Source organism: Panthera pardus, unplaced genomic scaffold (assembly GCF_024362965.1).
Source record: "Panthera pardus isolate Hobbes unplaced genomic scaffold, ASM2436296v1 HiC_scaffold_11, whole genome shotgun sequence".
Classification (NCBI taxonomy): Eukaryota; Metazoa; Chordata; class Mammalia; order Carnivora; family Felidae; genus Panthera; species Panthera pardus.
In genome coordinates this window covers 81866067-81983154 of record NW_026526666.1, presented here as the reverse complement: position 1 = coordinate 81983154, position 117088 = coordinate 81866067, and the positions used below count along the sequence as shown (strand labels likewise).

The window sequence follows — 117088 nt, the reverse complement described above, 5'->3', positions numbered from 1 at the left end:
GGTTAGGGTAAATTTTTTTTTTTTTTTTTTTTTTTTTTTTTTTGAGAAAGAGCATGGGGGAGGGGCGGAAAGAGAGGGAGAGAGAGAAAATCCCAAGCAGGTTCTGCACTGTCAGCGCAGAGCCCGATGTGGGGCTCAAACCCACGCACTGTGAGATCATGACCTGAGTCAAAATCAAGAGTCAGATGCTTAACCGACTGAGCCATCCAGGCACCCCAACTTTTTTTTAATTTTTAAAGTTTATTTATTTTGACAGAGAGAGAGAGAGCACAAGCTGGGGAAAGGCAGAGAGAAGGAGAGACAGAACCCCAAGCAGGTCTGCCATCAACGCAGAGCCCCATGTGGGGCTTGAACTCATGAACTGTGAGATCATGACCTGAGTTGAGATCAAGAGCTGGGCACTTAACCGACTGAGCCACCCAGGTGCCCCCGAGGTGCAGTACTTTCTAATTACTTATTAAAACAAACCGCCACAGGAGTAAGTTGAATACTGTCAGTGAAAACCAAAATCATCACTTATAACTAGGGTTTCAAATTTTTAGTCCATCACAATGTCATCACTGTTTTCGCTGATTCACTCCGTGGCAAGTAAAGGTTATAAGTTGATTTATAAACTAAATGTATACGTACAAAACATTGCTTTTATCCATTTTATCTCTCAGACAAAATTCAGGTGGCTTTTGTCTGAGGGGAAAAATAAAAATTTAAGGCTAAAAGAAAAAGTTGGAAAACCATTTTTCCACACTGTGGACAAGCTAAAAGAGAGCGGTGATCAGATCACAGACTAACTGGGCACATCTGGGAGCCTGGAGCACACAGCTGGAGCTCAGGAGATGTGTGTTGAAAGAATGAAGGGAATCAGAATTTGTTCCACACTGGAGCCTGGGCAGCAGCAACAGCTATCTCTCCTTTCTCTCTTGTTCCCCTGCTCCCTCTCCTTTTCCTTCTCCTCTTTCGCTCTCCCCTCTTCCCTCCTCAGCCTCCTAGGAGCTGGCACCAACTTAGAGCCAGGAGAATCCCACAAGGCTCTGTCTCATTCCAGCCACCCATCACAAGCACCTTGGGTGTTATTTCGCCTCTCAAGCCAGTAGGGGAAATGGGTGCAAATCGGCTTAGGACCCGATTCTAAGAGGTGCTGGGAAGATCAAAGAAGACCTCTGCTGCCTCAGGTGCCAGCGGCCAGAGGAGGGGACACAGGAATGCCCACAGTGGACAGGACCTGCTTGGTTCCTCCCACCCCCACCCCCAGGTTAGGGAGGAGAGGGGATGAGGGCATCAGGCAGGGAGCCTCTTTCTATCTTATCCTCCCACTGGAAAGCATCAAAGGTGGATTCTTAGTTCGTTCTGAAATAGGAACCTCTTTGGGAATCTGGTTAAAGCTGTGGACCTTTCTCCTGAAAAGCGCATCCAAGGGCACTCAAAGTTAAGCTGAACATTTTGGAGGCCCCAGGATAAGTACTTTTCTTTTTCCAGGGGTTTTAGCTGCCTATCCTTGCAAGCAGCTGGCATGGGATAGGGAGGCTTGACATAAAGCAAGCGCTCAGTTAGGAAAACACACACGCAAACAAACACACGTGGACGCAAGCCAGTTTTAAACTCCACCTCTGCCCAGAGGTAACTGTGTGACTGTTGGCAAGTGACTCCATCTCTTCTCTGGCTGTCTTGTCCATGGAATAGGAATATTATGAACCACCCAACATCCTGACTTTGCAGAATTTCTCCTCCCTGCACTATAATTTCAGCCCCTCCAATTGGTCTAAGGATTGAGGGGAGCCACAGGTGCTCCTATTCTAGGCTGTGCGATTTGCAGGCTCTTTTCCTTCCTGGTGTCCCCTGTAAAATGAGGCAGGCTCAGCCACACCTTGGCCTGGCTGCCCAGTCTCCAGTTTGTGAGAAGGCCAGGCCCAGCAGGGGACAGAGTTGGAGCCTAAGGGAGGCAGGTCTCCCGGTGGGGAGGAGGTGAGGGAGTCTTCGGTGGGTCTGAGGGCAACATCAGGGTGGTTCTGGGTTTTCCCAAAACAGAGAGGGCAAAGCTGGAGGGCCTTGGGGGCAGCTGCCCAAGCCTGGTTGTTGCTGGTTCCTCCCTGGGGTTGCAGCTTCCTGCCTGGTCAGGTGACAGACTGGCTCCAGGATGGACTTTGGGCCCTGCTGACAGGGGCTGCTGGGAAGTCTGTTTCCTTAGCTGCAAACAGGGCCAGCAAAGAAATGTAGCTGAGCTGAGTAGCCATGAAGCTAGAGGGCAGGGTTGCAGGCTAGCCCTTCCTAGGCTAGTCCTCTCTGGGTGTCTCGGAAGCATGTCTGTCCATTAGGCCAGGAGACAAGAAGGAAAGCTGGGGCTGTTGGTCCGAGGGCAGCCCAGGTTGGAGTTGGGAAGGGAGAATGTCTGGCTGTTGGAGTTAACAGCAGGGAAAGAAAAATAACCCTGACCTCTCCCTACCCTCTCCTTCCCCACCTCCAAATCGGGGACTTAATCTCTGAGCGGACTCCTGGGGATTGTGGGTATTTTTTTAAGTTTTTTTTTTTCTCGAAAAAGTTTTTTTTTTTTTTTAAATTAAGTACGCTCTATGCTCAACATGGGCTTGAAGTCAAGACCCCAAGATCAAGAGTTGCATGCTCTTTCAACTGAGCCAGCCAGCGCCCCTGGGGGAAGTTGTGGTTTGAGGGGAAACTTTGCTGGGGAATTACAAGAGCCACCGGCAGGGCCAACTTCATATACCCCGCTACCTGGCCCTGATGTCAGAAAGGCCCCACACTTGGTTGAATGGTCTGTTGTTGCCTTCTTGAAAAAGATTTTTTTTTTTTTAACGTTTATTTTTGAGACAGAGAGAGACAGAGCATGAACAGGGGAGGGGCAGAGAGAGAGGGAGACACAGAATCAGAAGCAGGCTCCAGGCTCTGAGCCATCAGCCCAGAGCCCGATGTGGGGCTCGAACTCACAGACCGCGAGATCGTGACCTGAGCTGAAGTCGGACGCTTAACCGACTGAGCCACTCAGGCGCCCCTTGAAAAAGATTTTTTTAAAGTAAGCTCTAGGCCCAAGGTGGGGCTCACATTTAGGATCCTGAGATCAAGAGTCACATATATGCTCCACTTACTGAGCCAGCCAGGTGTCCTGCCTTCTTGAAATTTTTAATAATGTTTTTAACAAAAGGTCTCACATTTTGCACTGGCCCCTACAAACTGTGTTGCCAGTCCTGGCCACCGGGAAGGAGGTGCTGAAAGGGTTGGTGGGGGGCAAGACTGATCAATGTTCCTCTCCTGATTGCCCCTTCCCAAAGCCAGAGTATGTTTGCCTTCCTCTCCCCTCCCTATGCTTCCCAATGCTTCTAGACTATCCGACAGGCCAAGGTCCTGTACATCACTCTGAGTCTCAGCCTTGCTTACAACACTTCTCCTTTGATTCTTACCAAGTGAGAGAGGGGAAGGGTCCTTAGGGCTAGCGTTGGGCTGGGCAGAGAGGACATGAGGACAGGGCCCAGTGTGATCCCTGTGCCTGGCCCAGTGCCTGACCCAGAAGGGGTGCTCTGGGATGTGGGCTGGTCCTTAATGAACGGTGGCTAGTTGAGAAACTGAGGCCTAGCAATGATAGTTATCTGCCTCAACGTTTGCCACAGCTGAGCCCCTGGGGTCACTCAAGGGGCTAAGGCAGGTTAGGGAGGCCAAACTCTGTACTCTAATTATTTTCAATGTTAGAGTGAGTGCTGTCTACACCATGCCAGGGCTGACTGGAGTGGGTGGCCCAAACAAATGGATCTCTGCCCTCGTGGAGACTAGGATCAGGAGAAAGCTATGTGTTCAGAGTCAGGTTGGGTGGATGAAGACAAATTCTAACTGGTGGAGGCACCACAATGCCCTTCTTGAGGCCCAAGGAGGGACTTCAAGACCACTGAACCCATGGCTGGACCTCAGGCAATTTCTAGTCCTAGGAACCAGGCAGAGACAAGACCTAGATTGCTGGTTCTGACTCCTCTGCTGCTGACCATCTCTATGCTGTTGGGCAATCACTGTCCCCTCCTGGCCTCAGTTTCCCTTTTGTACTTTGGGAGTAAAACTCCCCACCCTGTTTCCCTCATAGCTTGTTATGGGATCAGATGATTTAAAAGTGCTGGGTCAGCTATAATAAAGAGCCAGAGCCAGGGGCCTGGAGGAAATGAGCACAGCATTTTCATGATTCTTAAAGGCTTTCTTCCCTAAGAGCTCCCTTAGTCACACTTCTTACTTACAGATCTCAAAGCACCTTGGAAACTGTGAGTTTATCAAGCCCAAGATCAGCCCTGCTCTGTGCTGAGCATCTCAGTGGGAATCCAGGCCCAGGCAGGGATGCCCTGGGGCCTGACAGCGAAGTCCAAGCGTAAACCTAGGCACAGGTACACTGAGGCACCACTGTCCTCATTCCCCTCACCAAAGGGTGAGGCGAGAACCCACGAAGCGTGGATCCCAGCTCCACGTTGAGGGTTGACACTGGGGGAAGGTGCAATGACTTGGGGAGAAGGAGCGATGGGGTGACTCTCAATCGCCAGCCTGCCGAGGAAGGCCCACTGTCGGTCACAGGTCTCAGGTGCGTCTGAAGCCTCAGTCTCTAGAGCAAACCGTCAATACCGTCCGAGTTCTGGAAAGAATTCTCAGAATTCCCTTATTCCAGGAGAATCTCAGAACCATCCCATCTCCTCCTGAACTGAACTCAGGATACCTAGCAGTCCCGGGGTCCAACCCGAGCATTTCTCCGCCCCCTCCTCATCGTACCTCCTCCGGCGAGGCGGACTCCCTTTCGCGCCCCCGCCGGCACCGAACCTCAGTACCGCCCCTCCCGCCCCGCCCCGCGACCCCGCCCTCTGGGTCCCGGGCCGTCGCGCGACCCCGAGGACACGGGAGCGGCTCGCTCGGCGCCCGACCTCGCCCTCCTCGGGCCCCCCGAGAGCCCAGAGCGGGGCCGCGGGCCGGAGGCGGCGGGGAGGGCGGCAGGCGGCGCCGCCCCCGCCCCGCGGCCGCTCCCTCCTGTGCTCCCGGCCGGCCTCCGCGCCCCGCCTGCTCGCCGCCCGGCCCGCCCCTCCCGCGCCGCTCCCGGCGCCCGGCCGCTCCCCGCGGGCTCCGCTTCCGCCGCCCAAACTTTTCTCCCGCGCGTCTCCCCGCGGCTGCCGCCTGCCCGCGCGCCCGCCCCGCGCATGGGTGCCCCGCCGCAGGGGGCCTGACCCCCGCCTCCCGGTCCGCCCGCCGCGCCATGGCGGCCCGCGCGCCCCCCGCCGCACCTGCGGCCGACGAGCCGGGGGGTCCGGGCGGCCCCCCGCGCAGGAAGAAGTCCCGCTCCGGCGCGTCCGGCCTCCGGCGCGCCTTCAGCTGGCTGCGGGGCAAGCGGCGCAAGAAGAAGGCGGCGGGGGCCGAGGGCGCCGAACCGGCCGCCCCCCGGGCCAAGAAGGCTGACGACAAGGCCAGGAGGGCCAAGGGTAAAGGCCGAGGTAAGGCGGCCGGGCACCTGGGCTGCGCGCCGGGCGGCGCCGAGGGTGCGGCCAGGGTGGCTCAGCCAGGGGTCCGCGGCGCGTTGGAGGGGTGAGCCTCTAGGCACTGGGGCGGGGCGGGGGGGGGAGCGAAGAGCCCGGGGCTCAGCCCGAGCACCCCCGTTCTGCGCGCCCCACCCCGCCAGCATCGCCAAGAGTCAGCCCGGCCCCGTTCTGGAGAGAAGGGACCCCCGGCTGGGGCAGGAATCTCCTGGTTTAAGCAGGAAGTGCTGGCAATCTGGCTCTTGGGACGGTGAGGCAGTCCCCCTCCCCCAGGCTCACCCAGGTTCTGCCCTCTGCTGAGTCAGGGGGTCAGAGACTTGGCTCTGGCCTGGGGCCCATGGGAGAGGCAAGTGGCCTTGCGTCTCTGGTGGGGCTTCCTCCAGGTCTGGAAGGTCAACTGCACTCAAAAGGTGTTTCAGCCCCACAAAGGACCCAACGTGGGGCATAGCATGCTTTAGGTTCTTAACTGTGTTAGCTTTTCCCACCTGGCTCCCCTCACCACTCCCCTGGGCCAAACCGCAAACATCCACCTCCTGGGGTGGTGAGCTCACGGATGAGAATGAACCATGGCGCCCCTCCCCATCACTCCTTCCCCCAGGCCTGGTAGAAACATGCCAGTGTTGGAAGCGTGCTTACAGATGGGGGAAACTGAGGCCCAAATTAACGGAGAAGCTGTATCTGGGCTGTGATGGGTACTTAAAACACAACAGCCAATTCCCTGTCTGTGGGCTCTCTGGCCTGATGGATGGGCAGCCTGAGGGGAGGTGGGGGGGGGGGGGCGGATGGCTGACTTGGCTCATCCCTGCTGGGGTCACTTTTCTTTCGGGCACTTGCTTGGTTCTTTTCTCATTTCCCCCCTCTGTTTCTGTCTCCCGTTTGAGGGGTAGGGCATGAGTCTCTGCAAGAGGGTGGGGCTCCCTTGGGGCTTGCCTTGCTCCGAAGTCTACCTTCCCTGTGGCTCCTGCTGCAGTGCCAGAGGTGAGGAAATGGCGGTGTGTGCGGGCCCATCCCATCTGTGTTTACCCTCCCAGTGTCCTTTAACCACCTCCTCTGCAGGAGAATTAGAAGGAACATTTGAGGGGTCAGGAAGAGGGTGAAAAGCCTCTTGTGTGATTGCATCCGGCCTGATCTTCCTTTTGGATGAGGGCCCTGCTCCCCTTTGGCCCAGGCACAAATAGAAGTCAGGGTGCTGGGGCAGGGATGGCTGGGCCAAGCCCTGAGGGAGGGTTTGGGCGAAGGGTGTTTCCAAGGGCTCTGTACTCCCAACTGGATGCCCGAGTCTGTCCTAAGGCTGTCCCACTGGGATTCGGTCTGAAGTCATCCCCCTCTCAAGAGGGCTTGGGTCAGAATTGCAGCAGGATGGATTGTGGTCAGACTGTGAGGATTGGAGATAGAAAGCTAGTGGTGTACCCCAGGGAAGTGGACCCCTTTCCCCAGAGACCAGCCTGGAGGCAGGGGCTGGGAAAGCTGATCCTATAAGTCCCTGCTCCAACCTCCTGGGGTATATCTGTCATTGCTTCAGTGGCTAGGCCTCCCCCTGCGTTGTGTTTGGTATCCAGTAGCACTGGGCTTTCTGGGCAGCAGTCGGCCTGATTTGAGCCCACGTGCATGGGAAACACCTCCCTGCCCCTGGCTGTTGTTTCCCCAGGTCTGGGGGTGGCCCTGGGTATGACTGGAGGAAGTCCTGCTCCATTTTGCTCCAGCCTCCTATTATTCCAATTGTTTCCTTGTCACCTGCCTGGCCCAACTTCTTTTCTGTTTATGAAGACAAATGAATCCAATCTCTCTAATCTCCACTGGCACTGCTGATCAGGAAGGGGAAGCCCAAAGAAGGCTTAACTATTTCTGGGGAAAATGTTCAGAATGGAGACTGGGGAAAATGGGAAGGAGGAATATACGGAAAATTCTTGAGAGGTTAGGAGCTTTTGCTGGGAAGCTCCCCCATCCCAGTCTCTGAACCAGAGACCCAGAGATGCAGGTCATGGCTCCCCTAATCTGACTCCACTACAGTTAAGATGGGGAAACTGAGCTTAGAGTAGAATTTTGAGCACTTGTCTTCCAGGACTGCCCTGCACAGACTTAGAAAGAAAAGAGAGGAAATCTGACAATTATTGATTATTCTGAATGTGCCAGGAGCCCTTTATCCATTATCTCATTTGAGCCCATTTGCAGATGAAAAAATATTTGAGGCTCAGTGACAGTGAGTGCTGAATTTGCCCAAACTCGGATTTGAACTCAAACCATCTGCCTCTCCAACCGGTACCGTTTTCATAAATAAGACATACAGGTGGGACATAGACCGGGGGTAAGGCTTAAAGATCTTTTCATCCAACCCATTCTACAGAAGGGAAAAGGTCCAGAGAGAAATAAGGGAAGTTGACAGAGTGGGAGGAGTATGAGAGTCAGGCAAATAAGAGTCCAGATCCTGGCTCAGTTGCTCGCAAGCCCTGTGATGTTGGGCAGCAACTTCTCTGTGGTCCCACTGATTCCATTACTGGCTCAGGGAAGACAGGGGACCTTCTCACAGGGGTGACCCTCTGGTTGGACGTTGCCTTGGTGGGTTTGTGACTCCAAGATTTCTGTCTCTGTACGATTCTCAAAAGAGGGGACGTGAAAATTTTGCGAAAGTGAAGTCACCACAAAAATGCAAAGGGTTGCTATTAATCACCTGAGCTCTAAGGACCCAGTCTGGAGGGAATAGGCTCAGGGCTGACAGGACAACTCTGCTGCCCCTCCCAGGCTATGTGACACCAGCAGATTATTAAACCCCTCTAAGCCTCAGTTTCCTTATCTGTAAAACAGGGATAATAAATCCTGGCTTTACAGGGGTGTTTCAGGGACCCAATTAGATAACAGCCATGCAAGTGCTTTGTGAAGCTGTGGAGAAAGGTCTAGAGGCTAGCAAGTTTCTGCAGTTGTAATGCTGAGGACTTGGACATTAGCTGATCCATGTTTGGAAATCCACTCTTGGTTACGCCTCAGATACCCATGGTGGTAGTGGTGATGATGATTGAGGCAGGAGCCACAGAAAGAATCTTACCTCTGCCCAACAAGAGGACTCAGGCATAAGAAAAAGTAAACAAATAAGAGGCCATATTTTCCAGAAATATCACCTGGACTCCAGACAAGTATGTGGGGAGGAAGTGTTTCTGGGACAGATGCCAGGACTGGAGCCCAAATAGATAATCAGGGGAGGCTCTCTGCAGGAGGTGAGAAGCGTAGAAGAGCAGGGTGCTGGCGAACTTGAAGAAGTAACAAGAAGGCTGCTCTCTGGCAGACCCCGGCTGGGCATCTTTATGAGTGTTTTCCCTTGTCCTCACAACAGCCTGAGAGGTGGGCAGTTATTACCATTTATAGGGGAGAAAATAGGTCACTCGGCTTCATTCATTTGAAAAAGACCTATCCTTTACTATGTAGTGTCAGGCACTGTTCAGGGTAACGTGGATACCTGGGACAAGACAGGCAAGGTCCCCACCTGCATGGAATGACAGAAGCACTCAGTCGGCCTCCAGAGGCCACACTCTCCAAACAAAACAGTATGAGGCTGGGTGTGTTTCTGACTCTGGAGAGGAGTACATAGGAGGATGTAGCCCTCCCGAAGAAGGTTACTCGCGGGCAGTGGACAGTGGCCGGGTGGGGAGTGGGATCATTCTTGGGATCAGAGTTAGAGGACTTCAGTACTCAAAGAATTCAGGAGCCACCTTGCCGAGTCCAGCAGACTTCACCTGAAGAACTCTGGCCACTCACTCAGGGAGAACTGCCCTTGGTGTGGGGTTGTGGAGAGACTCCTGAGTTTGAGTTGTGCTCTGTACACGTTCTGTGGCACCCCATGGTGGGCCACACATGCCCCGTCATGACAAAGATGGGGTTTCATGGCCTCTGACAGCCTCTCTGGCTCTAGAATTCTGGTTTAAGGATGGGCTGGGGCCATGAGGGTGGGAGCTATGCTCAGGAAAGGAGAGGCTGCCTTTTGGCCGGTCATGTACAAGACATTGGGACCGAGTGGCCTAGATATTATAGTAAGGAGGGCCAGGAGAATAGTGTAAACAATGCCATCTCTCTCTGCTGAGGAAGGGGCCTGAGGAGCTCCAAAACAAAGTCAGGACCCTAAGGCACTTTGGGTAATGGACACTTTGCCTATCTAAGGACAGGAGAGTGTCTGTTTGCTTTTCAGTAAACACTCTATGTATTTCCACATTGCATGTGCCGTCTCCCCTACTTAGGGTGTGCATATCTTCACTTCTCTATCCACTGAACTCCTGCTCATCTCTCAAGGCCTGGCACCAGTGTTCTCATCTCTGTGATGGCCCCCAGGGAACTTACTGCCTCCAGACTAGAACAGGGTGCTTAAGGGATTTGGAATTGGACAGTATATGTTTTTCTGGCCACCTTCTTGGGTAGGACATCTCAGTGTCCTTAGCCTGGGGCCTGGACCAATTTGTTAGGGGTAGGTTTCTCTTTGCTGTGGGATACGGCCAATGGGGGAGTGACTTCCTTAGAGGAATCTGGGACCACCTCCTCCAGGCCCCTGTGAAGGGATGGGCATTATCTGCCTTGGGTCCAGATGGGAGAGGGTGCCTCACTATTGTATTTCAAAATATTGATTAAGTATTTAATATTGGGTAATAAGTACCTATACTATGTGCCTGGCATTGTTCTGGGGATGAATGAGAGACAAGGTCCCAGTCCTCATGAACCTCACAATCTGAGGGAGGAACCAGACATGGAATAGGTAATGAAGGGTCAAGAAGTGTGACAAAGGAGGGAAGCACAGTGATCCCAGGGGAGATTAGGGACGGCTTCCCAGAGGAGGTGACATGTAAACAAAAATGGAAGGATGAAAGGAAGCTGGGGTTGAGGGATTTGCAGTGCTGGAATCAGGCAAGGCGCCTGCAAGGAGCTGGGGCCAGCTGCCTCTCTGGGTTCTGTGGGTTGCAGGAATCACCATACCTCATAATTTTGAACACCCTGAGGGCAGGACTGGGTTGATGGTCCTTTCCCTCTGCACTGCCCAGCACAGGGCCTGGTGCAAAGTGGCTTTGGGTAATAGCTAGGTGATCTGATATGGGCCCCAGAGCATGGGCATCTGTGGATCCTAGATGCTCAGAGTTGATGGCCTGAGATGCTGCAGGCTGCCATAATGGCACATACAGATGGGCAGCTGAGGCCCAGAGGACGAAGTGTCTTGCTCAAGGTCACACAGCCAGCCAGCATTAAAGGTGGAGCAGGAACCCTCACCTGCCAGGCTGACCTTAGCTTCCCTACTCCTTTGTTCAGACTTCAAATGGAAAATCCAGCCCCAGAGAGGTGCCTCTACCGGGAGTGGGATGAGATGAGCAGGAAGCTGAGTCCAAGAAGGGCTCCACCCCCTCCCTTACCTCCAACACCTTCAGGGGCTCATTCCAGCTGCCTCTCCCTCTCCCTCCTGATGGAGGCCTCAAATCCCCACCCATGGCACACATCCCAGTGTTCTGGAAATCCCCTTCAGGCTAGGATGGGCCCTCCCCCCACTATTCTGTCCATCTCCTGCCCCTGAAGCAGGGCTGGCAGCAAAGTTTGCTGAACTGGGGTGGCTAAGCCCTGTGGCCAGAAAAATCTACACTCTTGTCAGAAAAGGACAGAGGGAGAGCCTCCCCTTACCCAGCTGTCCCCTGGAAATCCCCGTCTCCCCAAACCTCAAAGCTGCCTCAGCTGCTCCTGGCCTGTCACATGCCCATGAAAACTAATGAGAGGAGGCATTGTATATTGTTTGGGCCACCGTGATGGTGGTGGGGCAGGGAGAGCAGGTATCCACACCTCCACCTTCTGTCAACATACCAGCATACCCCAGCATACCCCACGGCCACCTCTAGGCCCTTGGCTGACTTGGGGGAGGAAGTAAGCTGGAAGCAGGTTGGAAGCAGCTACTATGGGCCGGAGGGGTGGAATCGCTGTTGGGTCTCTCCCATTAGTATACTCCACTGTCTCTGTGCTTTTGTGTTTACTGCCCCCAGGGGCTGGTTCATCAAGGGTTGTCAGCCCTACTCACAAGGTGCCCAGCCCTGTGATTGGCATGGAGGGGAGACAGACACAGCTCAGCTTGCAAAGGGTTTAACCCCCAAATTTTCTGGCAAAGTGCATAATTCCCAGGAAGCTGCTGCTGGGGTCTGCTCCCTGTCTGCTTAGGACACCCCTCTCCTCCAAGCCTCTAGCTAGGTGAGGTCTTCACCATGGTTCAAGAGAGTCACCAGGTGCTCAGCCCAGTGTTGTGGTTTCTAGGAGTTCTGGTCTTCCATACCAGCTACGTCTTCCCACAGTCCTACCCCAGGCTCTCTCATGCTCTTGGCTGTGGGCAGTACTATTTCTCCAGGATCCTGGAGCAAGCACAGCCTCTGTAGTGAAAGAACATAAGACTGGGACTCTCCTGCCGGTGCCTCTTCACCTTTCCCAGTACTTAAGTGACATCATCACCACCTTCCTCCGCGTCAGCGGGCCAGCCCCACCGTCTCTGCCTCCACCAGGTCCTGTTCAACACCGCACAGCAGACGTGCTGCGTGCCCGACACTGTGCTGCGTTTGGGGTTGCTGAGAGGAGGGAGGTGATCAGTGTCCCCGAGGAACTTGTTTTCTGGTTGGAAAGGGAGATACCACAACAAGCTGTTGTCTCGAGACGAGTGTTGGAATGGTGTTGCAGAGGGTGCTGGGGGGCCGTGAGGTGTGATCAGTTCTATCAGAGTGCAGCACTAGTGCCTGTGGGAGCACAGAGGGCTGAGCTGGGGGAGGAGGGCTGCAAGGAAGACTTCCTGGAGGAAGAGACTGTCCAGCGGGATCTTGAAGAAAATGGGGAATCTTCCAGGCAAAGGTGGAAGAGGAAGAAGCATGTGGGAAGGCTTGGAGGTGTGTATGGGTGTGTATGTGGCAAGCAGTTTTGTGCAGCTGGAGCTCTGATGAGGGGTGTGGTGGGAGATGAGTTGACCTGGGGGCAGGGCAGTTACTGCAAAGCCTCCTGCAAAGGCCAAGGCACCTGCTACACTCCAGACGTCCTTTGAAGTTCTTTGCATACACCCTTGCTCAGCTTATGTCAAGAGATCTGGACGCTACCCTTGAGTGTTCTCTTTGCTCCTTCATACCACCTTTCTCCTTTATGGGCCCCATCTGTAAATTAGGGGAATTGGGCTAGCAGATACTCCGAGGTCTCCCAGCTTTGATGCCAGGACCCTCTTCTCTGCAAAGCGGGAACCTGGTGCACACATCTTGGTATATAGTGTATGCGTGATGAGTGGATGAATAAAATATAACCCCTCGGGGACTGCACTGTTGTTAATTGCAAACTCTTAGCAAGGCATGGACCTGAAGGAGGGTGGGGCTTGACTCCCCAATTTTGCAGGGAGGGACAGGGTGCCCTGGAGCCACTGGGCATAAGAGGCAGCTTGGTGCAGTGGACAGGCTTACCCAGGTGGCAGAAAGGATGAGCAATATGGGGATTAGAACTGAAGGCTCTGGACTTCTAGCCCAGCAGTCTCTCTGCTACACCATGCTGCCCCTAGTAGGAGAGACAGGGCAGAGCAATGGTAAAGGAGAGTCACTGCCTAGGCTGCTGAGCCCTGGGCACAAGGGCGTTTGTGAGGACACAGAGGTGAGGATAGCGTGGCGGCCTGGAAGGTTTTTAGAAGAGGTGAAGCGAGGCCTAGGTTTGAAAGATGAAGACTTGTATAAGGGGAGATGAGTGGGGGGCACACAGACATGAGTGGCCTCACATGTTTACCTATACACTCCATTACTTACACTCACAGACACAATGTGACAGAGCCTGCCACGGTTACGTAGGTGGGTACACAAAAGCGCATATCCAGATGTTTGAAAACAGACTCAGTGATATGGATAGATGCACATGGATGTTTACACAGAGGAACCCACACGTTCAGGGTCACAGATATGTACACAGGTACACAACTACACAGCCACATTCAAGCATACAGTTACCAATGCCCAATTACATGCCCTCCTTCAAGGTTATGCAGAGGCACAGATAAACAGTAGGGGTAGTAGCATGGATCAGCGGATATTGGAGTCAGTCTGGGTTTGAGTCCTAGCTCTGTAGCTTACTGATGTTTGACTTTGGGCTAGTCATCTGACTTCATGGAACCCCTATTTCCCCATCTGTAAAACGGGGATGATAAAACTACCTACCTTATAAAATTGTTCTGTGGCATGAAAGCAGTTTATCAGAGTGCCTAGCACATAGTAAGCGCTATATAAAAGGATGCTGTTATTGAAACACTATTAAGACAGAAATACAGTCAGATCGATACATGTGTACACACAGGCACAGAGACAGGAGATACACACACAGACACGTGACACTCACGGGGTGGTGGCTGGTGGGCCCCAGCAGCAGCGGGGCTCCGGACCCCCCTTGTCTGGAGACCTGGCCCTCGTTCTCTGGGCGCCACTGCAGTCCTCAGAGAGGCGGCCGCTGGGCTGAGAGAGCTGGCGACCCGCCTGCCCCACCTGGACACACCGGCCTTTCCCGAGCGCTCTGGGTGGGGTGGCTCAGCTGGTCTCCCAGGTCCCGGGAGGGGTGGAGCCTACGGGACGCGCGCCAGGCCCCGCCCCTCCACCGTCCCCGCCCCCGGCCCGGCCATTGGCCGCAAAGCCTGGAGGCGTGGCTGAGCTGGGGCTGGGGGCGCCTGCGGTGGCCGCCCGCGCGTCTCTCTGCTTCCCTCCCGGGGCTGCGGGCCCGGCGGCCGGGCTGGTTGGGCTGCGCTAGGGTTTCCGCGCCGGCTCCCGCGCCCGCCATGGGCAACTCACACCACAAGAGGAAGGCCCCCAGCGGCCCCCGGGCCCGCAGCTTCTGGCGGTTCGGGCGGTCGGCGAAGCGGCCGGCAGGTAGGGGCCGGGGGTGGGGGCGGGGCAGGCGGGGAGGAGGGTCTCCCTGCCGCAGCCGCCGCCACCGCTGCTGCCCCCTCCCGGGGCTTGGTGGGTGTGAGTGTGGGGGGCCGGGAATCCCCCGCACAGACCCCACCCCTCACATGCGCAAAGAGACACGCGTACATGCGAATACCCACGGGCGGGCACACGTCCATGTTCACAATTTACACAGTCACACACAACACCCACTCAAATGTACGGACATGCAGACGCAAAATCGCATACACGTTTACACCCACAGCGTCGTTGTAGAACGCACAGACCCTGAGACAGGTACATACACCTAAGTATACGGTTTACACAGCCACAGGAATTATACCACACGCGCAGATTCGCACACTCGCACACACACATCAGTCATGTAGGTACAGTTGCCCAGCGTCTTAGGCACATAGATGTACCCACGGGTTCAGAACTGCACAACCAACCAGACTCCCACACTCAGGCTCAAAGACCGACCCTAAGGCACCTTTACACACACACACACATACACACACACTCACACTTGTTAGCCCCCAACGGGCTGAAAGTTTGCAGGAGGGACGGGAGACAAAGGTGCAGGAGAGAAGCAGGAAACCAGGGGGCTGGAGACTATGGGCCGCCTCCATTTGACGTGATTGGGAGTTGGACTGGTTCTTTGGGCTCTCTCCCCACCCCCATCTGCGTCGCCGCTGCCTGTCGTCCCCCTTCCCCCTACCCGCGGTTCCCGTGGTCGCTGCCGCATGTCCCCCTTTCAGTGCAGCCACCGAGCTGGAACGCAGCCCTTCCCGGCGTGCTGCGGGATCCCTCCGCGGGTCACATTCCAGCCTCCAAGTGGGGGGTGGGTGGAGGGGGAGAATGGAGAAGGCTTCCAACTCTAGGGTTGGGAGATAGGATTCCTGGTTTTCCCCAGCAGGTGCGACAGTTCAGGGTATCCCCCAGAGTCCCAAGGGTTGCTGGAGGAGGGGCTGTTGAGGGTGGCCAGTTCCCTTACCTGGTGAATCCAGAGATGGGGTAGGGTCTCGGGGTTAGATCTGCTTTTCCCCCTGAGGAAGATAAGGGGATCTCCAACAGAGGCAGGTATTCCTTCTGGCCTTTGGGAGTGGAAGAATCTTGGAGAAGGTGGGGTGGGGTTCCTTTGGCTGTGGTGGGAGAATCCACCCATGTCTTCCCAGGGTGGCCCACATTCCTAGAGGTTCTGAAATGAGCCTGATGATCTCATCCCTCCACACGGGGGCAGGGGGTGACAGATAGAACCTGTGCTGGGAATTGGGGGGTCTGGATTTTCAGTGTGACTCTGGTATGGGCTCTGGTGACCTTGAGTAGATTGCTTTCACTCCTCTGGACCTCCTGGCTCCCACAGAAGGGCCTGTCTGTGAAATAAGGGGGGCATAGCTTAGGCGACTTCTGGGACCCTTACGGTTCTGTCTAGCCATTTTATGGATAGAGAAGGTGGGCTTGTCTAAGGTCATGTGCTAGTAGCGGTTTGAAGAATAACAGTGATGATCAAAATAACAGTAGGAAAAGGGTTAATTATGTTCTGGTAGACTCTGAGGATTCCTCAGAAAGTGGATTGATGAGAGACTCCAGGACCCTCCAGTAGTCTCCCTGTCCCAGCAATCCTGAAATCCATCTGACCACCTGTCTCTCTTAGATCCTGCACCAAGGGGTGGGGCTGGGGCTCTTCCCCGGCTTTCCCGTGGCCACTCTAATCTGATGGTTTCCTGAGAACCAACTGTGGGTGCTGACTTGTGACCATTTGTGGTAGGAGAGAGAGGGAGATGAGAGGACTAGGTTTACAGTCTCTTGCCCACTAGTCCCTGTGCTCTTACAGCTCCTGCTGCAACTCAGGCACCAACCAGGCTTTAAGGTGGTCCTAAGAAACCAGAAAGCAATGTCAAGACAACAGAGAAGTAAGTGTGGGGGCTGAGGAATATTCAGAAGGCTTTTGGGTTGGGGCTAGTTTTAGAAAACTGGAGAGATGGTCTTAATTTGGCCTTCGAAGAAACTACAGGGTTGGAGGGAGTCCTGATTGTTGATTAAATGAGAGAGAGATGACCAGGGATGCTCTTCAGCTCTGGGAAATGGCCATGAACAAAGGCAAGAGTTGAACCTGAGCATGGAGGCTGGAGAGAAAACTGGTTGAGGCTTCTTCCTTGTGCCTGGGAAGAGAAATTCCATTGTGAATGCAAACTTCAATCCCTTTGGTTTTACTTGTGCTGAGGATTGTTAAGGCTTCCTCAGCCTGGGCCTCTGCCCAGGTATGGGACTGGGGTTTGAGTACTTATCCATTTGATTCGTTTGTGAGAGGATGAGGGAAATGATGCAAGGCAAGCAGAGAGGGCAGGAGTCTGTAGACCATAGGGAGCCAGTGAAGGTGTTTGAGCAAGGGAGGAGCCTATGAAAGTGTTGTGTTGGGAAGATGGCGCCAGAACAGGGCAGGTGCAGGCAGGACAGGTTGGGGGGTGGAGCAGTGAGAGTGGAAGCTCAAGAGAGCAGTCTGGAGGCTGTTGCAGTAATCCAGGGGAGAGGTGGTGAGGTGAGGGCTAGGGACAGGGTGGGGGCTGTGGGAGTGGAGAGGAGTGGCAGTTGCAGACACACCGAGGAGGAGGCGGCAGAAGTGATAGGACCTGGGATTAATCAGATGTTGGGCGTATGGGCCAGAGAGGGCTGTGGAGGCTTAATGCTCCAGGCTGCTTTGCTGGGGGGGTTGGTGACAGAGATAATAACTCAGAGATAAAAATGAGGTTCTGTGCTAAACCCTTTCGTCAGTTAATTCATTTGTCCCCCAACAGGTATAGAAATAAGCTAGAAGCCATTATCCTTCCCATTTTACAGATGAGGAAGCTGGAGCTTAGAGAAGTGAAGTCACTTGCCCAGGGCCACTCAGCAAGGAGGTAGCTTTGAGATTCAAACTCAAGCCTATCAAATTTTAAAGACTGTGCCCTTAATCAGTTTAGGAATAGATGGGTTCCTTCTTATGATTGAGGGGCCTGCAGGTCCTCTGGGCAAAGAAAGCCCGAGGCCCTGGGGGTTTGGGGAGCACAAGTGGAGGAAGCACTGTGGGAGAGGGGCAGGGGTTGAGGACAGCACCGAAGCCCCCCAAGGGCTCAGAGAGGGAGCAGGTGAGAAATGGAAGGAGAACTGAGATTCAAGGAATGGCTGGTCCGTTGGATCAATGCCCTTGGATGAAAGGGAATGGTAAGGGTGGACAGGGAGAGGCCTTCTCACTGCTGGAAAGATACTAACCTGCTGGGATTGTTTGGCCTTGGATCTCAGGAATCCAACCACACCCCCGTCCCTCCCCAGGCCCACTGGCGTCTGGTCTTGGGAAGTTTGGGGGATTGGTGAAAGATGTGAATTGGGAGTCCGGGAGCATCCCCCACCATACCACCCTCCTCTTTTTTTTTTTTTTTTTTTTAATTTTTTAACATTTATTTATTTTTGAGAGAGAGAGAGACTGAACATGAGTGGGGGCAAGGGGCAGAGAGAGGGAGACTCTGAAGAGGGAGACTCTGAGCTGTCAGAACAGAGCCCGATGCCAGGCTTGAACCCAAGAACCGGGAGATCATGACCTAAGCCAAAGTCGGATGCTTAACTGACTGATCCACCCAGATGCCCCTGATCCTCCTCTTTTTCCCAGACCTTGTACTGTCAGGTTTATACACAGCCACCCCCTTCCCCTGCCCCCGTGGGATTTATTGTTTCCATCTTGCTGATCGGGAGATTGAGGGAATAGACTAAGTCATTGGGGGAGTCAGACCACCTGGAATTCCTTTCATCCCTCCCCCTGCCTCTGTACTTGGAGCACCAGGGGTCTTTGGTAGGTCCCGCAGCTGGGAAAAGTCCTGTTCCTCTTACTCACCTACCCCCCAGCTTCTCCCTACATCTCCTCCCCCTTCCTGGGAGAGATTGTGACCAACAGTGTGTCTGGACTTGGTTGTGGAAGCCTTGGGCTTGCAGACAAGGGGCTGGCCCAGCCCTCTCTGGTCGCAGGGATCACCCCCCGCCCCCGCTGCTGCCCCAGGCCCTGACCCAAAGTGGGGGACACTACCCTCCTAGGGGCAGAGCCCACATGCTAAGGGACCTTTAGAGATCATTTCTCCGACCCTCCCATCTCACAGATGAAGAAACTGAGGCTCGGAAAAGGGCACGTACTGGCTCAGCATCATGCTGCAATTGAGGGGCAGTGAGAGCTCAAACCTTGAGGCTCTTGACTCCCAGGGCCCTGGGGTCTCTGGTCTGGGCTTGGAATTCCCTTCCCTCCCAAACAGGAGGATTAGGACTAAGTCACTGAGGAGCTGATAGGGAACTCTTGTTAAAGTGTCCCTTATCAGGCTTTATCTTAATAATGGTCCTTAAGGCCACTTGGGATTTGAAGAGAGCTCCGGAAGTGGGTGGGAGTGGAGGCCTCTGGTGGCATGGGAAGAACAGGATTTTGCAGCCAGTCAGAGCTGGGTTCACACACCCTGAGTCTGCCAGTTACTAGCTGTGTGACCTTAGGTAAGTCACTGACCCTGAGGGAGTGCCTCTGTATGGCAAGGGGGATTTAGTGAGATCATGTGTGTCTCAATCAGTTGGTACTATCAATACATGTGAGTTTATTATCCTGTTACCAGTAGAAAGGCGGAGGGGCCTGAGAGAGACCTTTATCCACCCCTACACCCTGGAGAGGCAGAAGCTCCCTTGAGGACCACACTTTGTGCTTACACTTGGTTGTGTGGCTTTGGCTTTCCCAGCTACTCCATGAGGTAGGTGTTGGTCCTTTACAGATGAGATTGAGGCCCAGAGAGGCTGATTCATTTGTCCAAGGCCTCTAATCCAGGCTTCCTGATTCCCAGGCTTTTCCCCTCTTGACTTCATCGTGGCTGCCTCTCTGCCATATATAAGGTAGGGATAATTGTGCCTTGAAGGAACAAAGGAAAGGGTTTTTGGAAATTGAGACTCGCACCCTGGCCCAGAGAGATTATTATGTCATTGTCAGGAGCAGATACTGACCCGGAAACTCATTATGACATTTATTAATATTATTGTAGCTAATTCCTCCCTGCACTACTGCTGGTTCCTGCAGCTGCCTGAGGCATGGGATCCTCCTCTCCTTGTTGGGGCACTCCCTGCCCCCCCATATTTATCTTAAAACCGGCCTGTCAGCTCTGCAGCTCTGCTCTAGGGCGGGGCTTCCCACTGAGGGGAGAGAGGAGGGGGATTTCCCTTCTGCAGAAGTGGGGTGCAGAGCTCCCCCTCTTTGGGCAGGGACTGAGGCTGCATGCAGCCCCCCTGATCCCTTAACTTCTTTGGACTTAGGACCATTGCAGTGTTTGGAGTGAGACCCAAGTTCCAGTGTGGGGTCAGCCACTTCCTGGTTGAGTGACCTTGAGCAAGTCACTTTCCCTGGAGCCTCCTTGTGCTCTTTGTGAAAAGGGAAGTCAGACATACCTTTCAGGTTTTTTGTTAGGTGTTCTGTGAGACTGAAAAGAAAGAGAAACTTCCACGTGAAGGTTTTTGTTATACTCATTTCCCTTTGTCTTGGAGAATAAAATCTCCATACGTTCTGGGTTCTGCTCCTGTTGGAAGGCCCTGGGTTGTTCACCAGTACAGAGGGGCTTAGGACCTCTGAACACCCTGAATCCTGGCTCCCGGGCCTGGCCAGTGGTCAAATGTGGTGAGGGAGCGGGGTCAGGCCCAGGCCTGGAGGGCTCCAGCTCCTGAGTAAGGCCACCTGGGCAGCTGTTCCCTCCCCCCCTCATTCCTCTCCCCTGAGTCAGGCCTGCCTGGCTGTGGGCGCGCCACCACCCCCGCCCCTTGCTCTGGAATGGGGCAGGTTGAGGCCTCACCCCATGGAGGATGTTGCCAAGACAGTGTGTACGCATGCGCACAAATGTGCCCTTGGCCTTGGGGGTTGGGGGCTCCCTCCCCCTTTCTTCCCTGTCCCCAAGCTCAGGAAAGCCCCACAGTGGTGGGTACATGCACCTGCCTTTGTGTACACACAGCCACCTGGCTGGGCCCTGCGTGAGTCTGCGGTCCTGCTCCTGTGTGAGGACACGGACTAGGGTGGCCTGGGTGTGCTTTGTGGACGTGGTCCTGCGAGCACCCACCTGTGTGTGTGGGGGGGCCCAGTGGGACATTTTGGAGGTGCAGGCGCACATACTTCTGCTGGTTGGACTATATCTGAGCTCACGAACTTGTATGTGTGCTTCCTGGTGTGCCCTTCATGTTAGGGGGTGTGGCCGAGAGCAAGGTGTCTTCTCTGATCCAGGAAGCTTCCTTCCTCTGGCAGGTGGGGGAGGAGGGGAGGCGGAGGCTGCAGGCTGAGCCAGGAGCTTCAGCCCCAGGCTGCACCTCTGCACTGTGCCAGGGCAGAAGGCTCTAAATACAGCCTTGGGCAAGGTCCTTCCACTCTCTGGGCCCCAGTTTCTTTGTGAGGTCCCTGCCCTCCACTGGAGACTCTGGTTGCTGAGCTCCGCCCTAAGCAAGTCACAGGTGTGTGGACCCAAGCCTTGCCTTGCCTTGCTTTGCTTTGCCTTGCCTTGCGAGGCTCAGAGAGGCCTCAGGCTATGGCCAAGCGGTGGGTGTGGGGGGAGGGGTGTTGCTGGAGCAACCAGATGTTATCAAGTGTGAGAGCCTTGGATCCTCTGGGACTTTGCAGCTGTGGCCCTGACTGCCAGCTTGGGCCTGAGACCTTGAGCTGATGTTCCTTCCCCCATGCCCTGAGTGGAGCTCAGCCCTGAGTTTCCTTGGTTAGTGGGTAGCTGAGGATGACTGTGTCCTGTGTGGGTAAAGGCTTCAGTTTTGGAGCCAGCCAGGGCTTGGGAAGTCACCTAGCTCTCGGAGCCTCACAGGTCCATGATCAACAATGGGAGAGAATCCTCGAGAACCTGCCTCCAAGGGCTATTTTAAGATCCATGAGGGCAGAGACTGCCTTCCCCCAGCACCTGGCATTAATCACCCTAAAGTAATGAGGCCTATTGCTCTTCTCAGTCTGAGCGGGACTAATAAGGGGGCAGGTGAGTCTGGCCTAAGAGAGGGAAGAGGGGAGGCTGTGGCCAAGAAACTTCGAATTTCTGGGGATGAGAGGGTCCCTCAGCCCTTGTTCAGAGGGGAGATCGGGTTTGTAGCTGGCATGGCAGACAGAGCATAGCTTTTGGATTCCAGTTGTCCTGAGTGCAAATACCACCTTGCCCTTTCCCAGCTTGCCCCTTCTAGCCTCCATTGCGTCATCTGTAAAATGGGGACAAAAGGGCCTATTTCCAGGATGCCTGGGTGGCACAGTTGGTTAAGTGTCCAACTCTTGATTTCCGCTCAGGTCATGATCTCGAGGTCGTGAGGTCCTGAGGTCAAGCCCCGCATTGGGCTCCGCACTGGGCTCAGAGCCTGCCCAAGATTCTTTGTCCCACTCCCTCTGCCCCTTCCCAACTATGACAGCATTTTTTCGGTCTCTCAAAAAAAAAGTGCCCACTTCTTAGGATTGTTGTTTAGATTGAAGTGATTTGTGGATTTACATACTATCCAGCTGCATAAAAGTTTGTTTTCTAGAGAGCAAGGGCTCATCCTCTGAGTGGTCTGAGAGGTGGGGCAGCGAATGGGGAAGGGGCTGCAGAGGGGTCTTGCAGCATGAGAGCCACTGTGAATTCTTAGATCCTTAGGGGCTCAGAGAGAAAGGTGTGGTGAGAGAGGGGTGTCCTGAGGTTAAGTTTGGGGGACAGCACTTCACAGACTTTCTCTTCCACCTTCTCGGCTACTCTTTTTGGAGTTGCCCAGGGTATCTCTTAACACTGTTCCTACCCAGTTTAACCTTCATTATTGACCTCCTGGGGCTCTTTGAATAAAAGCCAGACTCTGCCATGGCCTACCGGGCCCCACCTCGACCTGGCTCCTGTCATTCTCTCCCTTGCTCACCGTATTTCAGCCCCACTGGCCTCCTTTCTATTCTGGGAGACACCCCCCCCCCCCCCAACTCCTGCCTCAAGGCTGACACTTCCTCTTGCTTCTGTCCCTAGGGCTCTGTGCCCAGCACTTGCCCTGGCGGGCTCCTCCTCCTTCGAGTCTTGGTTCCAATGTCCTTTCCTTAGAGAGACTTTCCTTGATGCCTCTTATAGGCACCCCCTTCTCTATCATAGCTTCCCAGTCTTCACTAATCTAAAATTATATTGTTAGTCTACCTCATTCATGTATACATCAAATGTTTATTGAACTCACAGTATGTGACAGGCACTGATTTAGATGCTAGGGATGTACTGGTGACCAAGACAAAATTCTCCATTTGCTATAGCTGTCAATACTAGCTCGATAAATACTGCTGATTGAATGAATGGGTACAACTGTCTTATAAAGAGGACTTATTGGCCTTGTTTCCATATGAGGTCATGACTTGTGTGTGATGGAGCTGGATTTGAACTTGAGCCCGACTTCCCTCCAGTTCCCTCCTCCCACCTTCCACTTTTACTGCCCTTAGCTGTGAGCTGGTTTCTTGGCTAGTTCTGTTCTCCCTACCTGGTGATTCATCAGAGTCACCAAGTCATAGAGTGAGGCCAGTGGGAAGGATCCTGGGCTGGAAGAGCAGGAGGGGGACGATGAAGCCTACCTCTGCTGTGTGACCTTGGATAGTTCATAGTGCTTCTCTGGGCTGCTTCCACCTGACCAAAGTGGGAAGAAAGTCCCGAACATACACAGGAGGAGTTGTTCCCACCGGCCACTGTGTTTCTGCTCTGGGCATCTCCCTGGCTTCCTAGTACTGTGTCCTGGGCTGTGTCCCAGCGGCTTTCGCCGGTGAACTTGCCATCACAGGCAGTTCTGGGCTGCCTGGCTGCTCCACCTCTGAGTTCCTTCCCCAGGGAATTACCCTCACCAGCCAGGAGGACTTGGGGATCATGCCAAGTGTAGTTTAGTGGCTCTTCCACCCACCATCTGGCAGCTGGGACCCCTGCCATAGCTCTGGCCCCTGACGGTTTAGTAAAGGACTTGGGGACGGGTTAATGGTCTGCTCCTGGGACTGAGTGTCTTCAGCCCTGCTAGTCATACTCTCCACCAGAGCCGAGCATCTGCAGACTCGGGGCCTCAGTTTCCCCATGAGAATCTGGGATGGTTCTTGCTACGGCACTCCACTTGAGGGGCGGGGTCGGTGGGTGGGCGGGACCAGTGGCGCAGGTGGGAGGAGGACCTGGAGAGCAGCCCCTCCCCCTCCCCTGCCTGGCGCTGGCTCTGCAGCTGGGCGGGCGACTCGCACCACTCGGTGCTGGGTTACGGTGAAGGCGGCGCCCGGCGCTCCGGAGAGGTCGGAATAGGGGACGGCCCGAGTGGCGCCCGCAGTCATGGTGGTGTTCCTGGGCCGCCGCCTTCCGGTGCTCCTCGGGCTCTTTAAGAAGAAGGGTGAGTGGGTGTGGCTGGGGGGGGGGCGGGAAAGAAGGACCCCGACACCTCCATTTGCCAGAGCCTTCTGTAAAAAGGGGATCAAAGCCGGGGAAGGCTAATGGGTGGGGGATGGGGGGCAGTAATGAGGCCAGACTACCCTGTCCTCCCCTGTGCCTTTGTCCAGCGGCTTTTCCGCTGCCTTTGTCTGGGCCCTGCTTGGGTTTGGGAGGATGGATCCAGATGTCTCTGACCTTGAAGTCTGCAGCCCTTGGGTGAGACTGCCTCCCTTCACGGGTACCCACACTGTACTGGGTACATCCCAGTACTTCAGTTCTGAGAGGCAGGGCACCCTCTTCCAGGTCAATCAGCATGTGTGGAAGGATGGGATGTGGGGAGCAGAGAAGAGAGAAAAGTAGTGCCCCTGGAATTTGGGGCGTGATCATTGAAACGTTGTTTAGAGGCCAAGGTGGGGCCCCTAGAGAAGTTTTGGAGTGCGCCTGCTTACTGCTTCTCTAGGAACTGGGCTTTCAGGCCTGGATTAAGACATGGGGGCCATGGTTTATCAGACTTTCGCCGGGGGTGGTGGGGGGGAGGCGGGCAAGCAAATGTCCTTGGTTGGAGTGTGGTCCAGGTATCCCCTCTGGGAACCTGGAGTTTAGTCTTGGCTCTGATTTGCTGGATGACCGTAGGCAAGGCCTTTCCGTCGATCTTGTTTCCCCAACTTGTAAAATGCAGGGATTAGGTGAGACTCATCGGGATTGTTGGGAGACTTAGGAGCTCTGACCTTGTAGGGTTCCTGCAGGTTCCCTGGGCAGGAGCTGGCTGTTGAAGAGTGGGCCAGGGAAGAAGAAATGGGCAGGTGTCTGAGCTGAAGACCCTCATCCTGGGGTGTGGCCCTTTAAAGGGCTTGTTTTGTTCCTGCCCCTCTCTACAAGGTGCTGCCAAGGTCACATGACCCTCCCAGCGCTTTTGCTTATGTTGTGGGTTCCATTTAAAAGGGGGGCTGGAGCTGCAAAGTGCTGACACAGCCCCCTATTCCCAGGATTAGATGACCAGCTTCCCCATGGGCGGGGCCTGTAACAGGATCCTTTGTAATGGATCCCTGGCTCCTTTGCACCAGGGGTTGGGGCCTCCAGGAGAGGGGGATGCCTGGGACTGTTCTCCCAAGAGAGGCTGGAGCTGCCTTGTCTGGGGCTAGAGGGGCCCTGAGGAGGGCCTTCTCCCCTCCCCTTCTTTCCTCTAAGGGATAGCCACATGGGTGAGTAGGGGACATAAGAGGCCATGTGCCTTATTTGTCCCTCCTACCAGGACTTCCTGGGAATTCTGGTTGTGACCTCTGAAAGCCCACACCCTTTCCTAGTGTCCCACAGTGTCTTCCTGGGCCTGGGCCAAGGGGGGTGTTTGAAAGGGGTGGTTTTTTTCTGTAAAGTAAAGCTCGGGGTGTGGAGACAAGACAGTGTATTTGCTACGGGCTATGTGTATACAGGGTGCCTTACATCGGTCCCTGTGTGACATGTGGATACACAGTCGTGTATGTACTTGGGTATTGTTTGTATATGTACAGAATGGGAACTGTAGCTGTTGTGTATAGACCTAGGGGCTGGCTGTGTTCTCTGGAGGCCCCTGTGTTCGATGTTGGTTCCCAGATGTGTTTATACTGGGATGCTGTTTGTGTATGTCCTGAAGCCTGTGGGTGTTGTGTGCATATATGGTGGGCTTGTGTGCCCTGGGTATGGGGAACTTTGTGTGGTGTGGGTGCTCAGATGTGTACTCTTGGGTACAGTTTGCATATGTGCATGGGGGCTGTGTGTATCGCGTGTATAACTCAGAACCGTGGGTTGTGTCTACAGATTGGGGGAAGCAGGCCTTGCATGTGTGTGCAGGGACCGTGTGCAGTCTTGGGACTGGGGTGTGTTGTGGTGGAGCCTGTGCATCCCCAGGCCTCACTTCTCTTCCTCCTCTGTTCCGCTAGGCTCTGCCAAGGCTGAGAGTGACAAACGTCTAAGTGTGGGGTCCGGCCAGGGGCCGGGGTCTGTAGTGGATGAGCACCAGGACAATGTCTTCTTCCCCAGTGGGCGACCGCCTCACCTCGAAGAGCTGCACACGCAGGCCCAGGAGGGGCTCCGTTCCCTCCAGCACCAAGGTAGCCTTCACTTCCCCTCTAGTATCCCTCTTAGCTCTCCAAGGTCAGGGACCTAGCCCGACACACCTTTCTGGTGTCTTCCAGAAAAACAGAAACTGAATAAAGGTGGTTGGGACCATGGAGACACCCAGAGCATCCAGGTGAGCTCTGCCCCCAGCTCAGTCCTGACTCTGCTTTTCCCTTCCTGCTGAATCTCTGGCAAGTATGGTCTTTGAACCCTTTTGGATCTCAGTTTCCTTTTTGTATCACGAAGGGCTGGACTAGATGACCCCTCAGGGCTAGTCCAGCTGACAACCCGCTCAGTGCTAGGTGAAGCTGGGGAGAATCCAAGTCAAAAGTTCCAAAGGGAAGCCCTGAAGAGGCGACAGCAGAGGCCCACGTAGGCCTCTGGGATGTCTGAGGCCAGGGCCTGATCTCCTTCTTCCCTCAACAGTCCTCCCGGATGGGGCCAGATGAAGACAGCATCTCTTTCTGCAGCCAGACCACATCCTACACGGCTGAGAGCTCCACAGCAGAGGACGCTCTCTCCATCCGCTCAGAGATGATCCAGCGCAAAGGTGTCTGCTCACCGGCCAGGATTCCCGGCGGGGGAGGGGGCAGTGGGCACTACCTCGGTCCCAGCACCTGCTCCTTGCCCCATTTCCTCTTCATCTGGCATTTCCCAAGGCTCTGTGAGTCAGTGAATCCAGGAAACACAGTATCCTGCGTTTTTCTTGGAGACTCACCATGCACATTAACTGCAAAGCAGGACAGTTAGGAGTCAGGAAACCTGGGTTTGAGCCTGGTGTTGCTGCTTCCCAGCTGTGTGACCTTGGGCCAACCCTTAACCACTCTGATCTTTGGTTTGATGTTCTATAAAAATGAGGTTAAGAGTACTTACATTATTGGAACGAGTGCCAAGTGTTCAGCATGCTAACACATAATAATTGTTCACTAAGTGGAAATTATCACTGGAAATGATCAGCCTTCTAGAAAAGAAGTGTTTAGCTTTGTTTAACCTAGCTTGGCCCACGCCTCCTTGATTATGGAAATCTTTTTTTGCAGAGCACTGATTAGTGATTCCACAGAAGTAGTGCTCTGCAAAATGTGTCCTGAGACCTGCTCTAACGGTTTCTCTCCCCTGGACTGGCCCCCAGGGTCCACCTTCCGACCCCATGACTCATTTTCCAAATCGTCCGGGAAGTCGGGGCGGCGAAGGCGCGAGAGGCGGAGCACGGTGCTGGGACTGCCGCAGCACGTGCAGAAGGAACTCGGTGAGCCTGGCGGGGAGGAGGGCAGCGGTGGTGAGTCGGGAGCTCTGGCTGAACCCTCCGCTGATCCCCCGGTCCTCCCTGTCCCTCGCAGGTCTGCGGAACGAGCGTGAGGCACCAGGTACCCCTCGGCCTCCTGGTCCTCGGGATGCCGTCCGCATCCCCACGGTGGATGGCCGTCCAGCGGGCCCGGCCTCAGAGACAGGGGCCCGGGTGTCCCTGCAGGCGCTGGAGGCACGGGCCCAGGCCGGTGCCGAGGCCGAGGCCATGCTGCAGCGCCACATCGACCGCGTCTACCGGGATGACACCCTCGTTGGGCGGTCCACAGGAGCCCGGCCCCCGCCAGTGACACGGCCCATGTCCTTAGCGGTGCCCGGACTGACAGGAGGGGCAGGGCCTCCAGAACCCCTGAGCCCAGCCATGTCCATCTCGCCCCAGGCCACCTACTTGTCAAAACTGATTCCGCATGCTGTCTTGCCGCCCACGGTGGACGTGGTGGCCCTGGGCCGCTGCAGCCTGCGCACACTGAGCCGCTGCAGCCTGCTGTCGGCCAGCCCGGCCTCTGTCCGCTCGCTGGGCCGCTTCTCCTCGGCCTCCAGCCCGCGGCCCCGCAGCCGCCATCCTTCCTCCTCCAGTGACACCTGGAGCCACTCTCAGTCCTCTGAGACCATCGTGTCTGATGGCTCTACCCTCTCCTCTAAGGGTGGCTCTGAGGGTCAGCCCGAGGGCTCTCTGGCTAGCAGTAGCGTGGCACCCCCTCCCCAGGGGGGCAGTGGGAGGGGCTCTCCCAGCGGGGGCAGCACGGCCGAGGCCTCCGACACTGTCAGCGTTCGGAGCAGTGGGCAGCTGTCCGGCCGGAGCGTGTCCCTCCGTAAGCTGAAGAGGCCCCCCCCACCTCCCCGCCGGACCTACTCACTCCATCAGCGGGGCTCAGCAGCACCCGACGGGCCCTTGGGGTTGCCGCCCAGGCCTGAGCGGAAGCAGCAGCAACAGCTGCCTCGGCCACCCACCACTGGTGGGGCAGAAGGGACGGGGGCAGCTCCGTGTCCCTCCAACTCAGCAGGCACCTGGGTGCCTGGCTTGTCTCCAGGTGGCTCCCGGCGTCCCCCACGCTCCCCAGAACGGACGCTCTCACCCTCCAGTGGGTACTCGAGCCAAAGTGGTACTCCTACCCTCCCTCCTAAGGGTCTAACAGGGGCCCCTGCTTCCCCAGGCAAGGCCCAACCCCCTAAACCAGAACGTGTCACTTCCCTTCGTTCCCCTGGGGCCTCTGTCTCTTCTTCCCTCACGTCTCTATGTTCCTCATCCTCTGACCCAGCCCCCTCAGACCGGTCTGGTACACAGATGTCGACTGCCCTGGGTGACAGGTTTGCCATACCTCCTCACCCCAAGGTGCCCGCCCCTTTCTCCCCACCCCCTTCCAAGTCCAAGAGTCCTAAACAAGCTGCCCCCGCTCCTGCCACTCCTGCTGTGGTCCCCGGGCCGGTCTCTACTGCTAATGTGAGTCCCGAGCCCCCACCAACTCCGCAGACCTCCCTGACCCCGCCACAGGAGTCACCCAGTGCCTCCAAAGACCAGTCACCCCCACCGTCCCCACCCCCATCTTATCATCCTCCCCCCCCACCCACTAAGAAGCCTGAGGTCGTTGAGGCCCCATCTGCCCCAGAGACTGCTGAGGAGCCCCTCCAAGACCCCAACTGGCCCCCACCCCCGCCTCCTGCACCGGAGGTGCAGGACCTTTCCATGGCTGACTTCCCCCCACCTGAGGAGGCCTTTTTCTCTGTGGCTGGCCCTGAGCCTGCAGGCCCTTCAGGCCCCCCAGAGCCTGTTAGATCCCTGGCTGCTTCATCCTTCTCAGTTGCTGTCTCTTCCCAGAGCCAGCTTCACGGTTCCCCAGACCCTCCTCCGGCTCCACCAGCCCCACCTCCAGCTGGTTCTGTCTCGGGGCTTTTGGCCAAGCTCCCACGGAAGGAACCGGTGGGCTGCAGCAAAGGCAGCGGGGTTCCCAGGGAGGATGCTGGCGCACCCCTGGTCACGCCCTCACTCCTGCAGATGGTTCGGCTGCGCTCTGTGGGCGCTCCTGCGGCTGCTGCAACCCCGGCCTCCGGGCCGTCAGCCCCCCAGAAGCCGCTACGAAGGGCCCTGTCAGGGCGGGCCAGCCCAGCGCCTGCCCCCTCTTCAGGGCTCCATGCTGCTGTCCAACTCAAGGCCTCCGGTCTGGCTGCCAGCAAGGACCCTGCGAGTGCCCAGCCCAATGGACCGCCTGAGGTGGAGCCACGGTCTCCCCAGTCCCCTGCCTCTATGGCCAGCTTCATATTCTCCAGGGGCACCAAGAAGCTGCAGCTGGAGAGGCCAGTGTCCCCTGAGACCCAGGCTGACCTCCAGCGGAATCTGGTGGCCGAACTTCGGAACATCTCAGAGCAGTGGCCACCCCAAGCCCCAAAGAAGCCACCTAAAGCTCCCCCACCCGTGGCTCGCAAGCCCTCTGTGGGAGTCCCGCCATCCACCTCGCCCAGCTTTCCTCGGGCTGAGTCCCTTACTGCTCCTCCCACCAACGGGCTCCATGCTGAAGACAGGACTAAGGGGGAGCTGGCGGAGAATGGAAGTGTCATGCAGCTGGTGGGCCTGGAGGAGCAGAAGCTGGGCCCACCTGGCTCAGGTACGGTGGGTGGGGGTGGGGGTGGGTCCCCATCACTGGTGTTGGGAAGCAGGTGTCTGAAGTCCCACTACTGGGAATTTGTTACTGGATCTTTAAGATTTCCCTGGTCTCAGGCTGCCTGGGAAGGGTGAGCGATCACCGTTGATAAGCTAGTGAAGGAGCATGGTATGTAGGGCTTTGAAGTCAGACCTACTGAGTTTGAACTCCAACTTTGCCATTTTATCTACCCATCCTGGCCTTAAGTTCCTCACCATAAAGTGCAGGGCAGTGATGCCTACATTAGCATGTCAGAGGTATTGTTTGTAACACATCTAGCTGGTGCTGCTGGCATCGGTCAGTTGAGGAGGTGAGGATGTGCCTTGGGCTCTTAGTAGCCAGAACTAAGCCAAGAGGCCCCTTGCTGAATGTCCCTTCTTTTCCCCCTGCCGCAGACCCACAGAAAGAGCTGGTCTGACCGCCAGGCACCTCACTGGCACGGCTGACCCATCCCAGGAATACAATCTCAGGGACCTGAGCAGCTCCAAGGATGAGACGATACGGCAGACACTTAACCTAGTAGAGAGGATGCCTGCAGCCTTAACGTTCACAGCCTTCGATATTTATGCAAGCCTGGTGTTGATCCTGCCCTCCAAGTCATCCAGCTCATGCCTTTTCCTCCCTGGATGGATTCCCCTCTGGCAGCTGCTGCTTGTCTTGGCCTTAGCCTCATCTTGAAGGAGGTAGCTGGTGGAAGTGGGTGGCTGCGCCCCCTGCTGGCCCTGAGGCCACACGGTTGGGAGGAGAGCGCCTCACGTGAATTTCCCCCCCCCCCCCCCCCCCCCCGTGTCCAAATCATGCACATACTGTAGTCCAGAATCAAAGCACTTTTGACAAGTGGCTGCATGTCCATCCTCCAGGGCCCATGAAGCCTCATTCTAAGGGCCTGTTTACATGGCGGCAGCATCAGTCCCCGGTAGCCAGCCCATAGCTGGGACCAGTCTGCTCCCTCCGATCCAGTTTGCTCATTTCCTAGTTCTTGGAGGTGGGCGAGTCATTGTATTCCCACAGGTTTCTCCAGGCTGGAGGTAGGAGCGGGGCTGTGGAATTCCAAAGCACAAAAGGGGCAGCAGGGGTTAGCCTTCCTGTGCCTCAACTGACCACCAACCACCTGCCTTCCAGTTCTGCCAGGTGCTCCATGCAGGGGACGAGAAGTGGGGACTGCCTGGGCCCAAATGAGGGAGGCGGTGGGAGGGAGAAGAAGAGAGGAGGTCCACAGGCTCTGTCCTCAGAGAGTGGGAGGACAGAACAGGGAGGCCTCTCAGCGGGCACTTGGTAATGCCAAGCATCTGCCCCTTGTTTCACTTGATCAGGTTGGGGTGGGCAGGCAGACGCAACGCTTCAGAGGCAGGAGCCCATGGGCTGTGGCGAAGCTGTGTCCCCTTCAGCTGTGCAGGAAGCCCTGAGGGAGGCGGGTGGAGGGTCTGGCCAGGGGAGCGCTTATTTGGGCAGTGGGCCCAGACCTGGCCCTACAGATTACATTCTCTGACCTTTCTCTTTACTCGGTGCATGTTCTTTCTGCAGCTGCCTTTCAGCACAGGTGGTTTCACTGGGGGGAGCTGACGCTGAGTGACAAGGATGGGAAGGAAGCCAAAGGTGCATTCTATTCCAGACTCTTCCCTAGTCAGTGAAGGGGGTTCAGTGCTCCTAGGGAGCAGGCTGGGCGATTGCCCCCTGGCCATCAGCTTCTGCTACTGAGGTCTCCTCTAGGAATTTTAATGACCTATTTTCAGCCTGTGCCTCCTATCTAGGTAAGCTGGCTTCCCCACTGGCCCCGGTGCCTCCCTTCACAGTAGTGTGACTGCCACCAGGGCCACCCCTTCTGGCCTGATCCTCTTTCCTCAACAGTGACTTGGGCTTGAGGAACCTCACTTTCAGCTGCTTCTGTGGAGAGGCTGAACCCCTCCCAGAACCAGAGCTGGGAACACAGGGGATGTGGTACGAGAGCCCAGGTTCCTGGGGCCCTCCCTCACTGCGGTCTTCTCCCTGTGGCTGTAAACCAAGGTTTCCCTTGCCCTTTGGGTAATGGAGAGCGGCTGCTGGGTACATGTCGCACCTGTCCAGTGAGCCGGGGAAAGAGGAGAGTCAGGATGCACTGCTTTGCTCAGAGCTCCTGACCAGCCCCCTGGGAACCAAGACCAGGCCAAAGCCTCCACGAAAGAAACCTGGCCCTGGCAGCAGCCTTGGAGCTGTTGGAGATGGAGATGGGAGGGGAGCCCAACTTCTGTGTCTCTTCCCCGCCCCCCCCCTTCCCCCCCAACGTTACTTGAGCTCCTTATCCTCAGTTAGAATCTTCTGAGCTTGTTTCCCCACTGGGTGGGACAGAGTACAAAGGAGAAGGGAGGATCTAGAAGAGGCAACCCTTCTTTGTCCTCTGGGGTAAATGAGCTTGACCTAGTGCAAATGGAGAGACCAAAAGCCTCTGATTTTTAATTTCCATAAAAATGTTAGAGAGAGAGAAGTATATATATATATTTCTTTAAATTTTTGAGTCTTTGATATGTCTATACAAACAAATCCATTCCCTCTGCCCTGAAGCCTGAGTGAGACACATGAAAGAGCTGTGTGTGTGTGTTTCATTCAAAGGTGTTAATTAAATGATTAAAACGTGGCTGTGGTTTGCTGTTTCTTAATGGAGGGACAGGGTGGTGGTCTGGGCCCACTATTATGAGAGAATGTTCTTTCTGCCTCCTGTAAGCACTGGACCCCAAAGTGGGCCTCTTCTGCTTTTATCACGAAGGAAAAGTCAAAGTGTTGGTCATCCATCCAATTCACTATCTCCCAACATTACAGGGTCAGAAGTCCAAGATATGAGCAGCCTAGGTTGGGTGAGGGGCCCAGAAGCTGCTCCACACCTTTTCCTCTCTCCTGGGATGGTCCAGCTCACAGACAGGCCTCATCCAGACACCTTTGTTCAGATAGTTTATTTGAATTCATGACAGTGATAGTGATTCTGATTGAGATGCCTATGGAGAAGTACCCCACCCTCTCTGAAGGAGGATTCAGGCTGTGCCCGCCCTACTTCCGATATTAATAACACACAGCTGGTTTAGGGAATGTCTCAACCCAACAGAATCAAGGGAGAGAAATTCCAGGAGCCCTGGGGGCTGGCCCTGCCCCCAGTGCCAAGCCTCAAGGTTGGCGGCCACTGGGGAAAAAAGCTGCCAACCCCTCGGTAGACCACTAGGTTCTCTGTTTTCTCTTCCCCTTGCTTTTGGAATCCCACAATTTCCTGTTGGGGAAAGGCTGTAATTAGCCCAGTTCAGGCACCAGATCCCAGACAGAGACAGCCGCTGGGATAACTCTAGGAAAACAGGAACCAATATTTTTCCAATTAGGACGACTGTGGCATAAGCCTTTTCTAGGACTTCTATTGAAACCAGATTTCTCCAGTCAGCTGCCGAGGGAAGAAGGTAGAGCTGGGCTCCCTGCTGCTGCCCCACCCGCATGACTACCTGGGAGGTCAGCGGCTCACTTCAGCCAGACAGGATGGTTCTGGATTCTGGGGAGGCTGAGCTGCCGCTTACTGAGTCCCACACCTGATAAAGTCCCAAACTTCCTGGTTCGGTGTCCTGGGAGATGGATAAATGGGTGACGGACGGAGCAAATTAAGACAGCAGATGACTCAGGGTGACGGGAGAAGGGAGGAAGGTGCCCGGTTGGCTAGCTAATGTTGCCCCCTTTCAGTGATTTACAGGAGATGCACCCCAGCTTGGTCATGAAGTTGGCTTCCTTCCACTGTGCGATGCACTCCTCGGAGGTTTTAAAGTCAGCCTGCATGGAATAAACAAAAGCAGTGAATGTGGGGACAGCGGGACTGCAGGAGAGCAGGCTCTCTGATGCTCTAGCAGTGTGGACAGGCCGAGGTTCCCTGTGAGCTGCGCACCCAGCTCTCATTCTTCACCTCGGGAAGCTCATTTTAGGCATTTAGTTTAGGAAAACAGTCACGAGTAAGTGCAAAGGACTATGTACTGAGACCTCCATCTCAGCGTTCAAATAGTGAAAACCCAAAGAGAATCTCAACGTCTAATAAGGTTAGATAATTTCATTAAATTATAGTAATTATGATACAATAGTATATACAGTAAGATCCCCCTCTCAGTGTTTAAAAAGATGGGGAAGTTTTTCTAGCACAAAGTTAAATAAACATATGGTGGGACTCAAACTGTAAATATGTCATCTCCATGCATAGAAAAAGTCCAGAAAGAAATGACCACTAATGCTATTTTCTAGTATCACTAGGTGGCAACACTATGCATATTTCATTTTCTTCATATCCCCTCCACTTTAGACATTTCTATGATGAAAAATTTTTATTGGGGCGCCTGGGTGGCTCAGTCGGTTAAGCATCCAGATCTTAGTGATCTCAGGGGTTTGTGAATTCCAGCCTTGCATCGGGCACTGTGCTGACAGTGTGGAGCCTGCTTGGCATTCTCGCTCTCTCCCTCTGCCCCTCCCACATTCTCTCTCTCAAAAATAAATAAATAAACTTAAAAAAATTTTTGATTTTATAGCCAGAAAAAATAAGTGATTTAAAAAACCAGTCTGGAGGGGCGCCTGGGTGGTTCAGTCGGTTAAGTACCACTTTGGCTCAGGTCATGATCTTGCAGTTTGTGGGTTCAAACCCCATATCAGGTTCTGTGCTGACAGCTCGGAGCCTGGAGCCTGCTTCGGATTCTGTGTCTCCCCCTCTCTCTGTCCCTCCCCCACTCACACTCTGTCTCTCTCTCAAGAATAAATAAACATTAAAAAACATTAAAACAAAACAAAACAACCAGCCTGGAAAAGCAGGAAAGGAGGGAGCGGGTAAAACCACCCGCCATATGTAGGAGGACGGATGGAAGTAGACAACACTCTAAATGCCCCTCACCCAGAAACATTCTGGCTGAGCGAGGAAATGAGGTATTAATTCCTCATTTGCTCATAATCACACATGTCGGTTCCATGAGGAGAGTGAACTGTTGCTACTTTGTTCACAGATGTAGCCCGAGCGCCCAGAACAGTGGTGGGCATACACAGCAGGGGTTCAGTATTTGTTGAGGGAACGAATGCACTCAGGGGTCACAGGGACAGGCTGTATGGAGTCCATGTCCCAGAGAGCAGACAAAGAATGAGTGGTTCTAAGATCAAGGTAGGCTGGGGGTGGTGGTGGGACCCTGGCTTCATCCCTGCTGGTGACCCTGTGTGGCCCTGGCAGGTATCCTGCCAGGTACAATAGGGACAGGCCTCTGATCACGAGCTGAAGATCAAGTGAGGAAACGTCTGAAGTCCCTCACACGGTGCCTCAAATAGCCCGTCCATGCTAGGTACGTGCGAGGGCTCCCGTGCTGCTCAGACACCTTCTCCGGGGCGGTCTGGACTGAAGGAAGAGAGGGGCTCAGACGCAGGAAGGCCCAGCGGGGGAGAGGGCAGTTGTGGACTCAGCAATAGCAGTCTGGGGACACGGTCCAGGCGGCCCAGGCCAGAGAGGGGGCACTGCAGCTTTTTACCTGCAGCTTCTCGAAGACCTTCTTCTTGGGCTTGAGCTCTTCATCCGGTTGGCCCTTCTCGTAGCCCTTCACGAACACTCGCTCCCCGGGAGCAGAGCCGGCAGGAGGGTCCAGAGGCTCAACCTTGCGGTTTACCCCTTCTCTGGGGAAGACGCACAGGAGAAGGAAAGAGTGAGACTATGGACTGCCTGCAGCGGCCAGCGAAGCCAGAGCACCGGGGCCTTCACTGTGGGGCTTTAGGGCCTCCTCAACGCCAGAGGCCCAGGAAGTCCTCGGTGCTGTACTACATTTGTGCGTTGGGTTAACCGGGGCTAGACTGAAACCCTCTGTCAGGAGAGACACCGAAATCTAGGCTTTTAGGGGAGGAAGTATGACATAACAGAGACAGCAAGGCCTGAACAGCCAGTCAGAATTAGGCTAGAATCCTGGCTCCATCTCTCACTAGTAGAGAGACTTGGGCATGTACCTGCTGCTTTGAACCTTCAGTTCCTGTGGTAATAAAATTAACTTTGGGTAAAGCGCTTCATTCGCAGTACGTGCGTGGTGAGTAATTCCTTCACGCATCATGTTTTGGACAGTTTCTCCAAGTGTTCCGCCTGATGCCCTGGAGAAGGGCATCACGTGGGCCAATTCCCTGCACTTCCTGCCCCCCACGCTCAGGCCCGCGCCCCACCCCAAGCTCTCACTCACATAGAAGCACACAGAAGCATGCCTTGGGACTCGACACCCCTCATCTTCTGGGGTTTCAGATTGCACAGCACCACCACCAGCCTATCCCGCAGGTCCTCCTCGGGCACAAACTGCACCAGGCCGCTCACCACAGTCCGTGGTTCAGCTTCCCCCACATCGACCTTCTCCACGTACAGGCTGTCTGCGTCTGGGTGCTGCCGGCAAGAGAGGTTAGTCCCGGACGGTATCGTGACGGAAGGGACCATGGGGGTCCGGTGAGCCCTCTGACTGCTGAAAGGGGCATCTACTCTCCAACAGAGGCTCCTGAGGGACCCTCTGCAGCAAACTCTTTCCAGGTCCCAGAGAGCAGACAGGAAGATGGGCCTTGAAGCTCCATTTTACTCTCCCCCAAGAGGCAGGGTTTGAGTAAGAGGAGGTGCAGGGAGTCTCCTCCACAAGTAAATGGCCTGGACTGTCTGGGCGGCTACCGCTATGGCCACATGCTACACCGGCTGAGTCCTGCGTGGCCTGGAAGAAGAGCGGAGGACAATGCTGGCCTCACCATCTGAAGGAGGCAGCCATCTCAAAGTACTTTCAGTAGTCTCTGTAGTGAAAAACAATGCTGGGAAAGAAAGAAAAGTCCACAACAATGGTCCCAGGTCGCTGGCTGCATAACCCTCTGTCTCTGGGTAAAAGGAAGTCCCTCTCCCTTCCCCATTTTCAGGGGTGGGTGGGATGGGGCAGGGAGACAAAGTGGCTGTTCCAAGATAAGGCCTGCAGCCAAGTCCAGACAAGCCAGTAGAGACCAGAAGAGTCTATCAGACCAGATTTAACTGATAAGCAAGCTCCCTCTAATATCCTCTCCTCCCCAACCCCGGCTCTGAGTTCCTGGCTGTGTCTGGTTGCAAAAGGTCCAGAGGCAGCAAAGGGAAAAAAAGCCTGACACCTGGAACTAGACACCTGTGTTCTGACTTGCAATATGACCTCAGGGATGTTACTTCCCATCCCAGGCCAGGTTTCCTCCAGATGGAAACAGACAAACGTGACCCCTATCGGCCTCTCTGGGATGTGGTGAAAAATGAGTACCTTGTCCACACTAATGACTTTGCCCACACGGATATCCAGCCGGGATGGGATGACCTCCTCTGGTTCTGAATTCTTGGCAGGACCTTTGGCAATCGGCTCTGGGAAAGAAAGGAACCCCAAGGGATCAGAACTCTCTTCCTCTGCCATGACAGGCCAAATGCTGACCCCACCAAATGACGACACTAGCAGGGTTTAGTGCAGAATCCCCAGAATCTACCCATTTAGTTTTTTCTTATTTATTTTTTTTAAGTAATCTCTATGCCCGACATGGGACTTGAACTCATGAACTAGGCGCCCCTACTTATATCTTCTCTAAAATAGGACTGGCAACCTTTGGGAAGGGACAGTAGTAGCTTTGCTACCTCTAGGTGTTTCTATTCATGCATCTCACATGCATTGATGGAGTCTTTTCTGGGAGAGTCACACAAAACCATCCAAGTTAATAACTCAGCATCATGGGTCAATGGATGGCCAACTAAGAGCCGGTCAGAAGCCCATGCAAGGGAACTGGGCGAAGCTAAAGATGAGCTTTCCTAAGGAGCTGTGCAGACTCTGCCCGAGCAGTTGTGTTACCCTCATGGTCTAACCCAACTGGTCTCTTAACTGAAGAGGATTTAGTGAAGTATGAGATCACAGGCCACGTCTCACACAGTAGACTGGTACGGCAGGACGTAATCACTTCACAGCATCGCCCAAACCAAAATCCAGATGATTCCAGCTCCATTCCAGGAGTCAATGGGGTACGATATTCCTGTAATTCGGGCCCCCTGGCTTCTCGGGCTCTCAATTTAAGGCAGACCTTCTTCTGAAGCCCACTGACAGGCTCTCTGTCCTGATGATGCCAAGCACCCCTTGGCCCTCCCCCTCCCTCCCTGGCTCGCCTTACTCTGCTTTGAGGGGTCTGGGTAGGCAGCGCTGGCCAGTTTCTTCAGTGCAGGAGTATTAAACTTTTCCCGGATAGGATCCAGCAACTTGTTCAGGGCGACTTCAACAGAATTCTTGAGGTCTCCAGGGTGTACAACCTGCAAAAGCATCCAAAGGCTCTGTGAGATGCAGCACAGATGTCCAAGTCCACTAAGGATAATGTGTGTGGAGGGTGCAGGTGTTTCCCCAGCGGTCTCTATTTTTTTTAAGTTTATTTATTTATTTTCAGAGAGAGAGAGAGTGCGCAAGTGGGGAAGGGGCAGAGAGAGAGAGAAGGGGGGAGAGAGAGAGAGGATCCCAAGCAGGCTCCATACCACCAGCGCAGAGCCTGATGTGGGGCTCGAACTCATGAGATCATGACCTGTGCTAGTGAGCTCCCAGAGCCACCCAGACACCACTCCTCCCTACAGTCTTACTCGATCCTCAGAACAATCCTGTGAAGCTGACAGAGAAGGGAAAACAGGTTCAGAAAGATTATCTCACTGTATGAGAGTTAGGGTTTTTGACTCTGAATTCCATACCAACTTGAGGGTTTGTAGAGGCTGAATGTTTTTATTAGTCAAAGTCTTCTAGTCCCTCCATTCATGCTTAGAAGAATGGCACAAACCAGAGGCATTTAGAGGCAGAGAAACATTCACATATGCAACCCAAGGAGACAGCCCGAGGGGGGCCGAGCGGAGTGAGCCAGAAGAAAGAACAAGGGCTCTGGAGTTAGACTGGGGTTTGAGTTCCAGCTAGCTGTGTGACCCCTGGACCAGGCAGTTAACTCCTCTAAGTCTGGGATTCTTCACTTAAAAGCTGAAGATAATACCTATATCTCAGAGTCTCAGAGAGTCAGAATGAGGATTAAATCACATAACATGGGTGAAAATGGTGAGGAGTGCAAGTATGCAGTAAGAGTTGAGCAAGTCAATTCTTCTTGTGTCCCATGACTCGTGCTTTTATATCCCAGATCTGGCCTGAAAGCACCTGTTAGATATTCCGAGGTGATGTCTCTTAGGCATGAACACCTGTAATACAACAATACCTACATTTTTGTTTCTAATATTCCTTCATTTCCTTGGGAAATTTTTGAGAGAGAGGCAGAGCATCAGTGGGGGAGGGACAGAGAGACAAGGAGACACAGAATCCGAAGCAAGCTCCAGGCTCCGAGCTGTCAGCACGGAGCCTGACACGGGTCTTGATCTCACAAACTGCGAGGTCATTACCTGAGTCGAAATTGGACGTTTAACCAACTGAGCCATCCAGGCGCCCCGGGCATGTGTAATTTTAACAACAGGAAAGCTTTAGACCGGCTCTGTCCAAGATGGGAGCCACTAGCCTCATGTGGATATTTCCGGGTAAACTGAAACGCAGTTTCTCAGCTGCATTGGGCATGTTCTAAGGCTGACCAGCCACACGTGGCCAGTGGCAGCTGCGTGAGGAGGCAGTGCATACAGACCATGTCCATGGTCACAGAAAGTGCTATTGGCTAGTGCTGCTCCAAGCTCTTTTTTCAGACACATTTCTTCTATCCTTTTCGTTACTCCCACAAATGACCGTTCACAGGACTGAGGAGTACCGTGTGGGTTTCGTGGCCGGCCTCAGACTGCAGACAGAAGGGTTTCAGAGCAATGGCTGTGAAAAACATCCAAAAGATGGGCTTGGAGGGCCGCAGAGCTCAGAGGTCACCGACCTTTGCTTCTACTTGATGTTCTGTCCCTTACACAACGGTGTCCTGCAGTGGTCTTCCGGGCTCTGCCTGAACACCTCAGTGACGGGGACGCAAGGTCAAGTGAGGCAGCCCAGTCCATTGCCACACAGTGGAGGTCACTGCACAGCTCTCCCTGATGTTGAACCCGAACACACCTACCCCCGCGGTCCCCACCTGCAGACCTGGTTTAGCTTTCTGGTGCCACAGGAAGAAATCCAACCCCTCTCCCACGGGAATCTGTCATGTATTTGAGGATGACGGAACACAGGCCTGATTCCCAACTAAACATCCCCTGTTCTTTCAACTGTGCTCTTGTGACAAGGGCTTGGGTCTGTTCCCTATCACAGCATCCTCCTTCTCCCCACCAACACAGCCCAGATGGTCAAATAAACTTCAGAAAATTGAAGTTCAGGGCTGAATGCACAACCCCAAATGTACTCACAACAGTGGAGAACTGAATGATCAACTCTGTGGTTCCAGACTCTACACTTCGGATGACTTACACTAAGACTTCATTACGTTTCTGACAGCCCGATCACGTTGCTGATTCAACCCAAAGTCAGAGTCAGTCAAAAGTCCCCATTTCATTCTCCATATGCACCATGGCCACATCTTCCCTTTATGACCTGGCCCTGCCTATCTCTCCCACAACACTCTGCCTCACCTTTTGGACTCATGTTAGATCAAACCACTTGTAATTCCATACTATGCTGTCTCACCTCACCATGTCTTTGCGCAATTTCTTCCCTCTGTTCGGAGGCTGTCCCCTCTGTAAAGCTTGACCAGCCAGGCAATCACTTCCTCCTATTATATTTCTGGATCATACATGTACATCGTCATCGTATAGTCACATAGCAGTGATATTTGTTTCTATGTCTGCCTCTCCCACTGGACCATGAGCTCCATGAGGATTTTCTAAAATTTATTTATTTATTCATTTATTTATTTTTAATGGTTATATTTATCTTTGAGACAGAGAGAGACAGCATGAGCAGGGGAGGGGCAGAGAGAGAGGGAGACACAGAATTCGAAGCAGGCTCCAGGCTCCGAGCTGTCAGCACAGAGCCTGATGTGGGGCTCAAACTCACAAACCATGAGATCATGACCTGAGCCGAAGTCAGTTGCTCAACCGACTGAGCCACCCAGGCACCCCTTAAAATTTGTTTTTGAGAGAGAGAGGGTACGAGTGAGTGAGCAGTAGAGAGAGAGAGGGAGAGAGAGAGAATCCCACGCAGAGTCTGCACTATCAGCGTGGAGACCAAAGTGGGGCTTGGGCTCATCCGGTGCAGGGCTCGAGCTTACGAACTGTGAGATCATGACCTGAGCCAAAGTGGGATGCGTAACCGACTGAGCCTCCCAGGCATCCCCTTCATGAGGATTTAATCCTCTGTAATGCCAGCCCCTACCATGGTGCCTAACACATGGGCACCTAGCAATTCTTTTGTTAAACTGTCTGTTGAGATCATCAGTACCCTTTAGCTAGCTACCTTCCACAGGTGTTTCTTTTTTGAACCTGGACTTTGCACCTCTCCCTGAAATGCTTCATCTTGCTGGGTTTGGTCCTTCATTCCAGGCTAAATCCTTTGCAGAATGATGAGGACATCAATATACGAGCTTTGTGCCATGTGCCCATCTAAACTGTGAACCACCCCAATCCTCATTAAGACACTAACACAATACACATCAGCATCAAGCAGAGCCTTGCGGCGCATATTAGAAACCTGGCTGGGCCAAGATGGAGACGTCTGTCAGAAGGAATTCAGTGGGGATTACTCCTCCTTTGGTATTACCTCATCAGCAAAGTCCTTTTCCAGGTCCAAGTAAGCGGTGTAGGTTTTGTTTCCACCCCATTTCTCATCTCGAAGGATCACAAACTCTGTAAGAAAATGGATCTATGCCAACAAACTCATTGATAATGGCAGAGTCAGCATTCCTAGCTCAAATATTATGGGTGTTTTAGTTTTTATTATATATTTTGAACTTTATTATATGGCATTTTATTGTTCTTAAATCAGATGAGCTAGCAAACCAGCTGGCATCCAAGCTCAAGGGGAAGGATCGTGCCTTACATTTCTTTTGTATTCCTCTAATTGAGCATGCCTGCGCCCACCTTCATCTCTACACCCCTGCCCACCCTGACACCCCGCTTAGAACCTAACCTTGGTAACAACCCCACGGGCAGTGAAATGACATCCCGACTCCAAATGTACGTCGGTATATGAGAAGTCAGAGCACAGAATCAGGGAAGCCATCGGCGAAGGAAGATTCTGACAAATCACAAGGGCGACCTCAGCACTACTTCTGCTACCTCGGCCTGGCCTCTGAGAAGCAATAAAAGGGTGTCTTACCAGACTTAAGGGGAAAGAGGACATGCTTGATGAAAGACAGAACTCCGTTGTTCTCCACGTTCCCTGGCTCACAGAAGGCCTTCTTTAGTTTTTTCTTTACATCCTCCTTCCGGTCAAGGAGATCAATCTTGGACTCCTAGAAGCCATGGAGGAGAAGGGACCTCTTATGGTGGGAAATGAGATATGCTCAACGAATCTGTGTATTTCCATTTTTTTTTTTTTTAAACGAAGGTTTAAACAGTAACAGCTTCAACAAAAGCAGAATTAATCAGAGTCAAGAGCCACTCACGATATTGCCCCCCAACAAAAATAACTAGTTCAGTTTTCCTGTGTTCTTCCCAGGCCTTGTCTATAACACACAGAATCGTTACAAATCTGTAGTTTGAGAACAAATGTCTACTCTTTGCTTTTTCACTTGAGACTCTATCATAAGTATTTCTGAGTGGCTACCACTTGTAATTTTTATGGTGTATTATAGTCCCGATTATTAGTGACAATATAATTTCTTTAATGATTTCTAAACTGTTAGATTATGTTCTAATTTATACAATTTATATATAATACAATGAATATCTTTGCAGAGTTGGTTTTTTTTTCCTCCTTCTCTGAGATTATTTCCTTAAGCTACCCAAAACTGCTAGGCCCAAAACGATTTTCTGAAAGGGGAAGACTAATTGACATTGCCACAAACAATGTGTGAGGGGACTTGTTTCACAGCAAGCCCCCACACTAGGTACTGTATATTACCTAGAGCCATTTTTCCTTTTTAGGGTAATAGGAGTTGTTTCTTATTTTGAAGTGAGTAAACTCACGGATCTCTGGGTTCACAGTGGTTACCAAATTCCGGTCCACATATGCCTGTGTATGAATCACCTGGGGTGCTTGTAAAAAAATGTGAATTACTGGGAGATGAGTCAAAATCTCTTGAGGTTGGGCCAGATATTTGTATCTTGAAAAAGTCTCTGTGTGATTCTGATGCAGTCGTGTTCAGGAACTGCTGCTAACTAACACGGACTTCCGGGGTTAAGATAGGGTGAGTGATAGGATATTTTGTCAGAGAAATAGCTGATACATGGATCACCTTAACATAGAGAAAAACGAATGAGTATATTCCTTTAAAAATAATAAGAAAAGTTTCCATGCATATATTTACTGATCTCTGATCAAAGATTGAGAAGTCAGATTTAAAGAACTGGATGAGCACCCAAACGTGACTTCAATCGGAATCACCTAGTAGAATCTGAAAGAAAGTACAGACTCCTGAGTTGTTTCCCAGAACCGCTTTATCAGAATCTCTAAGAACAGAGTCTAATCAATGCTTTCCCTAGGTGGTTCTCAAGGTCAGCTGTGTTTGGGAACCCCGAACTCAAACTTCCACATCTCTGGGTTCCACAGAGCCCTCCATTCTGTACCCTTAGTGATCAAAACAAAAGTGCATTTTCCCTAAGCAGTACTTTTAAATGTTAAAAAATATTGTATTTGTCATATTAGTTATATCAAATATCACTCTAAGAATCAAGATGCTATTTGGTGAAATGTAACCCTCACCTCATTAACCTCATTAGTAAGGCTGAGATTTACCATAGTCGATGAACGAAAACATTACTTTTGCTTGTGTGCTTTATCACACAATATCACAGCAGTAAAATTGTTAAGATTATGATTGGATCCTATCAGGACTGCTTCTGGGTCCTTCAATACTCAAGAACCACTGGAATTAACGGGATGAACCTCAGATTCCTTGGAATTCAAATCTACAAGAATTCAAGTTAGCCAAGTAACTGTTCTTTTGAGTCTTCAATATCTTCATCTCTTGCTAAAGATTTCTTTCTTTTAAAGTTTAAGAGGGAGAGAGCGCACATGCACGAGCAGGGGCAGGGCAGAGAGAGAGAGAGAGAGAGAGAGAGAGGAAAGAGAGGGAGAATCCCAAGCAGGCTCCACACTGCCAGTGCAGAGCCCAACGTGGGGCTCAATCCCAAGAACTGTGAGATCATGACCTGAGCTGAAATCAAAAGTCGGATGTCCAACCAACTGAGCCACCCAGGCATCTCTCTTGCTGAAGATTTCTAAACTCAAGTCAGAGTTGGCAAACCTACCTCTTCTGAGGAGCTCATTTTGCTGCCAGTTAATCCTGGAACCATAGGATTCATCAGATGGACCCGTTTTGAGTAACCAAGTGCAGGGAGGTACTGAGGGGTTAGAAAGAAACACACAAAGCAAATGTTAGTGTAAACTCCTCCTCAGTGTCCTGATCCCATCTAACTTGGCAAGCAACTTAATAGTTTGATATGGTCCTTCCAATCTCTTTTCCTACTGAGTAGACTTTTTTTCTTTTTTAAAAAAGTTTTTATTTAAATTGCAGTTGACATACAGTAGATTAGTTTCAGGTGTACAACATAGTGATTCCGCACTTCTATACAACACCCTGTGCTCATCCCAAGTGCTCTCCTCAATCCCCTTCACCTACCTAACTTGCTCCCCCCCACCCACCTCCTCTCTGGTAACCATCAGTTTGTTCTCTATAGTTAGGAGTCTGTTTCTTGGTTTGCCTCTCTCTCTTTTTCTCCTTTGCTCATTTGTTTTGTTTCTTAAAATTCCACATATGAGTGAAATCATGTGGTATTCGTCTTTCTCTGAGTAACTGATTTTGCTTAGCATAATACTCTCTAGCTCCATCCACATCATTGCAAATGGCAAGATTTCATTCTTTTTTGTGCCTAATAATCCATTGCATTGGATATACAACCTTTCGATGGTGTATACAATAACATAAACAAAGTTTTCCCTACTGTTTTCCTACTAGTATTATGTTGTGAAGCTATTGGATTTACCCTACCACCATAAACAACTATAAAAGCTGGAAATATATAAAATGACCATTTGCAGGCATTTGATAGCAACAGGTGTAGGACTATGAATTTTGAGAGAAGGGAAAGCAAAGGTGACCCCACACTCACCCTGGCTTCCTCCTTGAGGGCATTTTCCCCAAACGAGGTGCTGAGAGAAAGAGAGTCTGACGAAGGAGAGACAGAGACTGGAGTTCTGGGCTGCCAGGAGGCTAGGACTGAGGAAAGGTTCTAGAGAGAAGTGAGCCCCCCACCCTCAAATCGAAGTCAAAATTCCCTACTCATTTATTAGCTGACTCATAGTGGTGTGTGCATACGGAGATGCCAGGAAGCCTAGCAGAGAACAGGTGCTGGGAGGCTGGCGATCTGCGCACAGACTTCAGAGGCTGCACAGTGCTGGGGAGACAGAGGTTGAAGCTTAGGTCCACTCCAAGTGGAGAGGTCTTAGTGAACACCCTGAGATTTGAGTTTGAGATCCCAGAAAGGCTGTATCCTAGGAATAAGACCCACATTGTAGAAGGGCAAACTGAAACAGACTTGTTCCTTTTTTTTTTTTTTAAATGTTTATTCATTTTTGAGAGAGAAAGAGAGAGAGTGAGGGAGAGAACGTGCACAAGCAGGGGAGGAGCAGAGAAGGAGACACATAATCTTTTCTTTTCAATAATTTACAAAAATTTTTTAAATGTTTATTTATTTTTGAAAGAAGACAGAGCATGAAAAGGGGAGAGGCAGAGAGAGAGACACACACACAGAATCTAAAGCAGGCTCTAGGTTCTGAGCTGTCAGCACAGAGCCAGCCCCATTTGGGGCTTGAACTCATGAACTGTGAGATCATGACCTGAGCTGAAGTCGGACGCTTTGACTGAGCCACCCAGGTGCCCTGAAACAAACCTGTTCTGACAAAGCCTAAAACCTGCCCCAGACAGGATCAAGGTGGTAAGTCAGTAATTTAACAGCCTACAGAAAACACTCACCCTATAAGCATAATCCAGAGTCTCTACCACATATCTACGATATCTTTGATACAATAAAAAAAGTATTAGAAACGGGGAAGAAGAAAAAAAAATGATTGATAATTACGAGAAATAAAAGCAGACCCAGGAACAATCCAGATACTGGAAAAAACAGATTAGGATGTCAAAATAACTATGATTGGTGTGTGAAAGGAAACAGGAAAAGATGGACAAACTGGATAAAAGAGAATTTTGTAAAAGGGAGCTGGAATCTATAAAAAAAAGAACCAAATGGAAGTTCAAAATGGCACAGTACAACATTGGATGGATTTAACAGAAGACAGGATTGATAAGCTTGAAGAAAAGTCAGTAGAGAATAACCAAACTAAAGCACAGAAGGGACAAAAAAAAGAAAACAACAGAACAGAATATAAGAGACACATGGGAGGGGCACCTGGATGGCTCAGTGGGTTGAGCATCCAATTTTGGCTCAGGTCAAGTTCTTGCAGTTCAGGAGTTTGAGCCCCATATTGGGCTCGCTGCTGTCAGCCTGTCAGCACAGAGCCCGCTTCAGATGCTCTGTCCCCCTCTCTTTGCCCCTCCCTCACTTGCGCTCTCCCCCAAATAAATATTTTTTTTAAAAAGACACGTAGAACATAGTCAAGAGGTCTACCCTATGTAGAATTAGGGTCCCAGGGCAGGAGACAGAGAATAAGACCGAAGCAATATTTAAGGACATAGTAGGGGACAACTGCCTCAAATTGCTGAAAACAGACTCAGGAACCTCAGCAAAATCCAAGTAGGATAAATATCAAGAAAACTATAGCCAAAAAACATCATTGTCAAATTGCTGAAAATCAGAGACAGAGAAAACCCTAAAAGCAGCCAGAGAAAAGCAGTTACTATCTACAAAAGAGAACAGTAATACTTACAGGTGACTTCTCAATGGAAACTAAGGCAGCCAGAGACAATGGGATGAGTCTTTAAAGGGCTAAAAGAAAAATAACTGCCAACCTAGAATTTGATATCCAGTGAAAACAGAAGAAGGATGTTTTCAGACAAAAGAAAGCTGAAGGAATTCATTACTAACGACCTGCACTACCAACACCAAATCCAAGGTGGGGGGCTCTGCAGGCTGAAGGAAAATGACCCCAGAAGGAAGCACAGAGGTATAGAAGTGCAGGAAGGAGTCAAGAATACCAGGAAGGGTAAGTAGGGATGAGCATACCTGAAAATTGACTGCTTGAAAAGGAGTTATAATGAAGTCTTTCGGATTTAAGATATATGTAAAAGCGAAATATATGACAATAGCACAAAGGGCAGGAAGGAGTTAAATTGCAGGTTCTTACATTGTTGAGAAGTGGTTAAAATACCTAATTTAAACTGTAATAAACTATAAAGACACATGTTGTAATCTCTAGAGTAAAGGATGAGCAAAACTTCTCTGTAAAGAACCAAAAAATAAATATTTTAGACTTTGGGACTCTACTGCATATTCTTTTTATTTATTTAAAAGAAAAATTTTTTTAATGTTTATTTTTGAAGAGGAGGAGGGGCAGAAAGAAAAGGAGACACAGAATCCAAAACAGGCTCCAGGCTCTGAGCTGTCAGCACAGAGCCCAACGCAGGGGGTAAACTCATGAATCACGAGATCATGACCTGAGCCAAAGTCAGACACTTAACAGACTGAGCCACCCAGGTGCCCCTCTACTGCATATTCTTCTTCATGTTTTGTGCAGCCCTTAAAAAATATAAAAACCTTTCTAAGAGATTGTGAGTCACACAAAAAACAAGCCATGGGTCACATCTCTGCTAGAATAATAAAAGTACGTTCAACCAAAAACTTAACAGAGGAGATAAAATAGAATAATGTGAAATACCTAATTAAAAAATTTACATTGTAAGCATTCCCCATTCATTAAATACACCCCAAAACCATAAGCCGGTCAGAGAAAGATAAATACCATATGACTTCACACACATGTGGAATTTTTTATTTAAAAAAAACTTTTTTTTAATGTTTAGTTTTGAGAGAGAGACAAGAGACAGAGCCCAAATGGGGGAGGGGCAGAAAGGAGACACAGAATCCAAAGCAGGCTTTAGGCTCTGAGCTGTCAGCACAGAGTCCAACGTGGGGCTTGAACTCACAAACTGCGAGATCATGACCTGAGCTGAAGTCGACCGCTTAACTAGACTGAGCCACCCAGGCGCCCCAACACATATGTGGAATTTAAGAAACAAAACAAATGAGCAAAGGAAAAAAAAAGGTGGGGGGGTGGAGAGTCAAACCTAGAACACCCCTAACTATACAGAACTGATGGTTACCAGAGGGGAGGTGGGTGGGGCCCTGGGGGAATGCACTGAGTCATCTATAGAACTGGTGAATCAGTATACTGTGCACCTGAAACTAATATAACACTGCATGTTAACTACGCTGGAAATAGAATTAAAAACTTAATAAAAAAGACATCCTAAAACCATTTTAAATACACTATACGATATTCCATTACAAGGAGTTATCATAACATATTTAACCAATCACTTGTCATTGGATAGGAATTTATTTCTAGTTTTTTTAAAAAAGATATTTAAAAAAACTTTATTTGAGAGAGTGCGTGCGAGGGAGAGGGGCAGAGGGAGAGAGAATCTTGGTTTTTTTTAAAGTTTATTTATCTTGAGAGAGAGACAGAGAAGGCATGCGTGCACAAGTGGGGAAGGGGCAGAGAGAGATGGAGACAGAGAATCCCAAGCAGGCTCCACACTGTCAGTGCAGAGCTTGATGCGGGGCTCAAACTCACAAACCGTGAGATCATGACCTGAGCCCAAGTTGGATGCTTAACTGAATGAGCCACCCAGGAGGCCAAGAGAGGGAGAATCTTAGGCAGGTTCCACGCTTAGCATGGAGCCCAACGTGGGGCTCAATCCCATGACCCTGGGATCATGACCTGAGCCAAAATTGAGCTGGGCATTCAACTGACTAAGCCACCTAGGCACCCCAGATTTTATTTTTAAGTAGTCTCTACACCCAACATGGGGCTCAAACTTACAACCCTGAGATCAAGAGTTGCACATTCTACTGACTGAACCAGCCAAGCACTCTTATATCTAGATTTTTCCTTTAAATTGATAATGTGATAAGTACTTTAATATATAACCGAAATTACACTTTTAAAATTATTTCCTTGGGGTGCCTGGGTGGCTCAGCTGGTTAAGCATATAATTCTTGGTTTCGGCTCAGGTCATGATTTCATAGTTCGTGAGTTCAAGCGGAGCCTGCTTGGGATTGTCTCTCTCTCCCTCTCCCCCTGTCCCTCTCCTGCTCACACACTCTCTCTCTTTCTCAAAATAAATAAACTTAAAAAAAAATAAAGAAATAAAATAATTTCCTTAACATTAATTTGTATAATTATTAGGGCAAACTACTCTTCAGGAATTTACATTTCCACTAACAGTGTTTTCTCCATGCCCTTGCCAAGATGAGGTTTTGAGAAGCTTTCAAAAATACCAACCATTTCTCAATAGTCCTTTTCAACTTACTCACGTTCTTTCCCCAAAAAGAACTAAAGGGTTTGCTCTGATTTCTTCCTTTAAACCCTGCTAAACCTCAACTCAGATGAGTGGTTTATGTAAGATTCACAGCAATACAGACTGAATGCTCTGAGAAAGATCAGTAGTTCTGCCTGGTGGTACCTTTCCCTAGAAACTGCGCTACTAGGGAAGAAGCAAATCCAACAGGTCTGGGGGCAGTTTCCTGGTGGCAGCCAGAGCATGGGCTTTTTTTTTTTCCTTTTTTTAATGTTTTATTATTTATTTTTGAGAGAGAGAGCGCGAGTGTGAGTAGGGGGAGGGGCAGAGAGAGAGAGGGACAGAGGACCCGAAGGGGGCTCCGTGCTGCTAGCAGAGACCCTGATGCGGGGCTTGAACTCATGAACCGTGAGATCATGACCTGAGCCAAAGCTGGAAGCTTAACTGACTGAGCCACCCAGGTGCCCCTACACAGGTTTTTGTTTTTAAAAAAAGATTTTTCTTTTTAAGTAATCCCTGCATCCAACATGGGGATCAAACTCACAACCCCAAGACCAAGAGTCGCATGCTCCACTTACTGAGCCAGCCAGGTCTGAGTGCTAATTTCTGCTCAGTCGCTAATTGTGTGATAATGGACAACGTTCTTTCTCTGTAGTTATGAGTGGTGGGACTGGAATATTCAGTAAACTGTAACTGCACACCTCTGAGGCACAAAAGAAAAAAAAGAAAAGAGGACACCAACCTTTTCTGCAAAGGTGAAAATCTTTCTCTGATCAACACCTCCAAACTGGGCATCTACTTTCAAATACTCTTCATCTAAGGCCTGTGGGAAAAAAAAAAAACCACATGAGCATAAACTCCTACTGTATTTCTTCTATATGGATCTGAGAAATCAGAAGCTTGAAATTCATTAGGTTTTTTTCAGAAAGTAAAGCTAGGAAGCAAATAAGCAGCATCCAGCCTCCCTGTTGGCCTCAAGAGCGGGAGAAATGTTTGCTGAATGCCTGCGGTGAATAGTACTCCATGTGGATGTCATGGGGGGGAAAAAAGAAGAGCTTCTGCCTTTAAGAAGCTCACAATCCAGTGGAGAAGGGAGGGAAGAAGGAGAAGACACAATATGGTCGTGTCAAAGATACAGTGAGCAAGGCAGCCTGTGACAAATGTCAGATAATGGCATAAGAATAAAGTGCTGTGAGAGCTCAGGAGAAAAGGGCACTATTAAACTGGTAAGCAAACAGGTATTGTCACTACATGCCAGGCCTAGAGCCAGCCCTGTGGACGCAGAGTTGAATCGGACCCAGACTCTGCCTTTAATAAGCCAATTAAACAGTTGAAAAGAGAGACATGTTAAGCAGATAACCTGCGTACAGTATGCGAAGGGCTACCCTGGATGTTCATTCACGGAACAGTGCTAACACAAAGAAAGAAAGAAAGGCTGATCTCTAGCTGGTCAGACAGGTGGCAGTGAAGGCTTCCTGGAATCAGACTGTGGGCTGAGCTTGGTTTTGAAGAATACATAGATGTTTTTCACCATGCAGAGGAAACAGATGTCAGAGGGCACAGAGGTGTGAAATGTTTAGGGAAATTATGAGTGATTCAGTCTGCAAAAGCACAAACTTCAACGGATGCAGGAAGTGGTTAATGATGGCATCAGAGAAGTAGGGACCCTAAATGTCATGCTAGGGTGCTAGCATCATCCCGGCCCACACCATAGAAAGACCATACCAGTAAGAGGGCAGACAGAGCACTGAGTGGAGGCCTTTGGATTAGAACAAAGAAAATAGCTAGAAGGCTGCTATGAGAGTCCAGGTAAGAAACAATGCTGAATCAAGTCAGTGGGAATGTAGAACAAGAACAAACGTAAGAGATTTTAAGAAGCAGAATTGATAAAATTTCATGTCTGATTGAATGGAGGGATGAGGAAGAAGGAGAGGGAGAGAAAGGTGAGCAAGCAGGAATAATCTACAACAGCGCTGTCTAGTAGAATATTTTGGAATGATGAATATATTCTCTGTGTTGTCCAGTAGGTTAGCCACTAGCTACATGTGGCCTGTGAGCACTGAAATATATGTGAAAGATAGCCAATGTGACTGAAACCTAAAAATTTTAATTATTTTATTTAGAAAGAGAGCGCATGAGCAGGGGAGAGGGGCAGAGGGAGACAGAGAGAGTCTTAAGGCGGCTCCACGCTCAGCACAAGAGCCTAACACAGGGCTCGATCCCACAATCCTGGGATCATAACCTGAGCAGAAACCAAGAGTCAGGCGCTCAACCGACTGAGCCACCCAGGTGCCCCAATTTTAATTATTAAAAAAAAAATTTTTTTTGAATTTTGTCATCTTTCTCCTTGCTCATACAAATATAATGTACACACACATGAAATATGATATGCTTTGTTTAATGGAAAATAGGACCATGCCTGAAATTTCTTTTTGCACCTCTGAAATTTTTTTCACTTAAGTGATTATGATTAACACAGAGAAGATGTGTGACATTGCAAAGCGTTCTCTGGGAGGTCTGGTCTCTGTGTGTGTCCTGTACTGTGCAGACATGAAAAAACAAACCCATTTACTACATATGTGTAAACAGCCTGGTCATCAGGCCATTTTCAGTCAATAGTCACATCCAGTGTAACTCTGTACAGAAGACTTAGGGTGTGGTTTGTAAGTACGATCTGTAAATAACTGGTATGAATTCCCATGGATACCTGTGTAAATAGATTTGTTGGCTGAAATGTACTTTAAGAAATATAACATCTGGGGCACCTGGCTGGCTCAGTTGGTGGAGCGTGTGGCTCTGGATCTCAGGGTTGTGAGTTTAAGCCCCACATTGCGTGTAGAACTAATTTACTTAAAAGAAAAAGAAAATTTAAAAATCTGTAAATAAACTGATTTGTAAACTAAAAAAAAAAAAAAAAAAAAAAGATGTGTGAGATAAGTAGCGTTTTGAAGGACAGATGGGGAGGATCTACAGCTGAGAAGTCAAAGGCTTGCAAGAAAGGGGAGGGGAGGGAGACAGGAAGGAAGGCCCACAGCACAGCCAAGGAACAGCAAGTACATGGACTTAATGGAGGCTGAGAGAGAGGTTTATGACCAATAGTTAGAAACAGAGCAGAAAAGGTCACTGGGCGACTCCCTCCCGTTTGAGTACCTGCAGTCCAGGATACAGCAGACCACTCAGCAAAGGGTGTTCCACCTGCTTTACCACCTCAGCCCCGGCTTTCTTGGCATCATGTTGTGTGACCACGGAGGAGAGTCTGTACACATCGAGTGTGTACTCTCTGAAGAGGAAAGGAAGAGGGGACAGCTGTGAAACTGGCCCAAGGCCTCACTATGATCCTAAAGCACATTAATTCACTCTCCCATTCCAAGAGAGCATAGCGGCCTGGTAGCTCCTAAAATGTAGTGGTCCATCCTCTTATTCAAAATATCACTCTATTTTTTTTTAAGTTTATTTATTTGAGGGGGGGGGGGGGGCAGAGAGGGAGAGAATCCCAAGCAGGCTCCACGCTGTAATCACAGAGCCCGATGTGGGATTCAATCTCATGATCTGTGAGATCATGACCTGAGCTGAAATCAAGATTCAGACACCCAACCCACTGAGCCACCCAGGAGCCCCTGAAGGTCTTAATTTTAATTTGAATTCATTTATCTTTTCCTGTGATTTGTGCTTTTGGTGTTTGTTTTTTTTTTTATTTTTTATTTATTTTTTATTTAAAAAAAAAATTTTTTTTTTAACGTTTATTTATTTTTGAGACAGAGAGAGACAGAGCATGAACAGAGGAGGAGCACAGAGAGAGGGAGACACAGAATCTGAAACAGGCTCCAGGCTCTGAGCTGTCAGCACAGAGCCCGATGCGGGGCTCGAACTCACGGACCGTGAGATCATGACCTGAGCTGAAGTCGGATGCTTAACCGACGAGCCACCCAGGCGCCCCTTGGTGTTTTTGTTGAATCTTCCTTGCCCTGAGATTATAAGATAGTCTTACATATGTACAGTCTTTTTATGTTTTATAGTTTGGCCTTTACAGTTAAATCTCTTATCCTCTTGGAACGGAGGGATCAATTTTTTCCCCATATGGGTAACTAATTGTCTTGCACCATTTTTTCTTAAAAAGTATATTCTTTCTCTGCTGATCTGCAATGCCAGCTCTGTCATAAATTAAGTTTCCATGTTTATGAGGATCTATTTCAGAATTCTCTATTCTGTTCCACTGGTTATTACTCTATCCTCATGTTATATAAATGACAAAGGATTTGCTAGGAATGCAAAGGATTTGCCAGGAATTCATAAGGAACTCCTAAAAAAACGAAAGGAAAATGGGCTACTTGCAAAGATACTTCACAGACAAGGAAACAAAAATGGCCAAAAAAGACATGAAAATAACTTTTTTCAGATAAATATTTTCAAGTATTTTACTCCTACACTTGAATGGTAGTTCAGGTAGGCACAGATTTTTTAGGCTGTAAATTGTTTTCCTTCAGAATCTTATTTTATTTATTTTTCATTCATTCATTCACTCACTCACTCATTCATTCATTCAGAGCATGTGAGCAGGGGAGGGGCAGAGTGACAGGGACAGACAGAATCCCAAGCAGGCTCTGCACTTCCAGCACGGAGCCCAATGCAGGGCTCTAACTCATAAACCGTGAGATCCTGACCTGAGCTGAAATTAAGGGTCAGATGCTCAAACAACTGAGGCACCCAGGCACCCCTAACATGCTAGGTTTTAAGACTCATCTAGAGGGACACCTGGGTGGCTTAGTTGGTTTGGTATCTGACCCTTGAGTTTGGCTCAGGTCATGATCCCAGGGTTGTGGGATCGAGCCCCACATCGGGCTCTGCATTGGAGCCTGCTTAGGATTCTCTTTCTCTCTCCCCTTCTGTCCCTCTCTCCCACTTGCCTGTGAGCGCACAGTCTTTCTCTCTCTTAAAATAAATAAATAAACAAATAAAAATAAACACTAGCATGATATAGATTAATTAGCAATACTAAAAAAATTTTTTTTGAAGTCTACTTATTTATTTTGAGAGACAGAGCAAGCAGGGAAGGGTGGAGAAAGACAGAGAGAAGAGAGAGAATCCCAAGCAGGCTCAGCACTGCCTTCGTAGAGCCAGGTGTGGGGCTTGAACTCACAAACTGTGAGATCATGACCTAAGCTGAAACCAAGAGTCGGACGCTTAACCGAGTGAGCCACTGAGGTGCCCCAGCAGTTTTTTAAGGGCATCTTAGATTAATTGAAATACAGTGTCTTTTTTTTTTTTTTTAAAGATTTTATTTTTAAGTAATTCTACACCCAAAATGGAGATCGAATTCACAACCCTGAGACCAAGAGTTGCATGCTCCATGGGCTGAGCCAGCCAGGTACCCCTGAAATACAGGATCTTTGTATTCCCACTTTTGTTTGGTTTCTGGCCACTGAGTATTCTTGACTAATTTTTCAATCGACTGATCTGAAGCATTCAGGAAATGTAAAAAATATTTTATCCAGCATTTTTTAGTTGATTTCAGCAGTAAGGCTGGTCAGAGTACCCAGTGTGACAGACTGCTGGAAACAAAAGTCCTCATCCGCATCTCAAACACTCTTACAGTTTTTCTGTCCATCTCTCTAGGCTGTATTCTAGGCGAATCTCTAGTTTTCTCTTCAACTTTATTCAGTCTAGAGTTGATGCCTTCTATTGAAGGCTGGTTTGTGGGGCTTTTTTGCTTTTTTAAAGTTTATTTATTTATAATCTCAACATCCAACATGGGGCTTCAACTCATGACCCCAAAATAAAGAGTCACCTGCTCTTCTGCCTGAGCCAGTCAGGTGCCCCTGTGGGGTTTTTTGTTTTGGTTTGGTTTGGCTTTAATGACTAATTTTTACATTTCTAAGATTTCTAAATGATTCTTTTTATTTCTATATATTCATTTTCATTTCTGCCTCTGTTTTATAATTTCCTTTTTAAAAATGGGTGTTATTCCTTAGCATGTTAGATCTATGTCTTTTTGTTAATATCACAGATAGAACACTCAAAAATGGTGGGCAGCTTGGTTTAATTCTTGGTATGCTTATATTCTAATCTCCATAGGCCTGAAGTTTGATAAAAGTCCCTAAAGACCCAGGCAGGTGACTAATAGTGCCCCCATTCCCTGGCTCTACTCTCCTTGATAGGTAGGGATGGGAATAGGAAAAGGGGAAAAGCATTCCTTTATGCTTTGGCTTTAAGTAGTAAGCCTGGTTTGTCCCCACTGCCAGCTTCCTGCCTGGAGCCCAGCAAACCTGTAACTTCAGCCCAACTCACCAATTTGCATTTCAATTCTGTTTCTCTTACCACAGAGATGTTTGGCTTGTTTTTGAACCTGGCTATGTCCTTTGTTTTGTTTTTTTTTTTTAATGTTTTTATCATTGCTGTTGTCTGGAACAGAGGGAGTGCATCAAAGTGCACACTTACAAAGCCATCTTTCTTTGAAGTCACTTTTGTATATACAAAAAGATCAAGTGACTTTGAAGCAAGGTAGCTTTATTTATTTATCCCATCTCCTCCTACCCCAAATTCTGTTCAATTCTAGAATAAAAACCTTGCCTGAATCCTTCACCGTTATGATCCCGGTACCTAGAACAGAGTCTGGCATATAGTAAGAACTCAATAAGTGTTTGCATGACTCCTTCCTTCACCTTCTTCAGGTCTTGGTCTAATATCTTCTTATCATAGAAGTCTTCCCTAACCACTCTCTTCAAACAGAAACCCCCCACTCCCCAAGAACTTTCTCTCCCCCACTCACCTGCTTTGCAGCACCTATCACCATCTGACACACTATATATACGTTACTCGTTCATTTGTTGTCTTTGGCTGTATCCCCTTGCTTAAACGTAAGGCCCGTTAAGATAGGGGTTTTTGTTTTAGTTTACTTCTGTACACCCAGGACCCAGAACAGGGCTTCCCATCTAATAAGTGCTTCCTAAATATCTGTAGAATAAATGTAAAAATAAATGGAATCTCAGGCGCTCTACTGAAACTGTGGATTCAAACATCTGTGTACGTTAGAGTGTTATGTGCCTTATTTGAAACTTTAAATGTTCAAAGTGAGGAAGGATAAAGAAAATTATGATCAATGAAGTAAAAAGAGAAATGAACTTGTAAGCAAGAGATCCAGGCTCACATCCTGGCTCTTCTACTTACTGAAAGTATAAACTTGAGAAAGTTAAATCTGAATGTGTTTCCTTATCTGTGAAATAGGACATAGCAATGCTTACCTTAAAAAGTTGTTCTAGGGTGCCTGGGTGGCTCAGTTGGTTAAGTGCCCGACTTCGGCTCAGGTCATGATCTCACGGTTCATGAATTCGAGCCCCACGTCAGGCTCTGTGCTGACAGCTTCGAGCCTGGAGCCTGCTTTGGATTCTATGTCTCCCTCTCTCTCTGCCCCTCCCCTGCTCACACTCTGTGTCTCTCTCTCTCTCAAAAATAAATAAACATTAAAAAAATTAAAAAAAAAAAAAAAAAAAAGTTGTTCTAAGGGTTCACATGCAAAAGTGACCAGTAGAGTGATACATAGTTTAATTGAGGTTTTAAAAATTAAAAAAAAATATGGAGATTATGAGGCAGCATGGAGAAATGACTTAGGAAATTACTTAAGTTAAAAATATTAGGACAGAAAAATTGTATCTTTGCTAATATTACAAGTATGAATAAAATTGATAAAAGTATGAAGCAGTAAAAATTGTTGGGGAGGTGAGAAACAAGTGAAATATTTTTCTTTCACATTTATTTTATCATTATTTGCTAAGGCTGGAGGCTGGAAGGAAAAAGGGAGGCTGAATTGTTTATCAATTCATCACTCCTCCATATGCTGGGAGCCCAGCAAGGCCAAGGACTCTGCTTTGGTTACATTTGTATCTCCAGCAAAATGGATAGTACACAGGCCTTCACAAGTCAGTACATTTTTGATGGATGAGTTAAGAGGACAAAGAGTATAAATTTTTTAATGGTTTTTAATTGGTAGGGCCAAAGCACTGCTAATCCAAATTTATAGAGTGCCTGGACTCCACAGGACCTGTAATTAGCTAGAAGCATGAGAGCCACAAGGAGGGTGGATGATCCAGAACTTACTTGCTGAGCTGGTAATCAGTGCCTTTGACGAACCTGAGCTTCTCCAAGGGCACACCAATGCTCTCCAGCATTGCCTTGATCACATTCTCATAGTAGCTGGTTCGGAGTTCTAGAAGTTCCCATGGGGCTTTCATGTTATCCAGGTAAGCGTGAAGGTCCGCAAACAGAATTGTTACCTGGACATAACAGATGAGGGACCGCCAAAATGTGATTCTGTCCAAGTCCCTCCAAACACCCCTCTTTCCCCTGCCCTTGTTAAATCTCTTTCTTGGCCATTCCCCAGGGAACTCCTTGATTTATAACCTTACTTCTTACCTCACATCCTGCTTTCAGGAAGTCTGCAATCTTAGACATAGGCACGAAGTAAGCCACGTGTGGCTTGCCTGTGGTTGCTGTTCCCCAATAAACTTTAAGCTCCCGCTCCTTGAGTATCTCCTTCAGCTTGTCTTCCCCCAGAACCTCCTGTTGTGGAAGCAGAAGAGCTGGTTTAATGCTGGTGCCCCACCTTGCTCATCCTTTACCCTGTGGCAAGGAAAACAGAAGCATGTGTCATTGGGGGGGGGGGGGGGTCTAAGCTCAGAGCCAGCAGGGAGGTCCAGCCATGCTCTCAGTGTCAAGTGACAGTCAACCTAAGTTGGTGCTGTTGCCAGTGAAATGCCACCATGTTAGAAAACTGGACACGTCCCTACCTGCATGATCCCTTGCATCTACTCTAACTCATGTTCCTTCCTTTCATCGTCAACTTCTTGAAATAGTTGTCTCTTCTTCTGGTCTTTATCCCATGTTGCTAAATTCAATGAAAACTTTTTAGTCCTCATTCCCTCCCGGAACACTCTCCTCTTTTGGTCCTCCCCTATTTTATTCTCTTAGTTGTCCTCCTACTTCTTTGGCTGATGGCTCAGATTTCTTGGCAGCGGTTCTTCTTCCTAATCATTAAATATTAGCAATCCTGGGGCACCTGGGTGGCTCAGTCAGTTAAGTGTCTCATTTCAGCTCAGGTCATGATCTCATGGTTCATGAGTTCGAGCTCTGCTTTGGGCTCTGTGCTGATAGCTCTGAGCCTGGAACCTACTTCGGATTCTGTGCCTCCCTCGCTTTCTGCCCCTCCCCTGCTCGCGTGAGTGTGTGTGCGCGCGCGCGCTCTCTCTCTCTCTCAAAAATAAACATTGGAAAAAAATTTAAAAAAAATTAGCAATCCTCGCAGCCCTATCTCTTCTCTTCTTACTCTACATTCTCCCTAACTGATCCCTTTCGAGTTGCTTCAGTTACTACTCATGAGCTAGTAACGACCAAATTTTCTGCTCATACCCATATATAGAACAGTGTACTTGTTATCAACCCAGTTAATTCAAACTCAGCATGTTCAAAATTAACCTCATGCTCTCAACTTCCCACCTCACTCCCCACCCATCCTTTTCATTTATAGTTTCACCCCAGCGCAGTAAATGGTAACTATCATTCACCAAGTTGCCTAAGTTACCCCAAAGCTCCTAAATCCTCCTCCTCTCTGCCTCCATCGAACTTCCCTGGTCTAGGCCATCAGCTCATACCAGGACTATTGTAAATAGCTTTCTAACAGCTTGCTCTCTCCAGCCCATGTTCCAGAAAGCAGCCAGAGAGATCTTTAAAACTCAAAACTTGATTAACTTGTTCACCTATTTAGATACTGTAATGATTTCCTTTTGCCCTAAGACAGTATTGGAAAAATCCTTATAGGTCAATATGCTGCTAATAAAAGAGATCTTAGTGTCTCTTCAAGGGATGGTTTGGGGAGGCTGTTGGAAGCCATGAAAGACAAAAACTGTTTTGCTGGTTTGAATCACCTGTTAGCAGGACTTATTAAAATCCTGTTTCAAGGTGGCTGGATGGTGGCTCCTGCATTCTCCAAGCCCCTGACTATTTGGACACTTGGACAGTTCTTGCCACAAGGTCATATTACTTACTCTTGAAAACCTGAGTGAGTCATTGCCATTAGCTCTATTTATGCTTTGTCCCCAACCAGTATTGTTTTGTGGAAAGAGACTAGGACAAACGATCTGGCTAAGAGGAAGCATGCAAAAATTACCGATTGAGATCAAGTTACGAGTAGAAAGAACCCAAATGTCCACCAACTGACGAATGGAGAAACAAAATGTGATATATCCACATAATGAAATATTTCTCAGCCGTAATAAGAAAATTCTGATAGGTGTGACAACATGGATGAACTCTGAAAACATGCTAAGTGAAAGAAATGAGATATAAAAAGCCACATATTACATGATCCCATTCATATGGAATGTCCAGAATAGGCAAATTAGAGACGTAAAGTAGATTAGTGTTTCCCTATGGCTGCGGGGAGTGAGAAATGGGCAGTGATTGCCAGTGGGTACAGGTTTTATCTCGGTGATGAAAAAGTTCTGGAATCAGTGGTGATAATTGTACAACCTTGTGACTATACTAAAACTCACTGAATAGTATACTTTAAAAGAATGAATTTTATGGTCTGTGAATTGTATCTCAAAAAAGGTAAAAAACCCCCAAACTGTGGCCGAACCAATGTATCACTGCTCTTAGAATAAACTCCAATTTTAAGCATAACTTGCAAGGCCTTCATAACCTGGTTCCTCCTTACCCCTTCTCAACAAACAAGTAAAATATATAGTACGTCAGATGGTGATAAGTTATATGGAGAAACAACAAAGAAAAAAGCTAGAACAAGAGATGAGACAGTTCTGGTGGTAGGGGGTTTGTTATTTAAATGAAGTGGTCCGGAGAGGCCTTCCTGATAATGTGACAATAGTCAGAGGCCTGAAGGAGGTAAAGAAATGAGCAATATAAATATTTATTAAGGGTTTGATCTGCACTTTGCTTATTCTACTCCTGCGAATTTAGCCTTCTCTCTGAACCAGTGTTCTTTCTCCCCTCTGGGTCTTGACCCGGGTTCCTACCTAAAATGCTCCCCGCCCCGACCCATCCTTCTTCTGGTTAACTTCTACTCCCGCAGTTCCTGGAAACAGCAGGAACAGATGTGGAGTGAAGTGATTTGCATCGCCAAGGCGCAGTTCAGAGATCACTTCCTCAGCCTTCCCTGACACTCCCCCAGCCCTCTCCCCTAAATTCCTCCCAAAGCTCCACGGATAGGACTTGGCAGTCCTTGTTTCAACTGTAACTAAGTGCCTGAATTATGGGTTATTCTTAACGTCTGATTCCCTCCAGACAAGCCCCGGGAGGGCAGGGCCCTGACGTATCGCCTGGCACATAATAGGGTGGGTGGGGTGGCAGTCCTAGATTCAAAGCTTGGCTCAATACAAGGTGACTGCACACAGGTGAGCCCACTGTCATTTCTGTGGGACCCAGATGACTGCTGCTTGACTGAACGACTGACCGACCAACCAGCAGGCTCTCTGAATTGCCTCGGTGCGGAGCCCCCGACCCCACACAGTTAGGACCCTGTAGTGGCACTCAGGGTCACGGGACCTCGAGCCCCCAGTCCTTGACAGCGCATTTCCAACCCCGAGGCCCTACCTGCAGGTTCCGGGTGATAAGGTGCAGCTTCTCTTCAGGGCTCGGAGCGTCCCCCATGGCACCGTCGCCCCTGCTTCCCGCGCTCAGGCCGGCACCGCGCCGCTTCCTCGGTCGCCGCCGCCGCCGCGTGCCGGGAAGTGGCACGCGGGCCCAGTTAGGTTGCATCAGCTGAGCTCGTCGCTCGGCTTGCTCGGCCTGGACCCTTCGCCTGAGAGCGGCCAGGGAGGAGTCAGGAGCAGCTGAGAGTCGAGCGGGTCGATGAGACGAGAAGGGGAGGAGCCAGTAGGCAGGATAGGCGGTACGGGGGCGGGGTCGCCGCGCCTGCGCGGGGCACAACCCCCTGAGGGGCGGGGCGGATTCCTGCCAATCACTGCCTGTTTGCCCTCCCCCTTGCGCTGGCCCGGTTGGCTAGGGGTGGGGGAGGTCGGGGAGGGGGCGATAAAATGGCGCAGGGGGCGGAGTGAGGCGCAGTCGTTCGCACAGGCTTCGGCCCCGCTTCCGGAGGTGAAGAGCAGGAGGGATGAAGGGGTCAGCGTTCCCGGCTGGGAGGGGGGATGGGGGCGCCTGTTGCTTCTCCAGGGGGCCGTACATGTCTGTCCACCCTGTTGAAGGGTTGGGAGGCCTTCGCCCTGCTGGGAAAGGGCTCGTTGTCGTTCCTGAGGTGATGGCGGCGGGAGGGGGAGTGTCCCTGCGCCCCACCTCCACGTCGGCTGGCGACAGATGCCCCTCACCCTGCTGAGGAAGAGGGAGGCTTGTTGGGTCACCTGCGAGACGGAGAGCGCCGTCCGTCTCCCTGCCCAGTGGGGGTGGGAGGATGGGTGTGTTAGGTGGGTTGGGGGTGCTGCTGCTCCATGCCCCACTTGGGGGGCTGTTGCTAGGGAGAAGATCGTGGTCTTACAGCAGCGCCTTAAGGGCGGAGGAGAGGATGACCCACCCCTAGGGCTGGCGGGGCCTGGGTCCCGCGGAAGTGTGGGTGTGGGTGGTCACTATCAGGGTGAGGGGTGCACCACCGAGGCCTGCGGGGGAGGTCGGTTTGGCCCCTCCGGGGGGAGGGGCGCGGAGCAAGCCCGCGCTTCTCCCGCCTTCCACCGGGAGGCGGGAGTTTCTTGGTGTTTTCGGGGGAGGGAAGAAGGGAAGAGAGAAGGCCCAGCCCCAAGGGCGATGCTGTGCTGGGGCCGTTGCATTCGTAAGGAAGAGCAGGGGGAGCCCAAGTAGGGTCCTACGAAGGGTGGACTTGGGCCCGGAGGGGTTCTCGGGACTGGTGGTGTTACCAGTTCTTTCTTGGGCGGAGGGAGGGCAGTTGGCACCGCAGCGGGGGCCCCTGAGAAGGGAAAGAAGTGATTGCATTGCTCACCTGCTGCCCCACCCTGATCTCCAGTTTCTTCTGGATTTGTTAGAGGCTGCGATCTTTGGCAATCCTGCCTAAATTAGTTTAAAAACATTTTCTTCTAAAGAAGACACCTGTTGCTGCATTTTTTTAATATTTAGTTTTTATGCCCCTGTGGGATGAGAGTCCTGGAATCCATATCTAGTGAAATGTTAACCTAAAGCAGAGATTTCCAGCCCTAGGTTGTTTTTCTGTCCTACGGTGTTTCCAGTTACTTCAAAGGAAGTTGCAGAATTCTTACAGATAATTTCAGTTCACTTTGATTTTGTTTAAATGTTATGCCCATTTTATAGAGCGATAAAGCCTAGTGAGTGTCTTTTGTGCTTCGTGCCTCACATGTATTGCATATGGGAAAGGTTGGAAATCAAAGGCATGTCCCTTGGAAATATTCTTTGCTCTTGGCCATAGCTTGGTAATGGTCTTGGTTTTAGAACCTTGAAAGAGGGATATGGGGTTGTGTCTGGTGTTGCAGTTTTAGTGGCCTGAATAAAATAAGGCTTTGTGCTTTAAGGCAATAGGTTTTCTTAGGTACGATAAAAATAGAAAGGGAACCAGTTTCTGAGGTTGCAGCTAGGTGGTTAGAGAACAGAGCGAGGGGGTGGTAAACTGAAGTGTGAAGAGGGGGTGGACAGGTGAGAGAGACATGGAAGGACAGAATAGGGTCACAGAAGGGATGGGGAGCAGAGGAATAAGAGACAGACTTGGAGATGGGAAAAATACTCTTCCCTTAAAAATAAAGAGATCTCATTTTAGGTGGCAGTTACAAAGCAAGTGCCAAGAAAGTCAGGTAATGGTAGAATGGCAGACAGAGAAGTACTAAGGCCGTCTTGTGGAACTTCATTTTAGAACTTAATTTTATCTGAGTTTTTTTTTTTCCCCACCTCTTGCAAATTCATTAAATACCAACTTTCATTAGTATAGGGCTTTTAGGTTTAGAGTGCTTTCATAAACATCCCCTCATTTGATCTTCATAATCGGTGTTTGAAGTTAACAGTGTATAATTATCCCCCATTTTTCAGATGAGTGTTCTCCTCTGTATTGAGGTTCAGAGACTTTCAGTGACTTGCAGAGGTCTCTGAATTTTAGTGCAGTTCCTCTATACAAGACACTTTAGTAACCATTAATTTGCAGGATTTGCCTGATATTTCAGACGTGCACACAGCCTGGTCTTTAATTAATTCAGTGGCAATATGGTTGAATGCTGGGTTAAACTAGAAGAGATTAGAGTATACTGGATAATTTCTTAACAAGCAAGGACCTAGGGGGAGTTCTCTATTAGATTAGCACTCTTTCCTACCATTTCTATGCTTCCTTAAGATTCTCTAGGGGTCAGGGAGGTGATGATGTGGGATGAAATGAAACTATAGCCACTACTTATTTAGCTTTTCCATTGTGCTTCTATTGTGCTAGGTGCTCTATGTTCACGGTCTCATTTAATTCTGGCAACAACACTATGAGGTAGCTACTGTGATGGTCTCTATTGTACAGAAGAGGACATTTGAAACTTCAGAATATAATCATTGTCTTTCTCCACTGGCTTCTTAATTTAGAAATATTTTTATTCAATATTTTAAGCATATGAAATTTGTAGGAAGTAACAAAATAATACCATTATGCACACCATTCAGCTTTATCTTTCTTATTGATGTAGGCAAGCTGAATCTGAGGACTCAGAGGGGTCTGAGGCTCAAGAGAGTCCTTGGCTTAGTTCAGGATAGAAATCAAATGTGAGCCAGGAGGAAGTGAGAACAGAGTTCATTGAATAGTGTAAGTGAGAGAGTATAGCAGATGGAGTGTCTGGGAGACTTGGAAAAGGAAAAGTGAGTCTCTCTGTCACTTGGGGTTATGAGTTTATATTGGAAGGGGGTCCAGGGTGCATGTTCTTTCAAGAACCCAACGTAGCCTCTGATCAAAAGTGAGTGTCAGGAGAACAATAGGTGTTATTCCATAAATTACCAAAGGGAGGGGGTATTGATGCCAGTGTTGGCCAAGGTTTGGAGCTAATGTCCTGGAACATGTTTGGGATCCAGTTGTCTTAGATGTTATCAGGTGTTTCAGGGCCTAGGATGGAACTTAGAGGAATGATTAACTTTCTTGCCTCCCCCTTGGAATGGGAACATAGCTTCCTTTATTTTACTTTCATTATGTTGCCATATTTTTTTAAGTAGTTTCTACACACCCAACATGGGGCTCGAATTCATGACCCCAAGATCAAGAGTCTCAAGGTCTACTGACTGAGCCAGCCAGGCACCCTTCGCCATATTTCTTGGAGGTCTTTTTGTTATTTATTTATTTATTTATCTATCTGTTTATTTTTTAAGAAGTAAAACATTACAGATAGAATTGAAGGTACTCATGCCCCCTTGACCTTCCTCTTCCCTCTCTACCACCAGAAGTAACCACTATCCTGAATTTTGTGCTTCCTAGTCCCATGCATATTTTTATAATTTAATGATATATGTGTGTATCCATACACTATCTGGTATTGTTTCTTTAACAAATTGCAAGGAAAAAAAGATGGGGAACCTATAGATTAAAATATAAAACATGTCAGCCAATGGCAGTGTGTGGACTTATATGGAAACCGATTTTTTTCAATCTTAAAAAATAAGACATTTATAAAATAATTGGAAACCTGAACCATGTATTTTATGATAAGGAATTCCTGTTAGTTACAGATGAAATGATGTGATGCCTGGGATTTGCTTCAAAAGAATCCAGTAAAGGGGGGAAGTGGATGAGACAAGATTTACTATGGGCTGATAGTTGTTGGGGCTGAGTGGTGGATCTATGAGAGTTTGTTATACTGCTGTGATTTTTGTATATGTTTTAAGTTATGTATAATAAAAAGAATTTTTAATGAGGAAATAAAATTGTGGAGAGAATGATTTGTGCAAGTTAAAAATTATCTGTATATTGTATTGTTTTGCATAATTTTGCTCCCAAACCTATTGGAACATTCTCTGAAAGAAACTCAGAAGAGCCAGCTCTGTGCTTCTGGATGTCATGTAGTATAGGGATTGATGTTTTCAGTTCTTGTGAAGGATATTGATCCTATGTGTGCACAGTAAAGTTTGCCAATAACCATGATTTTCTTCCAGTGAGGTTTAGCTGCATTCAGGAGTATTTCTCATGTTCTTCTATTCTACCTGGGAAGTCCGGGGAAGCCTGTGTTTAATAAAGTGGCTTAAGTTATTTTTGCTGAGGGATTAAAAGCCCTCTTCAGTATCTTTATCTTTCATAGTATGTTAGAGAGTGTGAAATTGGAAAGCTCTGCCATTTGCTGACTGACCCTGGGCAAATCTCTGACAGGGGTAGCAGAAGAAAGCAGTACCTTTGGAATTGGATCTGGGTTTAGATCCTTGTTCTAGCATTACTAGCTCTGTGTGCTTGGTTAAGTTACTTCCTGCCATTTTTTTTTTTTTTTTTTTTAAGATTTTATTTTTTAATCTCTGCACCCAGCATAGGGCTGGAACTCACGACCCTGAGATCAGGAGCCACATGCTTTACAGACTAAGCCATCCAGGCACCCCTCTTAATGCTTCTTAACCTGAGTTTCCTAAGAGTGAACATTTATTGAACTCTTCATTTGGGCAAGCCAACTGCTTGAACTAGACCTTTTGGAAGAAGTTTGAATGAGAATGGAGATAGTGGCTTAGAAAGGGCTTCTCAGAAATAAAGCTGCTTAACCCGGTGCCTATGATACTTGTGCTTTACACCTACAAACTTTACATCTAAACTTTTTCTTACTGCTGCCTAAAGAAATAATATAAAATAACCCAGTCACTGTGCAGAGAAATTACTTTTTCTTCATAGAGGCACCTGTTTCAGTGCCTGCAGTGCCTGGAACTCTCTCACAACAATGCTGGAATATTGGTAAAATAAGATAAAAAGTCTCAGCAGCCCTAAGTTTAAATGCAACGGAAAGCTTAGTTTATTTGGTAAGGTCTATATTGCAGAGTTATGTTGAGTTAAATTAGAAGTCGTAAAATGTGTCTCGTAGTGACTGGTTTATAATAGGTACTTAATATTTCTTTTTGTCCCATCTCATTTATAAGATGGGTAAGTTTAAGTTCCTTCTTTAAATTTTTTTAAATTTATTTTACCCCTAGTTTTGTTGAGATACAGTTGACATATAGCACTGTATTAGTTTAAGGCATACAACATAATGATGTATGTACATAATACTAAATGATTACCACAGTAAGAGTAGTTAACACATACCAACTCACATAGTTATAAATTTTTCCTTGTGATGAGAACTTTTAAGATCTGTCTCAAGCAACTTTCAAATATAAAAATACAGTATGGTTAACTATAGTCAATATGTTATACATTATATAAATCCTTTCTAATGCTAGTGTTCTGTAATACCTCTCTTTTTCTTCTCTTTCTCTAGTACTTTATTATTCATACCATTTTATATTTTCTGATATTAGTGCATAACTTTCAATGTTGTCTTCCTACCAAGGTAGGAAACTGTATCTTTGTTTTTAAGAAGTCATATAGAAACATGTCTTGCTCAGTATTGTGTGATGATAGTAGCTCAGAGAATGGTTTTCTGAAAGAGTGCATGAACTAAAGCTAAAATTCAGAGTGTGAAGGAAAAGTGGGGTGGGGAAAATCACAGTTAAAAGGCTAGCAGAGAGTTTTCGAAATTATTTGAGTTTAGTGTATAAGCATTTCTTAATAGCTTCTCAGATGTTGACGTGATGTGTGAAATACAAGCTTTCATTACCTTTACCATCTAGAAAATAATTTCGATTAAGTCCATCACTGTGTAAAAGCTAGGTTTTGATTACATCAGTAATATACAAATATTCAAGTAGAATAGTTGACATTATTCAGAATGACACTGAAGTCTTCCCTTGAGATCTCTTGGTCCCATCATAGGTTATAACAGTCATCAGTTTTATATTTTTCTGGATCTGTTCTTTGCATTTATATATAAACTGAAAATGAGACGTTGGTATGTGTGATCATGATGAACTTCTAGATCTTGGTGGAATCTTAGACATTGCCTAGTCTGCCTTCCCACCCCTTTCCCATTTTATAAATGAGACAAATCCAGGGATTTAGTGACTTGCCCAAATTATTACAGCTGGTTAGTGACAGAACCAGGACTATAAGCAAGGTCTCAAGACTCCCAAGCCAGTATTCATCTTACGGGAGCAAATGATAATTCTCAAGAAAGAACAAATTGTTGGGAGGAACAAAACTAGTTCCTTAGTTGCATAATTTTCCCTCTAAAGATTTTTCTTTGATGTTCTTGACTCAAAATCCAACTTTCTGGTATTTAAAAAAAATCAAGATCAAAATTAATAGGTGGAGCACCTTAAAGCATAATACAGTTGACTTTGTAATTAGCAGAGTTGAAAGTGATGAGAAGATCCTCTAATTTTCTTTGTGCCTGCAGGAAGGTGGGAGTCAATCATTTTGACAAGTCTCCTGAAAGGAACAGCTAGCAGGAGCTGAAACCTTTTTCCATTTGGTCTCGTGGCAAAGAGATCACGCCAGCAGCTCCACACAGTATGGAAGACAATTCTTGTATTCTTAAAGTTTTTTTTTAAACTTTAAAAGTTATACGTGTTTGTTTTTTCAAAGTGTAAACTGAAAGTCCAAGCATTTTACACAGTATGTATTTGTTTTCCTTCTACATTGTGGATATTATTCCATGCTAGTATATAGTGATCTATTTCATTGTGTTTTTAAATAGTTGTAAAGTATCCCATAGAATGAGTGTACCATGATTCCACTAAATAGTTCCGGTCATGGACATTAAGGTTCTCTCCAATATTTGGCTATTTTGAATAATTCTGCTTTGAACATCCTTATAAATGTATCGATGTGCATTTGTATAGGTACTACTGTAGGAAAAATTGCCAGAAGTAAAATTGTGGGGTCAAATGGTATTGCAAATTACTCTCCACAAAATATTGTGCTGACTTAATACTCTTATTCTGATTGTGAGAGCGCTTGTTTCCTACATCCTTACCAACTTAGATATTGTGACATCTTAATTTTTACTATTTTGTTAGGAAAAAAAGCATGTCACTGTTCGAATGTGTATTTCCATGATTCTGGTAAGGTTAAATATCTTAAAATTCTTTCTCATGTTCTAAGTCATGGTGCAAAGAATTTGAAATATTAGGATACTACCACTCTATAAAACAGAAGTTGATATAGGGATTTCCTGTACCTCGGTGAAACTGTTTCTTATTTTTCCAGATATGACGTGCTCACTAGTCTCCTCTGAACAGTCTTCTGGGACTTCTCTCTTGCCTAAAGACAATGCCCCATTTTCATGGGGTTCCTCGGATGAGGATGGATTGGATGACTCCTTGCTGGATCTGTCTGAGGGAGAAGAAGATGATGGCCATTTCAGTTTCACAGAGGAAGATATTCAGGAGCTCTTGAAGGATGATGACCTATCAAATGAGCACTTTTCTTGGGGAGGAGGGTTGCTTAAAGATGACAGCAGTCACGTTGAGAAGGGAGGGAAAGGGGATCAAATTCTATTTGATACTTCCCAAGAGAAAAATTCATCATACACCTTGGGACCAGTAGCTGAGACCCCTGGCCTCTTAAAACTACCTCAACTAAGTACATCAGTTGGTCATGGCCCAACTCCTACTAAACCGTTAAACAGACACTTTGCACTAGAAAAGAATCTTGTAAAAGTAACAGTTGCACCATTTAATCCAACAGTTTGTGATGCTGTGCTTGATAAGGACAAGACTGATTTATCCAAAGATCTTGAAAAGCCCTCCTCCCTTGGGGAAGAGATGAGAGAAGATGGTCTTAGCCCAAATGAGAGCAAACTCTGCACTGAGTCTGAAGGGATCAGTCCCAATAATTCTGCTTGGGATATGCCCCCGCTCTCTTCTCCAGACAGTAACTTTCAGCAAACTGTGTCTGATAAAAATATGCCTGACAGTAAGAAACCTACACCTGTATTCTCTCAGATCTTGGACAATTCAGAGACTCCTCATTTGGGGTCATCCTGGAAAAATGGATCACATAAATCAAATTGTGAAATGACGTTTCCAGTTGTTTCCAGTTCATCAAACAAAGTACGTATATTTTTTCAAGGTAAAGAGAAAAATTATTTTCATTCACAAGCTGTATAGCAAAGCTTTGTATTCATCAAACAAATTGGGATTTGAACCCTGACTAGAACTGTCACCTTGGGAAAATTATTTAGCCTCTCTGTTCTCTCATATTTCTTATCTATAAATTGGACTAAATAATACTTCACACATATATGGTAAGGATTAATGAAATAATGTCTATATGGTAACTGGTATATAATATTAAATTGCTATTATTGGCTAATTACTAAGATAATGATGATATTACTATTATTTTTCCTTTTTTGGGGGTTTTAACCCTAAGTCTCAATCTCGGGTTGCTATGCTAAATGAGATACAACACCTGATCAGCCACTGAAGAGCTAAAAAATCTTCGACAATTTACCTAACCTCTTTAAGCCTGATTCCCTGTCAAATGGGCATACAACTTAGGGTTTCTTTCTTTTCCTTAAAATTAGTTATTATCTCACTTAAGGCATCTGCTATAGTGCCTGTTACACAGTAGGGTACAGGAATATGCCTTTGTAGCCTATAGTTTAAGAATATGTCTGTAAATGGTGTTTTCAGGTTTTTTTTTTTTTTTTTTTTTTTTTATGACTATCTTCTGCTTTGAATGAAAGCAGAATGTTCTTGACAAGGATTCTGGGAAGCTGAAAGTCAACGAGAGAAGACTAGGCAAAGTCATACCTGTTCTGCAAGCCAAAAGAAGGTAACAGTATGATAATATTCTGGTTTCTGTTGGTTCTCTTCAATTTCTGTCTTCCGCTCCTCCATTTCCCCTTAATGTGGAATAAAACCACGCACCAGGAGTAAGCATACTTTAAGTTCTGGGACCACTAACGTGTAGCTGTCTAACCTTGGGCAAGTCAAATAATCTATGTTTATTTGTCAACAAAATGAGGCTAATGATGCCTTCCCTGCTGTTTCTCAGTTATTTTGAAGAGTCAGAAAGACCTATTAGTGAAAATACTGTATAAATGTAAGATTTCTTTTCCTGTGTATGGGGAAGCCTGGTCACAGATATGATAGGAAGTTAGAATAATTTGAACACAAACGTTAAAATACAACTATGTAGAAGATCATTTAGTCATCTCTTCCAACTTGAATGCAGCTGTCCTTGAGGGAAAATTCTAGTAGAGGTTGCAGATTTGGGTCACTTTACAATCTGTTCTCTTGTTGCCAGGAGATGGCAGTGTCTCTACATGGGCCTTTCCAATTAGCAGAGCTTTTTTTTTTTTTTTTTTTAATGTTTATTTATTTTTGAGAGAGAGGGAGACAGAGTGTGAACAGGCGAAGGGCAGAGAGAGAGAGGGAGACACAGAATCGAAGCAGGCTCCAGGCTCCAAGCTGTCAGCACAGAGCCCGACGCGGGGCTTAAACCCACGAACTGTGAGATGGTGACCTGAGCCGAAGTCGGATGCTTAACCGACTGAGCCACCCAGGCGCCCTATAGCAGAGCTATTTTTTAGGTTGAGTCAGATTGACTTCCCTACAAAGGGATTAAAAAAATTTTTTTTATTACACAGATATTATATTTATTTTGCTTTAAATTTTTTTTAAGTTTATTTTGAAAGAGAGAGAGAGAGAGAGAAAGCACACGGGGCAGAGGGAGAGAGAGAATCCCAAGCACTCTGCACCACCAGCACAGAGCCCTATGCAGGGCTCAAACCCACAAACCACTAGACCATGACCTGACCTGAAGTCAAGAGTCGGAAGCTTAACCAAATGAGCCACCCAGGCTCTCCTCTGCTTTAAATTCTTTTTAATGTATTAGAAATAAGGCTAAAGTTTCCTTTGACTTCTATCCTTAATCCCAGTTTTTTTGTTTGTTTGTTTTGTTTTCTTTGCACAATTGAGGGAAACTTGGTGAATTACTTACAGTGGAAGTTATACCAAAGAGCCAAGTCAGGCTACTTAGAACAGTTATGAATTTATTATCTCCATATTCTAATCCACTGACTCCATAGTACAGTGCAAACAGGATGAGCAAGGGCCAAAAATTGTTCTTGCCAAGGTCACCAGTATTCTAACTGCCACACCCAGCTGGTTCTTTTTGGTCTTTATCTCTTTGAGTTTTTCTGTGGCTCTGTGAAGTTATTTCTTGATTAACCTTGAGTTACTCAACAAGTGCTTACTTTCTCTGGGGACTGGATAATCTTCACTTTCCTATGCCTTGTTAACAGGAGGTTGTATCTGTTTCTCATCTTCCTTTTTTTCTCAACTCCACACTTGATTTCAGCTTTATACTATGTGACTAACACTGTCTTCTGTCACTGGATCTTAAAGAGTATTTTGCCTCTGAAAGTTAGTTGTTCTAACTGATCGGCAATATATGACTTCTCTCTATAAACACTACACTCATGGTTCTAATGGGCTGTTTTTCCTCCCGGTTTGCTTTGTTCAAGGACTAATGTTCCGACGTTTTCACAATCAGATCTAGAAAAGCAGAAGCAAAGTTATCTCAAGGAAGTCATTGCTCATATAGAACACCCAAAGGACACTAACCAAGGTAACATGGTAACCAGAGAATGGCATGTAAAAGATGTGATGGGACTTCTTTTTTTTTTTCCAGTGTAATATAGATTAAACTGGGAGATTATTTTGAATTTTCTAAAATTGATGAGAAAGATAACTTCTTTACCCAAAGATTTTTACTTTAAAAGATTGCCTAACCAAATAATTCCCCAAGTGGTTTGGCTAACCTGTATTAGAGAGGGGTCCAAGGAGACTCATACCACTATGTGAAGAGTGCGTCTTCCATGGCTGAGGGCTGTAACCAGACCTGTAGTTTTCTGATAGGGAATTTTTTTGTCTGAAAAATAGAAGTGGATGACCAAGGGCTGCTTAGTAATCACTAGTGTTTTATATAGAATTATTTATTTTCCCTGTTTCCTTCAGGATTTAAATGTAAAAAGGCAGGCATTTCAAATAATATTCTATATCTGCATTTGAATAAAAGCTCCTAAAAGGTTTTGACTACCTTCCAGATTCTTCAAGCTGAGTTCTCCCTAGTTCATTAAAAGCTATTACAAAGCAAAGTGGCCGGATTCTTTCTCCAGCCCTCAAAAGATATAGGCCCTGTTATCATTCATCCTGGACTAGTAGCTGGTGGGAAAACTCCTAAAGGGAGGGGAACTTGTGGGCTATACTGAAGGGGCTGAGGTTAGAGAGGTACTGATAAAAGTTATCTTCTCCTAAATATCACTCCATATTTGGTCATCCTCAGCTTCTTTCTGTATTCATTTAGCAAATCTTCCTCAAATATTTTCAGTGGTGCTAGGTTTGAAGATTAGGAATTTGAAATGTAAAGAGGACCAACGTAGGGTCCTAGCTTTCTAGGAATTGATAGTCCAGAGAAGGTAAAGATGATTATACCACAATATTGATTAGTGCTCTAAGAGAATTATGTATAACGTGCACTAGGAACAAGGAAGAAGCACTTCTGTTTGTGTTTGGGGAGAGTGGAGGACACCCTAGGTAGGCTCCATGGGGAAAATAATTCTGTTATTCTAAGATCTGTCATAAATTACTAGGAAGAGTTTTAGGAGAATTCTTGACCAAAGACTCGGAGGAGACTACTCCCATCCCTTTTTTTTTTTAAAACAAATCTTTAATTAGTAGTTTTGGAACTGAGGCATCAGCCAGAAGAAGTTTTTTTTCCAGGTCCTTTTATTTTTTCTTCAAAGACTTCATTAAGGAATCAAATACTGCTTGTACTGATGGCTCAGCCCTCTGCTTGTGAGATCTCTTTGTTTGAACTATTTTAAAGTTTTGGGTTTTTTTAAGTTTATTTATTTAGAGAGAGAGCGCAGGGGAGGGGCAGAGAGAGAGAGAGAGGGCGGGAAAGAGACTCTCAAGTAGGCTCCACACCATCAACACAGAGCCCGACACAGGGCTCAAACTCATGAACTGTGTGATCATGGCATGAGCCAAAATCAAGAGTCAGATGCTTAACCAACTGAGCCACCCACGTGCCCCTTGTTTGAACCATTTTAAAGGTCTGGTGGAACTAGAGACACCCCTCTCCCATCGGCCCAGACCCCCTCGCTGCGGGTCATTAACTGGAGGGGCAGATTGAAAGAAGTTTGTGTGTGTTTAACCTCTGTGGAAGAGACTTGAGCATTGCTTTTCCCTCTGTGAGGTGACTTTCTTTTATGTCCTAGGCAATTCATACTGATGATACCCAATTATATTTCCCTTCTCGTTTGGGACATTTAGAAGAGAAAATTTCACAAGAAAAGCAATGAGCAGCTACTCATGTTACAGCGTCTTTCCAGTCTCTTTCCCACTTAGCAGTTCCTCTCCCACTTTACCATAATAATCTGTATCCCATAAGAAACAGCTAGAATAACATGCATAGGGGAAAGACAGCATACTTTAGTGGTTGAGAGAGTAAAGTCTAATCTAGAGTTAACTTCTGGGTTCATACCCTAACTCCACTGCTTACTGACTCTATGACCTGAACCAATAAAACTCAGTTTTCTCATTTGCAAAATGGGTATAATAATGAGGTTTAGCATATGTGAAAATTCATACTTGTAAGCACAAGTATAATGCATAGAACAGTACCTAGCCACTAACAGTACCTAGCAGCCAACATTTATTGAATACTTGGTATTATTTGCAAGAAAGGGTATCTTTACAAACTGAAGTTTTTATAGGTAAAGTAGTATGATGTCAGGTGTTTGTTTTCAACTCTTAAAAAAAAAGCCAAAACCCTGGAAAATTAGAGGGAACAACTTTTACAAAATGTTGATTAATTAAGCTGAGTGATAGTTATGTGGGGATTCATTATATTTTCTACTTTGTTTTTTGTTAATTTTTTTTTGAACCATTCATTTTTGAGAGACAGAGTGGAGGGGGGGGGGCAGAGAGAGAGGGAGACACAGAATCTGAAGCAGGCTCCAGGCTCTGAGCCATCAGCACAGAACCCGACACAGTGCTCAAACTCACGGACTGTGAGATCATGACCTGAGCTGAAGTCGGATGCTTAACCAACTGAGCCACCCAGGCGCCCCTATAGTTTCTACTTTGGTGTGTATTTGAAAATATCCATAATAAAAGGTTATTATTATTATTTTTTAAGTGTGTTTTTTAGGGGATTCTTTTTTGAATTGCCATCATCACCGGTTTTATTCTAAAAATTTCAGAGTCCTCTAGCACTTGCTCCTGCTTTCCAGGAACCCAGTGTGATACCATGTTTTTGTGTTACTTCCCACTGCCCACTACTCATGCGTCCAAAGTTTAAAGATTCTGTGCAAAATTTCAGAGGAGAGTGGGGATATATTTTATTCCTCCTCTATTTATATATGAAGTAAAGAGTAGCCAGAAACAAAAAGAGGAAGCATATAGTGCCTCCTGTCCTTTTTGATATGTTAAGTGCTATTTCACCTTGGAAAAGTGTAACTCTCCAGGTTCTTTATTAGAAACAGAGAAATTAGTAATGTAGTTCCTGTCAATTCAGTTTGAGTTCTCTCCATTGGGTTAATGTTCTTTCACTTTATCAATAATGTGTATGTTATTGACACAGAATATGATAATACAAGTCATCCTTCAACTCCAGTATTCTAATATAAATATAATCTCTTTTTAGTTTAATGCCAGGTGAGTCTTTAATAGCATTTACAAAGAATTACCAACTACTTCCTTCCTGACATTCCAGCTAATGGAAAACTTTATATGGAATTATAAGTTCTTAGAGTAGAAAAGGAGCGTTAAGATCTTCTCTTTAATCTCCTAACATATAAATCTGTTCTATATATCTTTGCCAAGTGACCATTCAGCTTTTGCTTAGAATTCTAATAACACAAAACTCATTAACTCATGAAGCAGGCCATTCATTGTTTAAAAAATTCTGATTGTTAGAAAGTTATTCCTTACACTGAGACAAACTCTACTTCCCTATAGTTTCCAGTGGTAGTTCCTAGTTGTGCCCTCTGGGATCACAAAAAATAACTATTCTCTTCCATATACTTAATGTCTTCTAAGGACCTTTTCATGTTAATTATCTCAAATTAAGATTTTTAATGATTACAAAGTATTATATAATTTATTATTCCATTTGGATAATTAGGTTGTGCCCATTTTCATTAGTAATGCTGCAGTGAACATTCTGGTCAATAAATATTTATGTACAACTCTTATTTCTATAGGATGAATACCTAGAAGTGGAATTGCTGGGTAAAGTATATAAATATTTTAAAAACCTCTGTTACATGTTACCAGATTGTCCTGCCCCCCAAAAAATGTATTAATTTTTATTGTCACCAATTTGATAGGTAAATTTTAACATATTTTGTTTTAATAATTAGTGAGGTTAAACATTTTTTATTTATGTTTATTGGAAATATATACTTAATCATGATTTTTAAAAATCATCTAGTATCTAGTTTATATTCCAGTTTCCCCAGTTGTCCCAAAAATGTCTTCTTGTAAACTGTTCAAACAGGATCGAATCAAGGTGCACGTGTTTAATTATTGTCTCCTTAGTCTCTCTTAATCTAGGTCACTTGTTTTGTAGATTGTCTCACATTCTGAATTGTGTCTGATTGTTTCCCTGTGGTGTCATTTAACTTGTTCCTCTATCCCCTGTATTTCCTATATATTGGAAGTTGGATCTAGAGGAGGGATTAGATTCAGAGTAAGCATTTTTGACTGGTATAATTCATAGGCACTGTTATGTATTCGATCTTTATCAGATTAGGGGACACCACACAGTAACAGGGTGTTCTTTTTTTCTTTTTGGCATGGTGTTCTAATAGTGATGCTAAGTTTGATCACTTTGTTAAAATGTTAACTGTCATATCTTTCCATTGTAAGGTGCATTTTCCCCTTTGTAATTAGTAAGTCATCTGTGGGTGTTGCTTTGGTAACATTTGAATATCCTGTTCCACAACAATTGTTAATTGTTTTAGTATTCATTGATGATCCTTGCCTAACAGCTACTACACAGAGAATTGCATAGAAAGTATTCATTTTCTAAATAATTTCTAATATAATTTCTTTTGCAATGAATACCTTCCATTCTTCTATAAAGATTTTTTTAGTATCACTATAACCTCATAGGTTCTTAAAAATTAACGTTACAGTGGTCATTATATATAGTCATTACTTTTTAAAATTCTGTTTGTCTCAAGTTTGACCAGTGGGGACTCCTTCCTTCAAGTGGGCTCCTGTGTCTTCTGACATGACCCCATTAATCTTTTTTTAAATTATGGTAAGAAAAGTAATATCAATTGACCAATTAAATCATTTTTTTAAGTTTATTTATTTATTTTGAGAGAGAGTTGGGGTGGAGGGGAGAACGTGACCAGGGGAGGGACAGAGAAAGAGAGAGGGAGAGAATCCCAAGCAGGCTCCTCACTGTCAGCATGGAGCCCAGTGCTGGGCTTGAACTCAATGAACTGTGAGATCATGACCTGAGCTGAAACCGAGAGTCAGACACAACCATCTGAGCCACCCCGGCACCCCACAATTAAACAGTTTTTAAGTGTGCAGTTCAGTAGTGTCAAGTTTATTCACATTGTTGTGAAACATCTACAGAACTTTCTTATCAAACCCATTATAAAACAACTAGCCTTTTCCCCTTCCCTATAAACCCTGGTAACTGCCATGCTAATTTCTGTTTCTGTGAATTTGCCTATTTTAGATACCTCATATAAGTGGAGTCAGACAGCACTTACCTTTTTGTGATTGGCTTATTTCATTTAGTATAATGTCCTCCGTGGTGTAGCATGTGTCAGAATTTCCTTCCTTCTTATGGCTGAATAATAATCCATTCCATGTATATACCACAGTTTGTTTATCCATTCATCCTTCAATAGACATTTGAGTTGCCTCCATTTCTTGGCTATTGTGAATGCTGCTGCTGTGAACATGGGTGTGCAGATATCTCCTCAAGACCCTGCTTTCAATTCTTTTGGATATGTACCCAGAAGTATTGCTAGATGGTATGGTAGTTCTACTTTGAAGTTTTTGAGGAGCTTCCTTACTGTTTAACATAGTGGTTGTACTATTTTACAGTCCCACCAGTAGTGCACAAGGATTCCAGTTTCTCTGCACTCCCAGCACTTGTTATTTTCTGTTTTCTGGGAGTAGCTGCCCTTATGGTGGTTAAGTATTCATCAGTATTACAACTATGTAAATATCGTTCACTGCAAAGCCAAGCACTATACTATAGTTTCATTTTCTTGAATAATTTATTTTTCTGGAGTAATTCATTCTCTCACTTATTTTTTATTTATTATTTTTTTTAATGTTTATTTTTGACAGAGAGAGAGAGAGTGAGCACAGGCAGGGGAGAGAAGAGGACAAAGGATCCAAAGCAGGCTCTGCGCTAATAGCAGTGAGCCAGATGTGGGGCTTGAACTCATGAACCATGAGATCATGACCTGAGCCAGTCAGATGCTCAAGTGACTGAGCCACCCAGGTGCCCCTACCTCACTTATTTTTTAAACTACAAATTAATTTGTCTTTAATCTTTTTGCAATTTATATCCTTATCTATGTTGTCTGTGTGTCTGGGTTGTGCCCCTCTACAAATGCACAGACATACCTAGTAATCTATCAATTCCTTTAATAATTTTTTCTGGAGACCTTCCTAGAGCCTTGTGTCCTTCTGCTCCAATTTATACTGCTTGTTCTCCAGCTTTGCTGCAGAGCTATCATCCTGGTATTTCTTTTTGCTGCCCTCCTCAGTTGACTCATGTTCCTGGACCCCTATTTCTTCCTCTTGATCTGTTTTGGTGGAGCACATTCTCTGAGAATTTCTAAGAAAGGGTGTAAATTTGGGTGGCCCTCCGTATCTGAAAACGTCTTTATTGCCATACTTGATTGGTAGTTTGGTAGAGAATTCTAAATTGAAAATCATTTTTATTCAGAATTTTGGAGACCTACATCTAGTCTTCTTGTTAAGAAGTCTTTTATTAATTTAATTTTTATTCCTTTTTGTGTAACTGTCTTTTTCTCTCTGGAAGTTCTTAGGGTCTTCTCTTTATCCATTATATTATGCAAAGTGTTCTACTTGCTGGGATATTTTCTTCTTACTGGCTTTTTTTTTTTTTTCTAAGTTTATTTTGATAGAGACAAAGACAGCATGAGCAGGGGAGGGGCAGAGAGAGAGGGAAAGAGAGAGAATCGCAAGCAGGCTCTGTGCTGCCAGCAGAGAGCCAGATGCGGGGCTCAAACTGATGAAACTATGAGATCATGACCTGAGTTGAAACTACAAGTCTGGTGCTTAACAGATTGAGCCACCCAGACGCCTCTTGACTTCTTTATTTTTATATTCACATTTATGATTTCTGAGAGCCTTTTCCTGTTTTGTTCCCTTTGCATATTGTGTTGTTCTTATTTGTGAACTAATTTCTTACCTCAAGATTTTGTTTCTTTTTTATTATAATTGAAATTTAGTAAACTGCACAAATTTAAAGTATACAACTTGTCGAGTTTTGACATTTGTATACACCCATGAAACTCATGCAATTGAGATAAACATACCACACCCCAAATTGTCTTTGTGTCTCTTTATAGTTCCTCCCTCCTACCTTTCCTTGACTCCTTTATTCCCCAGGCAACCACTGATCTGCTGTCACTATAGTTTGTAATTTCTAGAATTTTATGTAAACGGAATCATATAGTATATACTAGCTTCTTTCTTGAAGCATAATTATTTTGAAATTCATCATTTTGATAGTTTATTCCTATTCATTGCTGAGTAGTATTCCATTATATAAATATACCACAGTTTGTTTATCCATTCACCTATTGATGGGTATTTGGGTTGTTTACAAATTTTGGCTATTACAAATAAAGCTGTTATGAACATTCATGTACAAATCTTTGTATGGATATGCTTTCATTTCTCTCGAGTAAAAATCTAGTGGTAAAATGATTAGATCAGATTGTAGGTGTATGTTTAGCTGTTTTTTGTTTTTGTTTGTTTTAAGAAACTACCAAACTATTTCCCAAAGTGGTTGTACCATTTTATATTCTCACCAGCAGTGTATAAATTCCAGATCCTCCCATATTTACAAAGAAAGGATTGTTCATGCTGATATATAGAAATTCAGTTGATTTTTGTACATTGACCTTATATTCTGCAGCTTTGCTAAATTCACTAGTTCGTTTTGGTACCTATTTGGTAAATTGCATCAGTTTCTACATCTGTGATCATGTCATCAGCAAATAAACACATTTTTACTTGCTCCCTTCCAATATGGATGCTTTTTATTGGCTTTTCTTGCCATATTGCACTGGCTAGAACCTCCAGTACAGTGTTTAATACAAGTAGTACAAGCAACTTGTTGCTGATCTTAGGAAGAAGACATTTAGTCTTTCACCATTAATTATTATTTTAGGTTTCTCTTAGATACCCTTTATCAACTTTAGGATGTTCTCTCCTATTTATAGCTCGTTGAGAATTATATTAGAAATAGATATTGGATTTTATTAAATACTTCCTCTGCATCTGTTGAGATGATCATACAGTGTTGTTGTGGTTTTTAAAGTCCATTAATTGAGAATTGTATTATTTGATTTTCTAATGTTAAGCCAGTTTTGCATTCCTGGTCTTATGCATTCTGCACTTGGTCTTAAGGTGTTATCCTTATAATGACAGCATTGGGTTGATTTGTTAAAATTTTGTTATGAATTTTCATATCTGCCTTAATAAGGGGTATTGTTTTATACTTCTCTATAATCTCTTGATCTGGTCTTGGTATCAGAGTAATGTTGGTCTCAAAGAATGAATTAGGAACTATTTCTACCTCTTCAAATTTTCCAGAAGAGTTTATATAGAAGAAATGGTATCTCTTCCTGGGTGAGCTTTGGTGGTCTTTCAAGGACTTTGACTATTTCATCCGAGTTGTTAAATTTATTAGCAGGAAGTTAATAACATTCCCTCATTAGCCTTTTATATAGTTTTCTTTAGTGATGTCATCCTCCCATTCTTGGTATCAGTAATTGTGTTTTCTCTCTTCTAATCAGTCTGGCTAAAAGTTTATGAACACTATTATGTAATTCCTTCTTTAAAAAAGAATCCAGCTTTTGTTTCACTGATTTTTCTCTATTTTTCTGTTTTCTATTTCATTGATTTCCATTCTGATACTTACTATGTCCTTTTTTCCTGCTTACTTTGGGTTTCATTTGCTCTTTTTCTAGTTTCTTTAGATGGTTGCTAAGACCATCTATTTGAGTCTTTTTTTTTTTCTAATTTAGTAAGGGATGTTAGGAGTAGGAGAAGATAAACTCATGCAGTCAATCTCTGTTTCTCTGGATGTGTGCCTTGACCTGTGTTTTTAATCAGATTTATTGATCTATACTTTACATGCAATAAAATGCACCCATTTTATAGTGGCTTTTTTTTTAAGTTTATTTATTTATTTATTTAGAGAGAGCAAGTGGGGTAGGGGCAGAAAGAGAGGGAGAGAGAGAATCCCAAGCAAGGCTCCATGCTGCCAGCATGGAGCCCAATGTGGGGCTTGAACTCCCAAACCGTGAGGTCGACCTGAGCCAAAATCCAGAGTTAGGCACTTAACTGACTGAGCCACCCAGGCACCCCTAAAATGCACCCATTTTAAGTGTACTTTTGCTGAACTTTGACAAATTTATGCACCTGTTAAATCATCACAACAATCAGGATTGATAGAACATTCCCACCATCCCCCAAATTTTCCCTGTGCTCCATCTCAGTCATTTTGTCTCTATCCCACTCCTGCACTGGGAAAGCACTGATTTCTTTTTGGTCACTATAATTAGATTTGTCTTTTCTAGAGTTTCGTATAAATGGAATCATGCAGTATGTGCTCTTTTGTGTTTGGCTTCTTTTACTTGGAATAATTTTAAGATATTTATCCATGTTGCTATGTGTATCAGTAGTTCTATACTTTTGCCGTTGAATTTTTCCTTGTATTAATATACTGTAGTTTAATCTAGTCACTTGTTGAAAGACATCTATGTCTCTAGTTTTTGGCTGTTATGGATAAAGCATCTATGAACAGTCATATATGGGTTTTTGTATGGATATGTGTTTTCATTTCTCCAGGGTAAATGATTAGGAATGGAATTGCTGAGTCATATAGGGTTTGTATAACTTTTGCAAAGTGATCGTACTATTTATTGTAGGTTTTATACTGCAAAGGCTTAAGGGTTTTTTTGTATATGAATATTTAGTTCTAAATTTTTTGAATAGATTATCCTTTCCATGGGTTTCTGAATTCTCTATTTTGTTTGATACATATATATATATATATATATATATATATATATATATATATATATATATACATATGTTTTATGCCAATATTCTACTGTCTTGATTACTATAACTGTAGAGCAAGTCTTGAAATTGTTTAGATTTCTATAATTTTCTTAAAAATTAACTTTAGCTTGTCAGTTTGTTCAAAAACACCTGTTGGGTATTTCATTGGGATTGTGTTGAATCTATAATAGATCAGTTTGGGGAGAACTGACATCATAACAATAGTAAGCCTTCTAACCTGTGAATAGGATATATTTCTCCATTTATTTATGGCCTCTTTAATTTCTGTCAGTAGCTTTTTTTCTGTCAATAACATTTTGTCGTTTTTATTGTACATATTTTGTTAAATTCATCCGTATCCTAATGCTTTTTTATAATGTAATAGATGGTCACCACCATAAGTGTAGTCACCATCTGCCATCATACAGTGTTACTCAATATTATTGACTATATTCTATATGCTGTACTTCTCATCTCCATGAGTTATTTATTTTATAACTGGAAATTTGTACCTCTTAATCTCCTTTATTTCACCCATTTCCCCACCTGCCTTCCTGCTGGCAATTAACAGTTTACTCTCTGTGTTTAAGAGTCTTTTTGAGATTTTTGTTTTGTTTGTTTGTTTTGTTTTTAGATTCCATATATAAGTGAACTCATGGTATTTGTCCTCTGACTTATTTTGTTCAGCATTATACCATCTAGGTCTATCTATTTTGTTGCAAATGATAAGATCTCAGTCTTTTTTATGGCTGACTAATATTCCTCTGTGTGTGTGTGTGTGTGTGTGTGTGTGTGTGTGTGTGTGAGAGAGAGAGAGAGAGAGTGTGAGAGAGAGAGACATCTTTTTTTCTAAACTTTTTTTTTAATGTTTATATTTGGAGAGAAAGAGACAGTGTGTGAGCAGGGGAGGGGCAGAGAGGGAGACACAGAATCTGAAGCAGGCTCCAGGCTCTGAGCCGTCAGGACAGAGCCCAACGTGGGGCTCAAACCCACGGACCGTGAGATCATGACCTGAGCCAAAGTCGGACACCCAACACCCCACGTGTGTGACATCTTCTTTATCCATTCATCTATTATAGACAGTTAGTTTGCTTCCATATCTTAGCTATTGTAAATAATGCCACAATAAACATAGGGGTGCATATATCATTTCAAATTGGTGTTTTCATTTTCTTTGGGTAATTACCCAGTTGTGGAATTACTGGGTCATAGGGTATTTCTATTTTTAATTTTTTGAGGAACCTCCATACCATTTCCATAGTGGTTGTACCAATTTACGTTCCTACTAATACTGCACAAAGGTTCCCTATTCTCCACATCCTTGCCAATACTTGTTATTTTTTGTTGTTTTGATACTCACTGGTATGAGGTGATATCTTATTGCGGTTTTGATACTTTTGGTAACTTTTTAATAAATCTCGTAGGATTATCTGTGTTAACATGATAATATCTGCAAATAAGGACAGCTTGTTTCTTCTTTTCCTATCTATATAGGCCTTTTGTTTACTTTTCTTGCCTTATTGCGCTGGCTAGGATCTCTAGTAAATTAACTGTGATATTAGCTGTATATTTATCATAGATATCCTTTGTTCAGGTTTGAGGAAGTTCCCCTTCTATTGGTAGTTTGGTTGAGGAAGTTCCCCTTCTGTTTGTAGTTTGATTGGAGTTTTTATCATGAATGGGTGGTGAATTTTGTTAGTTGAATTTTCTGCATTTATTTAGAAGGTCATATTGGTATTTCTCCTTTTTTCTGTAACATGGTGTATTACATTTATTGATTTTTGACTCTTATGCCAACTTGCATTCCTTGGATAAACTCATTGATCTTCATGAATTATCCTTAATTCAGTTTGCTAATATTTTTAACAGTTTTTACGTCTTGTTAATAAGGAGTATTGGGTTTTAGTTTTTCTTGTATTGTTCTCTAGTTTAAATATTGTGGTAATACTGGCTTCATAAAATGAGTAGGGAAATGTTTTCTCAGTTTATGTAGGATTGGTATCATTTCTTCCTTTAAATGTTTGATAGAATGTATCGGTGAAGCCATCCAACCCTGGAGTTTTCTTTTTAGAAGGTGTCAAAGTAGAGCTGTAAAAGATTCAGGGCTTTTCAGAATTTCTTTATCTTTGAGTCCATTTTAAAATTTTGTCTTATAGGGAATTTTATCTAAGTTGATGAGTTTATTGGCATAAAATTATTTATAATGTTTCCCTAAAGATTCCTTTAATTACTGTAGGATCTGTAGTGATGGTCACTGTTTCATTTCTAACATTGGTAATTTATCTTTTTTTTTTTTTTTTTTTTTTTTCGGACAATCTAGTTAAAGGTTTGTCAGTTTTACTGATTTTTTTTCCCCCAAAGTAGATTTTTAGTTTCATAGTTCTATATTGGTTTTGGCTATTACATTTAATTTTTTTCTACACTTTGTTGTTTCTTTCCTTCCATTTACTTTGGGTTTAATTTGCTTTTGTTTTCTAGCTTTTTAATGTGGAAGGTTAGATCACTGATCTGAGACCTTTCTATTTTCTGCAAGCATTTAAAGTCATAGGTTTTCCCTTTAAGTGCTACTTAGGTGCATCCCACAAATTTTGATATATTTTCATTTTCATTTGGCTCAAAGCAATTTCTAATTTCCCTTGTGATTACTTCTTTGACCTATGGGTAATTAGAAGTGTGTTGCTTAATTTCCACATATTTGGGACTCTTCAGCAATCTTCTTATTTCTAGCTTAATCCCGTTGTGGTCAGAGAATATTCTCAGTATGAGTTCACTTCTTTTAAATATGCCGAGTCTTATTTTTATAGCCCACCATATGGTCTGTTTTGGTGAATGTTCCCTGTGCACTTGAAAATATATATTTCTGATGTTGGTGGAGTGTTCTATACATTTTAGTACGGTTTTGTTAGTTGCTGGTGGTGTTCAATTATATATCCTTACAGATTTTCTTACTAAAAGGAGTGTTTAAATACCTCCAACTCTAATTGTGGATTTTCATGTTTTTCCTTTCAGTTCTGTCAGTTTTTGCCTTGTGTGTTTTGAATCTCTGCTATTGGATGCATACGCTTATAGGAATATTACACGTCTTGATAAATTGACACCTTTATCATTATGAATTTTTTTTTACTCTTAGCAACATTCAGTACTTACATTTTTATTAATATTGTTTTGGAGTCACTTTGTTTCATATTAACTATTCCAACTTTCTTTTCACTACTGTATGCATGATGTGGTTTTTTTTTTTTTTTTTTTTTTTTTTTTTTTTTTTAAGTAATCTCTACCCCCAACATGGGACTCAAACTCAAAATGCCAAGATCAAGAATTGCACACTCCTCCAACTGAGCCAGCCAGTGCCCCTCATATCTTTGTGGATGTCTTGTAAACACTATATAGTTGAGTGTGGCTTTTTTTTCTCCCCACCTCAATCTGAGTCTTCTTTTTTTTTTTTAATGTTTATTTTTGAGAGAGAGAGACACAGAGTGCCAGCGGGGGAGGGGCAGAGAGAGAGGGAGACACAGAATCCAAAGCAGGCTCCAGGTTCTGAGCTGTTGGCACAGAGCCTGATGTGGGGCTCGAACTTATGAACAGTGAGATCATGACCTGAGTCAAGGTCGGATGCTTAACTGACCGAGCCACCCAGGCGCCCCTCATAATCTCAGTCTTCTAATTTAAGTGTGAGTCCAGTCAGTATGGTTGGTTTTAAATCTGCCATCTTGTTACTTGTTTTCTGTTTGTCTATCTGTTCTTTGTTTTTTCTTTCATCTTTTCTTGACCTTTTTTTCAAGGCTCTTTATTATTATTGCTAGTTTTTATTTTTAAAAAAATTTTTTGAGGCGCCTGGGTGGCTCAGTCGGTTAAGCGGCCGACTTCGGCTTGGGTCGTGATCTCGCGGTCCGTGAGTTCAAGCCCCGCGTCGGGCACTGTGCTGACAGCTCAGAGCCTGGAGCCTGTTTCAGATTCTGTGTCTCCCTCTCTCTGACCCTCCCCTGTTCATGCTCTGTCTCTCTCTGTCTCAAAAATAAATAAAAACGTTAAAAAAAAAATTTATAAAAAAAAAAATTTTTTTTTAAGTAGGCTCCATCCACACCCAACATGGGGCTTGAACTCATGACCTGAAATCAAGAGTCACAGGCTTCACTGACTGAGCCAGCCAGGAGTCCCCTTTTTTTGTTGTTTTTACAGTATTTTTTTTTTTTTTTTTTTTTTTTTAACGTTTATTTATTTTTGAGACAGAGCATGAACAGGGGAGGAGCAGAGAGAGAGGGAGACACAGAATCTGAAACGAGCTCCAGGCTCTGAGCTGTCAGCACAGAGCCCGACGCGGGGCTCGAACTCACGGACCGTGAGATCATGACCTGAGCCGAAGTCGGACACTCAACCGACGAGCCACCCAGGCGCCCCAAGTTTTTACAGTATTTTTTAGTATTCCATTTCATCTCCATTCTATACCTCTTTGTTTTATTTTTCGTGGTTGTTCTAGGGTAGTAGTTCTCACGAGGTTTTGGTCTCAGGACCCAGTTACACTTTTGCAAATTGAGGACCCCAAAAAGTGTTTTTGTTTGTGTGGGTTACACCTGTCTATACTTAATCATATTAAAAGAACTGAAAAATTATTTTTTATTAATATATTTTAAGATAATAAACTCATTGCACGTTAACAGAAATAATGTGTTTTTACTAAAAATAATTTTTGGAGGAGGCACCTGGGTGGCTCAGTCAGTTAAGTATTCGTCTCTTGATTTCAGTTCAGGTCATGATTATTATATATTAAATGTTCATATACAGTTGAATCTATTTCTAAAGTGTTGTTTTCTCTTCTATTTTTAGTGTGTCTATACAGGGAAGAATGCTATACCCTTTTAATTATAGTGACCTTATAATATGCTTTTACATCTACTAAGGCCAGCAGTCTGTCATGTACACCATTGCACCCATTCCCCCATTTTTTTCTTCACTACTTGTTGCTTATTTGTTCTTCCAAGTTAACTTTATAATGAAAATTTAAGCTCCAGGAAAAATTCTGATGATATTTTCATTGGAATTATGTAAAATGTATACGTTAACTTGGTTAAGGATTTCGGCTCAAGTCATGACCTCATGGTTCATGAGTTGGAGGCCCGCATCAGGCTCTGCGCCGACAGCATGGAGCCTGCTTGGGATTCTCTGTCTGTCTGCCTGTCTGTCTGTATCTCTCTCTCTGCCCCCACTCTCAAAATACACATTTTTAAAAAATGCAGTAAGGGTGCTTGGGTGGCTCAGTTGGTTAAGTGTCCGACTTCGGCTCAGGTCATGATCTCACGATTTGTGGGTTCGAGCCCTGCCTCGGGCTCTGTGCTGACGGCTCAGAGCCTGGAGCCTTCTTCAAATTCTGTGTCTCCCTCTCTCTCTCTCTCTGTCCCTTCCCCACACAGTCTCTCTCTGTCTCTGTCTCTCAAAAATAAATAAACATTTAAAAAATAAATAAATAAAAATAACTTTCTTAAAAAAGTAACCTCTACATGGGGTTTCAACTCATGACCCTGAGATCAAGAGTTGCAGGCTCCACTGACTGAGCCAGCTAGGTGCCTCTAAAAATGACTTTTTGAAAATGAAACCAAAAATTTTGGGAAAGGAATGGCATTGATTTACATTTTACAAATCTCTTTTAATGCCTGGCTAAACAGAAGACTGCTAGATCCTCACTTGTGGTTCTGCACTCTAAATCATGTCGTACAGCCTCTTGAGAACTCCACAGTACACTTTTTAAAAAATGTTTATTTATTTTGAGAGAGAGTGCACACACACACGAGAGAGAGCAGAGGAGGGGCAAACAGAGAATCCCCTGATAGGGGCTCCAACTCACCACCTAAGATCATGACCTGAGCCAAAATCAAGAGCTGGACGCTCAGCTGACTGAGCCACCTTACACAGGCACCCTACGCAGTGGAAATGCGAGTGGAAAAGACAATAACAGGGGCGCCTGGGTGGCGCAGTCGGTTAAGCGTCCGACTTCAGCCAGGTCACGATCTCACGGTCCGTGAGTTCGAGCCCCGCGTCAGGCTCTGGGCTGATGGCTCTGAGCCTGGAGCCTGTTTCCGATTCTGTGTCTCCCTCTCTCTCTGCCCCTCCCCCGTTCATGCTCTGTCTCTCTCTGTCCCAAAAATAAATAAAAAACGTTGAAAAAAAAAATTTAAAAAAAATAAAAAAAAAAAAGAAAAAAAAGAAAAGACAATAACATCTTAGTGTTATTATGAAAATCATTCTGACCTCGTTAAGCCTCAGAAGGGTATTGAGGGACTCCCAGGGATTCTTAGACACACTTTGAGAGCTGTGATTCCGTTGTTGACAATATGCATCTTTGACTTATCAGTCCATCTTCAAAATAATCCACCACTTAACACATAAAGCCCTAATAACAATATACTTCCAAATCTCCAGTCTGTTTTTTTATGCAATTGTTTTTATATACTGTACATATATATATACATATATATATATTTAACTCTTCACATTATTTTTCCTTTTTTTTTTTTAATGTTTATTTATTTTTGAGAGAGCGTGAGCAGGGGGACAGGGAGAGAGAGGGGGACTGAGGATCCAAAGCAGGCTCTGCGCTGACAGCAGCCAGCCTGATGTGGGGCTTGAACTCTTGAACCGTGAGATCATGACTTGAGCCGAAGTTGGATGTTCAACCGACTGAGCCACCCAGGTGCCCCAACACATTATTTTTATTTTAAACAGTTATTTTTGAAAGACTTTTTTAAATGAGAAAAAGTCTTTTCTATTTACTCACATACTGACTGTTTTCAGTGCTCTTGATTCTTTTCCATCTGTTACTTTCCTTTTTCCTGATGAACTTTTAGTTTCTTGTAGTGTAGGTCTGCTGGTGAGGAAGTCTCTTTGCTTTTGTTTATTTACAGAGTGTTTTGCCTTCATTTTAAACTTTTTATTTTGAAAAGTTACAGACTCAGAGACTCACAAGAAGTTTCAAGGTGCACCTCAGTGGTTTCCCTTCTTGGGAATCAAGATTCTGAGCAGTCTGAAAACAGTTGTTTCATATATTTTGCCCAGTTTCTAGTTGGCTCACAGTAGGAGGTAAGCCCATTCATCATGCCTAGAAGTCTCTGCTTTGATTTTTCCTGGAGATCACAAGCAGCAATGGTTATGTAAATTCTGATTTTGCATTTGGCATTACTGTCAAGGACATTCCTATATCACTTAGTATCCCCTACCTAACACATCACTTCAAAAATGAGTTATATAATACATAATATATAATAATTCCTATTTCTTTCTTTTGCTTTTTGCCCTGTCTGCAAGGAAATCAGTCAAGATTTGCAGTAGATCATCGCAGTTTTGTTGACCTAGAGGTGACATATTTGCATTCTTGTTTTTCACTAATGTCTTTTTCCTTTTTATTCCTATTTTATTAATGTACTTATAAAAGCAGTAGCCTGCACCCATATAGCACATTTTGTTCTTTTCCTCTTCATTCCCTTTCCTGTATTAGGTTTTTTTTTTTCTTATTGCAAGGAATAGAGACCTTGTGATTGCCTTTAAGTAATTGGAGTTTAAGGATTTACAGGAGAAGATGAAGATTAGACACTCAACAATATAGCCAGTTCTCACAGGAGAAAGAATCAGCCGTAGATCCAGGCCCCATGTCCCCCAGAAACAGGTGCCTTTGTTCCGTGTCCAGGTTTTCCTTGCTGACTCAGTGATTCTCATACTTCTCTTTCTCTGTGACCAGTGCTTCTATTAGCTGTCTCACGTGTCTGTTCTCTCCTGGAGCCCTGCCTGTGTGTTCTCTCTCATTTTCATTACTAAAGCTCGCACTCACATTCCAAAGGAGAGTGTCTGACTGATTTACTTAAAGACCTATTGGTGCCAGGCCAGCTCTTTAGGTCCTTAGCCAGCTGAGAGATTCTCTGTTCTTGGGTCATGTGCCACACTGAATTAAACAGGGTCATGTATAAGGTGTGAATCTAAGATTTCAGGAGGGCCATCAGCATAGCAAGCACTCAGCATCTTCCATTCCTCCTCCTTTCTAACAATTGATTGACCTAACTTACTAAGGACAGGTATTAGACTGGACTTCCACCAAAACTAGTCATCGATATATTTATAGATTAAGGTTTAGACGGACTGTTTATCTAATTCCCAAAATGTTAGGGTTTTTTCCTCTTACTTTCATTCTTAGATGAATTTCATTCTTAGGCACAAAACAAAGGACAGTCTTCACCACCTTTTAGCCACAACTTAAAATAAACCCATGGTACTGATTGTTGGTCCAAGAAAGCCCATCTGTTAGAGACTGTGAAGAGAAAATTCAAACATTTCCATTCTTGTTAGCATCTCTAAATTTGGAAGAAGAGATAGAAGCTATAAGCTGAAATAAGGTTCTTTGGATTATTAGCTCCACCTGGGTTTGAATCCTGGCTCTCCCATTTACTAGATGATAGATGAGTATCTTTTCTAGGCTTCAGTTTAATCACGAATAAAATGGAGATCATGGTATTTGCCCCATGTGGTGGTTAGGATTAGATGATAGGGTACATGCAAAGCTGTTAGCAAAGTGCCTGGCACATAATAAATGCTTGATGAATGTAGTTTTCATTATCTCTAGATCATTAAGTCTTATTAATAATTAATGTTCCCATAGTCCATCAGTAAGTTCTTAGTGCTAAGGAAAACTAACATTTGTTGGTGCATGAGCTGAGACCTGATTATGGAGCCCTTGTTTACTTACCACTGTGTGAGGTAATGAGTATGCAACTACACATATTGTGGTAGGATTCTTGCTTTCTAATCCCCAGTGTGAAATGTCAGTCCCAGAAAAAATTGTAAGGAAACTCAACTCGATGGTATTATATTGTTATTCAGGCTGTTACTAACTGTGTGACCTTGGGAAAATTACTTCTCTGTGTCTCAGTTCCTTCATCTGTGAAATGGGGAAAATACCTCATAGGATTATTATAAGGAACAAATGAGTTAATATATGTAAAGCTTGGGGCACCTGGGTGGCTCAGTTGGTTAGGTTTCCAACCTTGGCCCAGGTCATGAGCTCATGATCTCGTGGTTCATGAGTTTGAGCCTCGGGTTGGGCTCTGTGCTGACAGCTCAGAGCCTGGAGCCTGCTTCAGATTCTGTGTCTCCCTCTCTCTCTCTGCCCCTGCCCTGCTCACGCTCTGTGTCTCTCTCTCTCTCTCAAAAATAAGAAACATCAAAAAAAATTAAAAAAAAAAAAAAAAAAATATATATATATATATATATATATATATATATATATATATATATATATATATTAAGCTCATAGGACAATGTCCAATAACATGGTGAGTGCTATATGTAAGTTGCTACTGCTAGATTTTGACTCCTAGCAGTTTAATACTTGAAGCCTTGAGCTTAATCGACCAATTTTTCCTCCTTTTAGTTTAAAGTGAATAGGTTTTTTGTTTTTTTTGTAATGTTTATTTATTTTTGAGAGAGAGAGAGCAAGTGCGTGCATGTGTGTGAGGGGCAAAGAGAGAGGGAGACAGAGGATCCAAAGTGGGCTCCTCCATGCTGGCAGCAGAGAGCCTGATGCAGGACTCGCACCCACGAACCATGAGATCATGACCTGAGCCACCCAGGTACCCCAAAAGTAAATGGGTTTCTTCATAGGAGGCTTATAGCATATCTTTAGCCTCCGTCATCAGGATAGTTTTATAGGCTGTAGCTGGTAAGAGATGAGTGAACTGAAGGACATGGTCCACAGATAATCTTGTTCCATTTTGAGATTGGACGCCACAATACCCATATCTTGCCAGCCATCCTTTGATGATACTTTGGCAGGAAAAACATATCTTGAAATTCTTCAAAGCTGATTTTTCCCCTCACAGAGACATTTTTTTTGCCGGCCTAGAAGGATGGGGTGCTGGGATGTGACAGTGGGATATGGGAAAGGCAATTTGAATTGAGACCTTTGATTTTAGTTTAACATCCAGCAGGCAAGGGATTTTCTAATCTAAAGCTACTTCCCTTCTTAAAGGAGAAACTCTTTTCTGGTTTATATTTCCTTCTCAAGAAGTGAGATTCATATGTTTTCTTCCCATATTAGTGAGATTGAACATCTTTTCATTATGTTTACTGATCACTTGTATTACTTTGGTGAATTGCCTATTTATGTCCTTTGACCTCTTTCATTATGAGGAGATTACTTCTGTAGAATAAGGGCATTAAAACTTTGCCATATGTGTTTCAGAGATATTTTTCATTTTGTCAGTTGTCTTCTTTTACCCTTGGTTGTACTTTTTAATTTTAACTGCACAGAAGCTTGTGATGAATCTATAAATTTTTCCTGAAAAGTATCATCTCATTATGGTTAGAGAATTTCTGCTGAGTGCTATAACACATATCTGAGTTTATGTGTAGACTGATCCACTTAATAAACATTTTTCCTTACAGAGAGGTGATTGATTGTCCCATGATTTGAAGAGCCTTTGCAAACTAACATAGGCCTGTGGCTGTAACACCTTAATAACAATAGTTACCACTTACAGCTTTGTGCCAGGCAATATGCTAAGTTTTTATGTGCTGTATTCCTAATATTCAACTTCATGCTACATATTACTGTCCATATTTCATAAATGGGTCAAGTGGGCCTAGAAGTGAAATGATTTGTTCAGGGTCTTAGAACTAGGTAGTGGCTGGATTGGAATTTTAATTTAAGTCTGCCTAACTTCAAAGTATATACTTTCTCTACATAGCTTGGCTTCTTGAGGCTTCAAATAAATTAGATTCATCCTAAAAGTTAAGTAAATATCTTTTATCAGAACTTGAAAAGATGGGCTGTAGCTTAGTTAAACTGCTTCCGGTTTCTGAGAGCACAATGAAGGCAATGAGAAGTATGTAAACTGGCCGAAAGAAAAGTCTGTACCGTCTAGGGCAGTGGTTTTCAAAGAGTGGTTCCCAGGCCAGCAGCCTCAGCATCACTTAGGCCTTTATTAGAAATACAAATTCTCAGGTCCCACTCCAGACCTACAGAAGCAGAAAGTCTGGGGTTGGGCCCAGCTATCAGTTTTATAATACTTCTGGCTGATTATGATGCATGTTAAAATTTGAGAACCACTGGTCAAGGGAAATTATTTTATTGTCTCTAATCATAATTTCTGCTTTTGTGAGCTTCCCCTAAGTGCAAAATTAGCATTATCAGAAAAGCATAGAGTCAAACAGGAGCCAGTTTTGAGATCGGTTTAATGAGCATTTAAAGCAAGTCCACCTCACCAAGCCACAGTTTCCCATCTCCAAAGTGATGTTTTAAAAAAACTTTTTTAATGTTTATTTATTTGTGAGACAGAGAGACAGAGTACGAGTGGGGGAGGGGCAGAGAGAGAGAAGGAGACACAGAATTCGAAGCAGGCTCCAGGCTCTGACTGTCAGCACAGAGCCCGACACGGAGCTCAAACTCGTGAACCATGAGATCATGACCTGAGCTGAAGTCGGACGCTTAACCGACTGAGCTACCCAGGTTCCACCTCCAAAGTGATGTTTTAGTAACATCTATCTCCATAAGATAGTATGTAAAGCGCATAGGACCTTGCCAGTCTCCCAGATGGTTGAGAAATTGCCTCCAGCAATTTTTCTTGTTTAGCAAAAAGGCCCCACCTGCCTTCTATTCTCAACTTTTCTTTTTTTTTAATTAATTTTTTTTCTCCAGCTTTTTTTCAATATATGAAATTTATTGTCAAATTGGTTTCCATAATTAATTTATTTTTGAGAGAAACAGAGCATGAGCGGGGGAGAGGTGGAGAGAGGGAGAGAGAAAGAATCCCAAGCAGGCTCTGCACTATCAGCACAGAGCCCGATGTGGGGCTTGAACTCACAAACCATGAATGAGATCATGACCTGAGCCAAGAGTCAAACACTTAACCGACTAGGCCACCCAGGTGCCCCAACTTCTCTCGTTTCTTGAATGTATTTTGCTGTCTTGTATCTCTGAGCCTTTGTATTAGCTATTTCTCTTGGACACCCCCACCTCTACCCCTGTCTGCCTCACTAACTTCTAGAGATCCTTTCGATCCCTGCTTGTAGTTTACTTCTGGAGAGGGCTTGCTCAAACCTCCACCCTCCAGTCTCTGTGCTCACATAGCAGCCTGTGTTTCTCCTGTCACTGCACGTATCACAAATTTTGGAATTGCCTGTCTCCTTATATAAACTTAATTGAGGGCAGGTAGTGTCTTGTCTACTACCATATTCTAGGAACCAGTAAAGTTCCTCACACACTATAGGAGCTGATAAATGTTGAATGAACGAATGGTGGCTGTCATTATTGCCGCTGCTGCATCGTCATCGTCATCATCACCATCATCGTCGTCGTCATCATCACCACCACCATCTGAGAGCGAGCTTCCCTCTCTGGCTTATAGTTTTTGTGCTGACTGCTTGTGATAATCGTAGATAGTATTAGGATCAGTGCCTGTTTTTTCTTTCCCTGAAAGCACGGGCTTTGACCTAGACTGATATGGTAGTTCATTGAGCTGCTTCCTAACCACGATCCCTCTGTGTCACAGGTGCCTTGGGGGAACTGTACGCCTTGATGGATCAAGTTCATCATGTGCCAAACCCAAAATGGCAGCATCCTTCGGACCTCACCATGCGGTGAGTGGGTGATGAGGAGGAGGGGGAAAACGGTAGAATTTGGCCACGGGAGGAATGCGGTGGGGAATTGGGTGTAATTGTATAATTCCAGAGGTAGAAAAGAAGCGGTAGAGTATAGTGGAGTAAGAACTGGACTGAAATCCAGGAAACGCGGGGTCGGGTACTAGCTTTGCAGTTTATAACCAGATGTATGATTCTGACCAAGTCACTCCATTCCTCTGGTCCTCACATCAGTAAAACTAGTATGTTGGACTAATTGACGTCCAAGGGTCTTTCTGTTCTGAAATCTTCTGGATTCTTGATGCAGGGTGGTTTTACACATCGATTCAGTGACTTTGATTCAGTTACAGAAACTTTGGAGTCATCTTTGACTTTCTCACCCCATATTCAGTCCATTAGCAAATCCTGTAAGTATATCCAAAACTTGACCATTTCTCATCATTTTCACTTGGACTGTTGCAGGTCTTCTAAATGGTCTCCCTGCTTCTGCCCTTGCCCATCTACTATTCTCAACTCGGCAGCCAAAGAAATTCAGATTCTCTGCTCAAAACTTTCCATCTCACATTTCCCACCCTCACAGTCCACTATAAAGACCATGGCCTGACATGGTTAGCTCACCAACCTCATCTCCTACTACTCTTCCCCTTGCTCATTCTGTTCTAGTCACACTGGCTCCCTTGCTATTTTTCTAATATGTCACACGTGTTCCCACCCCAGGGCCTTTATGCTCAGCGTTTCCTCTCTAGTTGCCAAACTGATAGCAAATCTCAGAAAGACAGGGCAGTGTAATGGTTATCAGATGAACTCTGGAGACAGGTATGAATTCAGATCCAGGCTCTTGTACTTACTCCACTTTATGACCTTGGGCAAGTTATTTAACCTGAGACTCAGTTTCCTTACCTGTACAAAATATTAATGAGAGGGCTTTTCTGGCAGGATTGTTATCAGCATTAAATGAGGTGAGGTATTTACAGAATTCAGCAAGTACTTGCATATAGGGCCAGATAAATGTCGTAAGATGTTATCATTATTTTCAGTTCTGGCTGCTCATAATCACCTGTGGAGATGTCTAAAAATACAGATGTCCAGGCCCTGACTCAAGGGATTCTAAATCATTAAGTCAGGGGTTGGGGTGGGGGTGTGGTGCAAGAATCTCAACCTTTAAAAAGCTTCCCAGGTGGTTGTTAGGAAGAGCTGGGGTTGAGAATGAGCTCAGATTATCACACAGGGTCTTTTTCAGAAGTACAGCCTAAAGGACTGGGGGTGAGTAAAGGAGAATCTCAAGAAACTTTGAGTCCGTGCTATTAATTATTCAGTCTCCAAACTTGCAATGTGATACTCACATGATGACTTACCTTCTCTGGGAATTTTATTCTAATTTTAACTGCTGAGTCCTGAGCAACCTTGAGCTGTGTCAGACAGTGAGGTCCTGTTGGAGGTACAAGCATGATGCAGTGAAATACAGATCCTGTTCTAAATGTTTCCTGAGGGAGAGAATTTTTTTTTGCCTACTTGAGTGTTATTATACATTATGTATTAGGTTTTCTTAACATTTGTGTATGTGGCATATATCACCATAATACCTATGTGGCAATTTGGCTTTGGGAGTTGGAAGGAAATAGCACTTACATTGTGACTTTCATATAAATAAAATAGTACAAAGTTTCTAAAATTGTGAGGATTGAAATGTAAAATTAGTATCTGCTATCCAAAAGTAAAGATACTCTTCAAATAGTTGCCTAGGCCATTTTTGGTGTACAAATAGCCATTCCAGCCGAAACACTCAGTTTTCCTGTTTTTATTTTCCCTTTCTCCTGATAGAAACTACGCTCGGTTCCGACAGAAACCTCTGCAAAGATACAGTCTGACTCAGTGGGTTGACAGGAACATGCGAAGCCACCATCGGTTCCAGCGTCTCCCAGATTTCCCACCGAGTCCATTTGTCTCACCCCATCAGCAGTGAAGGTCTCTATCCAGGGTCCTGTTCCAGGTCCTGTTCGGAGCAGCAGCTCATCTTCTGCTCTTTTGTGCTTTGTAGATTTTGAATTTTATTTTTCACAAGATTTTTATTTAAAGAACTTGCCACCTTTTGGAAATTCCCGTTGCTGACTTGAAATTTTTTTGTATAACGTCCTTCTTGTTTGTCTGTGTGCATGCGTTTAAGCACTGTTAAGTTTTTATTTTTTTTTTTATTTAAATTGAAGGTGACCACTAATTGAAAGCCAGCATCAAGCCAGAATCCCTAGGCTCAGGCAAAGCACCCACCTCTGCACAGAGGTGAAGTCTACTTCTTGTGCCCAAAAGAAATCATCTTCTAATCTCCTGTAAGGAAGAGATTACCAGGCTGCAAGCCAGCATTAATTACTGCTAATGACTTATAAGTGGATATAAGTCACTTTTAACAACCCCTCTTACTTTTTTATTTGAATCTCTGAATACCTGTCAGTATTTTAAAGTCGGTAATCCAGCACATCTGAAGTAGGACGGAGCAGGACAAAAATCCTGTGGAAGGGACAAATTAAAAGTGTATATCTTCTCTCTTTTTTGTACTTACTAGCCTCCTTTATTTATTTATTTTCTTTGCCCCCTGCCCCCATTCTTCATTAAATTTGTTTTGCACAATAGGTTTACAAATGTTACACATCTCAACTCTGACAGAAGACTGCTGACTAACCCTTGTTGATTTGTGGTCTTGAGACTGATTGTCTTCTCTTCTTTTCTCAAGAATTTGCCTTCTTTCTCCCCAGTGATCACTATGCTCCTTAAGTTCTGTTGGTGTGCTCCTGTATCCTGTTAGACATAGACATGCCTCTTAAGAGCAGCCTCCCTGCTCTCTTTATCAAAGAGCTTCCCACCCAGAGGCTTCACTCTAGGACAGGCCAGCAAACCAGTCCTACTGAGGTGTGAGTTGGTTTTCAGTTTCATCTCTGCTCAACCCCAACTTCAAGTGTGAGTTGATGTGTTAGTCAGTGAGTCCATCATCCTGTGGGAGAGACTCTGGAGAGGCACTCTGTTGTCTCCATGAGTAGTTAACAAGAGGTGCCTTTAGCTTCCGGATGTTACCATCTCGTTTGGTCAGACCTCTGATACACAGCTTGACAAAACTGATAATGTGGGTCTAATGAGTTGTGATTAAGCCTGTGCACGAAAGCATTACCTGACCTTCAGCTTTGGTATTCTACCTTAAGTGGACAGACTTTGTGCAGCCTAATGGATGTCAAGGAGTTCGTCATTCTTTCTATACAGCCAGCTCTAGACATCTTTGGGGAGATTTTGCAGTCCGGCATTCACGCTGCTGTTCGCGCTCTGTGGAGGCTGGGCGTAGTCGCTGTGGCGCAGCCTGTGGTACCAGGCTAGCTGCCTCCTTCTGCTTTTGTTGTTCCATCGGCCCATCTCTGCACTCATCTTAAACAGCCTACCCGGCTTTAGAAAATGACTTGGGAAAAGTTCAGTCATTCAAGCCACCAGTAACCTTAGATGGGTGCCACTAAGTGTTTACTGTTTTTATCCAGGTGAGGAGTCTCTTCCTTGGACATTTGGTTTAGATTCTGGAACCAGATGCAAAGAAGTTCTGTTCAGAGCCAAGAGTCAAAATCGATTTCAGTTGGCATAATGGACATTCACTCAATCAGTCACTTCTCCAGATTTCCCTAAATTAGCATGATGGAGTGAGACGAGCAGACATCCACCTTTGGAACCACAGCATAATAAAAATTAATTGTAGCTGGAGTAACTAGCACTGTGGCTGTCTGGTTCTCCACAGTCGGCCCAAGGAGTGAAGGGACAGCATTTCGCTTAGGCTCATGTTCCTGCACTCCTGGTACAAGAGGGTGTAAGCCTGAATGTGTAATGGCAGCCTTGCCTTTGCCAAATCAAATGAGTGACGGGTTAACTAGAAAATGTGACAATCACATTTCCTCTTTGCTCAAATAATTCTGTTTTTCCAAAGCTTTAGCAGCTTAATTAAATCTGTTGGACTGGGGGAGGAGAGAACTGTTCTTTAGCGGTTAACATGGTATTCTTTAAGAAGAAAAAAACAAAGCCAAAGAAACTCATTATCAGGCATGTTTGCCTTAAAGATGGTGGTGGGTAAAATCTGGAGTTTTAATCTGTATTTAAAGCTGCATATCTCCTATGTGGTGCTGGCCTCTCAGACTAGTATTTGGTGATGAGTTCTTGCTGTATTGTTTTATTGGAGTGACGGTTATGTGCATTTAACTGCCTACCTAGCTTTCTTCGTTCATGATGGCCTTCTCACCACAGGGGTCTTGACAAAGAGTAAAAATGTGCTGTTTACATAGTTTACTTTTAAGAGCCTGAAATAACCTGTAGTTTTGCATCTAACACAGGCCTGATTTACTTGAGTTGTCGGGATCAATTATGAAACTGAAGTTTGGTGCCTCCTCTTTATCATGTTTTTTCCCTTGTAGCAGTTGTGTTTAATGTCATTAAAAAGAAATAAAAGTTCTTGTCGTGGCATATGTACTGTAGCCGTCTGTTGCAGGCTTTGAAGGAGGGTTCCTTCCTCTTTTGCGTGGGTAGGTTAGTGGGGTCTGGGCGGGGGTGGCAGTTAGTAGATTGTGGTACTGGGGAGGCGAGGGTGCGTGCTCCCTATTCTTTTGAGGGTAAATTACAGTGTTGAGAAAGGCGTTCCAGCAGTTCAGAAATGTTGAAATTGATTGGGATCTGCAGCTACATATAGTGCATGTCAGGAGCCTGACATAGAGAAAGCCTGAAATATCACTGTGCTGTTTTTGCAGAGGGGGAGACGGCTCAGCCCCATCACACAAGCGCTGCCTTACAGTCCTTCCCACAGCTATATGGTTGACCTCTATATCAGTCTCTCCCGAGCCATTGCTGATTAAGGAGGACGCTGAGCCATCCCAGGACATTCTCCCTTTAAAAGGGATGTGGGAAACCAGAATTGATCATACAGAATTGATGGTTGTTCTTAATCCAGCTTCTCCAGAAACTGACTGCTCCTGGAACTTGGATGAAGGTGGCATTAAGCGTGGGTAGTTGTGGGAGACACGACGTTCCTTCGATCCCTTTTGTGAGCCTAAGCTTCTTAGACTTGCCCCAGGAGACAGGATGAAGGCAGTAATAGCTTGTCACCTATATTAGCCAATGCTTTTAAAATCTCCCCTCATGCTGAGGAAATAAGTAGCAACATGTTGGGACAGGCTCTCTGTCCTGCTGTTAGCGTAAGTTTTGTCTAGTGGATATTGTATAGTCCAGGCAAAAGCTTCAATATAAATTTGCTAAACGCTCAGCTGTTTGATACATATCCATTTTGTTTCTGTCAGGTGGAGATCCCTTGTCCAGGGAGTTGCTTATTTCCTTTTTAGCACCGTGTCACTGCAGACATCAAAGGTTTCAGAGACGAGGCTGCATTCTCTGAAGTGATGATGTCCTTTACCCTTAGTTCATGTTATGTTATAGGAAATTGAGGGGGAGGAGAAATGGACCTTCTCTCAAAGGAATGGGGTCATTCTCTAGCCTATTTTGAGCTTTTACAGGAAGAAAAAAAACCCAACCACCTAAAACTAGAAAGCAGAGTTCCCTGCTTTTCTCAGTGTTGTCCTGCTTTTCTCAGAGCAAACAATTCCTAAGCTGGTTCTAGGGAATGCTTGCTTTGTATGTCAGGGCACCTGTCAGGAAAAAAATTTCCACTTGTCACAGGAAGTATCAGCTGGTCAGCAGTGGAATTCCTTAATGAACAAGCTCCTGCCTTGTCAGTCCTCTCCACCTGTCCTGTCCGATGACAACTGGAACATGCCACAGACAGAAAACCAGACCTTCCCCAGCACCCACTGAGAAGGGGGTGGGATGTGATCTCTTGGGGACAAGCTTTAACACACTCCACTTGGTAGTCCTGAATCACTATCGTTCTCATTAAGGAACTATTGGTATAGGAGGAGCTCCTTCAACTTAGCTTCCAATGACGCTTTGAGGGTTTGGGAACATTGTACTGATGGAGCTTGGTGCGGCTGGAGCGGGGCCGGGGCCGTGTCCCATTTATGGAAGCAATTCGTTCTTGGAGGCCACTTAAAAGCGAAATCCAAAAACTGTCAAATAGGTTTAAAGAGGGTGAGAAATAACAGCAGTCTGAAACATCACGTGACTGGAGTGGTGCAATATTACATATTTTTGTAAAAGGGCTGAATTAGCTTACCATGGATTCTAGAGGCGGCCACCCTGAAAAGCCTGGGTTGAAGGGACAGGGTCAGAAAGAGCAAAGGACTCCTGCCCCACAGAAACACTCATGGTCCTTCCTCTCCCAGACCCTGGGGCTTCCCTCTTCTTGTTCTTACCCTTTTTGTTTTTGACACATAAGGAAACCACCCCCCAGAGAAGTAACTGGCCTGAGAGGTCACGTGGTGACAAGGCAGGTTCTCTGCCCTCCGTCCAGCATTGTCCAACATTCTCCCACAGGCCCTGCGTGGCCTGCGGGTCAGGTCTCCGTCTGCAAGAACTTGCTTACATCCGTCCCAAGCTGTGACGAATCTGCGGATCTAAGTGTGGTGAAGAGGGGACCCCAGCCCAAGTCATAGCTGTAGGTTTACCGTGCAATGACGGCTGGTCAGTCGTAGAACGTGGGGTTTTTAGGGAGGTAACTAAAGAGAATGGGGTAAATTTTTCTAAACCAGAAGTGTCCAATCCTCTCCCCTCCCCCTCAGACCCTCAGCCGAAGTACTGCAGGCCCTGCTAAATTCCCCTTAGCAGTGCCTTCCTGACCGCTGACAGCAATCTGTATTTACCTGATGCCGACTTAGGGGCTTCTCCACCACAAGGCACTAGACAGGTACACAGGACCCAGGCCTTGGCAGGTACCTGTCTCTCAGGTTGGGGTTAGAGTTCTGAGTGCTAATAGATTTCCACTTTCCCACCCAGCCTTCAAGACCTGTCTTCCTCCTCTTGGAACCTTCCAGAACGTCTACCCTAAGTCCTGCTCACCTGACATTTTCTCTCCAAGCTCTTGCTGGCTCTGGACAAAAAGTATCTGAGGTGTCCCATTTACCAGTTTGCTCATTGGCTAATGGCATCATGACTCCACCTTTCAGCCTGCTGTTTGGGCTCATCGTGATGTTCCTTGGACAGCCCCAAACAGCAAGCTGGGAATACTGCGCTGCAGCAGGCCGCTTCCGCAGCTCCTCTCCGCTCCCCTCCTCACCCTGGGGAGAAACAAGAACCACATTCCTTCGGGTCGGGGAAAACACCCAGCGCTGCCCAGAGAGGAAAACCCTTTGTTTTAAAAACTGAGCACCAGCCTGCATACCTAGGCGATGAGGCAGCCCGAGCCTGGATTTGGGGGCCTCAGTAATGGGATGATGGAGCAGCTATTTTCTCCTCCTACACGTGCACCCCCATCTGTTCGAGATTTCCCTTCCAACTCCAGCTTGGCTGGCAGGCATGTCCCCAAGAAGCTGCAGGCCAAAATGGAGAGAGAGAGAACCGACTCCCTCCTCCACACATCCTGACTTGCTGCCAATTGCCAGAAAAAGAGGGCAACATTTGGGCATTTACCAGAAGACAAGGATGTGCCTTTTCATTTGTCTTTTATTTTACATTTAAAAAGAGGTTATTGCTCTAACTGAATCAGAGGTAAGGACCTCTCCCCTAAGCAGCCTTGGCCTTGCAGTCCCATTCAGCAGGGATGGAAGTCACAAGACAATGAGTGGAGCCTCATGCCCTCCCATGAGGAAGCCCTTAGTATTGCTGACATCTGCCTTTCACCCTGTCTCTCCTCCCTCCCTGTGCTGCCACACCAGGGCGAAGCAGAGCAGTGGCTGGCCTAGCCACGAGAGCTCTTATAGACCGGATGGTGGGGCCGGTCTTTGGGTGATGGCTTTCAGCTCTCTGGCTTGGGGGCCACTGCTCTTACCATTCAGTTCAGCAGGTATTCACTGAGCGCCTACTGTGTGCCAGGCTTGTGCTAGGTGTGGTCCTCCCACATGCCCGTCCTTAGCCACCAATGGAAGACGCAGAGGCCCATCTCTTCCCACGCAGGCATTCAGCGGCTGTAACTTGCAGTCCTAGGGAAGAGTCTGCCTTCCCCTGTCAAGCACCATTTTTGTTTTGTTTTGTTTTGTTTGCCAGAAAGGGGCAGTGGAGAGAGAGACCTGTCACCTCACACCACTCAGGCTCTAGGGAAGGACATGAGGACCCTGGGTAGCTTTCACAGAACCCTGGATGAGATGGCAAGATATGGAGACCCCAGAGGCCAGGGCTGCTCTGTCTGTGGTAAATGGCTCAGGCCTGCCTTCTAGCAGCTTCCATTCCAGAGCGGGTGATTTAGCAGCCCCCAGGATGTCCCATGTGGACACACCTTTTCAGTCATGTAAGCCAACATTGTCACAATTCCAAGACTCTTCCTAAAGAAATGGGGCCAGTACCGTCCAGGTCTCTTTCCTACCTTGTCTTCTTAAGACTGCAGACTAATTATGTTAAGGGTCAAAATAAGGGCCAAAGAAGACAGAGGCTGCGGGCAACCAGCTTGGGGAATTCCTCTGCCCTCTGGAGTGAAGCCCTTCCGTCACATTTTCCAAAGAGACAAAACATAACATCTTACACACTCGCAAAGTTGTGCATCACACCGCAAGTCCTTGATGGCTGGATCCAGGAAAGGCTTGCTGGCAGCCGTGCTCCTGCCCTGTGGCTTTCCTGAAGGCTCTCAGTCTGAAAGACACAGCTGAAGTCAGTCTAGGTGCTTGTCATCTCCCGGGAGCTCTGTGCATTGTCTCAAAGAGGAAGCCAGTCCAGAAGAGGCGAGGAGGCAGAAAGAAGGCTGTGTCTCATGCAGCTTTGCCTTTTCCAGAATGGGGCCAGGCCTTTTAGTTTTGTGGCTTATTTTTTGCAGATTTTGGGTTCACAGTTCGGTTTCCTTCAGCAGACTAGGATGGGGAAGAGTGCCAACGGTGCGGCCGGCTGTGCCTCCCCCCATCCGCAGTCCTCCCCGTCCGGGTGCCCATGGACCCGGGGACAGCAGAGAAGAAAAATGAAATCCTTTTCCCTGCAGACGGGCAGTCATGCTTCGATGATGTTCACCGAGGGCTTGTTTGGAAACTGGGAGGAAAAAAATGAGAGAAGCAGCCAGGGCTAATTGAATAGACTTCTTGCAAGGTTGGAACTAGAGAGAGGACACGAGAAGGAAGGGCTGCAGCCTAAAAGCCAGGCTCTTGTCCCGCGGTGAAGGAAAGGAGTGGCCCTGCCCGCGTGCCTCGTCTCTCTGCCTTCTTAAACCCAGCCTTCGGCCTCACTCGCTTAGTGGCCAAGACTGGGTGCTGGGCCCTCGGCCCCAGGCCCCCTGTCCACCCCTGGCAGGGCCATCCCGCCGGCCGTTTCTCGCGCATCCTGCGGACCTGCCTCTGAGCGCAGCCTCAGCCACTGACATTGTTGAGGTGCTTCTGGAGATGGGGGTTAAAAAGAGGCTTCAGGAAAACGTGGCAGAAAGAGAGAAGCCAAGAGAGAGGACAGTAAGCCAGGGGGTGTGAGGAGATGGAGGGAGGAGATGTGGAGAGGGCCAGATGTTTGTTGGATAATCATCGTCAGAACCATGACATCTCTCACTTCTCCACCGTCTCTTCTGAGCTGCTCAGAGCGAGCACTGAAAAGGTTCTCATATCTGTTTTGCAGAAGAGGAAACGAAGGTACAAAGAGGTGAAGTGCCTGGTCAAGGTCACACAGCACAGCAGGAGCAGAAATGGGCCTAGAACCCCCTATTTGCGTGGTCCCACACCAACCGAGAAATCTGCCCTCCCCGGTCACCGCATCTGTTTAACCCCGCTGGTCCCTGGAGAAGGTCCAAAATCGATGTGCTATGTCCCGTGTGTCACCCAGGCAGCGGCCAAGAGTGGCCCTACCCAGCTGCAGCCACGCTGGGACCCGAGCTGAGCCCAGGGGCCGCCCACCCAGGTCCGAGACTCCCTCTCACCTTGCTGCGCAGAAGACCTCCGCCCTGGTGCTCTGGTGTGCTGGTTTCCGACGCACTCTTGGTCTTCTCCTTGTTGTTATTGGGTTCGTTGTCCTTGATAATGTCATACTGGCGGCAGAAGAGGGCGATGACGCCTGGGAGGGAGGCAAGAGAGAGCAGTGAGAGGCCAGAGCTCGAGGCCCGCCTGTCCGCTTCATTCCCGCTGGCATCTGCTGGGCCCCTGTTAGATACTGAGCTCCAGATGGCCTCTCCCCTGCACCACTGCACCTGTCCCCCACTAAGCCAACCCCTTTGCTGCGGCTGGGCTGATCTTCCTACGACACTCATCTGATCCCACCTTCCCCGCATTCAACCTCGGACAGCTCCCTTTTCCCCTTAGGGGAAATAGAAACCGTAACATTCGCTGAGCACGTGCCAGGCCCCGTGCAGTCTGCACTGACTCGGCCAATGCCACCGTCCTCACAGCGCTGGGAGGGTACCTGTAATTACCCTCCCCAGGTTACCAGTGAGGACGCCGATGCAGAGCGCCTCAGCACCTACTCCAGGTCCTGCGGTGGCGGAGCCGGGATGCGCACTCCAGGGCCTGCGCTCTGCTAGATGTTCATTGTTAGCAAACGAATAAGACATGAACGTCATAGTTTTTGAAAGTCAGATACTATTAAGGCAGCCAACTCCAGTGCTGGTAGGTGTCTTCTCCATTTTTACCTCTGTGCTTTATTTATAGTGCTATTTCTTGATCTGTTTTAGATACTACCTTTTGACTTTCCACCATGGTAGATACCCCGCTTCCTTCCCCACGATCCTAACAGAATCACATCACAATCTTGGGTTAGTTCACCATGTTTATATTGTTACGGTTATCTAAATACTGTCTGTGCCCAGTCTAATAACACACCATAAACCTCTTTTGTAAAATCCTTTGTGTTTTTTGGTCCTTTTTCTACAAGTGCCTGTTTTTTGTTTTTTTAAGTTCTTATTTATTTTGAGAGAGAGAGAGAGAGAGAGAGAGAGAGAGAGATAGCTCAAACAGGGGAGGGGGCAAAGAGAGAAGGAGAGAAAATCCCAAGCAGGCTCCAAGCTGTCCGCGCAGAGCCCAACATAGGGCTCTGATCTCATGAACTGAGAGATCGTGACCTGACCCGGAATCAAGAGTCAGACACTTAACTGACTGAACCACCCAGGTGCCCTACAAGCACCTGTTTTTTGATGTGCCTACAGAACATTTTTTCCAAACACTTCTCGATACAGCCTGTCCTCTCAACCACCATGCTAATGCAGATTTGGCATGGTGTTCGAGTCCCTCAAAACAGACTCCAGCCTACTTTACAGCCTCACCGTCCTTTACTGTCCCCTTTCTACCTTCTCTCTTGGGTCACAGCTGCACTGAGCCAGACTGAACTCAATTTGTTTCTTCTACACACTGTCATCAGAACACTGTTCCTTTTATTGGCTGCCTGGTGAACTCCTATTCATCCTTCAAAGCTCAATCCCCATGTTTCCTCCTCTCTGTGTTCTTCCCGATTTCTACTCCTAGCCCCAGAATTAATTCCCTCTCCTCTGCCCTCATGTGATGGCACTCATCACACTGAATCACAGTTAAGTATGGGCCTCCCAGACCCGGTTCCTTGCAAGCCCAGGGCTCTCCTTAGTCACGACTATAGTACTACTATCTGGAATGGGATGGCCGTTCAGAAAATGCTGGTTGAGTTAAGTACAAAGATGACGTTTGTTCTTTATCCTCGGGTAGCTCACAGACAATTGGGAAAAGGGAGAGACATGAGCCCAACTACCTCATCTAAGAAAAGCTAAAGAGAGGGAAAAGCAGTGCATTGTGGGAACAAGATGCAAGATGGCCATTCTAATGGATGGACTGGAGACCCAGCAACCCAGAAGGAGGCATGGCTGCTGCAGCCAAGGCCAGAAGGCAAAGGGGCTGTGGATGCGTCCACCCCAGGAGCCTGAACTACTCCTGAGGGAGGGAAGGCCAAGTGCTCCAAGGCAGCTCTCAATCTACTAAGTTTTTTTGTGAGAGGTCATATCTGGCCCCCAGAGCAAGACTTTGAGGCTTCTCATGTTATCTCTCAGCTGCCTCCAAGCCCCCACCCTTCGCTCCTGTGAGAAAAGGGGTCTGGCCAGGGGCCTTCATTCCCCAGAAGTCGAGTGAATTAGAGCTTGGAGGCAGACTCACCGGCCCACATGAACAGGACCACCACGATGATCAGCACCTCGCCGGTTCGCAGCTGTTGGCTCCTCCCCATCTCCTTCATGGTCACCTCATCTGTGGGGAGGGGGACACCAGGTCTGAGGCTCCGTTCATTCCCAGCCACCCCTCTAGGGCCAGGCCCAAGACCTTAAGTGCTTATTTCTATAGGTGCCCAGATATCTAACAAAAAGAGATTTGGGAACATGCCGATGGCTCCTTGGGGCAGCAGCAACAGGGCCTTGACCCAAAGCTGAGAGGCTATATCCTCATTGTTTGGGGACTAAGGTGACCTCCTCTCTCAGGTACTGCTTTACTAGGCAGCAGGGTGTGGGCAGTGGGGGAGGAAACGGGGTTGGCGCTTTCCTCAAGCCTCACCCCGCACCCCACCCCCCAACAGTGCCCTGGGCCTGCCTTTGTTCTTGGCCGCCATCTTCTCAGCCTCACGAGGGGTCTTGAAGAGCACTGGCTCGCTGGCTGGGCTCTGGCCCTGAATGGAGATGGCCTGCACGTGCACAATGTACTCGGTGTCCTCCTCCAGGTCCCAGAGGGCGCACGAGCGGGTGGTGGTGTTCACCTCCTGGATGAAGCGCAGCATCCGCACGTCCTTCTTCTGCCAAGGAAAATGCCAGGCCGGCTGCTGTCAGCGCCCCGTCACCGACCCCACTCTGCCCACCTCTCTGGCGGTGACATGGGCTCACCCAGCTACCATGCTTTTATAAATAAAGCCTTTATACACATAAGCTTCCTCCCCGATCCCCTCACCTCCGCAGGGAGCTATCGTTATCTCTGTTTCCAGATAAGGAGACTGGGTGCTGAGAGGTTACAGAAGTTGCCCAAGACCGTCTCCCCAGTGAGAACTTGAACCGGGCCCCAAACCTCGGTCTTATGTTTAAGATCAAAACCAGGCTCTTGATTCCCAGATTCTAGTCAAAGGCCCCTGAGCCCTCCTTACTGATCCATTCCCCGCTGGGGTCCCCATTCCAAGCCATATGTGCAATTCTTCTGCCTGTCCCTCTTGCTCCTTGTTCCTTTCTATTTCTGCACCCCCCCATCCCCTGCTACTATCTTGATGTGTTCTTCCCTCCCAGACCCTCAAGGGTTACCTGCTGAGAGATGGCAAATCCGATGACAACCTCATCCTCCAGGACGTCCCAGCTCACCACTGCAGAGTTGGCCTTAAGGTGCCTGACAGTGACATTCACTGGGGCCGAGGGGCTGTCTGGGGGTGGGGAGGCACCTGAGCCTGAGCACCCCCTGCTGTGGGGCCCAGGCCCACTGTCTCATAAGTGGAAACCTGGGGAAGGCCACACAGTGGGGAAGGAAGAAAGCAAGGCCTCCATGGGGCTGGCACATCTCAGTTCATCAGTGGTTGAAGAGCCAGGCCTGAGAGGCTCCTCATGTCCAGGATGGGAGTCCCCAGTGATCACACTGGCCCGATCAGCAGTCCAAGTTAGAACTGACGGGCCTGGGCTAGGGCCAGATCTAACGGAGGAGTGGAAAGAGGTGGGGGGGGGGCGCTGGTAGGGCGGGAGGAGGCATAGGTGGCCAGGGTTGCAGGTGCTGAAAGTTAGTCTGATGAAAAGCAGTCAAAAGGACTCCCAGTCCAGTGCTCTTTCTATAATACCACATTGTCAAGTGACCTTGAGGGAAGGAGAAAGACCCAGAGGTCGAGAAGAGCCAGGCCAGGGTGAGCCCTGGGTTGGGACTGAGGATCACAAGAAGAACCCCCAGTATTGTAGTGACCCAGGATCCAGACAGAACGAAGCCCGGGGAGGGGTCTATCTAGGTGAGCCTCTTCTCCACACTCTGCCAGCCTCGAGAGGCAGGTAGGGAGGTGGCAGGGGAAGACGGGGTCACGCAGAGCACGTTCTCTCAGGGGAGAGTCAAGAGTACGGGTGGGTCAAGTCTTCTGGATATGGGAAAAGGGTGAGAGGGGGTCAGTCAAGAAGGGAGAGTGACAGGATGGTGGAGGTCAGGGAAGGAAGAACCTCTCTAGGAGAGGGGCCGTGAGTCACACAGCCTCTCTGTCTCCCAAGGGGCAAGTGCTGCAAGGGGGACACCTGGCCCTGACCAGCACCCTTCACCCCACAGAGGGGTGGACCTGAGGCCCAAGGGGCTGGGCCTGGGGCGACAAAGCCAAAGTGGAGATAGAGACAGAGGGACACAGACAGGTGGCGGCAGACACAGAACCAGAAAACAGACAAGTGGGCTATCAGAGACAGACGTAGAGAGGAAGCAGAGAGAGAGAGAGAGAGCACTGAGCCACAGAGAGATGGGTAGAGGGACAGATGAGCGAGGCGCCAGAAGCCAAAGGGACAGATACAGAGCCTGGGGAGAGCCTGGGCTGGGTTAGGATGAGGCCGGCACACGGGGCAGGCCAGACAGTGACTGCAGTAGGCTCAGGGGTCCATCCCACCCACCCAGAGCCCTAGGGTGCCAGTCCCCATCCCCCTCACACATGCTCACGCAAACTGGGACCTCATCCTGCTCCGACCTGCAGAGTTGTCCTGCAGGGCTTTGGGGACAGGGAGGGAGGCCCAAGGTTGGGGGACTGGTGTCCTCGGCTGCTCCCCGGGCCAGAGAAGGGAGCTCAGCTCAGGCACCTGAGGCAAAGGCCTGGGGTCAGGGCAATGGGATGAGGGGACCGGGGAATCACAAGACCCTAGACCCCAAAGACCCCAGGGCTGGGGTGGTGGGCGGGGGTGGGGGGGGGCAGGGGCTGGAGGACGGGCCTGGGGGTCAAGAGGTGGGGAAGAGGCCGGGGGCAGGGAGGCAGGAAGGGCCCCGAGGACTCCCGCCCGCCCGCCCCGCGCCGAGCCCCCCGCCCGGGCCCCCTTACCCGCCTGCACCAGCGCGAGGCAGACGCAGCCCAGCCACAGGCGGAGCGCGGCGCGGGGCGGCCCGGGGCGCATGGCGGCTCGTCCGGCCGGCCGGCCCGGGGCGGCGCAGGGGGACGCGGCTCTGGCGCCCGGCGGCCGCTGGCGCTCGCGCTGCGGCCCGCGGCCCGCCCGGCCCGGCCGCCCCGCGCCGCCCCGCGCCGCCTGCATGTCGGCTCCGCGGACAGCGACTCCCGCGCGGCGGCGGCGGCGGCGGCGGCGGCCGCGTCCACGTCGGGCGCCCGGGGGGCGGGGCGCCCCCGCTGCGGGGAGAGGCGCGGGGCGGGGTGAGGGCGGAGGGCGCCCCCACGCCCGCCCCCTCCCGGCCCGCCGGCTGCGCGGGGCTCCCACCGCTCGCCCGCGCGCAGCCCCTGTCCCCCTCCCCCACCCCCCCAGCACACGGCCCGACCTGGCCCCTGCCCTGCCCTTCCCCAGGGAGAGGGAGGACGCGCGCCCCGAGACGCATATCGGTGCCCGCCACCCCCGCCGTGGCCCGCCCTCCCTCGGCCTGGGGGTCCCCATCCCTCACCCCAGACCGGAGGCCTCGCAGGCCTGGACAGACGTGAGCCGAGGGGAGTGTCACAACAGGGACTGGGGGGCCTAGAGTGCCTAGTAGGCGCTGGGGTGCATTCAGTAGGTGCTCAGCGTTTCACCGTGGCGGAGAAGAGGGTGCTCCGACTCACTGGGGACCTAGCTCTGTGACCCCGGCCGGCCAGTCTTTCCCCCTTCTTTGGACCTCCATTTTTGATCTTCATGAGAGTAACAGCCCGCACCTACTAGGTGCCAGACACTGTGCCGAGGGCTTGACTTGCGCGATGCCCCTTGCTTCTCACTGAACCCCTTAAGGAGTTCTCTGCGGCCCCCGTTTTGCACAGGAGACTGCAGCTCAGAGGGGTCACTTGACTTGCCCCAGGACTCACAGCAGAGCCAGAATTTGAACACAGGCTGATCTGACTCCCACACGTGCGCTTGACTCGATTGTCTCCCCACCCGGAGTGAACTCACCCACCCTACCATCCCTGAGATCCTACAACTTGCCTGTGCTAGCTACTCCCCAGCCAGAGAACAATCTGGAACAATCTCTTCCCAAGAGCGGGTGAGGGAAAAGTAGCTCCAGCTCCCTCCCCCACCATTCTAGCCTGGCTGAGTGCTGTGAGCAGTGAGTGAGCTAATGACTCTAAAGTGCAGGGGGCTTTGGAGACTTGGCAAGTAACCACAGTTAATAAAGGGCATGGATGGCTCCTTCCTCACCACCCTGGGGACACCCATATGTCTCCCGCTCTCTTCTGCCCAATCCACCCCTTCTCTTTTCCTGAAGAGGCAGAGAGCTGCCTTTGCCCTGCACCTGCTACCCTCTCCCTATCAAGGGGACCTCTGGAACAGCAGGCCTCGAGGGAAGCCCCCCACCTTGTGGCACTCTCCACCCTGAGTCCCAATCAGAGAAACAAGGTTGAGGAGGGCGGCATAGACCAAGACCCTAGGCCCCTCGACATGGAGGGGGTCCCACATCTCCAAATGAGTCTCTCTCCACCACTCCGAAATTACACCACTGGGGGCATTCCTTTGGGTCTTAAAGACCTTCTGGTCTTCCCCCAGGCTCCAGGGGAAGAGCTAATCCTTTTTTGAAAAGGGCCACTTTGCAAAGTTATCCCACAGAAGGTCTTCGAAATCTCCCTCCGCCCACCATTTTAGATTGACAAACTGAGGTCCAGAGATGGAAAGAGCTCCCCGAAATTCACACAGTGGGTCAGGAGGAGCAATGGAACTTTCCTCTCCTAATGCCCACCCCAGGACTCCTTGCTGACCCTCAAGTTTCTGTGGGTCACTAGGATAGGAGGGGGCTCGGGGATTCTTACTGAGAGCGAACTGAACTGGCCAGCCCATCAGTACCGCCAGACTTGCTCTGCTTGGCAGACTGAAACCCCCCAGCCCCATCTGCTTCCTCAGCCACATACCTTGCACTGGGGTGAGCTTCAGTTGGGACCTCCACCTGTTTGGGGCAGGAGCCAAGGAACCAAAGCACCTCTATCTCCTTTCTCCTCTCTTCTCTCCTCTCTCTCCCCCCAGCAGCTGCTTCTGCCCCACCCCGCCTGGCGCCGCCCCACCAGCTGCAGCTTGGCCCCTGGGGACCCCCCTCACCCACCAGGCAGGAAAAGACAACCCGGGGCCTGCAGGAGCAGCTGGAGTCTCCTTAGGCCTCATCGCAGGAGCCAGCAGGAAGGAGAGGGGTCAGTTAGAGGTCACAGAGTTTTCTCCTGTCCCTGATGGGGAGAAAAGGCGAGAAGGGAGAGGGTCCTGGTGGGGTCTGGAGTCCAGTCTAGCGCAGCGGGAGGCGGGGGGTGGGGGTGGGGGGTGTCTCAGCGCCACCTGCTGGCCTCTCCAGGTATAACCCCGGGTAGATGTAGGGCACTGGGAGGGGGGTGATGGCTGTGTCTAAGGGTTTCAGAGGGAGGGGGAAAGTGGTTGGAGGAGAGCGTGAAAGGCAGGGAGGATTTGGAGAGTCGTGCCTGTGGAGGTGCAGCCTTCCCAGGCCCCATGATGCATGGGGTGCTTGGGCATTACCAGATTCAGGGAAAAGTCTTGATGTCTGGAGTGGAAGCAGGGTAGGGGGTGGGAAGAGTTGGGAAGATTTAGAGCTCCCCCCCTCCCCCGGCGCTCTTGGGAGGGGCCCCAGGACCAATGATTTATGGGCACTATCTATACCACCATCTCTTAGCACAGGGCTAGGTGCAGTAAGCACTCAATAAATGTTTGTTGAATTTGTGGGATAAAATTGTTCTCTCAACATATATCTAATGAGCACCTATTATGTACCAGGCTCTGTGCAACATTCTGTAAATACAGCATTGAAAGTATGAATGAATGCATGAGTGAGAATCTGGGTGGGGATTGAAGGATAAGCCTCTGTCCTCCCAGGCCGCACTGGTCTCCATTTGGAGGACTCCACAGACATGTCCTAAAGGGCTGGCTAATCCTGAGGACCTGGACCCTCCTGAGTGTCCAGAGCTGCCCAGAGTCCTAGCACCTCACCCAGACTGCAGGTGCCCAGCCCAGACCCGCAGGTAATCACTTAGAATGGGAAGGCTCCTCTTCACAGCCTAGAATGGTCATGGCCCTGTCTAAGGGATCTCCCTAGATACACACACCCCAAATCACAATCAGAAGGAATCAGAAGGGCAGGAGATGGCTTTGGGTACACAAATAATCAAGCACCTACCAAGAACTTGGCTTTTTGTTCACGTTATTCTGAGTTTTAGGCTGGCACATGTTACTAGCTCCCGTTCCAGATCAGGAAGCTGAGGCTCAGAGAGGTGTGAGCACCTGCCGTGGGTCACACAGCCAGTGAATTAGGGAGTCTGCTACCTCCTCCCTTCACCCCTGGGGGCCCCTCAGGGCAGGAATCCTGGCCCAGGGTTCACTAAAGGACACACATTTTCCTTCCCTGGAGGGCCTGAGGGGGCTTGCTGCTCACAGAGGCAGTTGCTAAGCCCAGGCCCAAGATCACACCAGGGAAGGGGCGCACCACTCACCCAACAGTTTCCACCTGCTGGCACATTACACACATAAGAGAAGCTTCTTTTGAATCCTCACAACCCTGAGATGTCAGGATTGTCATACCCATTTTATAGATGAGGAACCTGAGGCTCTAAGTGGCTTGCCATACAGCTGGGAGACCCTGGTCCTGCCTGTCTAATCCCCAAAGTCCCTATCACAGCAGTGGTGACACCAGCCCAGCTCAATGCTTCCTGAGTGCCTGTACCAGGCCAGCCTGGGCCTGGGTGCTGAAGGCCTAGTGATGAACCAGATCGGTCCTGGCCCTTGAGGAGAGCCCAGGGTAGAGAAGAGATACACATTTAAAAGACAGAGGGAGGGTGCCTGCCTGGCTCAGTCAGTAGAGCTTGCTACTCTCTTTGTTCCTTTTTTTGAGAGAGAGAAGGAGAGTGTGCAAGCGGCAGAGAGGCAGAGAGAGAATCCCAAGCAGGCCCTGCACCGCCAGCATAGAGCCTGATATGTGGCTCGAACCCACAGTGAGACCATGACCTGAGCCGAAATCAAGAGTCAGATGCTCAACCAACGGAGCCACCCAGGAACCCCAAGCTTGCTCCTCTTGATCTCAGGGTCATGGGTTCGAGCCCCACATTAGGGGTAGAGATTATTTAGAAAAATAAAATCCTAAAAATAAAATAAAATAAAATAAAATAAAATAAAATAATATAATATCAGAGAGAACACTACCCTCTGGACCTGGAGGCACCAAGGGTCTAAAGAGGCCAGAAGAGGGGTGCCTGGGTGGCTCGGTTGGTTAATCGTCAGACTGTTTATTTCAGCTCAGGTCATGATCAGCGTCATGAGATCAAGTCCTGCATCTGGCTCTGAGCTGGGTGTGGAGTCTGCTTAACATTCTCTCTCTCTTTTTCTCTCTCAAATAAATAAATAAATAAATAAATAAATAAATCAGAACAGAGCATTAATTTAAAAGGAAAGCAGGGAGGGCTTCTGGGAGGAGGTGATGCCTGAGCTTAACTAATCCTGAGAGTCAAATGGGGATTACTCAAATGAGGGTGAACAGGCAGAGAGAAAAAGGAATCTTTGGCCCCGAGGCCGGGGAGAGCAAAGTGTTCATGTTGGGGGGAAGCAGGGGAGACGGAGGAGGGTGCAGAGGAGGGTGGGAGGAGTTGCTATGAGCTCTGGGCTGTGACAATGGGAACAGGAAAAACAGCCCTGGATCTGGAAGACTGTTTCAAGCTGCAACAGAGGTTGGGCTAGGGAGGGCTTTAAGATTTTTTTTAAAAAAATGCTTATTTATTTATTTTTGAGAGATAGAGAGAACATGAATGGGGGAAGGGCAGAGAGAGGGGAAGAGAGAGAGTCCCAAGTAGGCTCCACCCTGTCAGCTCAGAGCCCCAAGTGGGGCTCGAACCCACGAACCATGAGCCCATTGACCCGAGCTGAAATCAAGAGTCCACTGCTCAACCGACTGAGACGCGCAGGCGCCCCGGGAGGGCGTTATTCATCCAACAAATATGTATGAACACCTATAGGTCCTGGGGACACAGCTGTGACCAGGATGACAAGATTCCTGCCCTTGCCGATCTCACATTCCAGTGGGAGAGACAGGCAATAAACAGTGAGCTAATGACTAAATAAAATACCTTCAGAGACTCCCCTGGGCTATGAAAACGATGCAGTGATGTGGTAGGGAATGGCTGGGTGGGGGTAATGTTAGGTAGTGTGCGGCAATGGGCTGGCCGAGGTGTCCTGGTTGGGTAAAAGAGACGTCCTCAAATCTCTTCTTCGGAGTCTACGAAGGAACTGACTCCCATCTCACCACACCCAGAGAGGTTGAGAATCTTGCCTAGCCTCACACAGCCAGTCAATGACAGCCCCATGCCTCAAACTGCCACAAACCCTAGGGTCCGCTTTGCCTTTGGAGACAGGTTCTCAGCTACAAACTACAGTCCCCAAGATCCCTCAAGAGCCGTGGGGCCAGAGGCCCTGTTGTAGGAGCCCGGATGTAGAGGAGGCTGCAGTAGGAAGTGAAGGCAGCTGGAGTAAAACTTCTTCCCCACCAGGGAGGGGTGGAAGGACGAGAGCCTGGGAATCAGATAGCCCTTAGACTCCAACCTCTGCTCAACCTTGACCGTCTGGGTGACCTCAGGTACCACCATCTGAAGTGAGAGTCCAAGGTTCAAGGGCCTACCCACCTTTCACTCCCAGGTACTGGAGGGTATGCCTCCGCCTTCAGGTGGTTCCGCAGAGCCAGGAAATGGCCAGCAGAGGGCGCCTCATTGGCCATAGTGAAGCCAATGTTGCCCAGAACAGAAAAGGCTCTAGGAACCAAGAGCCCTAACTGGGGGAAGCTGTCCTGTTTTACCCCCGAGGCCGGCTCCCAGGTGCACAGACCACAGACTCAGCAGCCAGGCAGAACGTAGGTCTTGCTGTCCCTGCACCGTGCACAAGTCACTGACCTTTCTGAGCCTTGGTTTCTTCATCTGTAAATGGGCCTAACAATCATGCCTGCCTCACAGGTTTCTGTGAGGAGTCAGTGAAGATCAACCCCATAAGGTCTGATCTATAGGGGCTGCTATTTTTATTAGCAGCAGTGGTAGTTATATCTTTAAGTTCCTGACTCAAAGGGTATCCAATCAGTGGTAACTATGACAATGACAATGATGAGGATAATGATGGAGGACTCAGTCACTGTTTATTTTCAATTTCCTAAGCAGGGAGCACCAGCACCTACCCATCTGGGATGCCTCCAGTGACAGGGAGCTCACTATCTCCTCAGCAGCCCATTTTCACTGTTAGAGCTCCTCCTGCTGAAAGGTCCCTCCTGGGTGATGCCCCCACCCAACTCATTACTCAGGGTGACCTGGCTGGCCTGGCCTCTGAATTTAGGCCCCCTCATCTCTGAAGGGTCTGCCTGAGAGGCCCATGAGGTCGAGGAGCCAGGACCTCAGCAGCTGGATTCCTGCCTTTACTGGAAAGGTAGGGAGCTCACAAGTGAACCCAGGTAGCTTCACCAGCAAGAGATTCCTGGTGGTTCTTGTTGCTGTTCAGAGTTCCTTTTCTGCTGACTGGGAGAAGTGGAAAGAAAGCCCCTGCTGTCCCTTGGACCTTCCTTCAGTCCCCAGTCTCAAGAATGGCTGGATGCTGGAGAGGGCATCCGATGACCCAGAGCCACAAGTCCAGGAACCCTGGCATTCTAGTTGGGAGGCCTCAGTTCCTGCCCCACCTCCTGCCAGGCCTCCTCATCTGTGTTTGTGAGTCCCAGGGAAGTGCTCATGGGTCTGGCACCAACAAGTCTGGTGGGGAGGGCAGGAGTCAAACAATGCTGGACTCAAATCTTGGCTCGGCCTATGCCTTCTCTGGCAAGTCCCCCACCTCTCTGAGCCTGTTCCCTCACTGGGCACCCATCTCAGCGTGGCGTTGTGGGGAGTATGTTCTATGTGAAAAGGTTCTATGTGCAGTACCGGGCACATAGTAAGTATCCACAAATGTAGCAGGGGGTACAGAAGTGCCTCATGTCTCCAAGACCCTCCTTGTGCCTGAGTGGGCCAAGGTGGCTCTGGGAAGGGGTTATGCCAGGCATGATCATATCCTGATCCATTTCTCGGTTAGCGGGCACCTTGTGCGTGTGCCTGCGTGTGCAAGGGCGCACTTGTGTGTTCGCAAGGGGGGATGGGTGTGCACACATGTGCATTGGGTGTGTATGCATGTGCAAGCATGTGCGTGAGTATGCATGTGTATGTGGGCTTGTACCTAAGGCTGTCCATCCTGGGGATTCCCAGGGCACATGCCTACTTGCAGGTGCCGGTGCAGAATCCCTGCACTGATTCAGGAGACCCCTCTGTTCACTGTTACTATGGAAACAAAGAGGCAATCCTCAGTCTTGGGGAGAGCCTAAGGTGCCAGCAATGAGAGCTGACCCAGTGTTCTCAGCAAGGGAGACGGATCGGGAGCATGAGGCCCTGGCATACGGCGACCTCAGCCTCTGGGGGTTGGGTTCTGGAACTCTGGGAGCCTCGGAACCCTGTGGGAAGCCCACACTTCTCCAAGGCATCCTGGCTTACTGGAAAGAGCTCAGGAAATAGAGCTGGGTCCCATCTTGGATCTGGCCCTAATCTCATGCGCAGTCTCAGGCAGGGAACTCGATCTCTTTGTGCCTCTGTTTCTTCATCCATAAAATGGGGCCAATAGTGGGTGCCAGCAGAAGCCTTGGGTTGGGATGTCACCTTTCCTCTCCCCGGAAGGACCTACCCTCTAGGCTGTATGA

The 117088-nt window shown here is 47.4% G+C and overlaps 4 protein-coding genes across 14 annotated transcripts; 2 read left to right on the top strand and 2 right to left on the bottom strand.

Annotated features, from left to right (window-relative positions):
* The first annotated feature begins 5100 nt into the window (after positions 1 to 5100).
* KIAA1522 (KIAA1522 ortholog) lies at positions 5101 to 32430 on the top strand. Of its 3 annotated transcripts, none has more exons than XM_053897975.1 (7): positions 5101 to 5453; positions 25704 to 25874; positions 25959 to 26014; positions 26308 to 26431; positions 27011 to 27127; positions 27219 to 29783; positions 30215 to 32430. In XM_053897975.1, exons 1-7 carry the CDS (start codon positions 5219 to 5221, stop codon positions 30235 to 30237), a joined length of 3291 nt encoding a protein of 1096 aa, XP_053753950.1. In that variant the 5' UTR covers positions 5101 to 5218; the 3' UTR covers positions 30238 to 32430. The 3 variants fall into 3 exon arrangements, with proteins under 3 accessions (XP_053753950.1, XP_053753942.1, XP_053753957.1); XM_053897967.1 differs by lacking the exon at positions 5101 to 5453 and adding an exon at positions 14149 to 14362; XM_053897982.1 differs by lacking the exon at positions 5101 to 5453 and adding an exon at positions 23591 to 23749.
* Positions 32431 to 32728: 298 nt separating this feature from the next.
* YARS1 (tyrosyl-tRNA synthetase 1) lies at positions 32729 to 61157 on the bottom strand. Of its 2 annotated transcripts, none has more exons than XM_019429753.2 (13): positions 60951 to 61157; positions 57759 to 57905; positions 57444 to 57619; positions 52503 to 52632; positions 50095 to 50175; positions 44125 to 44217; positions 42029 to 42164; positions 41471 to 41556; positions 37950 to 38085; positions 37064 to 37161; positions 35999 to 36192; positions 35309 to 35450; positions 32729 to 33593 (listed from the first exon to the last, which is right to left on the bottom strand). In XM_019429753.2, exons 1-13 carry the CDS (start codon positions 61113 to 61115, stop codon positions 33483 to 33485), a joined length of 1695 nt encoding a protein of 564 aa, XP_019285298.1. In that variant the 5' UTR covers positions 61116 to 61157; the 3' UTR covers positions 32729 to 33482. The 2 variants fall into 2 exon arrangements, with proteins under 2 accessions (XP_019285298.1, XP_019285299.1); XM_019429754.2 differs by having other exon boundaries at positions 57759 to 57965; positions 60951 to 61061.
* S100PBP (S100P binding protein) lies at positions 51070 to 98779 on the top strand. 8 transcript variants are annotated; one of them, XM_053898051.1, is made up of 7 exons: positions 60765 to 60842; positions 67754 to 67866; positions 68566 to 69410; positions 70049 to 70137; positions 71834 to 71937; positions 75581 to 75608; positions 94211 to 94298. In XM_053898051.1, exons 3-6 carry the CDS (start codon positions 68568 to 68570, stop codon positions 75583 to 75585), a joined length of 1041 nt encoding a protein of 346 aa, XP_053754026.1. In that variant the 5' UTR covers positions 60765 to 60842; positions 67754 to 67866; positions 68566 to 68567; the 3' UTR covers positions 75586 to 75608; positions 94211 to 94298. The 8 variants fall into 8 exon arrangements, with proteins under 8 accessions (XP_019285310.1, XP_053754026.1, XP_053754017.1 ...); XM_053898042.1 differs by lacking the exon at positions 75581 to 75608 and adding an exon at positions 96120 to 98779 and having other exon boundaries at positions 60786 to 60842; positions 70052 to 70137; XM_019429756.2 differs by lacking the exons at positions 60765 to 60842; positions 75581 to 75608 and adding exons at positions 61376 to 61454; positions 96120 to 98779.
* A 3061-nt stretch (positions 98780 to 101840) lies between these two features.
* Positions 101841 to 109497, bottom strand: FNDC5 (fibronectin type III domain containing 5). The gene is made up of 6 exons (XM_053897960.1): positions 109275 to 109497; positions 107539 to 107654; positions 106847 to 107045; positions 106421 to 106510; positions 104233 to 104366; positions 101841 to 103364 (listed from the first exon to the last, which is right to left on the bottom strand). The coding sequence occupies exons 1-6, from the start codon at positions 109480 to 109482 to the stop codon at positions 103326 to 103328; spliced, it is 786 nt and encodes a 261-aa protein (XP_053753935.1). The 5' UTR covers positions 109483 to 109497; the 3' UTR covers positions 101841 to 103325.
* Positions 109498 to 117088: the final 7591 nt, after the last annotated feature.

Coding starts and splice junctions, on each gene's coding strand:
- KIAA1522 (XM_053897975.1), top strand. CDS start 5,219: ATGGCGGCCCGCGCGCCCCCCGCCGCACCTGCGGCCGACGAGCCGGGG. Junction 26,015..26,307: donor GAGACACCCAGAGCATCCAG/GTGAGCTCTGCC, acceptor TTCCCTCAACAG/TCCTCCCGGATGGGGCCAGA. Junction 27,128..27,218: donor GCACGTGCAGAAGGAACTCG/GTGAGCCTGGCG, acceptor TGTCCCTCGCAG/GTCTGCGGAACGAGCGTGAG.
- FNDC5 (XM_053897960.1), bottom strand. CDS start 109,482: ATGCAGGCGGCGCGGGGCGGCGCGGGGCGGCCGGGCCGGGCGGGCCGC. Junction 104,367..106,420: donor GGTCCTGTTCATGTGGGCCG/GTGAGTCTGCCT, acceptor CCTCCCTCCCAG/GCGTCATCGCCCTCTTCTGC. Junction 103,365..104,232: donor GAGGTCTTCTGCGCAGCAAG/GTGAGAGGGAGT, acceptor TTTTCCTCCCAG/TTTCCAAACAAGCCCTCGGT.
- YARS1 (XM_019429753.2), bottom strand. CDS start 61,115: ATGCAACCTAACTGGGCCCGCGTGCCACTTCCCGGCACGCGGCGGCGG. Junction 57,620..57,758: donor TCCTGAAAGCAGGATGTGAG/GTAAGAAGTAAG, acceptor TGTTATGTCCAG/GTAACAATTCTGTTTGCGGA. Junction 36,193..37,063: donor AAGTCATTAGTGTGGACAAG/GTACTCATTTTT, acceptor TCTTGCCGGCAG/CACCCAGACGCAGACAGCCT.
- S100PBP (XM_019429765.2), top strand. CDS start 68,568: ATGACGTGCTCACTAGTCTCCTCTGAACAGTCTTCTGGGACTTCTCTC. Junction 69,411..70,048: donor TTTCCAGTTCATCAAACAAA/GTACGTATATTT, acceptor TTTGAATGAAAG/CAGAATGTTCTTGACAAGGA. Junction 70,138..71,833: donor GTTCTGCAAGCCAAAAGAAG/GTAACAGTATGA, acceptor GCTTTGTTCAAG/GACTAATGTTCCGACGTTTT.